Source organism: Rhinolophus hipposideros, assembly GCF_964194185.1.
Source record: "Rhinolophus hipposideros genome assembly, chromosome: 3".
NCBI classification, from domain to species: domain Eukaryota; kingdom Metazoa; phylum Chordata; class Mammalia; order Chiroptera; family Rhinolophidae; genus Rhinolophus; species Rhinolophus hipposideros.
Window position 1 is genome coordinate 46,963,354 of NC_138049.1, and position 144,179 is coordinate 47,107,532.

Below are 144,179 nucleotides of genomic sequence, written 5' to 3' on the forward strand. Positions count from 1 at the left end.
ATCAGTAATCAAAAAACTCTCAACAAACAAAAGTCCTGGACCAGATGACTTCACAGGTGAATTTTACTAAACATTAAAAGAAGAATTAATATTTCTCAAAATATTCCAAAAAATTGAAGAGGAGGGAAGGCTCCCAAACTCATTTTATAAGGCAACCCTGATTCCAAAACCAGACAGACACTAGAAAAAAAATTATAGACCCATATTCCTGATGAACATAGATGCAAAAATCCTCAACAAAATACTAGCAAACCAAATTCAGCAATACATTAAAAAAGTCATACCCCACAATAAAGTGGGATTTATTCCAGGGATGCATCATTGGTTCAATATCCACAAATCAATAAATGTGATACACCACATAAACAAAATGAAGGATAAAAATCCTATGATCATATCCACAGATTCAAAAAAAGCATTTGACAAAATCCAGCTTTCTTTTATGATAAAAACTCTCAGCAAAGTGGGAATAGAGGGAACATACCTCAGCATAATAAAGGCCATATATGACAAACCCACAGAGCTAACCTCATACTCAATGGTGAAAAGCTGAAAGCTTTTTCTTTTTAAGATCAGGATGCCCACTTTCATCACTTTTATTCAAGCTAGTATTGGAGGACCTAGTCACAGCAATCAGACAAGAAAAAGAAATAAAAGGCATCCAAATTGGAAAGAGGTAAAACTCATTATTTGCAGATGACATGACACTACGTACATAGAACCCTACACAGAAAGAGTCCACCAAAAACCTATTAGAACAGATAATTCAGTAAAGTGGCAGAATACAAAATTAATATTCAGAAATTGGTTACATTTTTATACACAAATAACAAACTATCAGAAAAAAGAATTAAGAAAACAATCCCACTTACAATTGCATTAAAAATAAGATACTTAGTAATAAATTTAACTGAGGAGGTAAAAGACCTGTACTCAGAAAATTATAAGACACTAAAGAGAGAAATTAAAGAAGATACAAAAAATGGAAGCATATACCATGCTCATGGATAGGAAGAATATAGTTAAAATGTCCATACTACCCAAAGCAATCTATAGATTCAGTGAAATCCCTATCAAAATACCAATGGCATTTTCCCCAGAACTAGAACAAATAATCCTAAAATGTATATGGAACCACAAAATATTCCAAATGGCCAAAGCAATCTTGAGAAAGAAGAACAAAGTATCATGCTACCTGATATCAAACTATATTACAAAGCTAAAGTAATCAAAACAGCATGGTACTGGCATAAAAATAGAAACACAGATCAATGGAACTGAATAGAGCCCAGAAATAAACCCACACCTATATGGTCAACAAACCTATGACAAAGGAGGCAAGAATATACAATGGAGTAAAGACAGTCTCTTCAATAAATGGTGTTGGGAAAACTGGACAGATACATGCTAAAAAAATGAAACCAGACCACCTTCTTATCCCGTATACAAGCATAAATTCAAAATGTATAAATGTAAGGCCTGAAAACATAAACCTCCTGGAAGAAAATATAGGCAGTAAACTCTTTGATAATGCCCTTAGCAATTTTTTTGAGATATGTCTCCCCAGGCAAAGGAAACAAAATAAAAAATAAACAAATGTGACTATATCAAACTAAAGAGTTTTGGCACAGTGAAGGAAACCATCAAAGAATGGGAGAAGATATTTGCCAACAATACATCCAATTAGGGGTTGATAGCCCAAATATATAAGGAACTCATACAATTAACACCAACAAACAAACAATCCTATTAAAAAATGGGCAGAGGACCCGAATAGACATTTCTCCAAAGAGAACATACAGATGGCAAATAGACATATGGAAAGATGCTCAATATCACTAATCATTAGGGAAATACAAATTAAAACTACAATGAAATGCACCTCACATCTGTTAGAAATAAAGAGAGAGCCCAGAAATAAACCCTGATTATATAAACAAATGATATTTGACCAGGGTTCCAGGGCCATTCAATGAGGAAAAGACAGTCTCTTCAACAAATGGTGCTGGGAAAACTGGATATTCACATGCAAAAGAATGAAGTTAGACCCTTCTTATCTTACACCAAGTACAAACATATACTAAAATGGATTAAAGACCTCACTGTAAGAACTGAAACTATAAAATTCCTAAAAGAAAACATATGGGAAAATCTTCAGGACATTGGATTTGGCAATAATTTCTTACATATAACTCCAAAAGCAAAGGCGAAAGAAAAAACAGACAAAGGTACCACATCAAACTTAAAAACTTCTGTGCATAACAGGGCACAATGAATAGAGTGAAAAGGCAATGTATGGGAGAAAATATTTTCAAATCATATATCTGATAAAGGGTTAATATCCAGAATACATAAAGAATTTCAACTCAAAGAAAAAAAAATAACCTGATTAAAAACTGGGCAAGGGATTTGAATAGACATTTCTCCAAAGATGATGTACAAACAGCCAATAACATGCAAAAAGATACTCAATATCACTAATTATTAGACAAACACAAATCTAAACCACAATGAGCTATCACTTCACACCCATTCGGATGGCCACTATCAAAACACAAAACAGAAAACCACAAGTGTTAGCAACGAGGTGAAGACATTGAAACCCTGTGCACAGTTAACAGTAATGTGAAATGGTACAGCCTCTATGGAAAAGAGTATAGAAGTTCCTCAAAAATTGAAAATAAAACCACTGTATGATCCATTAATTCCACTTCTAGGTATACATACTAAAGAATTGAAAGCAGGATCTCAAAGAAATATTTACACACCCATGTTCATAGCAGCATTATTTACAATAGACATGAGGTAGAAGCAACTCAAATGTCTATCGATGGATGAATGAATAAAATGTGGGATGTGTGTGTGTGTGTGTCTACATCTATATGTATATATACAAGAAAATACTCAACCTGAAAAAGAAAATCTTGTCACATGCTACAACATGGATGAAATTTGAGGACATTATGCTAAGTGAAGTAAGCCAGTCATAAGAAGACAAATACTGTGTGATTCCACTTACATCTAAACTCGTCAAATTCATAGAAACAGAAGGTAGATTGGTGGTTGCTAGGATTGGGGGCAGGAGGAAATGTTTGGAAATTGTTGAATAGAGGTTCAGTTGCAAGATAAAAAAATTCAAGATTTGTTGCAGAACAATGTGAATATACTTAGCACTACTGAACTGTACATTTAAAAAATAGTTAAGATTATAAATTTTATGTTGTCTTTTTTATGACAATTTTTTTAAGGCAGGTAGATAATTCCAAATAGTCCAGCTTGCACAAAAGTGTGAGCAGGAAGAATTTAGTATGTAGGAGGGCAGGTATAATGGTATTCCACCATGAGTTATTATAGGTATTAGTTACAAACACCGAGGAGCTGCTTTAACGGGCAAATTTTTTTATCTTTTTCACTGAAAGTAGAATATACAGCCTGATATGCATAAAATACTTAGATCCTTAAGTGTTTTTGAGAGATTAGCTCCTTACACTTAACATGGTGTTATCTATTGGAGTGAATCTACTAGCACATACTTACAAATGACAGGCAATAATGTGAATGTCCCCAGCAACTTTGATGAGCCTTAAGCAGGGATGAGCCTCAGATGAGAAGAACCCTTGGAAAATCTATTTGTTCCCGGAAATTTAGGAATTTCGTAATAGGCTTTGAGAGCCTGTCCAATCTGGGATGCCTGCCTTCATCCCCTTAGTCTCAGTATTTTGTAGGTGAGAGATGAACCATTAATAACAGCTGTTTTCCAGTCAGAGTAGTAAACCTACTTTTATTTCCAAGTCCTCATTTGACTGGTCTAGGATAACAACAATAATCTCAATTTATTTAATTTTTATCGCTTATTCAAAGGCCAAACATCCTACAAAGAAAGGCAAACTAATAAACTACCATCGTGTTATAATTTATTGAGCACTACACATCGGACACTGTACTGGGCAATTTGCCCCTTTAATGTTTTGTTTTGTTTTTTTCTGAATTACACTAAAACAAAATAGGTATTATTACTATTTTACGGCTGAAGCTAAAGAAATGAAATTACTTGTTCAGGGCCCAAGCAGGGGAGAGCTAGGATTCAAATCAAGACCTGGCATACGCCTAAGCCTGCACTCTCTCTACTACATTATATCACCTCCTCCGTCAGAAAGAGTTAGAATTGGAGGAACGGTCTGGGCTAGTGATTTTATTTCAAATGAAAAACGGTAAAACACTCCCCTTTTCATCTATTTTACTTATTTAATAAAGAGTAGATGGCCCAAGGTGGTCAACCCTAATTTTTTTCGGCTTACTCCTTATAATATGAGAACCACAGAAATACTGGTGCCTAACTAGAAAATTATTATCAGAGAAAAGAATTACTACCAATGCTTATGTAGTGATGCCTCCTAATAGTGCTGACCACCATTCTTTCGAAACACTGACTCTAATGCTAGCCTTCATTGCATAGTTCGTTTAACTACTGAACTGACAAGCACTTCAATTCCAGAATTGTTAAATCAGGGTGTTAAGACTAGAACTAAATTACTGAATAGAGAACAGAAGAAAAAGTCATTTACTTAGGAAAAACATGCATATATTTTTATCTTAGATTTCTTATTGCAGAAAGTACATGAATGTTCATTTTCCCATAATATCTAATAAAAAGAAACGCTTGTGTTTCTTTTAAAATACTTTGACTACTCACTAACACCAGTACCTGAAAAACTTTGAATATTTGTTAACGATGAAAAAAAATGTTCGTGTTTGTTACCACTTCTTAAGAACGAAGGAGGCCTGACTTCCTGTCTCTGCTGTTAATCTGCATCATGTTAGAAAGCGGGAATAGGCAGGGGTTCCAGGAAGGTGTGATGACTCTGAATTCGGTTTAGAAGCTGCTGTGCCACAGGTTTGAATTCTGTTTCCCAGTGGAGTTTGTGATAGTTTTTTAGGTCTTGGTCAAAACTGCCATCCAGTGCTAGTTCTTCATCTGTATCAGAAAAATTAAAATTGCAGCAATTATTTGGAAATGTAATCCTATTGAATACAGTTTAATTTTTCATGGCATGAGTTAAACCCATCGTGGGTCATCTCTAATTCCAGTCTGACACAGAGAGGATTTAGGGGTTCAAAGGTTTTTCTGGTTTTTGTTTTTAAAGGCTTTTTTATTGAAGTTCTTTACTCTCTGCTGTTCTTTACAAATATTTTAAAACAAGTATATTTTAGTCTCTTGATTTAAAAAAATGGACAATAATCTTTTCAAAAAAAATTCTAAATTGCATTGAGCTCTTATTTCAACTAATCTCTTAGTGTTTATATATAAGTCCACATCCAAAAGTCAGATCACAATTGCTCAGAATAAACAAAGTATTAATAGGTTACTTCATTATCTGCACATTAGGAAAGTTAACTACTTCAGTGCTTGACAGATACCAAAGGAGTCAGGAAATCTTTTGTGAAAGTAGCACAATTGAACTGGATACTTTGAACTTGACTGAAAATCAACTCTGCTGGCTTTGCTGGCTTCAAAGCAGCCTGGACATACTTCTTTGAAAGACAATCCCCCCACCCCCTATGCTGTGTCCCATCACAGTGAAAAGTAAGAGGCTTTGAGGACCCCAAGATGGATTAGAATCCCAAGTGAGTCTATGGGAATGCAAAGAAGTACTTGTAAAAAAAAAAAAAAAAAAGCAAAATTACAATTTTAATTTGCTTCTTAATCCAAGGGCACCCTGAGTTCTGTAGACATCATAAGTATATCCACCCACACAGGAAGATAAATGGACACTCATGTTTCTGCGCTGACCTGCACCGAGGTTTTCCTTGTTTATACTTGGCCTCATGCTCCAGTGTGAAGGACTGTGGGAAAACACACTGGCCTGCCAGTCAGAAGATTGGCTCTGCCACTTCCCAGGTCTGTAACTGAGGCAGACTTCGGGTTAGCGGTAACCACTAAGCCCTAAAATGACCACAAAAACTGCTACGTACATAATTTGCAAACTTTATTCGTAGAGCTCATTAAAATCCTATTATAAAATGCCTCATTACTGTTTACATCCAATTGGCTACACTGAGTATGTGTGTACACCTGCATACTTTGGCACTGCCGGTGTGAGTGGCACCACCCAGAATAAGATAAAGGAGGCTGGAATCCCAGTGTGTACCTGCCCCTCCTCTCCTCACAGCCAAGTGGACAGGTAGGTATGCAGCTCTGAGATAAGCTCCAGGCAGACAAACACTTCAGCAGGGCGCTCCATGGAGACCTGTGCAAACAAACCTGCATCTCCCCACCATGTGCTCACCAGGCCCTCGGAAGGAGGCGAGTGGGGAGGTGCCTGATGCTTCCAAGTCCTTCCCATTGGGCTACTTCTGGCCAAGAGGAATCTGTGAGACTCTGAGTGGTTTCAGAGTTCTAGATCTTCTTCCTGCTCACTCTTTTCCAGATTTTCTGAGCACTACACTTCTGTTTAAACGTGAATTCTTTTCCGTCCTTCGTTCCCAGGATGCTCAGGGCTGAGGACGGCCCATGCACTGCACAGCCCCTTCTTTGCCCAGAGTTTTGGTTCGTTGGTGCTTTTAGCAAATCTCTATTTTGGTGCTTTTGGTTCTTGTTTTTGTTTTTTAAGAGAAGTAAGCCTTTATTTCCTTGTTTCACAAATAAAGCTGGCTGTGCTGTTTGCTGGGATTTATTTTTCAATCTAATGTCAAGATTATGTTAACTTTTCTTGACGCTTAGCCTATGATTAGTTAATGTCGGACCCTATTCATTTTAAATTAGGGTAGAAAAGATAATAAAAGTGGCCCCATAGCTATAGGTAAGAGCAAAGCAGTCTGGAGATTCATAGTAAATGCAGCAAATATATAAAAACTGCCATATTACACTAGGCATTAAATTTTGGAAGTTGTATTGCAGAGTGGCAAAGGCGAATGGAAGGAAAATTTAGATCTATGATTTTTCAACTTTTTCGACTGTGACCTAAGAAATATCTATTACATTATAACTGTATACATATACTTACATATTTATATACAAGTAAACAAATGTTTCATAATAGAACACTTATCCGTACTACACGTAATGTATTCTGACATTTTCTTTCTTTGCTACTTCATTTTCTGAAGATGCTGCTCACAGTGTGAAAAGCACTGATTTAGAAAACTAGTAATTCTTAAGTTTTCTTTGTGCACAGCACACTTCCAAATACTAGGATTTTAGGCAAGTTATTTGAAAGGATTAGAGAACTCAAAACACCACATTTGTCACTGATCATTATAATGCAGTCTCCATTATAGGGTAAGTGCCCTACGGCATCCATAAAAGTATCCCCTACTCACTGCACTATTTCCTAGCTTGCTGTTCAGCACCGAGTAGCAATTTGATGAATCTGTTGTTGTCCCATTTTCTTCTAAGGCACAGCCTTCCCAGGCAGAAGCATGTGCTGGCTCTTTGGCAGAGGCTGGACAACGTGAATGCCGGGCCCCACTCTACCCTTGTCACACACCCTAGATGCTAAGCTTCATGTACCTTATGATGAACATAAAAAACAAGCAAACAACAACAAAAAGCCTAGTGTATTCTACAGTCACAATAGGAAACTCCACATACTGACCACCAGTTGGTTGCCAGCTTCCCTGACAGAAGCTCATGGTAGACAAGCGGGCTAGGGCCCACCCCCTAAAAACTTCAAGATAAACACACTGCTAATGAGTTTATAAGACGTTATTGCAATGTGCGAGGAAGTTTTAGACAACATTCTTTTTAAGTCACTTTCTAAAAAGACTGTCAACATCCCGGCATCCTCACCATGTTGAGAACCATTACTTTCTCCTTTTGTTTCTTTTCCAGGTACCCATCAAGAAAAACTTGGGTAACTTATAGTAGTACTTTATCAATCGCCTTGCCATTATTTCTAAAAATAGTGCTCACACTTCAACATGGGACTCTGTTACTTAACAGTTCAAAATGGCCTGTTTTTTTTAGCTATCTTTATAAAAGGAGTGAAATGCAAGTACACTTTCAACCGCACAACCATTTCACGTGCTGCCGCCAGCAGCCCAGGAAAGTCAGCATCAATCACACGTTCACCGCAAACGGGACACACAGAGAAGCACCAACAACAGAGGAGACACAGGGTCGTATGAGTGCAGCAAGCAGCCTCGAGGTAGTTGAAACCATGACCAAGCAGGAGCCCAGAGGCGCAGAGGGAAAGGACTTTTTCCCATAACCACAGAGACAGAGCAGATGATGCCCACTCCTGAGGGCTCACTCGGAAACTCTGCTTCCAGGTCTTGCCTGGCAGACCCTGGGCAGTACGCTTGTTTCCTGGCTCCCTCCTTGTCTGCGTGCCCTTCCCTTAAACCCCTTCATTAACCAGGTTCTTCATCCTGTTAACCCAATTAACAGGTTCTTAATCCTGGCTGCATAGCAGACTCCCCGGTGGGACTTTTTAAAACCCCACATTGGCCTCCCCCCAGAGCTTCTGAATCAGAATTCCTGGGGATGGGGCCAGGATAAGTGTTTTTTGTTTTGTTTTGTTTTTAATTCCACAGCTGATTCCAATGTTCTGCCACAGCTGAGAACTGAATTAAGGCAAGTTGAGCGTGTACTTCTGCTTCTGGCAACCTGGCAAAAGCTTAAGGTCCACAGAGCAGACTGTGAACCTCAGTGATTTAAAAATCATGCCATTTTTCTTACTCTTAACAGGCACAAGATTATATCTACTTGGACAAAGCAAATTTCCCATCAACCTAGCAAAGCTTATTCCTTCAAATAACTTCTGGTTCTGAGTTCCTGCTGAATAACATATGATTACAACACTTAGGATTTACAAAGTGCTTTCACAACCATTGTCTGAGGACTGGCACTGTACCAGGCTCTTTGGACACGTCTGCTCATTTGTCACCCTAACAACTCTGCAAAGTAGACATCAGTCATCCCCATCTTAGAGATGAGAACACACAAATGGAGAGAGGTTAACGCTTGTAAGCACTAACGCGAGGACCTGAACCCAGAACAGCTGCCTGGTCTTTCTATTGTGCTCTCAGGATGTTTGCTTAACCTTGATGATTCATACAGCTGGGCAGGGATTAGCAAGACCCCATTTTAGAGATGAAAAGACAGGTTCTGAGAGACTGTCTTATCGAATGACACTTCCTGAACCCCCTGCTTCCGAGTCACACGGCACCTTTTCACCCATCCTTGCTGACCCAACACAGTGGCTGGGCAATGGGAAGTACTTCTCCATTTTGGGAAAAGGATTATTGAAAACACTCATTTACTGACCCCAATCACTGTTAGACCTAACCCAGGATGAAAAAAAATGATCCTATAATAGAAACTTTTAAAATGAAAGAGCCTATCTTCTCTCCTTTGGTTTGTCAGTGATTTCCTACCTTCCAAGAATAGGGATTCCACTGTAAAGTTCACTTAGTTTCACGGACCCTCCCTCTCATGATAATTAACACAGCTGCTAATAAAAATGTATAGCTTCACTTAAAAGCATGACTTACTTCAGAGTAGCTTTTAGCCATATTTTCTCAATTACAACAACGTCTATATATTTTTAAACAACGGCAATAATTCACGCTGACATCTTGTATTTATGCAAACAACAGAAAATGCAAAAAAAGGAAAAAGAGCCATAGAAATCATAAGTGTCCAATGCGTTAAAAGTCCTTGTGTCCCTCTTGCAAATAACATCCAGCCTCTTCCAGATATTTCTAAATTATAATAATTTTTAACATGCTGTTGTTGCTTATAGAAATATAGCCACACAAATGCGTACCAATCTTTATCCATACAGTTCAAAGAAAAACCATTTTTATGTCCCTCTGATAAAAATCATAGATTTATAGTCAGGAGTCTTACCTAAAAATGATGGCAGCAGGACCAGGAGTGTGTTGGTATCTTCGTCTCCAAAACATGATGAAGCATTAGTGATATTTTCACTGAAGTTCCATAAAGTTTTGCAAACTAAGCAGGCCAGCTGCCAATCAGTAGGACCAAAATCTTTTAAACAGTCCACTAACCTGGGTTAACAAAAGTCAAATTGAGAAGTGATTACGTCAGAATCTCTAATTTTCACATTTTTAGCACAATGATGATTATCCTTCTGTAATATTTCATATGTGTTATGTATAACTCAGCTACTTAAAATAATTTCATATCTACGAATTTAAATAACTACAAAGTAACAATCATCTACTTCTCAATTATTTTAACTGTCCAGTGGAACCTAATTATTTTAAACCCTAGCTTGGCGCTTGCAGATGTTGAAATACCTCTGCCATGGAGGAATGACTAGAGGGACCTCAACTCCCTGGAAAACTATGTCCCCTGCATCCTGAGAAAGTTGGAACTCCGTGCCTTAAAACTTACTTTGTAATGCCACCTCCTTCTTTCAGGATGGCACGCTTGTCTTTATCCACAGTGAGATTTAGGAGAACACCACAGGCAGAAAAGCAAATATCCTGATGTTTAGCATCCAGCAGTGCAATCATGAACTTATGTACTGGGGAGGGTAGAGAACAAATATGGACCAGTGAAGCTCAGGATTCTCAGCTGTATCTTATCTTACAATAAAGGGAAAGGGCAAAGGGGAAATGGGGAGTGGCTTTGCAAAACTGGAAACCCTCCTAGGGGATTTAACCCATTTTTCCTAAAGCGTCTTTCCCCACTGCCCAGCAGTGGGGGCGCCACACCTACCAGCTCCAGCACCCGCTCCCTACACCCCAGGTCCTCTGTGCCCAGATATTGCTCTATCTGACCCAGGCAGCAGCTCTTTCTCCAAGGCAGTGATAGAGTCCCTGCCGGTGGAAAGGAGGGAAAGAACCATGGAATACCAGCCACACAGGTGAAATTCATCTTTTACATCTCAAGGGCCTTTTTGAATCCACAGCCCCGGGGGAGCGGAGTAGGCTCCTGCTGAGACCTTCCCTGAAGGCTTCCAGGGCCACAGAAGACGTCTTGGAGCGCTGGAAACTGGCCTATGGCAAGGCAGGACTTCCAGCGTAGGGGACGTCTTAGGTGGACACAGGGTCTCTGCCGCTGGGAACTGGTTTCTCTTACTTCGAGGAAATGGGACTCTTTGTCCTGTGTTCTTGTCCCCCAGCAGGGGCTGGGCCAAGGGCTGGGGGAGAATGGATGTGGGTGTTCTGCTTGCTCCCATTTTCCTGCACACCTGATTCTGTTCTGATCTTGGCCCCACTGATGGGTCGAACAGTGAGCTTGGCAGAGTCTGCGTCACATCTACATGGGTTTTTAAGACTCTAAAGAATGTACAGCAAAATGTGAACAGTTATCTCTGGGGTAGTGAGACAATGGGAGACAGTTTGCTGCTTCTGTGCTTTTTAAAAATATATTATCTAAATTTTCTATCATGAACATGAATAAGTAGGTCTTTGTGGATGAGAAGGGGTGTTGTAATAAATCATAAATTGCTAACTGTGCAGGTCACAGTGGGGAGTCGTGCCCCAGGCCTGTAACTTCTTTAACTGAAAGGTGTTAAGTCAGTCCTGTCCATTGTTCTTGTGCGTCTAGGTTAATACACCTTTGAGATGCCAGAAATTAATACCCCTCCAAGGCGTAATCACCTTTCAGAAAGCACAGAATCCTGTAATCCAATCCCCGCCTTCCTTTCTCCCACCTCCATGTAAACTTCCTTATGTTCCCTCCTTAATCTCAAATGCATAAAAGAAACTGCAAAACTGTCATTAGAGATCTTGCTCCCCCGCATATGTGGTCAGTTTGGCTGAAATAAACTATTGTAAAAATTCTCTACAGGTTTGGGCATTTCTTACATTGACATATTTTTAGTCACTATTGTTGCATGAAATGTTTGAGACAGAGGATGGTTAATATAAATGCTTATGCATCTGCCACCCGTCACAGATCAAATTTTATATCTTTCGGCATTCCTTTCCCTCCAAAGGTAACTTCTGTCTTAAGTGTGGGGTTTATCAGTTCCAAATACCATTTATACCTTGTACCATTATTACACGTACATCACATACACGATGACCAGGACTGTGTGCGGTTTTAACACTTTAATGGCATTATTCTGTATACTCCTACCACTAGAGTTTTTGCTCCTGTGTTATGTATGTGAGGTGGATCCATGCTGACCCAGGAACATATAGTTCATTTCTTGTAGTTGCTGGAGAACATTTTGTTGCATGAACATACCATAATGTATTTACCCTCCTGCCTGCTGATGGACATTTAGGTTGTTTCCATTTTTTGCTATGACAAGCAGTACTATAATGGACACTCGCGTACATGAAGAGGAATGTATTTTAAGCCCATTCTCATGGACAGAAATGAGAGTCCAGATAACTCGTTTCCCTACACACACACACACACACCATCTTGGAACTCAGTAGCCCACTCACGAGGGAGAGGGAACGCAGAGCACTGCCTAGATCCATCTTGGCACGCTGAGCCGACAGCATTACGTACGGATGGAACAGAATGTAAAGCACTGCTTGTCCCAAAGTGGAAACAGGGATCACACTGTCATGACCCGAGCTCCGAAACTGCTTCGCTGTTTATTGGCAAGAAGTACGTGTTTATAAACGCAAGTGTCATTAACTCACTATTCTTCTGCACAATGAAATCGCAGATGTCACGGTCCTGGGAGAGATTTCCAAACACACGCACAGCCTCCAGGATTCCATCCATGTTGTTACTCATGAGAAGCTTTAAGAGCACTGGGTTTGGTGACCGGAGAAATAAAATCAGTAAATTTAAGTTTTGATTTAAATGCTACTAGAAGCCAGTATCATGACTCAATAATCATGATAAATACTGGTACAGATAATTCAGAAATTAAAAATGACACTAAGATATAGACTGTAGGGAACTTTAGCAAGAAGCAAGAAATGACCTTTGCCCCATACCTAATTTCCCCACATTCTAGTTTCTCAGAATCAAATCAGGCTCTTAGATATTTATACCAGGAAATCAGAAAATATCAATGTGTCCAGTCCTGTGTTTAGTTAATAAAATCGAAACCTTCAATGAACATGCCTCCACCCAAACCCAATTCCGGCCTCACATTCAGCGACATGTAGCCTTTTGTGTTGAACGATGGACTTCCTCCCTTGGTAGTAGGACAAGTTGTTGATTGTTGCTGTAGTATTGATCACCAGCTCCTCACAATCATCAACTGACTTGTATTCTGAAACAAAGTAAGGATACGGGTGTCACAGACCCATTCATAGGAGGGGCACAAACAATGCCATCCGAACTGCAACAGCCCCAGCAGGGACGAGCCATTTTCACGGTCTAGGTCAGGGCAAGGGCACTGCCTGCCCTTGCTGTCTGCTGCTTTATTTCCATGATTCTTCCTGCGGGGAAATGCACCAAATACAGGGGACCACTCCTGTCCCGGGTTTAGAACACTGTAAGCTCCATCTCTCCAACCAGGGGGTCTGGAAATGTCGAGCTGATCTAGGCCTTATCTCTGTAGCAAAGCAAAGGTGCCAGCACACCAGTGAGCCCTGACGTCTCTAATGCCCTCTGCTTTGCCCTAACCCTGAGCTCTCTCATGTGGGCTCCACCCTTCGAGTCTGTTCCCCACACCCCCACCTCCCGACAAAACGACCTGTAAGGTCATAAGCCATCCATAATTGCTATCAAGTTGCCTTCCAAACACACAGAATCTCGCCACTTCTCACCTACTGGGCTACCCCCTAGCCCATCTCTCACCTCCCAGGCTTCTCTTCCTTCACCCGTGTCTCTGAGTCTGTCCTCAGCATTCGTCAGATCATGTCACTGGTCTCACTGGGCCCTCAGCCCTGTGGGCTGCCCTAGTCCTGACCTCCCCGGCCCCCAATAACACCCGCACAAGCCTCTGTGCTCTTTTCGAACACATCAGCCTGATCCTTCCTGAGAATGTCTGCGCTCTTATTCCCTCTGTCTGGAATCCTTTTCCAGTTATCCACTTGGCTCTCTCCTCACGTGGTTCAGGGTGTTGCTCAGATGTCACCTTATTGGACACACTTTCCTTAACCACTCTATATAAAACGGCACCCATCATTCTCTCTTTCCCTTACCCCACTTTAATTTTATCCACAGAACGTGCGACCGCTTGACTTGTTATGCGTTTAATGTATGTCTGCTAGCCCTCCAACGTAAGCACCATGAGGACCGGTGACAGGTCTGTTTTATTCACTGAGGATTAGTGATTGGTCTGTTTTACTCATTGCTACATTCCCAGCACCTTGAGCAGTGTCTGGCACATAGGGGGTGCTCAATGAAGAGCTGTTGAATGCAAGGATAAGTGAATGAATGAAGAACGAATGAATGAATGAATGGACCCTTGGTTTAGCACACAAGACCCTCTTCCGGCCTTCCACTCAGCCTCCAGACTCATCGCCTGACTGCTCCGGCCACAGTGCAGAGAAGGGCAGATGCAAGGACGCCTGCGACGAGCGTCCTGTGGTATTCCAGATGACAAATAATGTGGCTTAGGCTTGGGTGGTGGTGCAGATGGAGCAGTGGACAGATTAGAAAACTATTTCGGGAGGAGAATGGACAGTATGTGGTGAAGACTAGATTGGGGGTGAGGGACAGGAAGCACCCAGCATGATCCCGGGTTTTCTGGATTACAATACTGGATGAACAGTGATCACATTCTCTGAATTAAGGGCATGGAAAGGGGGCCCAGGTGGGAGAAAGGGCATGAGTTCAACTTTAGGGATCCTGAGGTGCTTCTGAAGTACCCGCATTTGGTGACAGGTACGGCAGTTGGCTGCATGGATCTGGCAGTCAGAGGAAAAGTCACAAGTCTGGTTCCCCTGAAAAAGTTCCAGCACCTTGAACAGGCCTCTGCCTCTCACCTCTGACCCTGCACATGTGGCCCTGCTGCCTGGAATGCCCTCCCTCCCCTCTCCACCTGGCCATCGCCTGCGCCAGAAGCTCTGCCCCAGCCTGGGAGGGAGGCCCCTGACTTGCTTGGTTAAGAAGTGCCTTTGACTTCTTGTCTGAAACCAAAGTTTCTCTGGGAATAAGAAGGAGGCTGTGAGGTGAGCAGGAGGAGATGCTAGCTCTTACATTCTGAGTTAATGAGCTCTCCTTTTGGCCTTCTTTCCATGAAGAGAACAGCCTTTTGATAGCTTGCACCATTCAAAGGAAAAGTCAGTCATTTGTTGTGCTACAGAAAACATATACTCATTTATTCTTGCTTTCTCCAAGTATTCACTGAGTGTCTGCCATATACTGGCCCCCATGCTGGCATCTGTGGGAGAGGGACCGCCGGCTGAAGGACCAGCGTTAAGTTTTAAGATCTGCTGGAACTCCTCGGTAGCTTTGCGACTTGCTTCGGACTTGACCCCTTTCCTTTTTTCCCCTATTTCTCCCTTCTGGAATTGGAATGTCTGTCCTATGCCTGTCCCATCATTGTGCTTTGGAAGCATGTAACTTCTCTGGTTTTACAGGTTTACAGCAGGAGTGGAATTATTTCCCTCAGGATAAATCATATCTTGAATCTCACAATATCTGATCTAGATGATATTGAAATGAGATTTTGGACCTTAAGAGTTGACTGTGGAAAGAGTTAAGACTTTGGAGGTTGTTTAAATGGAATGAATGTATTTGTATGTGAGAAGGACATGACTTGTGGGGGCTACAGGCAGAATACTATTGACTGAATTGTGTCCCCTCCTCCAGATTCACATATTAAAGCCCTAACCTCCAGTGTGATTGGATTTGGAGACAGGGATTTTAGGAGGTAATTAAAGTTAAATGAGGTCAAAAAGGTAGAGTCCTTATCTGATAGAATTGGTGGAGTTATAAGGAGAGGAAGAGAGGTCATTGTCTCTCTCCCCAGGTGCACACATTGAAGAAAGGCCATATGAACACAGAGTGAGAACACAGCATCTACAAACCAGGAAGAGAGCTCTCACCAGGAACCAAATAGGCAGCACCCTGAACTTGGGCTTCCAGCCTCCAGAACTGTGAGAAATAAGTGTCTATTGTGAAAGCCACCCAGTCTGTGGTATTTTGTTATGGCGGCCCAAGCTGACTAATACAGCAGAAAAGATGGGACCTAAATGACTGGGGGCCATAATTAGCGATAATGGAACAACTTGAAAAATAAAAAGATAAGTAAACTTTAATCGCATGGACTAACCATGGAAAAACTCGGGATTTAACACTCTCTGTGATTAGCCTGGCCAATTTGGGGGAATTTGATTGGTATCCTTTTTAAAAATTGTGACACAATTCACATACCATAAAATTCATCCACTAAAGGTGTTCGGTTCGGTGGGTTTTAGTAACAATCTGTATTACTATTTTTCTTTTTAATCTGGACAACTTTTGAGGCACTTCTGCATAGAAGAGGAATTTTCTTTCACAGGGCTGAGAAGTCGCATTAATGAAAGGGAGCCGACTGTACTAATAAAACCCTCACTACACCCAAGCCACAGAACCTCTGTCTGGCTGCAGGGAGCAGCTTCCCTGGTGTACGCTGCGGCCTGGTGGGCCTCCGGTCTTACCCAGCGTGGTGAGGAGCAGGCCCACTACATGCGGGTTGGCGGCCATGGCCTGCCCGACGCCTGGGTGGATGGCCAAGTTGGCGAGCACGCGGGTCAGCTTGATGAGCACATCCTCCACCTGGGCCGGCGGTGGCTGTGCCTTGGGCTGCTCCCCTCCTTCCCCCTCTCGCCTCTCGGAATGCAGATCCAGTCTGTAGAATGTGCGGAATAATGCCAGCAGAGTCGGGATGCTCTCTTTCTCTTTGAAAAACTGTTCACGAGCCTGGTTGTTTTTTGCTGTCAGGTTGCCAAGAATAAAAACAATACGAACGACTAAATCCTGCAATAAATTAAAGACAAAGAGTTACAAGTGTACAGGGGCTGGGGCAAGTTGTTGGCAAGAGTACCATTTTTAATTTATTCATGGTTTAATTAATAGTAAAATGGAACACGTCTGGCTTCAACTAACTTGTACGGGATCTGGTTCCCGAGATTGGTGCAAATTGACAGAAGCGATTGAAAGCATTTGGCAGCCCTGAAAGAACACAAACTGATTGATGCTATTAGTAAGGTCTATTAACTTCAGATCCTTCCTCTGAAAGTCTGGTTGGCCTTTTTGTCTTTTTTCCTTCCCCCAGAGAACTACGTGTGGAGAGGGATATCATTACTACTAATAATGTATTATGTGAATCTAAGTTGTGACACTAACAGATTTTGGGAGCATCCAAATCTTTTACTGAAAGTTCACCTCCTGCTGAAACGTTGCATTTCTAAACATCAGGCAATAATGGCTAATCAGGTTGTATCAGCGGTGTTTCCCAAACTGACATTTGGGGCTGAATAATTCTTTGCTGTGGTGGGCTGCCCGCGTTTACCAGCATTCCTGGCCTGTAAGGTGCCAGTAGCACCTCCCCACATGGCACAAACATGCTTAAAGGTCCCCCGGGGGCTAGCTCACCACCAGTTGAAAACTACCATGTTATATCTGTATACCACGTTAAAGCAGCGCTGTACTTCTCTTTCTTGGCCAGGCTAGTGGTTACATGGGTGACACCTTTATAATTATTTGTTCAACGGTACATCTGTGTTTCATGCACTTTTCCCATATATAAGATATATTTCATAATAAATAAATGTTTCTAAAAGCCCCGAGCTGAGAACATTTTACAACTAAACCAGATACAGAAACAATTATGCATTCGACGACAACAGACATGTGAGTATGGTCAGCCTGCCACGAGGTGGTGAAGGAGATCCTGGGAGGGGGAGACTTTAAAGGAAAACTTACCAAGGGGCTACGTAGGACCCGCCTGGGTGCTAATACTTATCGTGTCAGGGGCTGTGCTATTTGACAGACAAGGACCAGGCCTGGGAAAGTGCTCCGTCCCGCAGCTAGTGAGGGTGGAGCCAGGATTTGAACCTAGGCTTACCCATACCTGGAGTTCTTTCTAGATCCATGCCCAGCTTCCCACAAGGCTGTCATTTTAATAATCTCCTCCTTTGCCTTGCCTTCCTTTAGAACAGTTATGGAATTACCTGCTTTTAAAATGCAAATATGTCACCAGGAGGGATTCCAATAAACCTTTGTTTACCAGATTAGTATTATCAGCAGCCTTAAGGAATGGGGACAAAAGGCAGAGGCCTGGGCTTGTTTTTCTCTCGGGGAGCCAGGTCCAGGTGGGACCTGAGGAGTTAGGGCAGCACAGAGACTGTGGGTGGCACAGAGACAGCGGGAGATCTAGGACAAAGGACAAGACTCTCGGATTTGTCCAGGGCTACGCTGCCAATACCAACTTGTGCCTGCTTGTTCTTGAAAAAGAAGTTTTCCCTGGCCCCGGCTGAGAAGAAGCGAGGCTGCTGTGTCCGCAGCTGGGCACCATTTGCCAACATTAGCAATGAATGGAGTCTACCATGATGGCAAGGACTAGAGCTGGGCCAGGAGAGGGTTCTCTGGGGAAAACCTCAGCTTAGCACGCACCCATCGCAGCAGTTGTCCAGTCAGGAGAACTCGCTCTGGGGGTTGCTGGGGGACTGGAACGCTGGTCCTCAGGTCACTTCCTGACTGTGGGAGCAGAGGCGAATACATACTGAAGAAAGAGTGACAATGAGGAATATATAAAACGGAGTTAATTTAACCAAGCTGCTAAAATAATTAGCATTATGGAGGTTGACACAGGAGGAAAGACTCCGTTCTTATTCTAACTAGCCTGGAAACTTAAACTTTTTTGAACTTTCTCGTCCTATGTCAATGCCTGGATAGCCATCGAGACCTGCAGATAAACTCCCTGATTGCCCCCTGAAGAACTCATTACCTAAGCCAGCAGACATCCATCATCCAGACTGAGAGCCATCGGATAACCATCCTGGACTAATCCTAGGGCTAAGAACGCACTTTGTACTGTAAGAAGTCTTCTCTTTCTTCTTTGGAACACTTCTGGGTTTTTGCCTGTTTTCCCCATTTGCAAATTCCAAGACCCTTGAATAAATCATTATCATTTATTTCTAGCCAAAGCTTCCAGACTTTTTTTGAGCTTGTTCGACAACGCACGTAAGCAAGTTTGAGACAAAATGCTCTGAAGAGCTTCTAACCTGTTTGAGAAGACAAGGCTCTCTAAGCAAGAAGGGGATATGTATGACTCCTAGCTCAAAAGCCAGGACGTCCAGCTTTTACTTAGCTTCTTTACTTAGCTTCTCTGTGCCTCCATTAACACATTGGGAAACTAATGTATTTTGAGATTAACTGAGACAAAACATAGAAAGCACAAATTGTGGTGAGTAATGATTCAGGCATTGTTTGGAACCCTTTTCATGTACTATCAATACATTGTTGGTATTCAAATAGATGGGACAGAACCAGTGGTCTTAGAAGAGCTTAGGTAAAAGGGTGCTCAGTGCATTCAGCATGCTCAGCAACGTTATCACAAATAAGTTTGAGTTCAATCTTGAAAAACGCATGAAATGCAGATATGAGGGGTCGGGAAAGGGCTGGCAGGGGGCAAGGATCTGGTCTTGAGAAAGAGAAGCTGGGATCCTTCCCTTCCTGGTGCTTGGAGTCACCTTGACTGTCTGTTCACCAGACAGTTCCCTAAAGAAGGTGAAGCCTGTGGGTCTTAAATCTAAAACAAGCAGGCACCATTTCATTATAATACTCGCCCTTCATTTCACATACAACCAGCAGTTACTTCAAGTGACTTGGGACAGCTAAGGCCCTGGGCCCTGGAAGGAAAACACACCTCAGCCCTGGCCACACCCAATATAAAAGCAGACGGTTTTTCAACCAGGACAGAGGGTATTTCTGAAAAGTAGGCTCCTCAGAGGAAAATTCCATTTTGTAGTTGTTAAGCTGAGGAATAGGAGCTTTTTGCACAAACTTTGACATATGATTTCTGATGAAAGACAATCTCAGTAAGTTCTAACTCTGGAAAATTGTAGTAATAGTAGTAGTAGTAGCAGCAGCAGCTACCATGTGGTGCATATGCTGTAGCAGACACTATTCCAAGGACTGAGATACACAAATTCACAAATTCACTAAAAGTGATAACTTCCAGTTATTTAATCTGAACAAAACTGCTCCCAGTCTCTACAATCCGGAGAACAGCCTCCCTCAGGCACTTGACACAATTTCATCAAATGTTTTGGGCTTCGCACTCTTCCCTGGATTGTGCTCTTCTCCCATTTCCACAAAGGCACGTGAAAGGGAACAAGAAAGACACTATATATGTGATTTTAAATGACTTCTTAAAGAAGTTAATAAACAGTTGTATTTGTTCACTAAATGAGTACCAGGACTAATCAGTTTACCTCTAGCATCTGAACGATGCTACTACTTTTCATCTCCATTTTCCCTTTTCCTAGGCCCTGCTACCTCACCTGCACCTGCCTGTGTTTGTTTTTTTGGTAGTCTAACTCCGTGGGTGTCTCTGGCCCGGTACCACCTCCACCTCTCATTGTTGATTTGCCAGGAGTATTTAGACTCTGGCTGTAGGTAAAAGCAGATCTCTTTAGAGATTATCATTCTTCAAAACTCCAATGACCTCTATCCACTGTCACATATGTGGTCTAATCTGGGAAGACTAAGTGCTGCTTTTCTTTTTGGAAAAATTCTCTAGGCCCCTTCCACCTCTAAAATTCTTTGATTCTAACATCTCTGTGGGTCCTAACATGGCATAGATGAATACATCTGAGGTCCGAAGAAGAAAATCTAGGCTGAAGGCAGGAAGAGTTAACACTGCTGTAACACCCCTTTCCCCGCCTTCAGAGAGAAAAAGGAGGGGGTGGTTCCTGGCAACAGTAGTGCCAACTGAAGGATGGCATGCGAGATCCACAAATGGGGTGGCAGATTGCGCCGTTTGCAACAACAAACTTCCAGCAACTGCTATGCTCACTGTTTCTGTCCTCTTTCTCAGGGTTGGCTAAGGCATCTGTTGCTTTTTTTTTTCCTTTTCCTTTTCCTTTTCCTTTTCCTCTCCTCTCCTCTCCCCTCCTCTCCTCTCCTCTCTCTCCTCTTCCCCATTTTTCTCAAATATATTCTCCACGAATCGAGGGAGACAGAAAAGGCCAAAATAGAAGCAGTGTCATAGGAGGTTGGCAGAAGTGGTGTTTCCTTGTTCCCAAGCCAGCGCTTGTCTTGACTCATCTGGAGCAGGGCCCCTCGGCTCCCTGCGCACTGCCGAGGATGCTGGGACGGTCCTCTGGACAGGTTACTTGTGGTTCCAGGGCCACAGCTCATCTCAAGTCCACACAATATCACTTAATAAAAATCCTATAAAGATTTGAAAAACTGGACAATGGCCAAAATAATTGATTTGTGGAGACAACGAATTCCACAGCAGAAAACTCTTTCATCAATATGCAATTCTCCTTTGAGGTATAGATTCTCTCTTTTATTCTTAGGCCATGTCTGAGAACCACCTATAAATCAACTCCACTTTTATAGCATTTTTGTTAAATTTAACACAAAGTTGCATATTCCTACCACAGCTATGTAATTTTGAAACAGCAAAATGAAGATGAATCAGGAGAGATTTTATATATATATATATATGTGTGTGTGTATATATATATATATATGTATATATATATATATATATCCATATAGAATGCAGTCTAGTATAACCAGTTCATACTGACTTGCTAATTTTGCTTTAATGGAATCAGCCTAGCAACAGCTGCAGCCAACCAGAGCTCAGACAGGTACATCTACTATAAGAAGCCTGACCTCAACCATGTGTTCCAGTTATAACCCGTGGGATGTTCTCTTTAGTTGCACATAGTTGTGCCCTAATGAGTAAGCACTTTACTCAATCTGAATGGGCTCCACACGATTATAAATAAAATTACTTTAACTGGCACCAAACAAGGCGCAGGGCACTGCTGAGCCACATAGTCTATGTCAAGTGTCAACAGCAGCGGTAGTGGTTGTTGAATGTTACTTTCCACATGAGAGAGATTGGCCTGAAGTCAATGAAGGAAATTTCCCCCTACTCAGAGACGTGGAAACTGAGGCGTCAAGACGCTCACTGAGCCCAGGGTCCAACACTGGTGAAGAAAAGAGGTAGGACTTGGATGGATTCCCAAACCACCCTCAGCCCATCTTCTCATTTCCAATGACTCTCATCTTCCCAAACTGCCAGATTCAGCCCTAGCACTGTCTTTGATTCCTCCTATCTCACTCCCTTCACCAACCAGTCACCAAGTTCCCTCCACGCTGTCATTTACAAATACCCCCAAGTCCCTCCTTCACATGCCCACTCTGGTTAACCCGATGTGAGACTCGTCAGAGACCCTTGACGGGCTCCTCCCTGTGTGTTCGACATTAACACCACTTCTTGAAGCACAGTTCTTATATCATCTCCTTGCTCAAAAACATGCACGGTCTACTAAATTTCAAAGGCAGTATCTAATGCACCATCTGGCCCCGTGCGACCACTTCTGTATTATCTCATGCTAATCCCCACCCACAGCCAGCCACAGTGAACACATTACTCCCCGACTCCCACACCCTTCCTACTGTACCTTAAAATAACCGAAGTTCATAACGTTGACCATGGGGAAGGTTAACCACCTCCAACTGTCACAGAAAGAATGAACTATGTTCAGCAGACTGCTCTTAGCAGAGGTCTACTTCTAAGTAAAGGAAAACATTTTAGAAAGATTTTTCAAGAATGAGTTGAAATTGAAGGGGCTGTAAATATGCTTAAAACTGGAACCTTCTCTTAACCAGAAAATGAATCGGCATGCCCTGTTTAAAACTTGGTTAGAAACTTCTCATGCAATCTGGATCTGAGAGCTGAATCAGGATTTGAAATTTGCCACATTTACCCAACTTGCCACCCTCAATCAAAAACCCCAACGTGAATTGAGCTTACGGGTGGCTAGAAGACCAGATACATTTTACAATTCTGAAAGACAGGCTGCACTATTGCAAAAAGGCTAATCAACCCCAGCGTGCTGGAAGTGGCTCAAAAGTTTGCATGAGTGCTGAACTACACACAAGGGGGAGAATCCGTGACGTGCGAGACTCAAATCCCAAAATCTAGTAGAAAATCATTTAAAAACCAGAAGAGATGATACTTGATGCCTCTATCCATCCGTTTCATTCCATCAGCAATCATTTACTGGGCATCCACTATAAGCTTCAGAATGTAGGTTTCACTCAAAGCACCAAGGCGGTGCTAGAATTTCACTGTGCTCCATTCTTGAAGTCAGCAGACATAAATCAGGCATTTGAGTTCCGTGCTGAGTGGGGGAAGAGCCAGTTCCACAAGGGCAAAGCAGCAGGAGCTGGAAAGAATGAACAAGCTGAGGGCTCATTGTGCTGCCCGCCCGCCCGGTCAGGGGTGCAGAGCAAGGCCAGGGCTGGAAAAAGGAGCAAGCTCGGCCAAATGCTTTCGGCACCCACTGGGAATGTGCCTGCAGAGGGGCTGGGAAGAGAGCCACAGGGCACAATCCTGCCAGGCAGGAGGCAGAAGGGGAGCCGGGAGCCAAGTCACCATATAAAGACGCGGGGTTAAGGGGTGGAGGGGCCTCCCTAACCAATCCTCACTGGCCCCAAAGAAGATAGAGGGGAGAGAGAGAGGTCATGTTATCTCTGGACTGTTGAACGGCTGTGGTTGTGCTGGAGACGAACAGCTAGAAAAATGGCAGATGTTTGTGTGCTTTCGGTCCACACTGTCCAGACATTCCAGGCCTCATTTTCAATACCACAATGCTTAAGCACTCCAAATGAGACAGTGTTCACAGGTCCGGAGACAGCTGCTTACCCTTACAGGGATCTGAATGGATGAGAGAGGCATGACTTTCAAAGCAGCCAACACAAACAAGGACAGGTCCGTTGATTCCCAGACTTGTTTGCAAAGGCCCTGATGATGGTCCTGCATCTGCAAGTTCTGTTTTAACCCGCACCCCCCACCCCCCCAAAATGGCCATTTCTAAGTGGAGAGGGATACACAGAACAGTTGTTTGATGGACACAAGTGATGGGAACATAGATAAAGGTTATTCTTTTTGGACCGTGACCTTTGCAAAATATTGCCAGTCTTAAACGTCATAGTTGAGGCATTTTACCAGATCTCCTGCCCAGCAGATATTTACAGAAGAAATGGGGGAAATTCTTTCATGTTCTTCCAGAAAACAAACCCAAGTGTATTTTGCTGAGATGCTAAATACAGCTACGCTGACGTCAGAGACACCTCCTAAGGCAGGCTCCGCTGTGCAAGGCTGCTGGGGACCCTGGTCCTGCCTTCGTTACCAGGCCCATCTGTCTGCACATTTGGTTTGAACCAAATGTAGCTTACGATCCGCGCATATTTCTTAAATGAGATTTGTCATTTAATTGAATTTCAGTCAGCATTTCTAATAGACATTTTACCTAATGCTAAAGTTTAGCTTTCAAACTGCATGAGGCCCACTGAAATGTTATGTGTTGGTCTCACTTATTGTGTGTATGGGAACTGGAGTTATTGATTGTACCATGGATCTTGGACAAATGAACCTCACAGACATGAGCCAAAGACGTTTCCCTTGTTCTCCCTGAGGACGTCTGTTGTTAGAGCTGGGAGGAGTGGATTCCTTTTCTCTAAGACCGTTGATGAGCCAGAAACCCCTGGCTTATCCCAGGACCATCATATACAGACAGGCCCACGTCACTGCAGGGCTGTGTACACAGAGGGGTGGTGCAAACCTGACCTTGTGTTTTATTTTAAATGAACTCATCTTCCTCAAATTTACCTGTTGCAAATTTACACAGTTTAGATACAGGCAGGCCGTTCTGAGGGGCCCGCAGGAGAATGCCTTGTACTCACCTCTCCTGAGTGGCCCACTCTGACCAGTGCCGGAAGCCTCATCAGGCAGCTATCAGTGTTATCAGTGGGTTTGGTCCCAGGATGTGTTTGGACACAAGTCTGGCAGAGAAAATTCATGGACGAGTCTAGGGCACCCTCCCATTTTCTCTTAAGAAAGCACACCTCAGCTGCTGGTGCAAAAGGTGTATGGTTGTCACTACTTACTGGGGAAGCTTACACCGACACCGACACCTGCCTCGCTCGCCAATTTGTTTCCTGCTTTGTGAGATTCACTTTCAGCCACACAGCCTGTAGAGAAAGACTGACCCTGTGTGGCTGATTTAATTAATCATTTTAAAATCTCTTGAGGTTTTGTAGAAAAACCCCTGCTGTCAACACTAGAGAAAAATGTTTTCAGGAACCACCTTAACAATTTATACCACAGGTTCCCCAACCTGCTGTTCATTTGAATCACTTGAGGAGCTTCTTAAAAATAAGTTCTTGGGCTCCATCCCAGACCTGAATCAGAATCTCCCAGGGTGGGGCCTGAGAACCTATATTTTTAAAGCTCTCCAGGTGATTCTGATGATAGGCCAAGTTTAGGAGCCACTGATTTAAATCAAGGAAGAATTAGAAATCTCACACCGTAATCCCTACTGTTTTTATAGTATCGCTTTTTAAGAATAATCTGAATCTATGTTCCTTGTAAATATCACAATATAGATGTGTGGAAAATAAAAGTGAAAACCTCATCCCTAACCTTTTATTATCAACTGACTTGATAGAATCAGATTTTAAAAGACTCGTTCTTATATGCTGAAGTCAGAATTTACCTCAACAAGAAGAGATGAATATGCATAATGTCAAAAAATGGGAAAAATTTTTACTTTTGTCATTTTTTTCATATAATTTCTTTTATTTTCTTCTTTAACTGAAAACAACAGAAGATGGGGGAGGAAATGTTCTACTTCTCCCTTTGGTGCTTACCTGGTTACACGCAAGATTTCCCCCTTGGTGGGCTATAGAAGCAGGGGGCCACAGTTTCCTGCACAGTGCCTCAGCCGGCTGATAAGATCCCGTAAAGAGGTATGTGTAGGTGATATTTCATTTATTACTAGAGAGGATTTTCTTTTACTTTTTTAAAAAAGATTTTTGTTTCTATGTTCTTTGAAAATACAGTTAGTCACAAACATGATTTAATTGAAAAACGAGTCTCAGAAAAATGAAATCTCTGCAGATTTCAAATGCAGTCCTCGGACTTTTAAGACAGGCAAGCTGTCTAATCTCTCAGAACAAAGATAAGGTAATATCCCATAGACTCCTTTGGACTGTTTAATCACTTGGTGGTAGCTGTGAATATTAAGAGACTAACAAAGCCTCCAAAGTCTATGTCTACAACCCAAATTACTCTTGCAGAAATGTTTCCTGGAGCTGAAACAAATATAGTCATCAGAAGTGATCATCCTATTTAAAAAGTTTCTGGAGAGCTGATGCATGTTTCAAAGGTCAGTTCAAAGCCTCAAATGTCCAAGTAAATCCCAGGTGTACCAAAGTGCTTAGCCACAGCAGATTAATACATTCACATCAGAACATGGTGTGGAATTTCTGGAAATTACTTTTATTTCTAGGAAAGGAGAAGAAACAAATCATATTCAACTGGCCACCTGGGCCAAGGGAAACACAAGCCTAAGATGCCATGCTGGACTGACATCATAATTTAAAATCCATCACTTCTGTTTTGCTGTTGTGTATGGCAGCCCACCAATGTGAAGAGTGTGTGGGGGGGAAATTCTTATTATTTCCTCCTCCAAAGGAGGAAGAAAGTAAATATTTATGGAAAAAGTGCTGGAATACTAGAAATAATATTTTATAATTCTTTACAGATTCCAAAGCATTTCGCATACTCAAAATTCATTCTTGCAGTGCTCAGCATGAGTCTACTGTGTGAAGCATCAGCTCAGGTTTACCAAGACAGGGCCTGTATCATTTAGGAACTCTCATTGTGGGGGAGGCAGCTACACAAATGACAGCCATTCGGAGAATCACAAAAGAAATATTTACAAAGACCTATGGGAGCTTTCGGTTAATGATTTTAGGAAGTAGTTGGGACACATAACTACTTCCTGGTAGCCTGGAGAGTTTCCCTGCTCTTCTGATATAATTTGGTTTTGAGGAAAACATAAATTATATATTTATTTCTCTTACAGAAAAAAAGTCAAAGATGGTTCAAAGAATGTTACCAAAAATGGTAACATTCCATTCTTTAGTACAAGTAAAAGACAGTATAGAGTCCAACTATAATTTTAATAAAGTTAACAACATGATCCTCATACAAATATAAAATTAACACGTTTAAAAAATCATTTATCTCCTTAATGAGGGAGCCAATACAATGGTAAAGTTGGTTCCAAGAAAATCAAAGAACTGGGTGTTTACAGGTTTTAAAAAGAATGTTGGAATAAGATTACTAGGTTAGATACACACCTGGCTAATAGCCTACAAGGTAATAAAACCATAACTTTTGAGGTTATCTTATCTACCAGAGAGAAATCTACAAATTAATGTATAACTTTATAGTCTGGGTTCCAATCGAATAGTCAATAGCAAGTTTGAACACAGATACGTTCTCCTGGAGAATTAAGCCCTGCCCCTGCATATTAAACAGTGCCTTAGCATGACTTTGTTAGGACATGAAGCCACCCACCCCACACCCTATTTCTAACTTTTAGATAATTGTTCTTAATAATACGTAGTGAAGTATTTAAGATCAGAGACATAGTGTTTGGGTTCTTAGCTCTGGGTGTAATAGCTACCTAAAAGTCTTTAAATGATATACTAATGAGGAAGGAATTGACTGGTCTTGGAAAGCTTCACGGAGAAGGGGATATGAGAGCTACATCTTGAAATATAAATTGTCTTCTGAAGATGACAAGTGGCAAGAGAAATTTCATCAGAGTTCCTTAGGCCCTTCTCACTAAGGGCCTACTCATATTCCATTTTATTTTAGACTTTTTTTAGGTGTTACTTTTAACAAGTTTGGTTATGAGGTTCCCCTGCTAATTGCAAGCAAATACATAATTGCAAAAAGCAGGCAACCATTACCGAAAGCAGAGGTAACAACCATTAGAAAGGGAAGAGAGAAATCTACAAAAAGAAGACATAGACATTTAAAAAACCTCATCAATAGACTCACACTCCCAGTGTGGACAAACAGCCTTTAGAGCAATAATTAATGTTCATAATACTGACCTCTGGCATGAAGAAGAGGTTAAATGGTTTTTAATATCTTCTAAGAAGAAAATATGTAATATATTTGAATATGACTTTCACCACAATAATTAAAATAAGTTTGGTGATTAAGGGGATAAATTATGCATTTCCTTAATGGTTCTGAACAAACAATATGTTACTGTACATAGTTTGCAACGTGCTCTTTATCCTATTTCGGACCAAAATAAATTTAATAGGAACATAAAGTTATAATGTAAATTAATAGAGAAAAACATGGCCTTTTAAACAACAATTTTGCTTTGCAGATAACTATTGGTTTACAGTGAAAAATAGTTTCATGAGAAGTATAATAAAATTTGATGCCAATAAACTTTGAAAACATTTAGTCCCTGGAACCAGAAAAAGCACACCCTTAACAATACTAACACCTCAAGTGTCTCTTGTTGGCAAGCCACTAGAAGTTTTGTCTGTTTGTTAAACATGGCCATCATCTAAGCTACAATCAGAGTAACAACACAGTATCTACTAGCAATAGCCATAAAACAATAGGGTTATTTCTCAGTACTCAACTGATGGATTTTCTTCCTTTTTAAAAAATTACAGGTTATGACAACTTGAAATCAAACTATTAAAAAAGAAGTGTTTTCTTTTGTCCATATTTGAAAATTCTAGTGCAAGGCAAAGAGGTCTTCTCCGGTGACAGTCATCTAAGTCATCCATGACCAAAATACCAAAGCAGAAAAGAATAATGATGGCAAAATAAAATTATAATGAAAATCTATAAAATTAAAATACAAAATAAAAAAAATTAAAAAAATACAAAATAAAATCCACAACTAAATCTTTTTTAAAGAATAACATCTAAACTTATTCTTTTAATGCTATCATAAAAACTATCTTTTATACCATTTTATTTTTTTCCTTAAAAAAGAAAATCAGGAATAGAGTGCCTCATTTATTTATGGGGTTAACTCACTTGTCCAAAGATTATAGTTGTGATAGTATATTGTACCAAAATTTAAATTAATAAATGCTTAATGGACACCTAAATTAACAACAGATTGTAAATCCTTTAAGGTAGATTAAGCAAATTCATTCTTTATCCTGGCAAATTCTTATACCTTAAAATCACTTGAAGTATGCAATGAGAAAAATACAAAATTCATAGGGAAAAGCATTTGCAATCCAAATACTGAGAATCAGAAATTTAAGTATAAGTTTATAAATGTTTTTAACAATTAAATAAAAATAAACCTTTAAGCAAGGTTTTATCATCTTTAAGATACAGCAATGGTATAATAAGAGCATGGAATTTTCTCTGTCACCTCTATAACCAAAAAGAGATCAGTAACTTTTTAATAAACATGAGGTGTAATCAAACAATATGGTGAATGTTTAAATTTAAAAAATGTATTACAGTAAAAGACACATTGCCATTAATCCCCCTCAAAATCCTCCCCCTCATTTTGAACACACTTATCCTATTGTTCTTGCCACTTTCTGAAGCAGTTTTGGAAGTCCTCTTTCATGAGTGCCTTTTGTTGCACTGTTATGGCTGCCTGGATGTCCTGAATCATTGACATTGGGGAAGAGTCAGAAGTGGCATGGTGCCAGATCTGGTGAATAAGGTGGAGGAGGACACACTGTAATGTTTTTATTTGACAGAAATTGCCATATACCAGAAGCGATGTGTGACACGGAGCATTGTCATGATGGAGGATGATTTACGGCACACTTGAAAACACACGTTCTGTCAACGGTAGCTCACACCCAACTGACTACACCAAACAAGTTGAAACTTGTCACACAGTGTTACTAAGGTTCCACATGCCACTTCCTGTATTGAATATCCCTGCATTTTCATTGGATGGCACTCCGCAGCAGCATTCACCATATATTTGGATCACAACAGAAAGACTCCATGTCAAATATCCCTCCTGGTATGGCAATTTCTGTCAAATAAAAACATTACGGTGTGTCTTCATCCACCTTATTCACCAGATCTGGCACCACGTGACTTCTGGCTCTTCCCCAAAGAGAAGAGCCAGAACCCCACTTCTGGCTCTTTCATGGTCAAAATGACCACGAAAGGTAAATGTTTTGAATCGATTTAGGACATCGAGGCAGCCACAACAGCACAAGTAAAGACACTCACGAAAAAGGACTTCCAGAACTGCTTCAGAAAGTGGCAAGAACAATGGGATAAGTGTGTTCGAAGCGAGAGGGAGTATTTTGAGGGGGATTAATGGCAATGTGTCTTTTACTGTAATAATTTTTTTTATTTAAACATTCACTCTATATTTTGATTACACCTCATAGTTAATGATAGTGTAAAATCTGACAAATTTAGTCATTCTCAGCAGAAGTACTTGGGTAAAAAATAAATTTAATACTACTTGTGGCAAATAGGGATTATGTTTTGAGGTGGTTTGATATAGGTAATATAATAATAACAAACAAATATTCTTAGTATACACATAAATTGTTTAATTGTAAACTGATGAAACTTACTATATGATTTTGAAAATTTACCATATTAGAAATGTATAATATTGTCTTTGTGTATAAAACGTCTCTCCTAAAGAGTTGATGTCACTTTAATCATTTGTAAAGGTGAATGAAAGTAGAGTGCATTTAATGATTATTCAAACATTTATATTAATAATAAAAATTTATATTTGTAGTAAATAATATAGTTTTATCAAAGGGAAATCATTTGTGAGTTCTTCCTTTTTTAAAACAACTATACACATTTTTGCTCAATCCATTACAACCAAATTATTTCCTTTAAACACTTACCTAGAAATTTCATCTTCTAAATACAAGGTCGAAGAATTTCAGTGCTAGAAGAATCCTTAGAGTCTACCCAGTGTTGGAGTATCCCAAATGTTGGTTGTCATCAGAAGTCACTGTGGTTTTTGTTGAAATGCAGACGGACAAGCCCTTCCCCACCCATCTGACTCAGTAGGTTTGGGGTGGGGTCTGGAAATAACCAGTATGTCCCTCCACCCCAAGATGACTCTCATGTAGGGGTCTACAGGTCATTAGGAAGAACAGCACTGTGGTACTCCCCCCACCCCCTCCCTAAAGCAGGAATCATGCTCTCACATCAACATCCTACTGAGGCCTTTTCTGCCTCAGACCATTCCCTCCCCAACTCCTGCAGGTAATTCTCGGCCTCTTGGGGCAGCCCGTTACACATCTAATGGAAGATTCTAATAGAAACCTTTACATTTAAAACATAAATCATTCCACACGGGCTTACATGAATATACTGATGCAAAGACACATGGAAATTTTAATTCATGAACAACTGACCTGCTTCTTCTGGTATTTGTTTATCAGATCCAAAAATAAGGCATAACATCTGGAATAGCTGGCCAAGGCAACACAGCAGTCATGGTAAGAAGTAAGTTTGCTGCAGAAATGCCAAATGAGAAAATAAAAATAAACTTTTTAAAAAAAATGAAATTCAAGTACACATAGTGTTACTTTAAATGCAGACCTTTAAAACATTGCCCAATGCATAAAAAGGAATCTAAAAATACTCCACACACCCATCCAGAGAAGGCTCTTGGAGGCTTGCTGTCTGCTCTAGGCTCTGGATTCATGGAGCAGGGAAATAAAAAAATTTCTTTGAAAAATAGAAATCTGAAGCCTCTAATACATATATATGGTGTAAATTTACAGAACGCCTGTGGTTCAGAAAATGGAAGCCAAGACATTTACACAAAATCTGGTTGAATACCAACCAATAAATCCTCTGGGACCCCATCAGTAGCAAATGTTAAATATACGAGGCTGGTAGTGATATATGAATATCAGGAAAAATAGATCTTAAGGCAAAAAGCCTTGAAAAAAGCTTCAAAATTTCTTTAAAAAGGAAGCATGCACACAAACAAATAAAACCCACAAGGCAATATTAACAACCTTACATCAAATTGGTAGATGTTCATAAATCTCTCATTAATTGATAGATTAATAGGTAAAACATCATTAATATTTTAAAAAGTTGACCATGTAATAGGCCATTAACAAATCTCAGTAAATTTTCAAAGAATATCTCACAGATCACATTCTCTGGTCAATGTATAATTAAATTAGAAATCAACTTTTAAACTAATTAAAAAACATACTTTTGGAAATCTAAAAACATAACTTGTGGGTCAAAGAAACATAAAAAAATACTTAAATATACTACAAATACTAAAAACCACTACAAATCAAAATTTGTGGGGTGTAGCTAAAGCAGTAATTAGAGGACAAGTATAGCCTTAGAAGACTGAAAAGAAAGTAATTGAGTTTCTAAGTAAAACAGTTAGAAAAAAAACATAATATACCCAAGTATAGTAGATGAAAAGGATTAATAAGGGTAAGAACGGAGGGAACAAAATGGAAAACAAACATACAATAGAGTGGATCGATGAATCTGTTGGTTTTTGCAAAAACTGGTAAAAAAAAAATTGGCAAACCTTTGGCAAGACTGATCCAAAAAAAAAAAAAAAGAGAAACATAAATAATCAAAATTAGGAATGAAAATCAGTATCAACAACGAAGAGGCAATGTAACGGTCGTTAAATGTATGAACTTGAGAGCCAGACTGGCTGGTTTGAGTTGCAGCTCTATGATTTACTAGTTTTGTGACCTGGGAAAACTATTGAACCTCTCTGCCTCAATTTCCTCATATGTAAAATGAAGATAATAATAGTGCTTACTTTTTAAAGCTGTTATAAGGAGTAAATAAATTAGTATTTGGAAAATACTTCGACTATTGCCTGGCACACAGTAGGCACTACATTAGTATTTATTACATAAGAAAATAAGTAAAAGGGGACATAATTGGAGATACAACAGAGATTAAAAGGATAATAAGAGAATATTTGGAACCATTTTATTTTGTTTGAAAAATTCGTATAAAAATATAACTTTCGAAACTGAAACAAATAGAAATAGGAAATGTGATTAGATATTTAACCATTAAAGAAAGTGAATCAGTAGTCAACAATATTCACACACACACACACACACACACACACACACACTCTAGATAAATAGCTTTTCAAGCAAATTCTACAAATTTTTCAAGAAAAACATGTTTCATTTTCACAAGTTCTTCTAGAAAAAAGTCAGAATACTTTCCAAACTCATTTTATGAGGCGGGTATAAAGTTGACACTAAAACCAGACAAGGCCAATTTGACAAAGGAAAAGTACAGATCAATCTATTTCATAACCATAGATAAAAAAAAAAAATCTTAAAACAAAATATTAGTTAACCAAACCTAGCAAAATGTAGTGGTTTAACATGAGAAAATCTATTCATGTAATCCACTACATTAATAAATTAAAAAAGAAAATCTATATAATCAAAATAGATTCAGGACAAGCATTTGAGAACATTTAACATCCATCAACACAGAAAATTCTTCTTTAACCTTCTAAAGGTATCTAAAAAACCCTACAACAATATTATTTTCAACTGATAAACCACAAAAATATTTCCTTTACAGTTGGGATAAAGGAAGCAGGCCCAACACCCTCACAACTTTGTATTGGACATCCTAAGCAATGCAGTAAGAAAGAGGTGGTGACAAAGATGAACAGCTATAATAATTAGCAAAAAATTATTCTTATTTTCAGATAACTCACATAGAAATTCCAAGAGAATCTGCAGATAAACACTTAGATCTAATATTAATCAAAGTCCCTGAATACAATATTAATAAGCAAACATCAATACTATTCATACACACCAGTAACAAACTATGAGAAAATGATTTTTTTTAAAAAACTACATTCATAATTACAGTAAAAGCCATGAAGAAATAAACAAAAGACATGTAAAATTTTTTGGAGAAAATTATAAAATGTTATTGAAAGACATAAAAAAAGATAGCATACATGTTTATGGATGAAAGACTCAATATCATAAACATGTCACTTACTTTACATACTAAGTACAGGCCCATGAAAAACCCCAAAGATCCTATCATAGACCTTAGCTGATTCTCCAATTTGTAAGGAAGAGAAAAGAAGAATTTGGATCTTTTTTTTTCTTTTAAATTTTTCAGTTACAACTGACATTCAATATTATTTTATGTTAGTTTCACATGTACAGCATAGCGGTTAGACATTTATGTAATTTACAAAGTGATCCCCCTGGTAAGTCTAGTACCCACCTGGTACCATATACACTTATTACAATATTATTGCTTATTTCCCTATGCTGTACTTTACATCCCTGTGACTATAACTACCAATTTGCAATTCTTAAACCCTTTGCATTTTTCACCCAGCCCCCACAACCTTCCTTCCATCTGGCAAACATCAGTTTGTTCTCTGTATCTATGAGTCTGTTTCTGTTTTGTTTGTTCATTTATTTTGTTTTTTAGATTCCACATATAAGTGAAACCATGTAGTATTTGTCTTTCTCTCACTTATTTCACTTAGCATAAGACCCTCTGCATACATCCACGTTGTCACAAATGGCAAGATTTCATTCTTTCTTATGGCTGAGTAATATTCCATTGTGTATATGTACCACATATTCTTTATCTAATCATCTATCAATGGAAACTTAAATTGCTCCCATATCTGGGCTATTGTAAATAGTACTGTAGTGAAAAAAGGGTGCATATATCTTTTTAAATTAGTATTTTGGATTTCTTTGGATAAATACCCAGAAGTCGAATTGCTGGGTGGTAAGGTAATTCTATTTTTACTTTTTTGAGGAACCTCCACTGTGACTGCACCAATGTGCAATCCCACCAACAATACACGAGGGTTCCTTTTTCTCCACATCCTCGCCAACACTTGTTTGTTGATTTATTGATGACCATCATTCTGACAGGTGTGAGGTGATACCTTATTGTGGTTTTAATTTGCATTTCTCTGATGATTAGTGACATTGAGCATCTTTTCATATGTCTATTGGCCATCTGTATGTCTTCTTTGGTGAAATGTCTTTCAGGTTCTCTGCCCATTTGTTAATTGGTTTGTTTTTTTTGGTGTTGAGTGTATGAGTTCTTCATAAATTTTGGATATTAACCCCTTATCAGATGTATCATTAGCAGATATCAGATACCTTCTCCCATTCAGTTGGATGTCTTTTCATTTTGTTGATGGTTTCCTTTGCTGTGCAAAATCTTTTTAGTTTGATACAGTTCCATTTGCTTATTATTTTTTCTTTTGTTTCCCTTGCCCACAGAGAATATCAGAAAAAAAATTACTAAAAATAATGTCAAAGAGTTTACTACCTATGTTTTCTTCTAGAAGTTTTATGATTTCAGGCCTTACATTTACGCCTTTAATCAATTTTGAGTTTATTCTTGTATACTTGCATGGTGTGAAAAGGTTGTCTAGTTTCATTTCTTTGCATGTATCTGTCCAGTTTTCCCAACACCACTTACTGAACAGACTCTCTTTACCCCATTGTATAGTCTTGCTTCCTTTGTCATAGATAAATTGACCTTACAGGCGTGGGCTTATTTCTGGGCTCTCTATTCTGTTCCATTGATCTGTGTTTCTGTTTTTATGCCAGTACCATGCTGTTCTGATTACTACAGCTTTGTAGTATAGTTTGCTAGCTGGTAGCGTGACACCTCCAACTTCATTCTTCTTTCTCAAGATTGCTTTGGCTATTCGGAGTCTTTTGTGGTTCCATATAAATTTTAGGATTATTTGTTTTAGTTCTGTGAAAAATGTTGGTATTTCGATAGGGATTGCATTGCATCTGCAGAGTACCCTTGGTAGTTTGGACATTTTAACGATGTTAATTCTTCCTACCCACGAGCACAGCATATGCTTCCATTTACTTGTATCTTCTTCAGTTTCTTTCTTCTACGTCTTATAATTTTCTGAGTACAGGTCTTTTACCTCCTTGTTTAAATTTATTCCTAAGTATTTTCTGATGCAATTGTTAATGGGATGGTTGTCTTAATTTCTCTTTCTGATAGTTCATTATTTTTGTATAAAAATGCAGCTTATTTCTGAATATTAGTTTTGTATCCTACTACTTTACTGAATTAATTTATCAGTTCTAACAGTTTTTTGGTGTCATCTTAGGGTTCTCTCTATATAGTATCATGCCATCTGCAAATGACAGGTTTACTTCTTCCTTTCCCATTTTGATGCCTTCTATTTCTTTTTCTTGTCTGATTGCTGTGGCCAGGACTTCCAGTTCTACGTTGAATAAAAGTGGTGACAGTGGGCAACCTTGTCCTGTCCCTGATTTTCAGAAAAATGCTTTTAGCTTTTCACCATTGAATATGATTTAGCTGTGGAAGAATTTGGATCTTAAAGGAGAAAAGAAGTAATGGATTCATCTTATTTTATAGCAAGACAAATTAAATCTATAATAGTAAAAACAGTGTGGTACTGGTCTGAAGATAGACCAAAGGAATGCCCAGAAACAGACCTACAAGTGTATGGAACCTTCTGTTTGATTGAGTAGGCATTTAAAATCAGTGAAAAATAGATGATGTGGTCACTAAAAGGTGCTGGGACAAATGACTATCCCCATGGTGGGGGAGGAATTAAATTGGATCCCTACATACCAACATACACAAAAACAAACTCTGTGTGATTTTATAGTACTTCAAAATAGAAGTCATTAAGTACCCAGAACAAAGCCACTTAGGAAAGTGTGGTTTGGAGTCACATTCTCAAACTGGTGTCAATTACCAATTCGGTCTTCAGGAAATTTTCTATTTCTTTAAATAATTACTTATTATAGTTCAAGAAAGGCCCAGGTCTCTTGAGAAGGATCACTACATAAAAACACTGGCAAAGAGCAATGAGGGAGGAAATACAAATGCATAATTAAAGGCTGTTGTGAAATTTAATGGCATCTTGTTTTGAGGCAACCTGAATTCAGATGACCGTCACTTCTGCAGTAAAGTAAGCTCATAAAAATGACTAATCAACGTATGAGCCAGAGTCCAAATAACTGAAATAAAATAACCTTCTATTACAAATCATCAGATCAGACTTTTTAAGCAATGGTCCCCTCTTTGAGTTAAAATCCTTAAGTATTGTTTCCAAGTGAATCAGAAAGTCTTCCATGTTTTGTTGGATAGTTCTTTACCTCTAATAAGCAAACAGAAATTTTTGTTTGTTTTGTAAGAATACTAGGATAACTCACAACTCATCAAAGAACTAAATTGACTTACACTCGATGAGTTTAGAATCACATTATAAATACACAGGAAATGGAGTCATTAGTTTAAATCATTCATTTTAAACTTGGGCTACTAGATTTACCTTTGCTGCTAGGAGAAGAAGGAAAAATAGGCTTCCGTGCCCGCCACACACACCAATATTAAAGATCACCTGAACCTGAAATGTAAGTGTTGGCATTTCTGTTAGGCTGCCTTGTTTTCCTCATCTACCTACCTGAACATTCTGGCAATGTTGGTGCAGACATCAGTGTCATCCAAGTACTGTCCCATCACTGTGCAGAGCTGGGGAAGGGCACTGATGCTCAGCAACTTTCTTCTTGCTAGTGGTGAATCAACCAAGTTTCTCAATGTAGCAGTCACCTGGGGGGAAAAACACGTTTGTATCGTTTCTTTAACTGGAAAATTAGCCAAAGTAATCAGCACAGCACAACTGATCCCATAAACTTCATTACATTGGTGGCTAAACCACGCCCATTATGTATCTCCCACCAGAGAACATGGGCCGTGGCACAAGTAGCATGAAAGGAAAACCAAGAATTGAATACAAAGAAAATCTACTTTGGTAATGAATGGAATATTCATGTTTGTAGCAAGTAGTACACCAAACCCCCAGGGTTCTAGAAATCATCATCTGGGTGTGTCATAAGATCTTCAATTGACCCAGAGACATGCCACATCAGTTCCACAGATTTGAAACTTCTCATTCCATATTCTTATATGTAGCACCAAATAATGCTGTGGCCAAAGAATATTTAAGACCGTTAGTTTCATTCTCTTCTAAGAGGCAAGTATTGGTTTCTTGCAAATTAGTCTTATTTTGTAAAAACTGTTGGGGAAAGCTATTTATATCAGGCTTTGTCTAAAAGTGGAGAAGAGACTGAATTAATAAATCCATAAAATGAATGTTGCTGTTATCTAATAATTTTAATAAGCAGTGTGATCGTTCCTCATGGAATAGTACAGGCAGGTTACTGGTTAAGACAGTCAGCTCAGGAGCTGGACAGTCTGCTCAGGTCGCAGCTCCACCCCTCACTAGGTTGGGTTAGTTAGTTAACCTCCCAGAGCACATTTTTCTCATCGGTAAAGTGGGGATGGTGACAAGTGCCCTGGAGTTGTAAGGATCCAATGAAATAAGATGGTGAGTCGCATTGCCAGTGCTAATCACCTAACAACAGCTCAGAAATCCTGGGTTCTATCTTCACCTTGGTTGTGGTACATCACATCCAAAATGTAAAAGAGAGATCACTGGACTTATAGTCAAATGATGGAGATTCAAGTCCTAAAGCTCTTCCTAGTTATATGATTGCTGCACTCACTCTTTCTTCAACTTCCCTATTTCCTCATCTGTGAAAAGGGGGGTTACAATTCCTGCTTACCTCTCAAGGTGTGTGTGTATCAAGCAGAAAACATGTAACAATGCTTCTGTACATCGTGAAGCATTATGTCTACATAAAGCATCATTACAGTCATACTCAATAAACTTTACATAATTATTAAGATGACATGTATCTTTGATTAGTTTTCCTTGGTAACAACAGCAACAAAACAATTTTGTTAGAATATAACTGACAACCTTGAAAGCAAAGAAAATATAAATAATACTTCAAATAAATGTGCACAAGTCTTTTGTAGTCAATTCAATTATATAGTAATTCAGTAAATGCTTCCCTGAAAGCTTCAGTATCCAAAACACTGGAGGGGAAACAAACTACGAGAGCGTTTCCCTTACTTACGGGTCTCCAATGTTGTCTCCTAAGCTAAGGAATGAGTCTTCTGTGAAGGCTAATAAACTATGGTAGGCAATACAGGCCTTTACCACCATACAATGGAAAATTCTCATCATCTGACCTTGGCTCCACCTGTTTCCCTCCTTCAGAGACGGCCCATGCACTCCAGCAAGTGCTGCTGCTTTATGTCAATCCATGAAATGACTCACAAGCTTTCCTACTCCAACACCAAGGAGCTCAGGAGAATGCTGACCTGAACCCAGGCAGGTGGAGACAGTGGGAGGCTGTGGAACACCCATTCTAACCACTTCACACAGGAACAATTCCTTTCCCTGGTCCCCGAGTTGTCACCGATTGCCAGCTTAAGCTACAGTCCTCTTGCTCCCCACATCTAACCTCTGGCAGGGCACACCGTCAGCAAGGGACAGTTGTTTTCTTAGAAGCTTTTATTTTCTTGTTTCCATTTTTCTCTCCCTTTCAATTCTTTTCCTCACCACATCAGAAAAGGTTAAGAGAGCTCATTTTGCCCCCAAAGTGCAATTTTTACAAATGGCCCTACTCAAGAGCAGAAGCACACATTTATCATGTGACACGTCATCGGATTTTAAATCCCTGTGCGCATTTACTGCGACATCACATTGGGTGGAGCGCACGTCATTGAGTCCGATCTGATACCTCGAATATTTCCACATTTGTCAGTTGTGATGCTGACAGAATAATGTATTTGAAACGTACCGCACACTTAATAAGTACACAGTAATACCTCAGGGCATGACACTACCGTTAACCCAGTTGCTCAGAGACATTCCAGAATCCTGCCTTTCTGCCTTTTTGTCACCTTAAGCTCTGCTGGCTTTTTGTGCTCGTAGGATAAGATTCCATTTCTTGACTGTGATCTACAGGGTCCTGTAGGGTCTGACTCTTATCAACCCCTCAAACTTCCTCACATACTATATGCTATTCACTAGGTTATATAATGTCTTATTGTCGGCCTACTCCTCTACAATAGCAGCTTCCGCGAGAACATATGTTCTGTCTGTCTTTTCACCATTGTGCTCCCACACCCAAATCCAGTGCCTGGCACACAGTGGGTCCTCAATCAATATTCGTGGATGCAATGAATGGACAGATGAATACCTACAAAGGAAAGACTGGGTGTAAATAAACAGATTAGGATATCAGAAAACCATGAATTAATATTTCTGAGGTAGGTGGATTTTAAGATGATTTTAAAGAAGAGGAATAAAAAATAATGGATGAAAGAAAAACAGACTTCCTGGAGGGACACTGGTCCTCTGTGGATTCCATATCTATCTCATTCATGACAGCAGCTTCTTTCTTGGCTCCTAATTCCCCCGACCCCCTTTCCTTTTCACAGCTGACTGGTCACCTCACCTACTTCTTCTTTCCATCAGGCGATTGCTGGATCAGTTTAAGCCTGCCTCATCTCTTTCCCAAGCTCTACAGTCCACTGATGGGGCTTCTTCCCAAGTTTCTCCATCTGGCTCATCTCCCCACCGTGGCTCCCTGCTGCCAGAAGGAGCAACTCAACCAATCTTCCCTGTCCAAAGACCTTCTCTGATTTACAGTGGGCAAAATACACCGTAAAGGATTAGAGGGCAAAATCCACATCTTAAAGGCTCTTCACTCTCTAAAGTACACTTCACCCCTCCAGCCTCACCTCCTCCTCCTCCTTCTCCCCAGCACACCTACCACCTTTCAGACTCTGCACCACATACAGCGTCCTCATCCTTAGACAACTTCAAGCCTTTGAATAGACCATTGCATCTGCCCAGAATGTCTTCCGCCATCACACTCCTGCACCCCTTTTCCAACCTGGCCACCTCCTACTCATTTTTTGGACCAAGCTCAGCCTCACTTCTCCTTGGTGAAGACATTTCAGCAGCTCATCATTACATCTCCCAGGTTAACAAACCATCTTGTTCATGCCTGTACTGCACCCATCACAGAATCATAACTACTTGTTTCATGCACCTTCTCTCCCATGGTGAGCTCCTCTAGGGTACAAACCATTTCTTGTTCCTCTTTCTACTCAGAGGACAATAAATATGACCATAAAACGCTGGCTGGATGAAACACAGAAGGAGAAGGAGGAATGAGGAGGGGAGGAGGGAAAAAGCAGAAAAGAGAGGAAAGGAGATGAAGGGACAAAAGAGATGGAAAGGCAGGCTTTTCCCCTTTAAGAAGCCTCTGGCAAGAAAGTGCCTGGATTAGCAGAAGCCTGATGGCAAACTAGAGTTTAAACCCCCAACGAAGAAGGATCAGGAGGAGGTCACCAGCAGATGCAGCAATGAAGGACCCCCATTTGGAGATGCTGGCTGTGAGCCACCAATTTCATTGTGTGGGTGGGATAGAGCCGAATGCTGAGCATAGACAAGCACCTTTTTCTGGGGGAAACATGTTAAAAAAAATTAGTGTGAGGACAGTCTGGCTAAATGCTGTGGTAACAGGAAAGGCGAATTCCAAGTCAGCCCACTTAACTCTCAACCTTGTTCCAACTTTGAACGGAGATATATTTGTGGAAATCATTAATGAGTCCTGTGCTCTGTAGCAATCTTTGTTCTCCAGCCCCCAGGAAAGCCCACCCACTGGGCCTGCCCCCAAAGCAGGAGTTGACCAAAGTCCAAGTTTTATGCTTGGAGAAATGTATCCGTATCTTTCTTAACTCTCTACTCTAATTTACAGTGTTCCTAACTCTACTTAGCTATACACTTTTCTATATGATTGTATATACTCTTTTAAGCCATCTCAAATACTTTATGACAAAAAAAAAGGAAGTGAAAGTTAGATGCATACAAAGTTGCCTGGTTAGTTTCTCAAGAACTTACTGGAACAATTCCCAACCTCTTAACTGTCATCTCACCAAGAAATAGCAAACTGAAAAACATGAATTTCAATTCTTATTCTTCCCATTTCCTAATGTACAACCCCTTGGGGCAGATATACTGAGTCAGAAGGCAACTAGAGGGAAGAAGAGAAAGGAGAAGAATGTGGAATTGATAATCCACAAAGGGGATTAATCAAATTTTAAGTGTCCTTCTTTAGTAGCAGCTATGGATGATGCCTGGGACAAAAGGGGACCTAAACTTTTGGTATACATCAAGGAAGAAATGTTCCATGTTCCAATGTTCTGGTTACTAATCTACTGCTGAAAACTGACTGAGCTACCCCCTACAACTTTATGGTGCTCATGTTTTCTGAGGCAGCTATTTCTCTCTGTATTTCCCCAGATTCCTTGATCATGAGAGATACTGTCCCCCCTCTCCCCACCCCCCTCAGAATGTCTAGGTAAAATGCCTGGTGAGTTTGGCAAAGCTGTTCTGTCTCACACTGAATTAGTTGGGCCTCAAAGTTCTTACCAAGCAGTCAACACTGAGAGATCCATTTTAAAGGGGAAAATTGTATTAAGAAGGGATTAGATCATTTATAAAGGTTCAAACAGCATTTTAGTGCAGCAAAATTAGAAGTCAAAAGATTTAGCATCTATTTTGTCAAATCAATTACAGGTATTTAATTATCAATTTCAAATTACGTTTTCAACTATTAATTGAAAACCCTTAGTAAACACTAGACATCTTTGCCTTAAAATACGAGGCCCTCCTGATTTAGATCACTGCACTTATGAACGACAACGTGGGGCCAGCAGCTGTGGCGCCATTCCCAGCACTGGGGTAGGCGCAAGGGGGGAGGGCTGACTGGTCCCCAGTGGATGAGCCTCTCTCTTCCCTTCTACTACCTCTCCATCAGCATCCTCCGTCCCCAGGGAACTCACCAGATTCTGCCTTGGAGAGAATTCAGCCATCAGAGCGGCCCCAGGTCAGAGGCGCTTGTAGCTCACTGCCTACCACAGAACTCCTGTGGAGGACCATCAGGAGTAAACAGGTTTCTGGGCCAGCCCGGGAGCTTCACCACCAATCATGACATTGTTCCTTGGAGAAACATTTTCCAATTTCAAAAACCATTTTTCAAAGAAGCCTTTGGAACATAAGGCCGTTGGAAACTGAATGGTTAATAGTTTGGAAACTTATTATGTTTCTTCTACCAAAATTAGCATCAAGATTCAGTTTTATTTATTTTTATACATTGAAAACTACCATGAAAAGGATTTGAGCAGCTACTTTATGGCTTGTAAGACTATCTCATGAGCTTGATCTCATTTGCTCCCTAAATCAACTCCATGAGGCAGATAGGAAAAGTATTATGAACCCCACTTTTCAGATGAGGAAACTGAAGCCCAGAAAATTCACTGGCAACAGGTAGGTGGATGTCGTGGGCTCTGACTCCTTGTCTGTTGTTTCCACCACTCCATTTGGTTATCCCTAAAAGCATTTTATTTCTCAATCATCTGGAATATCTATAACCAAAATCCCTCGAGCTCTATCTCAACTTAACTGCCAACTGCAAAATGGTTCACTTCCCGCTGATGATGTAAAAGAAAAAGCCGCCAGAGACCGCAAACAATGTCAAATGATTTAAAACCAAAGCCACACCATTTTCCAAACTCAGCAAAACCATCTCCCTCTATTAATAAAAGCACATTCATTTTTTTTGGATTTGTGCCCAATTGAGACCACATATATGCCAAAACCAGAGCCTATGTGGTAACCCGAGAAGTTTCATATTGCTTCATATACAATTAGTACAGTTCTGGCTGAGACAAAAGCAAGCAGTGATAATATGCCACTATATACACGAAACCACTAGTACCAAAAATTCCTAAGCATTTTATTGGTGTTAAGAAACATGCATATGAAAGCAATATTAATTCATAATCCTCGGTAACACTTGGTGCCTGGCTTTGGAGCCTGTTTGGCACATTCCTTCCATGGGTGTCCTGCTTCTGTCCTCCTCAAACCTTCAACGCCCTACTTTGAGACTCTATTTAACGTTTGCCTATGTTTATTACTGTTTTTCCATTTACTGCCTCTTTATCAGTTACCTTGGCAAAATAAGTAGGTAACTGATTCGTCTAGTTGTGGCCATTATACGTATCAGTATAGTTGAAATTTTGAAAGTCATATAACTATATAGATTGCCAATGTGGTCAAATAAGAGAAACCAGTGTGAAAAGGTAATGCAACTACCGAGTATTAACACCCGTTTTCACAATTACTTGTTATAGTGACATTTCTTTTTTTTTTTTTTTTTTTTTTTTAATTAATTTTATTGGGGTGACAATTGTTAGTAAATTTACATAGATTTCAGGTGTACAATTCTGTATTACATCGTCTATAAATCCCATTGTGTGTTCACCACCCAGAGTCAGTTCTCCTTCCATCACCATATATTTGATCCGTGACATTTCTTTATTACCACTACTAATACATCTACAACGGAGAGATGAAGCTGAGCAGATACGACAGCAACTGAAAAGCAAATGGCTCTCCCCAGACACAGTAGGTGTAGGAATACGGACTTCCCACGCTTGATGTTCCTTCCTTGTGAGGAGACATCCTTTAGCCACTCTACACCCCTCACTTCCTGTTCATGAGCGCACGGTGTTCCCCTCTGCTCCTCCAGGGGCAGGCGCAGCCTGGGACTGGGTGGGCAAGTCTAACTCAGGGGTTCAGAATTAGAAAGCATGCCTGCCTCAACTATTACGTTGGTGCAAAAGTAATTGCGGTTTTGCCATGGTTTTTTTTAACCTGTTAAACCGCAATTACTTTTGCACCAACCTAATATAAACTACAGCCTTCAACCATGGTGATAACCTTCCCCCCATCCCCATCTGCCTTAGTTTTTCTCATTTCCAAGTTCAAAACCCCAGGCATTACACATTTGGAGGGGGGCCTCTGAGTCTCCCCACATCTTCAGATATGCTGTCTCCAGAGAAGGTGAGGTGAACATGAGTTGCCTGTGTGTCGCCCCAAGAAAGGGAAGAGTAGGCCCTTCCCTTTGGGTGGTTAGTAATACTACCGGGGATTCCTTTCTAGGAAGGAAACTTCATAAGTAGAAAATCCCTGTCGCCTTCCCAAAAACTACATTGTTAAAAAATCAGCAAGCTGAATAACCAATACCAAACATTAAGAGAAAAAAGTTTCATCAAATCTCAAAAACAATATGCTAATAAGCAAAATCAGCCAGACAGCACTGTAGTTAACTGTATTGTACCCTACCAATTTCCTGGTTTTAATAATGATTTAATAATCATTACATAATATGTCGCCACTGGGAGAAGCTGGGTGATGGGTACACTGGACCTCGCTGTACTATTTTTGCAACATCTTGTGAATCTATACTTAGTTCAAAATAAAAGTTTTAAAAAAGGCAGACACAAAAAAGTACACCCTGTACATTCCATTTATATTAAATTCTAGAACAGGCAGAGCTTATCTGTGGTGAAAGAGATCAGAAAAATGGTTCCCTTTGGTGGTTGGAGAGTGGGAATGAACTGGGAAGAGGGAGGAAATTTCTGAGGTGACAGAAATATTCTGCATCTCAATAGAGGTGTGGGTTACATGGCTGTATGCTTTTGTCAAAACTCATCAAACACGTAATATATGAGCATTTCACTGGATTGTAATAAATTATAAACCTCAATTAAAGCAATTAGAAACAAATGATGGAATCTGCTTCCTATTCAAGCAAAATATTCAAAAGAGATGCCTTAAAAATATTTTTTCCCTGTTTAATCATCAAATCTCCAATAAAATAACCTGTAAGAATTTAAGAAATATAAGCATGAGAATGTTTGCTCCCATTTTATAAGTACGCAGTTTATTTCTTCCGATAACCAGAGCAAGTTTCCATCAGGTGGAAGTGACTGCTATGGCTCTGATTTCATGATCTGAACAGGCAGGGTTCCCACAGGCAGGGGTAAGCCAGACAAAGAGCGTTAACATGCTTTTCAGCTTAAATATTCATACTTATAATAACTAGTTATCTAAAAAAGTATAAATTATTAATCTTTACATTTTAAAACTATGAAATATAACTAAAGCAAGATTTAAAGAACCCCAACCATTTTGATTCAATCCTTAATTACTAATGTTACTGCTTTAGTAATTTAGTAATCCTAAATTACTGCTTAATTGAGTCCCCAGATTTCAAAGGCCTCTCTTAAGTCTCCCAAATCCTTGAAGTAGAGAATAACTGGCTCTGTGATCTTGGGGTTCATTACGTACCTAGAATCCTGAATGGTCAATGTCATATCCCCCTTCCAATTTTAATTTCTCTTCGGCACTCTTCTCCACCTAGTAGCTTGTCAAAGTCAGAAAACCAAAACAGATCCAAGATTTGAAGTCCATCTCTAACTCTCATCTCAATTTCCTGTGATTAATTTTCTTTTTTTCATCAGAAGTAACTGCTCTTTTAAACTTAAAGTTTTGGTAATTCTGATCTTATTTTACTTAATAAATTTCTTCTGAGTGCCAACAATTAAAAAATACAGAGATAAAGAAATCATGTCAGAGTTAAAGGGAGTGTGAACCCCTTGCGGCATGACCCCATCCCACCTGCATACTCAACTATTTCATGCAAAGCAGAATTCCTCTCCCTGTGTGCTCCCCACAGCATTTACCAAAGCTGACCAATCCTTGCTTTTCAAATCTCTACTCTCTTGTACAGTATCCTTTCTTCATTTTCTGCTCACTTCTTTCTTCCCTTCCCATTCCACAAATTTGGCCATTTTACGGAATGTGTCCCTAGTCCTCCTCTGTTTTCTTCCTACACTCTCCCCTTGAGTTACCTCATTGTCTTTTTTGACTTCAACTATCACCTCCATGTTGAGGGCCCTAAATCTGTGTGGGGGGGGTTGTTTGTTTGCTTGCTTTGGCTTTACTTTCTCTGCTGAGCATTAGTTCACATCTCAGTTGCCTACGAGACAGTCCTACTTGGCTATTCCACTGGCACATTAAAGCTTCACATTAAGACTTTGCATAATTTCCTTCTCTCCTCTCACAAATCAATTCCTTGTATAGCTCTCTAATTTCTAATAATAATATCACTTTTTAAAACATCCAGGCTCAAAATGTCTGAGTCATCTCTCTTTGTTTAATTCACTTTTTTTTTGTCCCCAAACTCACACCAGTGTGAAGGAATGGAACGGAGATTGACAAGGGGTGGGAGGACCTACCTTACTAAGAAATTTCCACTTAGAAAAAGGAAGAATAAGACATTGGAGATGTACTGAGCAAGAAGGAGGAAAGATTAGGATGTGAAGACCCTCTGGTGAGAAGCCTGGAGGCGTAGAGGCCAGAAAAGTGAAACAGGTACAAGAGGAGGGAGAGCAAACCATATTATCTGGGGTGCTGCAGAAGACTTTTAACTTCAAAAATGTTGTATCTGAAGCAGGGAAAGAATATATTTTTCTAAGGATTGAACTCAAAACCAAATGGGTCAGGCTGCAAAGAAAAAAAGGTTGGAAATACAAAGGAATAAAAAATAGGAATGTTCAAGTGAATCTGGGTTTTAATAGTTACATTGTATACCTATAAATTACCCAACTGTAAAACTGAAAACCTTGAGATTTTCTTCAATTACAGTAAAGCAGCTTTCTACATGATGTTGTCAAGACACAACAGGACAAACGAGGTACCAGAGGAATTTGGCCTCGGTTGTGATTATGATATATATACAGAAGACTCTTCTCTACTCCCCCAGGAAGGGGGCAGGGTAGAGATCATACAAACTTTCTAATGGAGGGGCCTTCAGCAAATTTCCTCAGTTCCTGTGTTATGCCTTCTCATTGCTGGCCTTTACAAGTCAGAGATGAACTCTACCACCTCGTGATAATCCATTCTAGATGATAATCCATTCTAGATCCACAGAAACAAATCCCTGTCTCCATGTCACCTCCTTGGGTCATGCAATTTACTACTGGCATTTAGGGAGTCTTGCCTTTTACCTGGCCTATATTTCTCTTTTTCCAAGTTTCAGGGAGCTCGCCCCAAATTCTAGTATTCTGGAATTTAGTGAACATGCACAGTTTAACCTTCTTTACCCTTACGATTTTACACACATACTCATGTTTCCAGTTTGGCCAGACTGGGAGTATTAATAATTCCACTGGATGCACTGTGGTGGCCTCTCAGTTCCTTTGAGCATCAACAATAATCCTCTCAACCTGCTCCAAAAGCTATTAGGGATCTGACAGGCAGAAATGAATGCAGTGTTGAACATGCGGAAGGAGAATGGTTTTGTAGAAAAGACATCTGAATACTGTTATCAGGACGAGAGTCACCAAAAAGTAGGCCCTCAAGGACAGCTATCTCATTCTTCATTCTCTTACTCAGCCTGGTAGAGAGCTGCCACTCTACACGTATGTAATCAGTGTTTCTTGATGTCAGCCATGCAGTGATAAACACGTATGTATGTGTATACATACATATAAGAAATGCAGTGTACACGTATGTATGTGTATACATACATATAAGAAACAACACAAAAGAAAACCTTCAAAATCACAACACTTCAGTATTTTTTCCTCTAAGCAACATTTGCTCCATGTGCTGTGGAGGAGCTTTTCTTCCACACATATTACTTGATCTCATTTAGTCCCATTATACTCAGTCTAATATCTAATAACTGCAGCAATGCCTCTTAGTTGGGGCTACTATGTGCGAGACCTTAACTCCCCAATCTGTCCACACCACTGACATCTTCCTCCCATCACTTTGCGGTTTTTTGGTCTTTATCACTTTCATATCTTGTTCACATTCATCTTTCTGCCCCTCTGATCTTGTCTCCTCCTTCCCACACATCGACCTCCGACGGCTCTCTGTTGCTCCAAGCCCACACTCTGCAGCCTGGTATTTGAGACCCGTGACTGTAGCCTCTGAATCTCACCTCCCCCCCAGAACCCCAGACAGATCCACATGTTCAGATCGCCAAGCACACCTTGTCCCTTTCTGCCAGTTTCCCAAGTCTTACATAACCCTCAGGGTCCAGCTTCACATGTTTTTCATTCATTCAATGGCCTCCAACGGACCACTTTAGGGAACCAGTATGACTCTAGCACTGTGCCAGGTCTAGAATGTACAACGTTTTATAACAGGAGGTCCCCCAAAAGTGTGCTAAAGCTACTGAGGTTCTCTGGGTTAAAAGTCATAAGGACAGGAAGTCCCGGCTGTCCAATGTTGAACGGGGCATCTGACCTAGTAACTCAGTTTGTACCAGAGGATGTAGAGGTGAGGGAAAAGGGGAAGCAAAGAGAAACACAGGGAATACAGCGCTGTACTGACTGACATACCAGAGGTCCTAGTTCTTGTTTTGATATATTTTTGGTCACAATAATGCTCAATGCTTTATACCAACTGATTTTATTTGTACATTATTTATATATTATATATTTATATATTTTATTATAAAAAACACATATGTAAAATAAATTTATATATTCAAATTTTTATGAAATTCAAGCTTATAAATTATATATACATCTTTACATAAATATATTATATATTAAAAATATACAATTTTATACAATTATAAATTATAAATAAAATATATAATTTATATATAATAGGTTGAAAAGAACTTTTTAAACCCAGACTATATACAGATATAGATCGTTCTCTCTATATAGATGTAGATATATAGTCTATATATACACACATATAGAGAGAAAGTCTGGTTTAAATATATGTAAATACAAACATCTATATTTATTCAATTATATCAATATAATTTATATTTTATAATTTTATTTTATAATTTATTTAATTCTATAAATAGGCAATTTTATACATGTGTTATCTGGTTAAAAGAGTTCTTACCAACCCACATGTACATAACATGTATTTACATATTTATATCGGTTGGTAAGAACTCTTTTAAAACAGATAAGAATTCCAGAAGCCATTGCATAAAAACTGAAAGCAGAGTGAATATCTCAACAGGAGAATGGCTGGTTATTTGAGGTATAGCTTTATCACAGAATATTATGTTGCCATTAAAAAGAATAAAATAAGTCTACAGAGTTGACTCAAGGGGTTTTTGCTATTGTGAAATGAGAACAAAGAAGTACATAGAATATCTTATTTTTGAAAACTGAAGAGTGTATTAAAAGGCGCTGAGCACGTGAGTGTGAACAACGTTGGCTAACTGGGTGGACCACACTGAGAAACAAGGAGGGAAGAACGTGATGGAAAAAAACAGCGATTAAAAACCACAGGTTCCATGATAAAAAGCAAGATTTATATAAAATTATACATATATGTAAGCATATACAGAGGGTGCCAAAAAATGTATACACATTTTAAGAAAGGAAAAAATTGTATTAAAATTGTAATAATAAATACCAATAACATGACTCTAGCATTCATTTGATTAAAGCCATCTTTTGAGCAAACGTCATACTACACATTGCTCCCATAATTCAACTCAACTCAAAAAGTAATACATAGATAACATCTCTTAAAATATGTATACCTTTTTTGGCACCCCCGGTATGTGCATAAAATGCATGGAAGAATGGTTACTAAAATGTTGGAGGTATGTTATCTCAGGGTGAAAATAAAAGTTGTCTTATTTTTACACTCTTCCTTACACTTTTTTTTGCATTTTAAGAAGAAAATATAGTTATGTATATAACCAAAATAACTATTCATTGAAGGAAATTTTGGAGTTGCTCAATAACACTGGCAGCATGAAAATGGTTTGTCTTCCTAGCCAAAAGATGGCACATCCAGTAGAATTTCGAATCATTCATGACTAAAAGAGGTTTTCACAATCTTTTTCAAAATGGAGACAGATCACAAAGTCCAAAATTAATAATCATCATAAACACTTTAAGCATCTTTAAACCAGGGTCTAAATCTAATTTTGAACACATTTTCCCAAAGGCTTCAAGTACTCCGAGTGCTTAATCTATCCTCATTAACTGACAAGCACATTTCAAATCTCATGAATTATTACACCAAAGAAGCTATTATCTGATATGTAAATGCTATTAACGAGTAAAAGCTCATCTGAAAAAGAATGAGAGCTGAAGCAGCTCCAATGAAAACAGTTTAACTATGAAATTTAATCTGCCACAAAAGAAGTAATAAAACTCTTAACACATAACAAAATTTTTCTTCCTGCCCTTGTCATATTAAATGTATCCAGTTTTGTTACCTTCGTTCCTGTAGTCTCAGGCTTCCATGTCATCTACACACCCCCTCAACAACTGTCAACTCAATATCATTCACTTTCTGTTTTTTATTGTAGATACAAGATTCATGATATTAACTACGCATCATCACGAACAATCTCCAGGTGAGGCCTCTCTTCAAAACTCTAAAAGTTAAAACTCTGCCTGTTAAAATTCTGATTATAACATGCAGTTGTTTTGCAGAGAGGTGCTGCTTTTTCATTTTTCCAGGCCTACTTTCTGTGCAGAGTAGTGGAAATGGATGTCCGCAAGCTGCATGGACAGGGGCTCCATGCAAAAGCCATGGAGTAGCTTTTCTAGGGGACATGGGCACACAAAGGGTGGGAGGTGGGGCAGTGATACCTACCTTTGATCCCCAAGGCCTGGCACCCTGACCTGGCGACCTGGCTGCACATAACAGCCACCTGTGACCTGTGACACCCACCTGGCAGGTAACTGGTACTAGGTAACATGAAAACTAATTTTACATATCTAACCTCTTCAAGTAAAATACTTACTTGGACTAACAAGTGGCCTGAATTAGGGAAACATGTACCACATTTCTTGGTGTTCTCATTTATTTGCTTTATCAAATTCATCAATATTTCCACAGCATCTTTGCTGATCATTTCATTAAAAAATCCTGGATTCCCAGAAAGAAATTTGATAGCTCCCACACAGTATAAAAAAGCTTCAGTGTTAGTTTGCAGGTTTTCACTTCTCAGGACCTCCAATAATGATTCTGTCAAAAAGGTGGATTATTACAAATGTACAACAGTTGGAAAGATATATTAAAGTGCTTGTATGTGAACATCAAATTTAATTTGTAAAATGTTACTCAGAACCTATAGTTGAATGCTTGTTAAGGGTTACTCATATGGTATGAAGAGGAAAGCTTACTTGTAGCAAATAAGACAAATCTCCATAATAGTAATGACAGCAAAAGGATGGGATTATAGCGTATGAATAAGAAAGTGTTCTTTAAATGCCATTCTCTGCTTCTTACTAACATTTATCAATCTTTATTTTTGGTTACAAACATTTTGAGTTATAGGACAACTAATAAGTAAAGCAATATAAGAGTTACATTTCAACAAATCTTTAAGAATATACTGGCTGCTGTATGAATGGGAAATTAATTAAGATAGGAACTTTAAAAAATCTCAATCACCATATAAAGGGATACTTCAATTATAACATCCACCCCTTCCCAACAAAACTTAAGAACATCCATTCATATAGCATATGAGCTACTAGGTTTTAGGAGCAATCCAAGCAATGCTGATAAGGTTAATCATGTCTATCTCACATTTAATTGTATTAATATCAGTGTGATCATTTGTCAGAATCTTTCTTTGTCTTTAGACTACAATTCTCAATGAGCTGATTCAGTGTTTGACATTTCCTTTAGTACTGGGTTTGTCCCTGACTGCGGCGTAAATAAAAGAGACGATGAAGATCATTGTCCTATGTTGTAAAAAGAAGTCTCAATGTATTTCCCACGCTGCCTTGCATTAGATCAACAATACTAATTCATAAAAAAATTCTATTTAGGTAACTAATTAAGCATCTTATTATTTAAGAGTATATCAAGAATTAGGCGTTATTAACTAGGTAGTTAGAATGTAATAAAATCGTTCTACCTACATATTTGAAACACATTTGAGACACTTTGATGTCAAATTTCTACAACAGTTACAACAGAAATCTTCCAAGTTTTAGTCATTCCTACTATATCAAAAGACAAAAAATTTCAATGTCAAATACTATTAAATGTGTTTTTTTCTAATAGTAACGCCAAGACCAGGAAATGAATTTTTAAATAAGGAACACTTTATAAATTCACATAATGTTACTACAGGGAGGAGGAGGAAGAGGGAAAAAGGGGGGAGGGAGAGGAGGAGAAGGGTGAAGAAGAGGAGGAGGAGAAGTAGGAGGAGGAGAAGGAAGAGTAGGAGGAGGAAGAGGAGATGAGGGAGGTGGAGATGGGGAAGAGATGGAGGAGGAGATGGAGGAGGACAAGGAGGAGGAGGAGGAGATGGAGGAGGAAAAGAGCAGACTATCCTCCTAGGATCCAAAGGATATATTGAATGGAATGTGGAAAACACAGAGAAGGACAGAGCAAAAATAGGAATCACATAATTTCTGCATATTACTAGAAAATAAAATATTCTAGCTATCACTAACTTCTCCAAACTTCTCATTTGCACTCAAGCACACCGTCTGCTCAATGGCAGCTCTGCATGATACTCACCCAGAATGCTGTCATTTTGAATCAGAGAATCATTCTTCTCACTCCTGCTAATTTTAAATATAAGTTTGCAGACATTGAGAAGATTCTTTCTACTTACTTTAAGCTGCAGAGAAAGAAAACACATTCTATTGCAGAGAGAAATAAAGACTTTTAAGAAAAACACAAACATGTAATTTTAAAAGTGCAGCAAAAGTATTTTTTTATAACTTAAAGAAAAGTTCTAAAGAAATCACTTTCAAAAGTTTTGGCCACATATTTGCCAACTATGGTATCTAATTAAGTCATTTATAGTAAATACAATATAAATGATATTTAGAGTAAGCATATTTTAACAATAAGTATCTATTTTTTATTTCATAAAGTCTCAGGCTTACAGGTAAGATTACCAGTTACTTTTTAAAGAGCATATAGGGGGAGAAAGGAGGGGTGATGCTGATTAATTAAATGGAGTAATTGCTTTAAAACAAAAGTAAAGGAAGATGGATACCAAATTTACAGATGAAACTACCTTAGAAAACAATACACAGTGGAGCTGAAAGAAAATAAAAAAGATATATTCTCTGATTAGATGATGTCTATATTTATCTTTAAGGCTATTTCTGGAATTGGGATAATTATAAGTAATGTTCAAAGTTTAAAATTATCTTCTGAATCACACAAAAATATTCAAGTTTAAGTGAAACATAGAGACGATAAGAAAGTATATGTTTTTAAAAAACAGAGTGTAGGAGGACTAACAGAATCAAATGGTCTAAATTACATGTATGTTTATCTAAAGTAGTAAAAAGTAAAAAGAAAAATCCTAAATGTCCAATATTAGGGAATAACGTAATAAATTGTGGAACATCAATACTATTCATATTAAACACTCACATGAACACTATGTTTGAAAAGAAAGATATTTCTAAGCTATTATAAGATGGAAATATTACATGTCCTCATTGCAAGAGTGTAAAATATGTAGGAATGAGGTCATCTGAATAAATAAATATATTTGTGTGAAAAGGATGGCACATGGGTCATTATTATTTTATCATTAAAAATATCTTTAAAATTATCTTCAATATTGTTGAGTCTTCAGTTCATTTGAAAAAAGATAAAGGAATTTGTCAGACATATTGTTTAAAGAATTGTTCTGTGTTTGACTCACAAATATTATTGAGCTCCTATTGTGTGCTGTTTGCTGTAGGAGATACCGTGATGAATTCAGTCCCCCTGCTCTGGCCCCTTTTCCTGTTATCTCAGAACAACCGTGACTGATAGGTGTTGTCATTCTCATTTCTGCAACTGAGGAGTCTGCTCCTCAGAGAGGTCATGTTAACTCACGGCAGCATCACCCGGTGTGTACTAGAAATGCAGAATCCCAGGCCCCACCCAGGCCGACTGAATCAGAATCTGCATTTCAACAAGCTCCTCAGGGAATCCGTGTACACATTCTGTCTGAGAAGCCCTGTAGAGGAAGCCTCAGAAACTATCACAAATGCCAGAACGGAGATTCCTTCTATCCTCTGGAGGAAAAATGCAAATGGGAACTGACAAACATTTTTAATGATTAAGTGCTTAAAAAATATTGTACAGATATCTAGAAAATAAACAAAATAGAAAAAAATTCTATATCAATGGAAAATATAGTGTCCTTAATATTTGGGAATATATTTTAATCAGTTGACAATCTTCCACTATATTGTGAGAACTTGAGGTCAAAATCATGCTTTATTACTTTCTATGCAGTGGTAGAAAGCATGTATTATATACTCAATGAAGTTTGTTGAATTAATGAATGAATACAACGAACCTCACCCCTCCCCAATCCAAATCTTATAATTTTAATGAAAAGTAGCAAAGAAAAAAAGAAAAGACTGGTGTCAGAGTTTTCATTAAAAAAAAACACCCACAATTTCCGGTTCTGTTAATAAGGTTACTTTACATTCAAAGTGAATTCCTATGCCTTCTCTTTTGGTAACTGTAAAATTATGACTTTGAGATATGAAAAGATAATAAAATATTAAATTATATGCAAATAAAACAGACTACCTTATATAAAACAGCCCTGACCCCCAGCACTGTCCTTCCCTTTGCTTTGGTTTATTTTCTTCCCACAGTACTCATCAGCCCCCTTTGACAGTTTATGTGTTTACCGTCTGTCTCTCCTGCTACAGTGCCAGACTGGAGGGCAGAGGCAATGCATTCTCAATGTCAAGAGTCCCTGGCACAAAGCTGGTTGCTGTAGTGGAGTATTTTTCTTACATTAAAAATAGTAGTCTTGGTCAGGCCCAGTGGCTCAGGTGGTTGGAGCGCCGTGCTCCTAACGCCGAGGTCGCCAGTTCAATTCCCACATGGGCCAGTGAGCTTCCCTCTATAGCTAAGATTGTGAACAATGGCTCTCCCTGGAGCTGGGCTGCCGTGAGCAGCCAGAGGTTGGCGTGTGCTGCTGAGTGCTGCCGCGGGCTGCTGAGTGCTACTGTGCGCCATGAGCAGCCAGTGGCCAGCGTGAGCGGCTGTCAGCCGACAAGAGTTGCCATGAGCTGCTGTGAAGGACTGACTGGAGACCGACTTCCTCAGCTGGGGGGGCGGGGGGGCTCAAGGCTCATAACACCAGCGTGGGCCGGGGAGCTGTGTCCTACACAACTAGACTGAGAAACAACGGCTTGAACTGGAGTGGGGTGGGGAGAGGCAGAAGAAGGGGGAAAACTAATAGTCTTTTCTATTTAAAGCAAACTTGGAAAATTAAAGAGAAGTTTTAAAATCACTCATAATACTACCACGATATATAATCACTGTTGACATACTGGTATTTCTTTCCTGTTTTTTTTCCCCCTGTGTAAGGTGCTAGATTTTTTTTCCCCTCCTGAATATAGTTACATTCATACTGTATATATGTTTGCACTCCAAAACAATCTTAACATAGACTGAGACATTTTTGTAAGATTTTTTTAATATAAAGATTAAAACTAAAATGGCTGTCCGGCAAATCCCCACTTAACCCAAGGATACAAGAAATCAGAAAAACATTATGCTCATTGAATTTTTTTAAACTATAAATAATCTTAAATGTCTGAATTATAACATTAAACTGGTAGATAAAATATTAGCCGAAAGAGAAATTATTAGAAACTTCTTAGTCCTATCTATCTTTAGTGTTTTGCTAATGTTTTTTTTCTTCAACAGCTTTTTATGTAGTCTTTTTAAAATTTACACAGAACCCCATCACCAAGTCCTAAGCGAAACGTCTTGCCTGGGACATTGTAGGAGATTCAGGCAGCCAATGGGCAGTTGGACTTGTGGCCTTGCAGGTCCTTCCAGATTCCTGGTTGTATAGTTAATCAGAAGGGACAGCCTACCCATCTCTGCTCTCTGGAGTGTAGCCCAGCGCGTCCTGCCCCTGATTCAGTAAGGCAGTCAATGTCACAGAGAAGCTTTATCTAAACATAAGTATTATTCAGAATGTGTTCACTGCCTGGCTGATCACTTAGACTTTTGCCCTAAAACAGTTAAATTGTGCCATGTATATAATTTATTTGAATGGCACCTTTAGTAACCAAGATAATACTTTCGCTGGAAAGCATTAGAATTCATAGCATTTTCTTTCTTGTTCTCTCTTTCACTTATTCTTTTGGCTTGGCATAGGGCAAAATGTCTGGGATCTACACGGAAAACCAAAGGCAGTCCCTGGGCAGCTGGCAGCTACACTGGTAGACCCTCCAGACTCACACCGGGGCTCCCCTGAGCAAGAAGGCTCCCCAAATCCAGGGCCAGAGAGAACCCTGGGCAAGCATGCAGACAGCCTTTTAATCTCTACTTTAAGTCCTCCCTGTGGTTTATGCTCTTTTCGCTTCACTAAAGCAGATAGATCAATTATGTATCATCAATGAGAGGGGATTCAAATACTACTGACATCACTATTCAAAGCAGTCATACACCACATCACACTTTGTAAAAAGAGGGAGAATAGTTTAGGATGACAGCTAAATAAGAATGTACCTGTTCAAAGAAACTGCATAGGGTATGTAGTCAGAACATCCTACTTTATAAAATACATCAAAATAGGAAACAGTGGACACACTGACTAAACTGTTAAGAAGTATGCCTACACTTACCTTCACTGTGTACTTTCAGATTTCAAATTGTATGAATTATGGGGTGTTAACACAATAGCTTTTACTTTTATGAAACTGGGTAAGCAAAGCTTCCTTCATTAGTTTTAGCGGCTCTCTTAGACCGTTCTATAATAATTGTGTCTTATCTTTTGGTTCCAACTGTTTATGGCTGTGACAACAAAGTGCTCCCCTCAAACAATGAGATCATTTTGTTCAAGACAGAGTTTCCTCCCTTTTATTTGGTGTCTGGCCTTTTCTTCCAACACCTCACAGGAACCTCCTATTGACCACCTGCCCACAAGCGCATGCAGCTGTGTCTCTGTTTCACACTCGTTCATCAAGCACCTGGCCATTGTGTCCGTGACCCAAGTTATCTTAAGTTATTTATTAAATCACGTGGCAAAATCAAGCACCCAACAGAAACCATAGGGGAGAAACTACAGCCTGCATTCACAGATACTGATCTTTAGTCAAATTGCTTGAGCAACTGTTTTGAATGTATTTGCCTATTGTCACTTTTTTTTAAACCTAGCCACAGACCATATTTGAACATTTTCTATGTCCCCAGCCTTACTTCCTTAGATAGCACCTTCTAGTCATATTCCAGGATGTCAGTTTACTACCTTAATTTTTTTTCAAGATTCTAAATGAACACACTTTCTAATCTTCCTGGTAATATTTACAAATGAAGGATTAAACAAAAATTCCATGTGCTACAGTCTACTAGACCAGAGGAAAGAAAAACTTACTGCTAGAATAATTTTTGCAAGTTTAAGGCTGAGCGGGTCTGAACCAACATCAACTAGTTTATACAGGGTCTTCAGGAGAATATTTCTTCTCTTAAATTTATTTCCAAGCATGTTTCCTTCCTCTAAAGCGTGATGAAGTTGAGTGCAAGCAGCACAAACCATTTCAATATTTTCTTCTGTCAGGGCAAAGAGAGTAAAAGCGACACGTACTAATTAAGGTCAAGTTCTCAAGTGTATCAAACACAGACAGTGTAAGTAAAATCCCCATAATTATTTTCCCGGATATCTTCAAATTCCTGAATTGATCTCTTTCCCTTCTCTTATCATTTCCATCTACCCGTTTTTGTTTTTGTTTTTTTCATTTTACTGATCCATCTTCTAACACATCGACTTATTTACCAATCAGTCAGTTAGCTTATCCAGAACGCACAGTCTTTAAAGAGCATATTAAAGAATGGGATTGTACCTATTTCCATTGGTCTTTATTCTAAATGTCATCCACCTCAGCTAGTGCCTGTTCAGTCTCATGGAAAGAAACACCTCCATCTTTAACCCTTTGCAGCAGAGTTCTGCTGGCCTAGAATGTTTTCCTCACTTTTATTCCTACTGATTTGGGTCCTTCAAGGCTCTGATGAAGTTCTGGCTTGTCCAGAAAAGGTGCACTATTCCACATATAATAAATGTTATCTTGTACTATTATTTTCACAGGGGTGTGTGTGTGTGTATTTAGTTATAGTTGTTATAGTTGTTGTAGTTTTAGTTATAGTTGGAATTATAGTTATAGTTTAGTTATAGTTCTGGTGCCCTCAAATAGATGGCATGATGAGTGGGAACCACATCTTATCTATGTTTGCATCAACAGTGCATGGTGCAGTGAGAATACTGTACCGACAATCTGTACCACAGTATAATACATATCCATTTTCTAATGTATCTGCTGATGAAAACAATGATCAATATTTTTCTGTAAGAATATTGCTTATTATCCAAGAACAAAAGGGCTCAAATGGAACAAAATCTCAAAATGTCACCATATCTGCCATTATTGGGAGGTAGTTATTAGAAAGGAGGAGAATGAAAAAGACGACTTTAGTTAGTAAACAGGGAGACCTAGAACCATTTACTTCCTAATTGGAATTCTGAGGAAAGCCATCTTTGAAAGTGGCAGCCATACTAATAGGCATATAAGGAAGAACAGCAGCAGACAACGTGGAACATGAGGAGAAATACAAGAATCCAAGGTCTAAGGTATTCGGTTGAAAAATATTATCTCTGATAGATTCCATCACGAAATTTAAAAGTAGGAAGCCAATCTTAAATAAATACCATAATGTGCTCTTAAAAGCCCACATAGAGGAAGTGTGCGCCTGCAGAAGGAAATGACTCAGGCCATTTTTAGCTCTTTTCAACAATAACATCTAAGAAAAAATTTTAAACCTCAATAGCTAAGTAACCTTCAATGCCTTTCAGTTATGCACTTAAATAAATGAATTGATGGGAAATGACTTAGACTAACTTTAAATAAAGGGAAAGACTTGAGCTCCACTGTAAAAAAAAACAGTTTTGTTTTGTTGTTTTATTCTTCTGTGACTGGCAGTTTCTTCACAAACCTTGAGTCCAGGCCATGGGCTACTCTCTGGCAGTGAGTAGACTTCAAGGCATTTTTCTAATACTTCCCTCCACAAACTCTTCAGCCAGGTAGGTTCTACTCAAAAGTAGCTGTTTTAGCTTAAAAGAAATTTAAAAGGAAGTCTCAAGGGCCAAGGTTTAAACTATTGATCAAATTAACTCTTTATACCAGTTGGTTTGCTACATTCCCTCAAGAAACACCCTAAATCTAAGAACTATCAAGCTTCTCAAGGGGATAAAGCTAGTGAGTGAAAGTTTGGTGAGTAATATAAAACAACATAGTTTCAAAGTAACTTCTCCCCACCAGATATTTATTAGTCACAAGAGGGGGAATAGTAATTTTATAGTGGAAAAACATGGCAGACACCACCTTCCCCACGTGATCAAAGTTCACGTTACCAGTAATGGACCAAATCAGCCTCCTGATACAATATACTGAGGACACAGCACCACTCATCCCATATACCTGGCCCAAATGCCTAACCTGAATCTAATTGTGAGAAAATACCAGAAAATACCACTCAATTTGTGGGGCAATCTATAAACAACTGGCCTGTACTCCTCTACTATGTCAAGATCATGAAAGAGACCTACCAAATAACTGGAACTTGTGATCCAGGATTTTCTTTTATTATAAATGAAATTATTAGTATAACTGGCAACATCTGAATAAGATTTGTATAGTCTTGTATGGTAATTTCCAGATATGAAAAAGAATGCCCTTGTTTCTAAAAATGCATGTTCGAGTACTTAGGGATATGGAACATCATGTCAGCAACTTGTTCTCAAAGCGTTTAAAAAAGGAAACAAAATAATGTGTGTATGATTGTGAGGACTGGAGGGAGAGAAAAATAGAGCAAGAGGGAGAGAAGAAGGAAGGGAGAAAGAGAATGATAAAGCAAAGGTGGTAAAATGTTAGTATTTGGGGAATCTGGAGGAAGACATATAGGATTTCTTTGTATTACTCTTGCAACATTTCTATAAGTCGGAAATTATGTCAAACGAGGGGGGAAAAAGAAGAAAAAGAATCCGAAAGGGTCAATTAACCCGGCCCTGCCACCATTTGTTGCGAAGTTGTCTATGGAAGACATGCTTTCAATAATCCTTCTGAGAAGGGAGACTCATCCACATTTCAAATCCCAAACTCCTGTTAACTCCTGTCAGTGTCCGTGGTGGCAGAGCCCTTACAAAATCATTCAGACTGAAGACTTCCTCCAAGATAGACCTCTATGCTGCCGGTCATCCTCCCCACTGAGTTCTTCCTAGGATGTTTTCTTGTTTAACTCTTACCCAGACTGATTGCTCTTCTCACCAGTCTTTATACACAAATAAAGGGCCCAAAGTTCTATGTCTATGGAAGTTGTCTTCCATAGACAACTTCGCAACAAATGGTGGCAGGGCCGGGTTACTTGACCCTTTTGGATTCTTTTTCTTTCTTCCTTTTCCCCCCTAGTTTGACATAATTTCCGACTTATAGAAATGTTGCAAGAGTAATACAAAGAAATCCTATATGTCTTTCTCCAGATTCCCCAAATATTACCATTTTACCACCTTTGCTTTATTATTCTCTTTCTCCTTTCTTCCTTCTCTCCCTCTTGCTCTATTTTTCCGTAGCTCAACTCTGCAGAGACCTGTGGATCGTGGGGCTTCATTGCTAGGACACCAGGGTGCAAGGGCTGGGCATATCCCAGGCCACTTTCTGCTGAGTGGCATTTCTGACAGGTGTGTTCAATGTAAGGAGAGTAGGGCATACGCATTGGGATCTGGAAAACCAGGGGCACATCTGCCTAGGTGCCAGTCTCTGAGACTTCATCAAATTTCAGAGGTCTGAAATCTGTTTTAATCATTCACTTTCTTGCATGAACTGCTTCCCTAAAGAGCTCAAACTAGCATTTCCCGGTTTGAGGTGATAATTTATATTCCAAAGGGGAATTTTAGAATGTCTTGCTGCACTTAAAATATAATTTTATTCACTAAAAATTAGCTTTACATGTAATATTTAATATATACATTTCTGGGTAAATAAGTAGACGACTTCATTTGTTTTTGAACATGCTCACAGAAATGATTGTCAGAGTGTACTAATAATTTCAGGGTAATGGGGGACATATAAATAATAAATAACCACAGATATATTTTATTTAAAACAAAAACTTATTGCTTTTTTTTCTTTACCTTTTTCTAATTCATGCAAAATTGGTACAATCCTTGTATTCCAAAAGATATCATTAACTTCAGTTTCCGTATTCTTATCTTGCAAGCCATCTTTTGAAACTGCAAAAAAAAAACCAGAGCAGGAGAAAGAGCCATGAAAAAGGAGTTATAACTGAAGCACCATCAACAGATCTGCTATTCATCACTAAAACTTGAAAGCTCTAGAATTAAATTACACTTTGCACCCCGCCCCCGAAGCCCAACCTGTACTTTAGAACTACATACATGTCTTCTAATCAAGTCCCCCCAAATTAAACTCCGATAATGTAAAGAAATCAGAACTTTAAACTCTCATTGGGACACTTCATAAAGTCTTAAGCTTTGTAGATGTTGAAATTATTGTCAGTAAGGCAAACAGTTTTGAGTTATTTTTACCTACACTCGTCCCTCTGTAGTGCAGAATAAACAGAAAACTTTAGACAGGTCACAATGAGGATTTGAAAATGTTTAACGAAAATTTTTCTCAAAGGAAGGCCCACAGAAACTTTCTTTCCTATAGAGAATAAAATGTCCACATCACGGTGTGGCCAGGGCCATTAAAGCCAGGTGATTTTGTTGGGGGTAGTGGGTGCCCGGGCTTTGGGCACTGACAGGTCTCAATTCAAATTCCACCTTCATTATTAATGCTTTGGGTGACAGGGGCCTGCTTCTCAGCCTCTCTGAGCCTCATCAGCAAAACAGTGATTAAGATATTTGCCTTCAGGGTTATGAGAAATAAAAGACATGATATAGGCAAAGCACTGAGCCCAGTGCTCAGCATCTAGTAACACTCGATAAATAGGAATTTCATTCCCCTGATTAAAAACCGAACAGATAAGTCATCACTGTCTGAAGTGTAGCAGGCTGTATGATACACTGGTTTGAGGGTAGATACTGCCCGGGAATGCAGGCTGTAGGAGGATAATGGCTACCGCTGGTTGTGCACTTCAGATGCAGCAGGCCCTTATTTAATGTTGGTAACAACACTGTGAGGGGGTTCCCTAAATTGTCCTCATTTTCCAGATGAAGAAAGTAGGGCTTGGGGGTATTAAATTACCTGCCCAAGGTCAAAGAGCTCTGCAGCCCTTGCACTTGACCTCTATGCTATTCTGCCTTGCAGCAAACCAAAAAGTAACTTTGGAGGGAAATATAAATCATATTAGAAACTGTAAATCATGATTACATTTTACAGGGGCAATATCTCAAGATCTGAGACACTGACAGCTAGATGGGGCGCCGCTGTGGGGGGCCCTCAGGAGCAGCCCTGGAGAGATATTCCTAACCTTCCTTCTCCGAAGTCCACCCCTTATGGCCCTCTGTATTGGTTCAGGGAAGCCATGCCCTCTCAGGGTGAACCCGGTACCAATGAAGTGACCACACAGTGGCTGCCTGGACCCTAAAAATGCACATGATGAGTTAGAAATCATAGGAGCAATCAAAGTGTTCCATAGAGAGAGAGAGAAAGAGAGAGAAAGCAGTGAAAGAGTGTGGGGCCTGTATATTTTTAGGCTGTTTTAACTAAAACAAGGATGAGCTGACCGGCAGGCCTGTTAAGAGCACAGGTTGTAGAGTCACTGTCTGGGTGAGTCCTGGCTATGCCACTTACCAGCTGACTGACTTTGAGAAACTTGCTTCGCTTTTCCTCTGTAAAATGGGGTGACAGTGGTCATCTCCAAGTATTGGGGCTATGGGTTAATTCCTTTTATGTGCTTTTTTGTATTTTCTAAAACCTCTAATGTACTTGTGTTGCACTTGAACAGAGAAAAATAACACGACGCATGTTAAATTTTCCCAGCACGCAGTGATGATGTCACCCACGAGAGGCAGGAAAGCTAATTTACCTATGTACCCAACGCACGGCCTTCCCTTAATGCACTCCATGCTGCAAACAGCCACTCCCAGTGGCAGCGAGTCTAGGCTTGCCTTCTATTAAACCTTCTTAATACCAGGAGGGGCCTATGCATGATGGGCGGGGAGAGCACTTGAGCAGCAAAAGTGGACAGAAAGCGGCTGTCGACAGCGCTGTAATTAACAGTGCCGGTGCTGTCAACAGTTTTCACAGCAGAATTCTGCCTAATCTGTCTAAGCCATAAACAAGAATTCGCCATAAAACACACAGATGAACTGTGTAGGACAAAAATCAGTCCATATCAGTACAGGTTCACAATCCCTTTTCCAAAGTATGTGGGACCAGATATGGTTTGGGATTCAGAAAACTTTGCATTTTAGTAAGGCAATATGGTGCATACACTGGTCTTCTGGGACAGCCCCCTGTAGGAAAATACAGGAACATTCACACTAATGAAACAAAGACTATACTGGCCTCCCATCAGTTCAGGTTAGGCACTGTCACTAAATGAGTTTGAAAAATATTTCAGCGTTCAGAGCTTTGGGGATTTCAGAACTACAGGTAAAGGACTGTAGACCACCAGTGCGTTCTTTTGGATCATTACTTTCGTGAGTCTGCCCTCACTCTGATAAATTACGGATATGGTTTCTAAAAGTAAACATGAATATTCCAGCAGTATAAAAAACATACTTACTCATATTCCTAGGTATGCGACATTTTCAAAGTCCGAAGTATGTGCATAAAATCAATATATATCAAGTGAAAAGCCAGAAGAAAATGCCAGACAAATAATTTAATCAACACATATTTATGATGCTCTTAAATTTACTAGAAATAGAGATTTCAAATCCAGTAAGTTGAAATCAGCATTTTTTACCTTTTTTTGAAAATATGCTTTTCAATAGAATAGCTCTATGAGAAACCAGGATTCTCAACGTGTTTCTCAGGACAAACAAAATTGGTAACATGTTCACCCCAGGAAGAGTTGAATTATGGGGCTGAGCCAGAAATCACAGGAGAGTTTATTTAACCTTCAGAAGGAAAGGCCCTCGCAGGCCCTTCTGAATGGCTCTAAGATTTGTTCCTTCTCAGAACAGAATTAGTCAGGTATAAAGGTTTGCTTTCCACTCTCTCCTAGGGATCCCTGCATGAACAGCTGTCTCCAGCTATAGCCTTTCCATACCTTCAGGCCCTCACACATTTCCTCCAGCTCTGCTCTCCACAAAAGTCCCATTTTACATACTAACCCAGTTTCTATTCTAGAAACTGAAGCATGGAATCATGTGATTACTTTTGAAGAGCCATAAAAAATAAAGTTTGTCTCAGACTTGGCCAACAACCTAATATTTTAGAAAGCACTTTCATCTAGGTTCACAGTTTGCTAAATATAAAATTTATGATTCAACAGGAAATTGGGTAAGTCAAGCAGAAATTTCAGCATGTTTTTGAAGATTTTGCTGTCTCAGTGGTTCTAGGTCTTAACCACAGCTTTGAGTTCTGAACGCAAGAACTTGACACAATGTTTATTGGCTGATGTTTTTAAGCATGTACATGTAAAATCCTTAGCAACAATGCTGACACGGAAACCAGGCCAAGATTTCCCTGAGTGCTATAGAAATTCCCATTGACTACAAAAGTCACTTTCCTGATAAAAAGTTAGTTTTAAAGATAATATATTTTAAACCTAGTATTAATTGGTTTTATAAAATCATATGTGTATAATAAAAGTACAAAGAACCCAACAAATACCTGTGTACCAAAAACTAATATGGTCAAATATTAACCATATTTTCATCCTCCTCATTTTAAAAAACTAAAACATTACAGATATAGTTGATACCCTCCCCCCAACCATTCCCCAACTCCCTGTCCCTCCTAGTGTTACCACCATTCTAAATCAAGTGGTTGTTTTTATCGTGTTTGACTTTAACTGTATACCACAGAGATGTGTATCCATAAACATGTCATTGTTTTCGCAACTTAATTTTTTTCATGTAATGCTATGTTTGAACTCATTTCATTCAATATTATAAATATAGTCTACACTGCTATATTCCATTGCAGGATACATTTTGTATCACTTCTAGTCTGTGATTTATATTGTTATATACTTTTCTCAATTAAACAGTTTAAAGCCCCAAAACGCTGTCTTCGTATAATTGACATAGTTTTATTTAAGTGAGTAATGATTTTGAACTAAAGTTTTGAATTCAAGAATTATGGTGATGTCAAGTTTTGCAACTTTCCAAATGCTTTTACAAAATAATTTCTGTACAATCATTAAGATTATAATCTGTACATGTTTGAGCGGGGCAAACGGTAAGAGAGTTATGAAAAATTTTTAAAAAATTATAAAAATAAGTGCTGATGTGTGACCAAGTTGGACAAAATTCCTGGAGTTTCCAAACAATGAACCAACATCGGACATCTTTGGTGCAAACGTTTTTCCAACAAATGTAGAGGCTGAAAATGAAGGAGTGTTGGGGACCTTTAAGAATGCAAGAGCCTCACCTGCTTTGGTTTCCAGTCTGCTCTGGTCGGAGCTGTTGTGACATGATGAGGCCCTCGAACTCCTCTTCCCCTGGTCCCTTGGAGGAAGAGGAACACACACAACACTCAGCACAGAAACCAAAGCATTTCTTTTTCTGTGTCAAGAGTCGGCCATATACGGTTTCTGAAGAAACCACAGAGAAGTATTTATGAAATGGGGTTTGGTGCTCTGTATCATTTTAATCAACCTCTATTTTTCCAAGTAAGATTCATCTTTTGAAAATAAGTCATACTTGTTTAACAATATGAACTACAGTTACTAGAAACAACTACGAAAATAAATCCAAGGTTTACTTTGCAAATCAAGAAATTGATTAAGGATATTTATATATATATATACCACAAGAGGTCACTGTTAGAATAAGAAAGAAGGCCGGTATGCTTGGAACACAAAAGCCCAGCATTTATGCAAACCTCTCGCTCTCTCTCTATCCAGGCAAACAAAACAAAACAAAACAAAAAACTATTCCCAAATTGGTCAGATGTGCCCAAGATCACACAGCAAGGTCAGATCTGGAACCAAAGTCTTATAACTTCCAATTCACTGCTCTTTTCACTACATCACAGTGTGTCTTGTTTCCATTTTAAAATTAATGAAATTAACATTCTCTGAAAATGTTTTATGTTTACACATATTTTAAATGTTAAAAAGTTGAAAGTAAATTCAAGCAGTCCTCAGAGGACAAATATTTTGTGTTCCAAATAGTAGAGTGGTGGCTAGCCAATAACAAGGTTATATACATGTTTTTTTAAAGGTTATATTTAATGTAGAGATGGTCTATGAAGGATATAAATTCTCTTTAGCTAGAGCTGATACCTAAAAGTACTTACTTTTAAATATCTGTACAGCATTTCAGGGCAAAAAAAAACATACTGAGAGAATAACAGTACAAGTTTTACAACAAAATTTCATGCATCAAATATAATATTTGCTACCCAACTCATAAAGAATGCATATATATGCGGCGAGGGTCACCCATGAATAGCCACATGTGTCTCCATTGCTCCTGCTTCCTGTGGTATTAGATGACCAGTCCATATTCAGTGCTGGTCTTGCTTGGCCTTTGCTACTGCCCCAAGGATTAGCTTCCCCAAATATCATTTTCCCCATAAATATGTCCTTTCTCTTTAACACTTCCTTTAATCGTATAAGAGAAAAGTTCAAGCTAGTATTCTAAGAAATGTCTAATTCATTAATACTCTGAAACAACTGCTTCATTTGTACCTATCGTAAAAAACATAGATCTGGTAGCAAGGTATCCCTAGCCAATCAAACAAAGAAATGGGATGGGATCCTGTTTGTCAGCAGCACTCTCAGAGTTGAGATATAAATGAGGCATGTTTCAAAGCAGACAGAAATAAAGGATATCAACCCTATGAAAAGATAAAATACCAAAAGTTTGGCAGGGTGTGAGACCAGAAGTTTCCATACTTATCACTCCTAGAAATAAGAATATTTGAGGGCAATAGAGGCAAAGCCTTCTTCTTATTGTCCTAAACAACTATTGAAACGAAGCAAGACAGTGTTCAACTAATGGCCTTCCAAAGTCACTGGTCCCCACTCCCTGAGCACAGAGCCAGGGATGAGGTTACCTCCCTAAATACCACACTTGTGTATCCCATTTCCGAGGGGAGAAGAAGGGTCCTTCCTATCATATACAAAAGCTGAAAAGAGCTAGGTCACACTGGTTCTCAAGAAAAGCACAGGACTAGAGTTGACCCATCCTCTGTATAACCATAATGGCGCAGTGATTGAGTGTGGAGGTTCTGGACCCAAACTGCCTGGGTCCAAATCCTGGGTCCAACACTTATTAGCTGTATGACTTTGGGCAAGTTAGTTAACTTCCTGGCCTCTGTTTCCTTATCTGAAAATGAGAGCATTGCCTCTATTTAGTAAAGTGATTAGTACATTTGAAGAACTTAATACATTGTCCTTATTATTATTATTCTCTTTAGTTCTGAGTCAACAAGAACCTGTCTGAGCAGTCCAGTGCTAGACGTTACTGTGATAAAGAACACACAAGGAGCCGTCCTAAAGAAGTTTAAAATCTATTGTGAAGAACGAAGGGACTTTTTTTTAATGGAAAATTCCAATAGAGTCTCTGAGCAAGTATTAGAATGTGAAATTCAGTAGGTTACAAGAAGTAGAGAGATGCTGAGAAAGAAGTGATTACTGAGAGGAAGAAGTAGACCACAAAATCGGCCTGAAAAGAATAAAAGTTGAGCCAGCAAATGACAAGGCTACTCTCAGGAAGGGAGTAACATGAGTGAAGGTAAGCAGGGGCATGAGGAAACTTGTATTCAGAAACAAATCTGTCCTTCCCCTTGACAATCCTTCAAATATTTAAAGATGTTGCATTCAGCATAAAGCCATCTCCTGTGGTTTAAATCCCATGGTTCTACTACTGATTTAGCTGTGTGACCTTGGGTAAGTTGTTTACCTGAGCTTAAGTCCTCATCTGTGTATGGAGGTGGTAAATAATAGTACCCCTCAATGCAAGGTTGTGTGAGGATTAAGTGGTATAATGTGGAATCACTTAGCACTGTTCCGGGCACATAGCAAGGAGTCAGTAAGCTTTCCTATTATTGAGGCTACCACCATTGATGTCATTAACGAATAGTCCCTTCAACCATTCCTCATATGATATGGTTTCCAATCTCCTTGCCAGCCTGTTCAGTCACTCTGAGTGAGTGCCAGTTTGTCTGGAACCCTTTTAAAGCCTGGAATCCAGCATGGAGCTAAAGGTATGGCTTGAGAAGCAAAGAGGAGCTATTCTAACTAACGTAGCCTAAAACTACATGAATGGTTTTGGTGGTTACATCTCTCTATTGGTCAATTCTTGTATTTCCTTACATATGCAACTCATTCTTATTCATATTCTTATTAAACTCATTCTTATTAAATTTCACAGTGTTATATGTGCAAAGGGTTCCTGCCTAGCAGATGCTTTCAGATCTTGATTCACTCATCCAGTATAATTGTTCTTCTTCCCAGCTTCCTGTTCCATGTTTTTAAAGACCATAATTACATTTTTTACAATGATTTTTTGATGTACCAAGAATAAAACAATTCCAGAAATTATTTCTTAAAGCTCTTCTATGAAATTCTTCTTAGAGGCAGAATAACACCATTTTATTAGTAGGATAGCTTCATCTACAAATACCAAAAACCTAATTCCAACTGACTTAAACAATAAATGGAATTTATTGGCTCATGCAAGCCAAAAGTTGAGCACTAGGGTGGATGTTACACGTGGTGTGATCAGTGCTTTGGCTCCATCTTTGTGCAGTTCTCTCAGGTCTGCCCTTCCTTTGTTTCCATCTGTAATCCGGCTGGAGTACTGAGGAAAGCAAAGTGGGTAATGTATTCTCAGGCCTCATCTGTCGCCCACGTTTCAGTGCAAAAGCAAGGTCTTCTCTTCCCAATCACTGACAAAGGTCCTACATTTCACTCTGAACAATCAGAACCAAACTCTGTAGCCAAGGTAATCAATGCCATACACAGACTGAGTTCCTAATGCCCATCCATTAACCGGTCACACTGGCAACATCTACTGCTGGACCAAATACATGCCAGGGAAATAAAAAAATGTATTTCTTTAAAAATATTCTAAAATTCAGGTTTTGCTATAATTCAGATAGTTCATCCAACTATTACGATTGAGGTTCTTTAGTGAGGGGTCAGCAGGCTTTTTCTTCAAGAGCCAGACAATATATATTTTACACTTTGGGAGCCAAGTGGCAAAATGGAGGCTATTATGTAGACACTTTAGTAATCAATTAAAATGTAATGATTTAAAAACGTATAAATAATTCTTAGCTCAAAGGCCATAAAAAAACAAATAGGTGGCCAGCCAAATTTGGCTCCCAGGCTGTAGTTTGTTGATGCTTGCTTTAGAGCAATAACTAAATAGATATTAAGAAGTAAATTAAATGGAAGGATTTGGAATTAAGAAAAAGATAAATTTATATCCATTTGGGAAAAAATTTACATGTAAACAATGGAAAAGGATATTTTAAAGGATGTTTATGATAAAAAGAAAATTTAGCAAATTTTGATCTAAGCTTTTCCTTGCCCTAAGAACAAGACACTTCATTTTTAGACTTAGACTCAAATCACACAGATTCAAGTCAGGCAGCAAATATTTTAGGCTTTGTGACCATACATTCTCTGTCAAAACTACTCAACTCCACCACTGCAGTGTGAAAGTAGCCATAGTCAATGAGTCAACAAAGGAATATGGCTGTGTTTCAATAAAACTTTATTCACAGAAACAGTTAATAGGTTAGATTTGGTCCATTGGCCTTAGTTTGCTGCTTTATAGTCGCTTAGATTCTTTGATTGCAATTTGGAAATGCCACCAAGGGGTGGTCATCCCTTCATCATGTCTTCATAGCCTGAAGCACCAGATACATAGTTTCCAGACATATTCCGGACTCTGTCTTAATAACTAACTATAATTAAAAGTTGAATTCTATTTAAACACAATAAAATTAAAGGACATGATTTTAAAGGAATGTTCATAAGATCAAGATCCTAAGAAAGTCCTCCAAGGTAGCTATATAGCATTAAGTTGTGGTCCAAGATTTAAAAATACAGATGGTGGCAAAAAGATGTATACAAATTTTAAGAAAGGAAAAAACTATTAAAATTATAATACTCAATATATGACAATAACAAAAGATGAATACAAGTCATGTTTGACTTCTGCAATTACAAGAGGTGCTCAAAGTGGTTACCATCAGCATCCAGACACTTCTGATTATGGTGAACTACTGCTTGAGCAAAGTAACCAAAGTGTCCACTTGTATACATTTTTTTGGCACCCCTGGTATATATGTTTAAAGATTATACATACACTCTTAGTATCTAGTTTAGTAATCACTAACTGGTTATTATTCAAGTTTTCTATGTATAAATTTGATTAGACACTACTTTGTAGCTAACCATGCTAACTTAACTAAGGCTTCAATTTCCTTAGCTTAGAAACTTCTCATTGTGGCTCTATGAGTACTTTAGCACAGGGGTAGTTGCTGTGGCTGCCCTCTTCCATGATGTGTTCTTGTGGAAACTGATTCCACACAGGTTTCCACTCCCTGATTTCCATCCCTAATGCCCTAGCACTGGTACATAACCAGGTCACATAGCACCATTTCCCACTGGAACTGCTGCAGCTGCCTCCCAATGGTCCCCTCTGTCCCAGGCTGCCAAAGTCACTCCTCAGCTGAAAACCTCTCAGTGGCTCCCTGCAGGCCTCAGGACCCATGCTCCTGCTACTCCAGGCCACCTGCCTTTCTTGGAACCTGCCACCACACCAAGTCAAATCCCCCCTCCACTTTATGCTGCTCCTTAAGCAAAGTACACAGTGCTCTGCCTCTATTGAAAATCAGACTCCGGAGGCCTCACAAACCCCCAAATGCCAGGAAGCCTTCATGATCTTCAAGTAAGAATGAGGTGCTCTCACCACTATGTGCCCAGGACCTTTCTTTCAGTTCTCCTTTCATTCCTCCAGCATTAGAGTTATCATTGAACAGTGCTTTGAAAATGTCCGTGTACATTCAAATCACCTGGATATCTTATAAAAATGCAAATTCATAGTCAGCAGGTCGGGGATGGTGCCTGAGATTCTGCATTTCTAACAAGCTCCCAGGTGGTGCTGATACTGCTCTTTCAGGGACCACATCTGAACAGCCAAGCCAAACACTACTGTAAGCTCTTCAGGACGGGGTTCATTTCTCCACCTCCCAGCCCCCTAGCACAGCGCTTTGCTTACCCAGAAATCCTTACCACATGGAAACTGTCAAATAAGGTGGGACCCTACCCAGTCATTCTGGCCAATGCTTGTCTTTTCCAAATGCAAACAGTTTCTCAGCCACATTACCTTTAATTTCTTAAAAAAAATAATGACTTCATTGTTTTTGAAAAAAATGATATATTTACTATTTTTTTTAAGGCCAGGCAATATAAGAAAGTACAAAGAAGACTGTAAAAAATCATCCAGGATCCCACTACCCAGAAATAAATATTGTTAATATGTGGTAAACATCATTCCAGGCACAGTTTGCATATATTCAGATAAAAAGATAAAAGAATAAAAGAACAGACTTGGTGGAAGGGCAGGTAAAGAATACATACCAATGGGATCGCAATACATGTCAATGTAATTTAAAAGTATTAAGTACAAATGTTACTTGAATTTAACAGAGAAACAGAAATTGAGTTGAAACTGAAGGAATTGTAGAACTTCAGGTGAATGGGTCTTCCCAAGAGATACTAGTTTCTAAAAGATTTCTCTGAAGTTAAGAAAAAAAATAAAGAAAAAAATAATGAAAAACATTAGGATGCTGAAATCATCCTTTTTTAAAACAATATATTTCCATTTCAGACTGTAGCTACTGACAAACCTATTCCCTATTAGGAAGTGATTAGTACTCACACGTCCTCCCAAGGACCAGTTCTGGTTATTTTACTATTACATTGTCAAGGTTTCTGTTCCACAACCATCATTTTCAGAGTTTAGTTTTAATTCAGTATGAAAACAAAGTACTCATTACAAATGCTTTTACCATAGCTTCTTCATTTCTGAGTTTTGACTCATCATTTGTTGTCTAAGAGTTTTCTAGAAAGTGCATGAGTACTAGAGTCCACAAGTTTATTCACATTTAAAAATGTCGGTTGCTTTTTATTGCCAACTTGGCTGGCAATACAGTGCTTGGGTTATCCTTCTTATACTTACGACTTCACAGACAATACTACACAGTTTTCTGGCACTGAGAGACGCTCCAATAAAGCCAGAGCCAGCCTGTTTTTTTCTCCTTTATGCGACTTGTTTGGTCAGCCTGGATGGCTAGAGGAGACCTTCTTCCATTTATCCACACAATCAACAATTACCAACAAGTGTGTACTATGTACTAGTTAGTGTTCTGGTGCTGAGCACTGTTGGAAAAGTTTTAGTGTGGACTGTTCCCTGTCAAAGTTTGTTGCAACACAATGTGTCCATTTGAGCCTCAGATTCAAATCTTTATTTCAGAAAGTTGTCTTCTATTATGTCTTAACATTTTTCTTGTTTTTCTTTTTTTCTGGTCCCTTCCATGCTCAGTGGGTTGTTGTGAATATCAAATGAATTAATATACGTAAATCACTTGGGAAGAATACCTGGCATTTACCTCAAAGTAGGATAACACAAGGAGGAGAAGGAAGAGAAGGATTCTCTTCTTCAGGAAGATAAATATCATGCCTTCCACAGGTATCGTAATATCACTAATCATTTTCCCATCTTCTTATTCATTTCTTTTCATATGATTTTCTCTAGCCTGTCCACTGTCTCATTGCGTTTTCAGCTGTTTTCATTCTCATTGTTTGTTTCTAACGTGGCTTTCCCCTCCATGCTTATACATTTTTCTTTCACTCCTTTTTTGAAAACTGTAAGCACACTTTTCATCTCTTTATGTGGACTTACAATCTCTTATTTGAATTCTTCTATGCCAAAGAAGAGCTCTTTTTTTTCTTTCAAAGAGATCAATAACATTACCTACAATTTCTTGGATGCTATAGAAAACTGTTTTAACTCTTTTCTTGTTTTTGGAGGGTAATTCCTCGTGATCCATTTTCTTCATTGTCTTCTGTTAAATTCTTTACATATCTATGCTCAAGTCCCATGTTAATGCTTGCCCTAAGATTATTTATCTCTAAACAGAGCCATATATTTGCTGAATGGAAGGATCCACAGAGGGTACACAGTAGCTTCAACTTTAGTTTTCTTGAACATCCATTCACCAAGTCTGCTATTTTCCTTGACCTGGATGTGTGTTCCCCTGGTTTGGGTGGCAGACTGCTGTGACACACAAAAAAGCCCTGTTACCTGATAAGCACCTTGAGTTCTAATCTATCAAACTCTCCCCCCTCCATCCCCCCCCCCCAGCCCCAACACACTAGCCGGTTCACAGAAAATGAGGAGAGCATGTCACCCTCAGCTCTACTCTCCTACAAGTCACTTCATCACCTGGATCTTGCATGGGGTTTTCACAGTGGCTTCCACTTCTCCAGCGGTCTGCCCACACCCTTAGATCTCATTTGTTTAATTAAAGTCCATTGGATACACCTTTCTGAACTGAGAGACTCATTTTTAGTGAAATCTGATTCTTGCTAAAGATCTGAAAAGGTAAGTGTCTGCTCTCAAATTTCCTCTTGTTTTCATCTATATTTCATAGAGTTTGGCAGGTTAACTAAACTCTTATGGATGCAATACTCCAAGTAGCACAAGCCTAATCTAAAGTACCATAAGCTGTCCCTGTCAAAATAAATAAAAGAAGAAAAAAGGGAAAGACAGGAAAAGGAAAGAAGGGAAGAAGGAAGGGAGGCAGGGAGGGAGGGGAAGAGGAAGAAAGCGGGTGGGGAAGAGGGGAGAAGGAAGGAAAAAGAGAGAAAAAAGAACATATTGGCTTTTAAATCAGAGCAGGCTACAGTATGGATGGGGTGGCCTCAAGCACAGCTGGATCTAGGGATTTATATATCATCCTTGAACTTGGTAACTATCTCCATTCTGTTTATATATTACTTCTCTCTCAGAGTCACCCTCCACAGGCAATGAAATGGCCACTGTTGGCTCCAAGACAACATCATCTTGACAGCTTGTAAACTTGGAGAAAGCACTGTCCCCGAAGGCTAAGTGCCAGGGAAGAATTCCATTGGACTGGTTTGGCTCATGTGTCCACCTCTGAACCAACTGGCTGGTGGGTTAGAAAACTCTGATTAGCCAGGTTTGGGCCATTTAACCACTTCTGCCACTTCTGGGAAGAGGAGTAAGAAAGGAAAGACAAAAAAAGGTAAGGGAAGAAGGAAGAAAGAGGAAGGAGGGAAAAAAAGGAGGGAAGGGGTGAAGATAGGAACAGTCCTCTAAACATGGCCCGAACGGCATTAATTACACAATGCAAAACAGCTCACTCTCCAAAGGGAAGTAGGCTAGGTGGAAAAAATAGAAAAATCAAGCCCATATTACAGTGCAAAGTTTGCTTCATGCTTTGAAGTTTGAGCTTAGTACCATTTTTCTGTTTCACTGATGAAATTTATTTCTCTGTTTTTCATTCTTCATAGCTTTTATGGGGTTTCTTCAGAATGCCTTTGCTTTGACATTTTTAACCAGAAGCCCTCTTTTCTTATTTTTCATTCCAACTATACTAACAGCACTTGATAGTTTACAAATAAGCCTTTCGACCCTTATTAATCATTCCATAACCTGTAGTGAGGGCTGGGAGGAAATGGGAGTGAAGTTATTTCCATCTCACAGATTAGAAAACTGAGCCCCTGAAAACGTTAAGAAACTTGCTAAAGAGTATACAGCAAATCAAGTGGCTGACAAAATAACCAAATCTAAACCCAGGGATTCTGGGTCCCAGCAAAGAGTTCTTGACTCTCTACAAATGACTGCTCTAGTACTTTCCTCCTAAAAACCACATTTCCAAACCATAATAGCTTGAACAATAGTTATACAGTAAGCCTTAAAAGGTTTTTAAGCATGTATATAAAGGATTCATCAGATTGAACCGATGGATGGATGGATGGATGGATGGATGGATGGATGGATGGAGATTTACATATATATATATACATACGAGATGTGATCAAAAAAAATCCGGTGAATGTTTAAATAAAAAAAAAATATATTACAGTAAAAGACACATTGCCATTAATCCCCCTCAAAATACTCCCCCTTTCTTCTAACACACTTATCCCATCATTCTTGCTACTCTCTGAAACAGTTCTGGAAATCCTCTTTCGTGAGGGTCTTTACTTCATCCTCCATCATGACAACACTCTGTCACATATCACTTCTGGCACAGCAAATCCTCAAATAAAATCATTTCGATGTGTCCTCATCCACCTTATTCACTGGATCTGGCACCGTGTGACTTCTGGCTCTTCCCCAAAGTCAAAATAACCATGAAAGGAAAACGTTTTGAATCAATTCAGGACACTGAGGCAGACACTACAGCACAACTAAAGACACTCATGAAAGAGGACTTCCAGAACTGCTTCAGAAAGTGGCAAGAATGATGGGATAAGTGTGTTCAAAGCGAGGGAGAGTTTTCTGAGGGGGATTAATGGCAATGTGTCTTTTAGTAATAAATTTTTTTAAATTTAAACATTCACTGTAGTGTTTGATCACACCTCATATTTTAATGACAGCTGTTTTCAACCCATAGGGCAACACAAAGTAAGAGAAAATGGCGTGTTGCTATGGTGCAAACCTGCCAAACCTTAAATGAATCCTTAATTGGACACACAGAGACTTGTAATTGGCACACTGTTTTAAGACAATCATTCAGTAAGTGGCTGAGAGTGTGTTCTCTTTTGGAAAGTTAAATAGTCTGCCAGGATCTTGTTCGCAATGATACCTTGCTTAACAAATCCTTTTTCCATCACAACCAGCATAAAGTTACACTCCAGTCCCGCCCATGAGTTATCCATATTCTAAATTAAGGGTGGACAAATCAATGTGGATTCACTGAAATAAACTGCTCCTTTCTCTCCCTCGCCCGAGAAACACTCAGCATGAAAACAGGCATGTAAGCGCCCTGCATGGGAGCGTGTCCTCACGTCATCTGTCCCCTTTACACGAGCTGCTCACGCTCCCTGTCACCCCATTGTCATCTCACGTCTCTTTCTTTTCTAGTTATGCATTCCCTCCCCTCCCTTCTTCTGCCAGCCCAGCTCACTGACAAGACTCTTCATTTTCTAGTTTATGGTCTAAAGATGAAAAAATGTTAATTGAGGGTTAAGGCGTTAGCATCAAAACTGGGAATACTCCACTGCATAGCAAAGATCATTTCTTGGAATTATTCACTTAAATGTTTACAAGAAACAATTATTAAGTGTCCCAGATTGATTCACAAATGTAATTAATGAAAGAACTGCTCATAGTTTCCATTTGCTGGTTTGTTTTAATCCTACTGTATAAAATTTTTTTTGGCACTTCAACAACATCCCATCCAATGATTAAAGGAGGTAAAGATTCATAAAGCAAAAATGTTATTGCAAGTTAAGCTTGCCAGGGTGTACTGCAAACCCAACTCAGACACGACCATTATGTGATGCAAAAGCCATGCTAACAAAACAAAAAGAACACAGTTAGTGCCAACGCCTCATAATTTTGGACAGTCAGGAAGAAGTGCTTCCAGTCCCTAATTGATTTCTCCTCTGCTGTTTGTGGGATAAAATATGTAACTGAAAATGCCTTTGCTGTCCCAGACTGAGGAAGACATAATGAACTCTGGCTTGCCAGATTGTTCTGCAACATCTAAAGGTTTGCAAAAAATCAAATAAAACAGCTCTTGTCTGTTTTTTCCTAGTCAACTTTAATTACTGTAAGGATGGGTGCAGCAGGATAAATGTTTCCTTTTCACTTCAGTGCTGAAAGAGACACAAGTTCTCTGGCTGCCTTTGATGTTTCAGCTCTGAGGTCCGCAGCCTATTCTTATTCACCAACTGGAAAAGATTTGTTGCAATGGCCAGTTTGATGTTTTGTGCTCAATTCCCAAAGTCCCAATTTGAAGTTCATTCTCTTCCACTTAAGGAGACATTTCATTTTTCCTTTAATTTAAAAAATGTTCTGAATGCAAAGCGACATTACAAGGACTACTAGGTTGCCTAATATAAATCCCACGTGTGTGACACCCCTCAGTCTGTGTCAGCAGACAAGGTCAGTTCAGCTAAACTAACCAGCTGCCAAGCAGCCAGTTCGGGGAAAAAGTTTGAAGCACGCTACATGTGTACAAGCCAAAGTCAGGCCTGAAATCTAAACTGAGGGCAACAAGCACTTGGTCTTAAAATGGCCCATGGAATTTAATCTCGTTAAGCAAATTCGAACTGGGCAGTTGTCCATAATGACCCAATGGAAAGTCAGAGAAAAACATCTTTAGTTGAGTGACCCTGTCCAGTCCAAGACTTTCTGCCTATCTTAGTATCATTACTGCCTGGGACGAGAAAACAGAGCTTGCTCCCCTCGCTCTCTCCCCACCCAGGTCCCTAGTTATTCAAAGACTTCTTCAGGTAAACATGAGGGTAAGAATTCACATGGTCCACACAGTGAACATTTCTTCACAAAGCCTGAATGTGTTAGGAAAATTGCTCCTTAGTTTTCTAGGGGAAGCCCTAGAAAGCCCTAGCTAGGAGCATGAAATGAATTAGGGGTTCCTAGATGGACAAGGGGTGAAAATGTCAGTAGGATTAGGGTAAAAAAAAAAAAAGTCCTACGTAGGAACACAGTATGAAATAAAGTAATTCCTCATCATTCATTTTATGAGGGATTAGCCAAGCGATATCATAGATAACAGAAATCCACAGGATTCTCCTATTTTAACTATTAGTTTGCAAAATAAATATTTTAACCCAAGTTTCTACTGGAGAATAAAATAAATTAAGTGTCCACTGTTTTCTGGAATTCACAATAGAGAACCAACCCAAAGGGAGGTAACGAGATTCCAAGCCAGGCAAGAATCCCAAATAACACAAACAGAATGATCAGTCATCACTCAAAGGTGGCCTGGAACAGTCTGACTAAAGCAAAGACTTTATTCTAACAGTTCTATCGGAGCAGCATTTTGGCAGGTATGAATAAATGTTTTCTTGAGGATTACACAGGCAATGATGCTACATGAAGTCCATCCACTATAAGAAGAAATATTTACTGCTCTCATATTGTTAACTTAAAATTTGTTTTCCACCAAAGAGAAAATGTAACTCAATCACCTACATAAGACAGAAAACAAACTGGTAAATGACATAATTATTCTGAGAAAATCAAATAAAAAGAATACTGACCCACTACTTCTGAGGTAAGATGGCAAGGATGTTGCTTCTTTGAACATTTCTTGCTCCTTGATTTCACTGAAGCCTCCATCATAAGTTAGCTGAGGTAGACGACTTTTTAAACGGACAATGGCATTTGATTCTGTTAAATGAGTCCCGCTGATTTTCACCATGGAGGTCCCCATCATAACTCTTTCTATGGATTCCACTGTCTTCTTTCCTGTAACAACCAAGGAAATGTTTTGTAAAAGCATTTGTTATTTTAGGAATCACTATCTTTCAGTATTTTTTTTTCAGTCTAAGAATGTATAAAATTTAAAAATTATATGTTATTTATAATCAAGTCTGGAATTGGATAAAACCTCTCTGAACATATATAAGACCTCGCCACTATTTTAGGCTTGGCATCATCAATTCAGCAGGTGAACATGAACAGGACCTTATTTCTATTAGCTTACAATCTACCTAAGGCAAACACTTGCATTTAGGATTATGACCTACCTAAGCCCACATATATACTCTGGTTCCCATAATAATAACTCCTCTTTCTAAATTTGACGTTAGTAATTTTTGATTCAAAAAATATTTATTGAGTGACTCCCTGATGTCACGCATTACCCTAAGCATTTGGGATTCATCAGTGACAAAAACAAAATCCCTGCCCTCAGAGGTCATCCTATGTACATCCTAATAGGTGTAAACAGGCAACAAGTAATACACCATAACAAATGAAGTATACAGAATAATAAGTGCTACGGAAAAAAGCAAAAGTAGAAAGGTGGAGAAGGGTAAATGGGGGCAGGTAGCAATTTTGAACAGGGTGGGCATGGTAGACAGACCCTTAAGGAGGTGAGGCATCTAGCCATCAGATGACAAAGGACAGTATTTCCAGCGGAGGGAACGGCAGGTGGGGTGGCCCAAGGCAGGGGTGTGCCTGACATGTTCAAGGAACAGCAGGGGCAGAGTATGTGAGGGGGAGAAGAGGAGGAAAGGGGAGCAGAGGGGCCGGGGCCTGATCGTGGAGGCTGGCAGACCACTCCGAGGCAGTGGAAAGCAGAGGGCACTGAAACCCCTACAGGGCTTTCTAAAGGGGAGTAAGACAGAGTTGCAAAGGATGCCCAATCTCTGAAATGGAATATCTACTATGTTTATGACTGCAAATTCTAGACTGTAACACAATACTGTTTCTTTGTTGGCATTAGGAATAGCTTATCCTTAATGCTGCTACTATACTCTAGTCGGTGATAAACTATTTTTATCTGAAAAGGAAGGGGGGGATGCGCTTCATACAGAAAATACTGTTTTGCAAGCTTTTCCAAAATGACTCCAGGTTTCCTTTTCCGCACTTGAACCAACAAACCAATAAAACCCAATGATACTACCCAGTCTACTCCTCTGACCAAGCTCCCTACTTTCAAAACACCAAATTGTAAAGCTAAAAGGAACCTTAGAGATTGGCTAGTCTAAACTTCGTTTTTCAGATGAGAAATCTGTGAACCCAAAAAGTTAAGTGACTAGTTTAAGGTCACAGATGAAGTTCGTGGAGATCCAGGACTATATGGTAGGTGAAGCGTAGGCTTTGCTTTCCATCAGACTTGGGGTCAAGTACAGGCTGTGTGATGTAGGCAGGTCACTCAACTTTTTTCTCACCTTCCTCAATGGTCCCCAATGGTTTTAGGGATAAGGTGAGAACTAAATAACGTGGCCTAGTAATGTGACCCATATGGGGCTAGCACACCCAAACCTGGAAGTTACTGTCATTATAATTAATGGAACCCAAGAATCCTGACTTCTAGCCCAGGGCTTTCTCCATGGTGCCACTCTACCTTAGACTACTTTACTACTGAATTACAAAGCATGTGTTTTCTTTTATACTACAAAGCATCTGTAGCCTGGGCATGTTTTTAGCATTTGTGTCTTTCATTCACTTCATTCCATAAAGATTTATCCAGTACCCACTGCTATGTGCCAGCTGCTGTTTCAGGTGCTGGTGACCCAGTGGTGAACAAGAAGTCCCAGCCATCATGCAGCTACTGTTCTAGAGGGAAAAACACACCCATTCTCGTAGGGGGAGGAGCTGCAGCCCCTCTATCTTCACAGTCTACTGGAGCGAGCTCGTCAGTAACTACTACAGTGAAGAACTGCCCTGGGGCTCACTCTTACTCCCGATGGATGTCCACCATCCAACTAAGCATGAGTAATGATGCTCTGTGTCACCCTGGCAAATACCTGCAGCACCCCGTACTAACCTTGCAATGGATCATGGGTAAACTTCAAAAGGATTCCACAACCAGCAGCATAACCATGCAGGAACAGTTCCATTTCACAGATCTTTCTCTACCAACTATATACTTGACCCTGTTTTAAGGCACTCGGGCTACAAACAGAAAAAACCTCTTTATCTACTGAAGTTGCTCAGTCTAGTAAGAGAGACAGAGAAGTAGACGTGTGTGTGAGGAGAAAAATGCAGTATAGTGTGAACCAAGCCAGGTAAGGAGGATACAGAGAGTGGGAGAGTCCTGAGAGGTTGGGAGTTGGTCAGGGAAAGATTCATAGAGGAGGTGGAGCCTGTGAAGCATTTTGAAGGGTTAACAGGAGGCAAAAAGGCGTTCTGAGAAGGAAAACAGCATTGAGTCGGAGCCCGCTTCACATGCGCACAAGCTGGAAGCTGGAGAGCCCAGCAGGGCCCATGCTCAGAAGGGCCTTGTGTTTGGTTTAATGCTTTGCTATTGTCATCTTGAAATTCTGAATAATGTTTTAACAAAGAGCTCCACATTCTTATTTTGCACTGGGCCTAGCAAATACATAACAGGTCCTGCAGGAGACCTGAAACAGCAGGATGAGTGTGGGGCGCTGCAAGGAGTTCCATATTACTGGTGCACAGCCTGTTGGGTCGGGGGAGGCAAAGGGAAGTCACGAGAAGGGCCTGAATGTTAGGCTGGGGCCAGATCACAACAGAGCTGTACATGCTAAGGAGGACGAACTGCATCCCCTAGGCCAGGAGTCAGCAAATGACAGCGCCACCAAATCTGGCCTGCCTCCTGTTTCAGTATAGCCTGCAAGCTAAGAATGGTTTTTATATTTTTTAATGGTTGGGGGGGAAAGATCTAAAGAAAAACAGTATTTTGTAATGTGATAATTATATGAAATTCAAATTCAGTCTATGGTTGCTTTCCCACTACAATGAGTAGGTTGAACAGACTGTATGACCCAGAAGGTCTAAAATATTTATAATCTGGCCCTTTCCAGAAAAAATCTGCCAACTTTTGTGCTAGGTCAGTGTTACCCAAACTGTGCTCCCCAAAAGACAGATCCCACAGCCAAGCAGACTTGTGAAATGCTGGGCTGAATTAAAATTAAACAGGTTTCTTTACCAGATGGCTCTTTCAACCCTTTAAATATGCTCATGTGTATTACGATTCTCCAAGAAGAAGAGAAAGGAGGCAGACTTATTTGAGCACTAAACCCTTTTTCTAAGGAAAAGCTATTCATATTTTGCTAAAATGTTCCCTGGAATTCATTTGGCAAACACTCCTTTAGGCACAGGGGGTTTTTAGCAAGAAAATGACGCAATCTGATTTTTATTTACTTGCTGACCTCTTACCCTTTGTGGCATACACAGAAAATGATCGTTTTTTATGGTCCACTGAGATAAAGGGATAAGGCTGCTGCTCACTGCCGTGTGTGGCTGGGAGCTTGGCTTCCCCAGGCTCTGTTGGCTGCTCCAAGGGTTGAGGGTCCTGTGCTGACTCAACCACAGCCTTCAGTGAGCTGAGGGTGGAGCAAAACAGGACGGCTAGAAGACCAGAGACAAGGCAAGCGGTGACAGAGGCAGCGTGGCAGTGGTGGGAAATGACAATGCAGATCGCAGAGACAGTTAGAAAGCCTACTAGGAAGCCCACGGAGGGCTTGGTGATGGCAAAGAGGACTGGTTGGGTGAGAAGGTGGAGGCTGCACTGAGGTCTCCGTCTGGCTTGAATAAGTGGGGACATGTTTGCAACACTGCCCCCTCCAGCCAAAAACCCTACTTGAACACAGAGCAATTCAGCTGCTGGCCCTGTGAGGATGACTACACACATCTCTTCCCCTTTCATTTTCTTAAATCAGAAATTCCGAAGCCCTGCCTGTGGCAGTGTCAACTACAAATGACCTCACACCAAAGGGAGGGACGCACCCTCTGTCTCCATGCACGGTTGCCTTCACAGTTACCCAACAAAGGACACCTTTTCTAAACAATAGGGACTCTGAGACAAGCCCAGGGAGCTCCTGTACAAATGACAGCGATTGCAAGGCTAGAACGCTAAAATATATTTTTTTAATTGGGCAATGGGTGCTTTTAAAATGACAACGACTTGTTACTGCCATTGTTTCCTGAGTGCTGACACAGACCCCCGGGATGATGAAAATGGTGAAGTGGGGCAACTGCAAACAGGGTAGAGGAAAGAACCGCAGAAAAGACATGCTTTGGTGAAGATGGCCTCAGTGCTGGGAAATGGTGCCGCAGACGGCACCTCCCAGAGCACAGGTGAGGTGCTGTGGCTCAGGGCCAGGCAGCCCAGGGGGGAGGAGCTGAGTCAAGAGCGGAGCACAGAGACGAGGCTGGTGGGTGAAAGAAACAACCATGTCTTCAGTCACTTTCACAAAGACACGAACAGCTCAGCAAGCAGCAGGGTTTTCAATGTGAGCTACCGAGTAAAATTCATTCAACAGGGATGCAGCATTCAGGTTCAGAAGCCAGACACCATGAACAACAGGTTAGTAACCCTCATACCAGCTCTGCCATCCTATTTCTAAGAAGTGACCCTGTTCCTATATGAGTCGGACTTCACCCCCGACCTTGGGCTCCAGATCCCATCTCCTTCTCATCTTGTCAAAGACTGATTCTGCAATTACCAGTCCTTTCTGATTTAACTGGTCTGACTGGAGCCCTACTATGGAATGTTCTAGAAGTTCCTCAGGTGATTCTCATGTGCAGCTACAGGTGAGAAACATAAGTCAGATGCTGTCTCTCCCTTGCTTAAACCCTGCCTGGGGCCCTGGCTTTTCACTGTAAGCAGAATAAAGTCCAGGCCATTTTCCCCTGCCCAGCCCAGCAGCCTCAGCTGCCTGCACTTTTCCCTACACTGACCACCTTCAAGCCATACTGGCCTTCAGGTCCTCCACCACCCGAGGCTGCTTCCATCTCGGGCCTTGCTGTCCCTACAGCAAGGTACTTGTCCACAGATTTCTATATGGCTGCCTTCTTCTCATTATTCACATCTCAACTCAGATACCATCTCTTCCAGGACATCTTCCAGAGCCATGAGCTAATGAAAATTGCTCCTGTCACAGTCACTCTCCATCGCATTATCTTGCTTATGTTCTTCACAGCACTTGTCAGAACCCAAATTATCTTATTTCTTTGTTTTCCTGTTTAGTTCCTATCCCCCTCACTAGATTGTAAGCTCTTTGAGGACAGGACTCTGGTGGCCTAGAATGGTGCCTGGCACTTAGTAGGGCTACGATAAGTATCTGATTGACTAACTGTTAGAAAAGAATTGGGACATCAAGATAAAGCAAGTTGCCTAATTATATAGAGTCATCCCTCCATATCCACGGGCTCTGCAACTGTGGATTCAACCAACCGCAGATCCAAAACATTTGAAAAAAATGTTGCATTATTGCTAACATGTGCTTTGTAGTTAGGCCTATGATGATTCCCTCTATACTGAACATGTACACATTTTTCTTGTCATCATTCCCTAAACAATACAGTATAACAACTATTTGCGTAGCATTTATATTGCATTAGGTATTAGAAGTAATCTAGAGATGATTTAAAGTATATGGGAGGATGTGTGTAGGTTTTGTGCAAACACTATACCATTTTATACAAGGGACTTGAGCATCTATGAATTTTGGTATCGCAGGGGGTCCTGGAACCAGTCCCTCACCAATACTGAGGGAAGACTATACTCCATTACAACATGGCAATGTGACGCACACACCCTGTACTGCCGGTCTTTTCCTTTCTCCCCGATCCTACCTCTTCAGTTATGTCTGGGATCACTAGGGATCACCAGAAACAGACAGGAAAATAGTGAAGTGGGCTGGGAGACATGGAGAACTGCAGCTCATATCCCGGGCTAACGGGGGTGGGTTCTACTAGGCTCCAATCATTCCCGTGGGGGCCACACAGAAAGGGGACCCAGAGCTGCCAGATCTTGTGATTCTTCAGGAGAAGTCATAACTCTGAAGTTATGACTTCCATGAGACCTTCTACATTTAAATGTTGCAGACTAATGAGAAGAAAACACTCGTACATCAAAATAGGATACTCAGGTGGTGGCTTATAACCTTGACCTGCATCCTCAGATTATCTCCCCTCTGCAACTAGAGACCCCTCCTGCTTCATCAACCTGGACTAAAGGAGGGTCAGTTCTGTCAGCCCTTGGTAAAGTGATTTTAGAACTTTTTAAAACTACACAGAGCAATAATAAATTTATAACATGATTTAATATACATACACTATATAATAAATTTATAATATGACCCTGAACACACATGTACATGTCTGAAGTAAAGTCTCTTGAAGCAACACTCACCTTTATTATCTGCAATGTACTCTGATGTATCCATTATATTCTATTCTAGTTAATTCTTTAAAATGCTGGTGCAATCCACTAAATTGATTGTCATCAAATGGGATATTTCCTGCAGTTTGAAAAACTCTTAGCATGCCCTGGACAGGGAATGATTCCAATTCTTGGGGGCATTCCTTACAATTCCACGTTTTTAGCCTTTCCATTCCCAGGTTTAGATATCTAAACACAGCAATTCTGTCACAGCAGGAACAGCCCCATTCAACTTTTGCTTATATTTTCCAATGGGATCAGATAGGTACTTTCAAAGATCCAAGCTTAGTGTACATTACATGAATTTTAAATATGCCTAATGAAATTAACAACTTTTCTAATTTAAATTTTAAAATCTTGTTTTTGGTTTATATACCACATATCAGTGAAATCATAGAAACAAAAACTCATAGACACAGACAATAGTTTAGTGGTTACCAGAGGGTAAGGGGAGTGGGGGGAGGGAGATGAGGTTAAGGGGGATCAAATATATGGTGATGGAAGGAGAACTGACTCTGGCTGGTGAACACACAATGGGATTTATAGATGATGTAATACAGAATTGTACACCTGAAATTATGTAATTTCATTAACAATTGTCACCCCAATAAATAAATTTTTTAAAAAATTTTTTAAATAATTTATTTTCAACATAGGTGAACTCATTCATTAGAAAACACTTATACTAATATTCTTTTTTTTTTTTTACCAAGTAACGGTATTTTAAAAAACTGTGATATTTAGATATTTTTTATAAACACCCAGAAAAGTATACCGAGGGTGCCAAAAAATGTATACAAGTGGACACTTCGGTCCACGTTGCTCAAGCAGTAGTTCGCCGTAATCAGAAATGTCTGGACGCTGATGGTAACCACTTTGAGCACCTCTTGTAATTGCAGACATCAAATGTGACTTGTATTCATCTTTTGTTATTAGTTATATTGAGTATTACAACTTGAATACAGTGTTTTCCTTTCTTAAAACGTGTACATATTTTTTTGGCTCCCTCTGTATATATAAACAATGTTTCTTATCAAGCTTTTGCACAATATTAACTAAGTCTCAGTTAACGTAAAAATCATGTACGGTTTGAAAAAATTATATAGAAATAACTTTTGTGTATAAATTCAAGAAACATGCCCACCCCCAGGTTTTAAAGATTGTTTCGCACGCAGCCTTACGCTCAGTGGGAGGAAGCAGCCTGTCAGGCAGATGAGCCCCCTGGGAGGCCACCCTGAAGAAACGTGCCCGGGCACTGCTTACTCTTCTAATTTTCACAGGGTCCACTGGGGGCTTAGGAAACGGAAGGCAGGGATCTTTCTTTGTGGTGGGAGGTGCCGGAGCTTTCGGTTTCTGGAACGAGAGTTTTTTAAATGATGGGCATAAGTTTCTGTGTCTCAAATAAGTCTCACCACCCTGGAGCTGACAATGACACTTCCAGAAAGCACTGGGCTTTTTCTGCCTGGTTTCATCCTGGCCCCTGGAGTCTACGGTCTCAATGGCCCGTCTTACTTAATGCGTTACATAGATAACACTTTTTCATTGTTTATATCAATTATATTGCATTAAACACTCTGCTGTCCTGCTTAGTGTATTTTGGGGGGAAAAAACAACAGTTTATCTGTGCTAGCAGATATCTATATCTATATAAGAGACTATAAAATTCATTAGAGTATATTCAACATGCTTTGCAAATTTTTGTGTTCAATTCAGCTCAGAAAACATTTATTAGGTACCTGTATGTGCCAAGAACTATGTGGAATACAAATACCACCTTTACATATTTTGGCCTCCACAGAAGTATTTTTAATGATATAAAAATTTTTAAACAAAAAAGTCACCAAACATAAGAGCAAGAAGTTATTTTAGACTTATGATATAAACATGTTTCACTTTCTATATTTCCAGAATTCTATGCTGAGTCCCTTAGAAAATCAACACTACGGGCAAAATTCCAATTCCTTAAAGAGTTTTAAAAATACCCACACCAAGCACTGCGTCACCCAGAGCACCCTCTGTTCTAACCTCCAGATGGCAGTGGTCTCCGACCCTGGGCCAGAACCTCACAGAGGCCTAAACACCCACTTTCCCTGTTGCCGGGTGGGCAGTGACTTCCTCCCTCCAACATTCGCATGATGATCTGTCTATGAAAGAGCAATCTTATGGCAGCAAGAGTTGTTATCTTTCTAAACAAAAGTAATCAAGTTTGACTTCCTAAAGTCACTTACTTAATATGTGAAATGGGTGACTCTCAATCCAATATGTTAATCAATAATTTTTTTAAAAATCCAGTATGAAATTCAAGTCAGATAATTTGGAAAAATGGGTAAGGTCATCTGTCACATACGACACACAATTTCAAACACCCATTTTCTCATATACATTAATAAATGTATTAATTTATTACATGTATAAATTGTAACATATACAATTTATACAATTGTATATTATTGTCGATATTAGAGTTCTCCTTTCAAGACACTGGCTTATTACAATAATGATAATATTTTTCAAAATATTTCTTATATCCTCTTGTTCATTTGCATCTGGAATCAGTTCATAAACCACGTAACCATCAGTTATGGCTTTAGAGACACAGGCTTCTAAAACACAGTTAAAAAAAATAAATAAAATAATTAGCATACTATAGAGTAGGAGTAAATGACTTTGAGCTCAAACAGATCTGGAGTGGAATCCACTTGCCAGTTATAAGAACTTAGGCAGGACATTTACGTCTCTGAACTTGCCCAGGTACCAAATGGAGTTCGTAGTCCTCTTCTTGCATCAACATTGACGTATTTACAATTCCAGTTATGGAGACTCAAGAAACGCTAGCTCCCTTCCCTGTGTAAGTTACTCACTCGTTAGGGGATTTGGTTCCAAGTCACTTTTAGTCTTGGAAGTCTCAAAGCCAAGGCCTCTGACACAATCTTGCTGGAAAGAAAAGTCTTGAATTCAGAGGGGTCTCTTCTGAAGGAGACAACGCTCACTTGTCTGTATAAATTGTGCTAATATTTGTTTAATAAATAGTCACTTCACTTTTCAGTCTCCCTAATTTGTTGCAAAACATTCATAAGAACGTGACTTAGGCCATGAAGCTAATAATAACAACACAGCTAAGAATATAATACGGGAACAGAAATGCTTTAGATATAATTATGAAAAATAAGATACATAAGAATAATCTCAATAGTGAACATAGATAGCAGGTTTTCTTATCTTAAAACGTCTGTACTCTGCAGACACTTTAAATCTGAAAACAAGAAGTCTGCCAAATAATAATAATACAGATAAAGTAGATGTTTTCTTGTACAGATGCCTTAACTGTGTTACATGTCTGAGGTACTAAATAAATGATCTTATAAAAAGGGAAAATACAGTTTTGCAAAGCTAATTTTTCCCAAAAGAGAATAACTGAATAATCTCTGGATGGCAAGACAATGCCCCTTAACTGCTCCTTGATGGAAGACATTATTTTCCTAGCACAAAATTAGTCATTGTTTATATAATGAGAAATTAGTTCCATTTTACTGCTGACCTTTACTAAATTATTTATCCCATTTAAACATATTAGCTCACTGGACTACTTAAAATATAAACTGATACATGTTTATATTTTAGGGAAAACTACTAAACAAGCCATCAGTTTCTGTCATGCCAGGTTCTATAAAATGCTCTTCCACTTTGTGAAGCAAAAGGGCTTTTATGAAGCAAGCCCATAAAAGTTTTTTCTTATACAATTCACGTCATTTTAGAATTCAGAGAATGGTGCAAGTAAGTTCAGAGCTTCGCTTGAGAACCTTATCTCCCTCACGTTTTGTGTCATGACACGAACCAGTGACTTGAGTATAATCAAGGGCACTGGAAAGTTAAATTTAACATTTGTTCTGGTTGATAAAACTGCTGGAGTCCACTGAGGACTGAAAGACTATTTTCATAGAACAACCAAATCAAACAAGACAAAATTCCTAGAACATTGAAGGACTCTGGCTGGCCCCGACTCCTCCTCCAATGTGGGCCCTGATCACCTTCTGACATGGCTCCCGGGGATCACCAGGTGGGAAGGCAGGGTCCCCCCATTCTACACAAAGGCTGGAAAAGGGAGTCTACGACATCCCAATCCAAAAAGTTATGATCTAATTGATAAAGCAATAGATATCTCTCCCTTTTTCCCTCTCTCTCTCCCTCTCTAAAAGACCTCTCGGAAGTTAGAAAGCAAATATTAAAAATCCCCCCAAGCACATAACCTTCGGATGTGGCGACTGTACGTGCACTCCTATTACCATGATTTTCTCCACAGGTGCTCTGGGCTCCTCTGTCACTCTCAGCAGGAGACTCGCTGCTGTAATGTTCCCGTTCCTTTCAGAAACAGTGAAAGAAGAAACACTTCCCTAACAATCTCATTCTGTTTTTCCTTACCCTGGATCTCGCCTATCCTCAAGGTACATATAGGCTTCTAAGTCCCTTTCTTTTAAAAATATATTAAATTTTGTTTTACTTGTCAAATACTTGGCAATTGGTTTCTGTAAAATATAAAAATAATAGCTCAAGCTGATCTCTGCAGTGAGAAGTCAGAATAGTAGCCACCATGGGGAGGCAGTATGTGCAATGCTGGTGATGGTCTGTTTTCCTTTTTGAATCCTGGGTATTCAGCATGTGGAGTTTGTGTAAATTGATCAAGCTGCATTCTTAGGATCTACGTCTTTTCTGTGTGTCAATAAAAACGTTAATAAAATACCTGAAGCTTAAATAATGAGGCTTTGTAAGGTTAGGAAACGTAGGGAGAATTCTGCTTTGACAATAATGATGAAAGGCAAAATTTCCTATTTATTCACATGGTCACATGTCTTTTCCTACTTTATACAACCCACAGCATGACAGCAGCGGTTCCTGTGTATATAAGTCTGAACACCAGCTAACCAGAGCAGCCGAATGAAAATAGGAATAACTACCACCACACAATAGCCGCACATCTCAGAGCTGTCATGGGAAGGTGGGGAACTGCTAAGGAGGAAAAAGATGTACCCAGGCATTCCTATAGAGCAGGAAGATATAAATGTTAATGGACTTCCCGTGTTCTAAAACACAGGGGCTAACGGGAATCCTAGTGCACTAGTGCACTCTCCAAACTGTAACTATTGTTTAAAATGAAACATACTTAAGACCCTCACATAATCCACTATAACAAAAATATTTCAAACTACAGGAGTTATTTAACTTAACATGGGGATTTCTTAGCCCACTTTTACTTTGCACACAGCACCCAAACATTCTGCGGTAAAGAAATTTAATTGCAATGACCATAAATAATATGCCAACTTTACCTTTGCATAACAGCTATTCTTACAGTCCAAGAACTGCACACGTTTGACAAGGACCAAGTTACCTCTGGAAATAGATTTCTTTAGGAAAGAGTAGGCAGAAACTGAGTGGGTCCCAAAAGACTACAGCAATTATTAAAAACACTTCATAGAGGCCAAATGACAGAATCGTACAAGAGAGTCATTCTATAACCAGGCAGACCCACTGGGCTGCCAAACCGGGGGTCCTTTTTCTGTAGTGAGCTCAAAACCCAAGGCTGTAGGTGCAAGAAGCTATGTGTCAACAATGGCTGGCTGGCAAAATATTCATCGCACATTGGTTCATGCGTAGTATTCTAGAATCTTATTTTTGTCATCTGCAATACAAGAACAAGGATAATCTTCCTCACAAAGGCAGACTGAAGAATGTGAGATATACTTTGAGATAATTGGGGTCATTTGGATATGGACTATTCATTAAATGATACTACTGAGCAATGTTAATTTTCTGAGCTGTAATGATAGCACCGTGGTTATATAGGAAACTGTCCTTGTTCATAGGAGATGCACACTTCCATTTTTATAGATTTAAGTTGTATAAAAGTAAGTCTGCAACTTACTTTCACATAGTTCATCAAATACACATACACACACACACACACACACACACACACACAAACAGGCACACACATATACGGTAGTAAAAATTGAGAAGCAGCTTCAGTGACATCCCAATTCCATAAAAGTCTAAGGAATTGGTATCACCAAGTACTTGTGGTTCCAAGGGCACTAGGGGTGTGGTGCCTAAAATAAGGAGGACTGGCTGAAAGTCTGTGTGACCCCTTTCCTCTCAGCTCCACAGTCAGGCTACAGAACCCAGGAGTAGATGGGAGGTTTTTTGTCTCAAGTATCAGGCTAATCAGGCACAGCTGAGGGTCACGGTACTTATTGTAAACACAGATATTAATGGAATACTTACCTATTGAATGCTAGGTATTCCTACCTTCTTCTACCTGGAAGTTAGCAACCAGCCTTTATCTTCCAGGCAAGAGCTTGAAAGATACTTCTACAGAGAATTGACTAGCTCACAAGGAAAGCCCGAAAGATACTGCCATTGGGATTTTCACAAACAACACAGTCCAGCAGACCTCCTAAATGTAGGTGTGGGTAGGTATCCATTCCACATGCTTCCACTGTCAAATAAGGGCAGCCAGACAAGCAGCATGAGCTATCAGAGGAGAATCTCTGATATGAAAAACAGAGACCCAAACAAACAGAAAAATGCAACAAGACACAGAGGAAAGACCATGTAAAGACACAGAGAAAAGATGGCCATCCACAAGCCAAGCAGAAAGGCCTCAGAAGGAATTAATCCAGCTGCCACCTTGATCTCAGACTTCTAACCTTTAGAAGTGTGAGAAAATAAATTTCTGTTAACACACATGTGCTGCAGATTTTAAAGGAAGAAAAAAACAACTGAAAAATCAAAACTATCATTAATATACATAGATAAGATGCTATAATCATAAAACAAGAACAGAATACTACATATTTAAAAAGATAATTTAGAAGGGGTAAAAGCTTTTGGAAATTAAAATTATGATAGCAGAAATGAAAAGAACTCAATAAAAGGATATTTCTTCTAAAAAATATTTCTTCTAAAAAAGAAAGATGAGAAACAGAAAAGAGAAAGTAAGAAAATTAGAGTGCCAATCTTGTTCGGATCCCACATCCGAATAATAAATTCCAAAAAAAGCAAACAGAACAGAAAAGAGCGGAAGACACAGCAAAATAATTCAAGGATATTTCCCAGAGTTGAAGGGCAGGAGATTCCACATTGAAAGTGTCCAGCATGATGGATGAAAACGGACAAACACAAAGGCCCGTTGTCATGGAATTTCAGAACACTGGGAACAAAGAAAAATCCTTCAAACTTCTAGAGAGGTAAAAACAGCAATCGAGGTCTCAAATAATTAACTTCCCATACACCCTTTTCAAGAAGTTATTAGAGGGAGTATTCCCCCAAAACAAGAGTAAATCAAGAAAGAGAAAAACCTGGGATACAGAAAACAGGGAAGCCAGCAGGAGAGGGAGGAGAGATAGATACCCAGGGCAAGTAGTCCAGGAGAGACTGCGGAAAGTTCTAAGAGATGAATCAACAGAATACCTCATGGGAATGAATATACAAAGGAGATGTGGACCACTGGGGAAGAGTTTGGGTTGAAATAGTACGAATATAAAACTGACAAAGCCAGGCGATTATTACTGCCAGGAAAAACAAAAAGTGGTGCAGGGAAAGAGAAGCAATCATCATTAGTTCAAGGTTCAGCTGTAAACAGTGTTTCTACAATCACAGTCAGAGAAAAGGGATCTAACCGAAATATCTATATGAAATATCTATATAGGAAGAGGCAGTGAAGACAGAAAAGGCGAATGTGTTGTGAGGAGGCATGGGAGGACAGACAAGAGTTAAATCTTCATCTTCCACAGCAGGAAGTCATTAGATAATTCCTCAAGCTCATAAATCATAGAGCAGCAAGACACTGTGTTATTTAGGAATTTGGATGTAAATACCAAAATAATGTGCCAAAAGAGTTTAAAGTAAGAGTCTCTGGAGAAGTGAGAATGAAGAAGAAGGGGACAGGAGACTGTTGGAGTTGTTTTTGTAGCGAGTCTTTGAGTCTCTATGTACATGTATTTATCTGTACATATAAATAGTAAAACAAATAAAGTAATATATATGCATAACTCTTTTAAAACATGTTAAAACATTTTTTTTTGCCAGGTTCTTCTATATTTCTAAAATTCTTTACTATTAAACTATACGTAAATAATAAAAACAGTTTCATCAGACACTAACCATTATATTTGAAAAAGTATAAAAGAATTTGCTTTCATATTAAATTATTAGTCTATGTAATGAGTCGATTTGGGTCTATGGAACCATTTCCTTAGCTTATATTAGTGCTGATTCCAAATATTTTTTTATTAATTCCATTTCACAGCGCTCGTGCTATGATAAAGTACTCACAAGCTCTAGTGGGCTGAGACGTGCTCTAGAGATGGGCCTGGGATCAGGTGGTTCAAAACTGGACGCATGGAGGCTAGCACAGGAGATTGAACACAAGTGTTACTTTGTGAAGCATCATTTCTTTTACTTCTAGTATATGTGAGTCAACTCTATTCCAAGACAAAAGCATTCGATGCATAAGCCTTGGGAAATGTAATTTTTTAAAAATTAAGACATTGGAAACTTATGACATTTTATTAATAAGTCATTTCATTTTAGGATTAAAAGTACTGAATAATGAAAAGAAATGTATATAGTGATTTTTTTTTTTAAAGCTTTGGTCATATCACTTTATTAAGTTGGCATCATAACCACTATTAACCACTGCAAACCAACTTCTTGGACCCAAGGTCTGGAATTATCTTTAGGAATCTTGAACAGATAGAAGAGGTATAATTAGAAGTCAAACTTTAAAAAGCAACTATCCTTAAATAGGATTAAGGGAAAATGTCATCTGGTGGCTTACATATCTGAGCGTACAGGCAAGAGAAATGTAGTATACCTGAAGGAGGAAGGGGGTCTATTTTCTGGAGTCCTTGAAGATGCAGGTCCGAATAGTTTTCTTTGCTCTTCCCGTGGTGTGAATGGTCTTTGGGTCCTAATTGTTCTCAATGCATTTCGTGCTTCACTTATGATTTCTGCACTGGTCTTCGGCTTGGCCACTGAAGGTCGATAAAACAGATCCACCTTTTCTAACTTTTTATCATTTGGAGACAGCATTTTTCCTTTTAAAGTAAAATGTTCTTCAGGTAGACACCACACCCTGCAAATACATGGCACAAAATATCAATTATTTTCATCCAGTAGTTTAGAAAGGAGTACTTAAACCCACCCATATATGCTGAAATCATTCCTCTATATTAAACTTGAAAAAATGATGAACAAGTTGAACAAGTTTTAATTAAAAATCTACCAGGCAGTTACAGTTAGACGATTAGGATGGGAGAAGAGCTTTCAAAGATATAGGCTGATGTGCACAGTTATGAATGTATGTGATTGAGGCAAATGATGCACAGGGTAGAGACTGAGAATGAAAGCTAAACCTGAAGAGAAAGGACAAGTCATAAAAGATGGACTAGGAGAAAACCATCTCATATCCTCCAATCTATTAAAAAAAAAAAACTGCAGGAGGGTGGGGTTCCATTAAATTTTTAACTGAAGTTTCCTTTCCTTTCCTACTGCCCTCCACACAAAATGCTAGTATAAGGTTAAATTTAGACAGGGGGCCTATTTCCAAACTTTATTTGCTTTTATAAATGTAGTCTGTAAACTCAGAGAAAGGTTCAGCCCCACATTGGCTCATAATGTACTTGAATTAATTGATTCAAATCATCTTCAATTTGTGATAGTATCCTAGATAAATAAATACCAAATATCAATATCAAATGATCCTTGCTCAGGCCACCTCCCTCAGTCAAAGAGCTAAAATCATACACAAGGGCCCTAAGAATGCAGATCCTTCTTAAATGTGGGTGTGTTCCATGGAGGCCTGGTTAACTTGGCAAGACACCTCTGACAGCTCTAAACTTTACAACAGTTAAGGTTTTTAAAACTTGATTCTAATTAGTATATAGTATTAGGTGTTCATTAAGAAAAAAAAACAAACCTCAAAACTCTAATCCCCTGAAAATGTTATATCTCTAGAGAGACAGAGGTCTGGAAATTATTCATATATTTCAGCTGCCCAATTTTAGAATAACTTCTGTAAAAAAGAAAAAAACCAAAACTGTGACATGCCCAAGGAAACTAAAAAGACTCCATTTCCATGCATAGAATCAACAGGTGATTTCTTAGACAAATACAAGAGAATTTACTGTTATGACGCTACATATTAAGCTGTTATATAATGACAGACAACAAGAATATTTATTTAATTCTACCCAGACCCCACCCTAAGAGTTTTTAAAGAAAAGAGTATGATGAAAACTACAAACAATATGCCATTCCTTTCATATGGAAAGGCCAGGTGTTGAGGTAAAACAGTAAAAATTTACTAGATAAGCAATACTATTCTAGGAATTTTTGATAGAAGAGTTAAAATTTAAGAAAGGTTTCCGGAATTACTATATACATTAAAACAACTAACAAAAACTATGGCAGATGTGCTACATTTTACTTCTAATATGATGTGACTGGTTTTTTATTTTTAAAATATTCAATACTAATTATTAACATATATATAAAGTATTTTCTACACATATTATTTTCAGATGAATAATATAAACATCTAAGTTAATTGGCCGTGACAGGTTTGTTTGTTTTTAAAAGGCCCACTGCAGTAAGAAATTATACCACTTAGTGAGAGAAGCTTCAGTCCAATGAATAAGTTTTTTTTCCAGAACTCAAATTAGGTTTGCAACTCTCTCAGCCCCACAGGACACTAATAAGTCTAGCAAAGTCTAAAGGTGATATGGCAAACCTAATAAAGAGAGAGAGGGCTTGGGATAAGTAATAATGGATCATCATTCCTGACTAAGGCTCTTCCTGGCTGTATTTTATTTTGCATTGAAAACTATACTCTTTCATAGAGTAATGAAGCAGGGACTCAGGTCAAACTCTAGGAATTCTGTAAATTATTTGAGCATGTGAGAATTTAGATTGATCAAATACTGGTGTTAACAATGTAAAGAATGGGCTTAAAAATCTTTCTGTAAATTTTTACCAAAAATTCCACACAATGTTCTCTCTCCACTTTCCTCTCTCTTCCCCACAAATCTCACTTTAACAGTTATATTGTGAGAAACTGTTTTAATAGTGCAAGATATGCAGTTAATCTGTTATTATATTAATATATTATGAACTAAATGAAAATGGAAATGTTCAATAATACAAGTGAACTGAGTTGGAAGTGGTTTTCCTTTTTTGGGGGGTGGGAGGATTTTCTCTTCATATCTGTTAAATTACAAATTCTCATTACAGATGGTTTTTGCCAACTTATAAAACAATCACTCAGAGTTGGAAAGCTTGTCTAGTAGTTACAGTAAAGTATACCTGAACCATGACACAATAATATCACAGATATTTTAACTTTACAAAAATTCTCCTGAAACTGGAACAAATCCATTCAGCTAGAATTGATTAACTATTTCCTATGTGCAAAGTTGGATCTCTGGGAACACAGACAGAAATAAATTCTGTCTTCACTTTCAGGCAAGAAGGACCACTAATGCTAGTTAAACATTTACTTTAATACCAAGCACTATGTTAAGTACTCTGGAGTACAGCATCTCAATTAATCCCCACAATGAGTCTGTGAAAGAGACAGTCTTAAAGGAATAGCAAAATGCTATGACATATGTCCAGAGATGATATTCAAACTATTAGCTGCTAGATGAAGGGGTGGGAAGTGGGGTACTCAGAAGCCTCCGGGCTATAGCTATTTACACACCAATATAGAGACACGCCAGTATTTTCACAACTGGAGGGGCCTTCTTGGTGTGTGCCAGCTGAGTATCAGCTCTGCTTATACCCAGATGATTTTAATGCAAGGTAGAAACTGATGGAGGCAGTTAAACAAAATAAACTACCATGTGACTACAAAAAGGGAAGGGATTTATGATTGGGAAATGTCAAGCAAGAAGACTTCCTGGAGGAGGTGATGCTTGAGCTGGGATTTGGAAAATTGAGCTGAATTTGAGCAAGTGGCAATGGCTGATATTGGGGCTGGAGTAGAGAAGGACTTTCCAGCAAAGTCAATGAGTGAGCCACGGCAAAGCATCAAGAACACACGGGATGTGTGTTGGACAAGAAGAACCTCTGGAAATGAAGACTGGAGTTGGGCCAGAGAGAGAACTGAATGGCAGGCCAAGAAATTAAATAAAAGCTGATGAGAAAATTAAAAGATTTGGGGGCATGATGTGATCTGGCAGGGATGGGCAGGATGGAAAGGAGGGAAAAGACTAAAAAGGACAAAAATCAGGCAGTTCTTCTATAATCGTCCAACTAACTCTTAGAGGTTTTCATGAAAGCTTTTCCGGACATGCCTGTCCCACCCTTCCAGCCTGTTAGGTGGCTCTCCCCTGTACCCCACAATGCCCCCAGTTGGTCTGTCAGTACACCCTCCCACTGTGCTAGAAATGCCTGGTTACCTGGTGTTGCCCCACTAGACTCTGAGCCCCAGTTCTTCACGTGAAGCACGGCTGAAGATCAACACTTGCATAATCACTAGATTCCATTTTCAAATACAAACCTGAGCTAGGAAATATCCAAATGAAGTCTACATAGCGTCTTTAATTGGAGATATTCATGACAGTGGATTAGGAAAGCATATACCGTGTTTCCCCAAAAATAAAACCTAGCTGGACCATCAGCTCTAATGTGTCCTTTGGAGCAAAAATTAATATAAGACCATGTCTTATATTATGTTAGATAAGACCCAGTCTTATAGTAAAATAAGATCTTATATTAATTATTGCTCCAGAGACGTCATCAAAATGGCAGCGTGAGGTGAGCTTCTGGAAATCTCCCCTGGAATTTACAACAAATTAAACAACTGTAACTCCACAAAGGACTCCCTGCGCAGCAGACAGGCAAGACGAAGAGTCTCACTACTGAATTCACCTAAAGGTGGGCGAACCATGTGAGCGGGGGGAGGAGGGAAGGGAGAAGTGCGGAGACGGAGCCACGGGGGCGCAGGACGCAGACCTAGCTCAGTTCTCCAAGCTCGCTGCATCCAGGAACTACCGCAGCTGCGGGAGAGGGAAGAACTCGGACTGCTAGGGCTCCGCTTATGGCCCACAGGGCCGAGGGGGCAGCATATAACACAGCTGAACCCAACGCTCATGGCAGAGACCTGGGAGAAAAGACTGAGGGAAGAAGGCTGAAAACGGTGATTTAAGCCCTCACTGCCGAGCAGAGAATGGAAGCTTTAGGCAATGAGACTAGCCGCCCCCTTTCTCCCCTCCCAGAGCTCACCCCACCCCCACCTGCCCAGTGCTAGAAGTGGAAGAGTAGCAGTGACAGATCAAAAGAACAGAATACTTGCAGGTCTGAGAACTGTGGTCCGCAGACACAGATTTGCAGCCCAACTAGTTCCGGCAAAAGGGAGGGAGCTGTGGAAGCAGGACTGACTGTGGTGGGGGTCGCTGCCATTGCTCTGGGCCACCTCTCACAACTCACCCCACCCCTGGCCCCACCTATCTGAGCGGATCCCGGCAGGAGTAAACAGAACTGAAACACACGGGCTCTAAATCTGGTGCAGGAAGAGCTTAGGAACTTCAAAAGCTCTCCGCATCCACACAAGGATGCAGTGCCCTATGAACCAGGTGAATTGTTAACACAGGAAAAGCCCGCCTTCCAGGGAATCCCCCCATTGTGTGAGAAGCTGGAATAATTCAGAGAAAACATAACACTACAGTGTGAAAGAGGAAAAAAGGCTGCAGTTGGAGAGAAAATAAAACATTCTACAAACAAGTACTGGAAAACAAAACAAAGACCTCTTCTTATCAACCTGTTGCAGAACCCACTCCTGTAGATGTCTAGGAAGAGAAATAATAAATCATTAATTGCCATGAATAACCAAGGCAACAAGATAGCTCAGAAAGAAAGTGAAAAGTCTCCAGAAAAGGAACTTAAAGACATAGAAATATGTGACTTAAATGACAGAGAATTCAAGATTGCAGTTTTGAAAAAACTCAATGAGATGCAAGAAGACACAGAAAAGCAGTTTAATGACCTCAGAAACACAATCAAGAACATTTTACCAAAGAAATTGAAATTTTAAAAAGAACCAAATGGAATTTCTGGAGATTAAGAACTCAGTAGAAGAAATGAAGAATGAAATAGCCAGCTTAGGTAGTAGAGTTGACCAGACAGAGGAAAGAATCAGTCACATTGAAGATAGAAACCTGGAAATGATACGAACAGAAGAAGAAAGAGACTTGATACTTAAATGAAAGAACTCTACAAGAACTTTCTGACTCCATCAGAAAGAGCAATATAAGAATAATGGGCATACCAGAAGGAGAAGAAAGAGAGAAGGGAACACAGAATATATTCAAACAAATAGTCAACGAGAACTTCCCAAATTTGTGGACAGAACTGGATCCTCGAATCCAAGAAGCAAATAGAACACCTAATTACCTCAACCCCAATGGCCTTCTCCAAGACTCATTGTATTGAAGCTGTCAAAAACCAACGACAAAGAAAGAATCCTCAAGGCAGTCAGGGAAAAGAAGACAGTAACCTACAAAGGAAAGCCCATTAGAATATCATCAGATTTTTCAGATGAAACAATCAGATTTTTCAGAAACTCTACAAGCCAGGAGGGAGTGGAACCAAATATTCAAACTATTGAAAGAGAGAAATTATGAGCCAAGAATAATATACCCAGCAAAGATATCCTTTAGATATGAAAGAGGAATAAAGACCTTTCCAGACATACAGAAGCTGAGGGAATTTTGTAATACACAACCTGCTCAACAAGAAATACCAAAGGAGGCTATTCAACCACCATCAACAGGGACAATTTGTGGCAACCAAAACATAAAAAGGGGGAGAGTAAAGGCCTGAAACGGAATATGGGAATGGAGAAAGTAGGCATGCTGAAGAAAATGGAATACTCTAAATATCAAACTTTCTTTTACATAAACTTAAGGGTAACCTTAAATTTACCCTTTTTTTGAGTTTACACTCAAAAAAATCCAGAACTGAAATGCATACTGTAATAAAAGAAGAAATAAAGGGAAACATCATAGAATACCACCACACAGAAATAATAGACAACAACAAAAAGGCAAAGAAACAATGGAGACACAGTCTTACCAGAAAACTAAAGATAGAATGATAGGAAATCCTCACATATCCATAGCCACCCTAAATGTAAATGGACTGAACTCACCAATCAAAAGGCACAAAGTAGCAGACTGGATCAAAAAACTAAACCCAACCATATGATGTGTCCAAGAGACGCATCTCAGCTACAAGGACAAGCATAGACTCAAAGTGAAAGGGTGGAAATTGACACTCCAAGCAAATGGTATCCAGAGAAAATCAGGTGTAGCTATACTAATATCAGATGAAACAGACTTCAAGGAGAAAAAGGTAATGAGACAAAGATGGACATTTCATAATGGTAACGGGGACTATACAACAAGAAGACATAACAGTCATCAATATTTATGCCCCCAATCAGGGAGCACTGAATACACCAAGCAACTACTAACAGAACTAAAGGAAGAAATTGACCAAAATACAATTATACTAGGGGACTTAAATACATCATTGACAGCTATGGATAGATCATCCAAACAGAAAATAAATAATGAAATAGCAGCCCTAAATGACACATTCGATGAAATGGACATAATGGACATATATAGAGCACTTCATCCTAAAACATCAGACTATACATTCTTTTCTAGTGTACATGGAACATTATCAAGGATAGATCATATATTGGGACATAAAACTAACCTCAGCAAATTTAAGAAGATTGAAATCATACCAAGCATATTCTCTGATCACAAGGCTTTGAAATTGGATATCAACAGCAAAAATAAAGCAGAAAAAACCACAAATACATGGAGATTAAACAACATACTTTTAAAGAACGACTGGGTCAAAAAGAAATTAGAGGAGAGAGCAACAGATACATATAAACAAATGAGAATGAAAACACATCCTACCAAAATTTTGGGGATGCAGCAAAAGCAGTTTTAAGAGGGAAATTTATATCATTACAGGCCTATCACAAGAAACAAGAAAAATCCCAAATAAATAACCTCATGTTACACCTTAAAGAACTAGAAAAAGGAGAACAAATGAAACCCAAGGTCATCAGAAGAAAGGAAATAATAAAAATCAGAGCAGAACTAAATGAAATAGAGAACAAAAAGACAATAGAAAAAATTAATGTGAGCTGGTTCTTTGAAAAGATTAACAAAATTGACAAACCCTTGGCTAGACTCACTAAGATAAAAAGACAGAAGATATTAATAAACAAAATCAGAAATGAAAAAGGGGAAGTTATCACGGATGTCACAGAAACACAAAGGATCATCCAAGAATACTATGAAGGCCTATATGCCACCAAATTCAATAACTTAGAAAAAATGGACAAGTTCTTAGAAACATATAGCCTTCCTAGGCTGAACCATGAAGAACTGGAAAATCTAAACAGACCGATCACCAGTAGCAAAATTGAATCAGTCATCCAAAACCTTCCCAAAATCCAAAGTCCAGGACTACATGGTATCAGTAGTGAATTCTACCAAACCTTCAAAGAGGATCGAATACCAATCCTGCTCAAACTCTTCTAAAAAATTGAAGAAGAGACAGTAGTCCCTAACTCATTTTATGAGGCCAACATTACCCTGATACCAAAACCTGGTAAGGACAACACAAAAAAAGAGAACTCCAGACCAATATCTCTGATGAATATAGATGCAAAAATCCTAAACAAAATTCTAGCAAATCGAATGCAACAATGCATCAAAAAGATTATTCATCACGACCAAGTGGGGTTCATCCTCGGGGCACAAGGATGGTTCAACATTCGCAAATCCATCAAAGTGATACAGCACATAAACAAAACAAAGGACAAAAATCATATGATTATATCAATTGATGCAGAAAAAGCATTTGACAAGATACAACATCCATTTATGATTAAAACACTTAATAAAATAGGTATAGAAGGAAAATACCTTAACATAATAAAGGCCATCTATGACAAACCCTCAGCTAATCTCATAATTAATGGTGAAAAACTGAAGCCCTTTGCTCTACATTCAGGAACACGACAGGGCTGTCCCCTATCACCTCTGCTTTTCAACATAGTGTTGGAAGTCCTTGCCAGAGCAATCAGGCAAGAGAAAGAAATAAAAGGCATCCAAATCGGGAATGAAGAATTTAAATTGCAAATGACATGATGCTATATATAGAAAACCCTAAAGACTCCACCAAAAAGCTATTAGAAACAATCAACGAATACAGTAAAAAGTTGCTGGCTACAAAATCAACATACAAAAGTCCATTGCATTCCTATATACTAACAATGAAATCTCAGAAAAAGAAATTAAAAAAACAATTCCTTTTCCAATTACAGCAAAAAGAATAAAATATCTAGGAATAAAGTTAACCAAGGATGTGAAGGACCTATATGCTGAAAACTACAAGACACTTTTAAAAGAAATTGAAGAAGATACAAAGACATGGAAAGACATTCCATGCTCATGGATTGGAAGAATTAACATAGTTAAAATGGCCATATTACCCAAAGCCATATACAGATTTAATGTGATCCCCATCAAAATCCAATGGCATTTTTTAAAGACATAGAACAAAAAATCATCAGATTTATTTGGAACCACAAAAGACCCCGAATAGCCAAAGCAATCTTAAGAAACAAGAACAATGCTGGAGATATCGCACTCCCTGACTTTAGCTTGTACTACAGGGCAACAGTAATCAAAACAGTATGGTATTGGCCGAAAAACAGATACGTAGACCAATGGAATAGAATTGAGAACTCAGAAATAAAACCACATAAGTATGAACAGATAATTTTTGACAAAGAAGCAAAAAACATACAATGGAGAAAAAACAGCCTCTTCAATAAATGGTGCTGGGAGAACTGGAAAGCCACGTGCCAAAGAATGAAACTGGACTGCTGTCACCATGTACCAAAATTAATTCAAAATGGATCAAAGACTTCAGCATAAGACCTAAAACAATAAACTGCATGGAAGAAGACATAGGTACTAAACTTATGGACCTTGGGTTCAAAGAGCATTTTATGAATTTGACTCCAAAGGCAAGGGAATTTAAAGCTAAAATAAATGAATGGGACTATATCAAACTTAAAAGCTTCTGCACAGCAAAAGAAACCACCAACAAAACAGAGGCAATCAACTGAATGGGAGAAGATTTTTGCAAACAACGCCTCCAATAAGGGGCTAATATCCAAAATATACAAGGAACTCATACAACTCAACAACCAAAAAACAAACAACCCAATTTAAAAATGGGCAGAGGACCTGAAGAGACATCTCTCCAAAGAAGACATACAAATGGCAAATAGACACATGAAAAAATGCTCAACATCACTAATCATCAGAGAAATGTAAATGAAAACCACAATGAGATATCACCTCACCCCAGTCAGAATGGCTATCATCAACAAGACAAATAGTAACAAGTGTTGGAGAGGCTGTGGAGTAAAAGGAACCCTCATACACTGTTGGTGGGAATGCAGACTGGTGCAGCCATTATGGAAGGCAGTGTGGAGGTTCCTCAAAAAATTATGAATAAAATTAGCATAATACCCAGCAATCCCTCTCCTGGGTATCTACCCAAAAAAATCTGAAAATATTTATCCATAAAGATACATCTGCTCCAATGTTCATTGCAACTTTAGTTACAGTGGCCAAGATATGGAAACAACGAAAATGTCGTCGTTCGACCGATGAATGGATACAGAAGTTGGGGTATATATACACAATGGAATACTATTCGTCGATAAGAAAAGATGAAATAGGACCATTTATGACAACATGGATGGATCTTGAGATTATAATGCTAAGCGAAATAAGTCAAACAGAAAAAGCAGAGAACCACATATGATTTCACTGATATGTGGTATATAAACCAAAAGCAACAAAAGAACAAAACTAACAAATGAGAAACAAAAACTCATAGACACAGACAATAGTTTAGTGGTTACCAGAGGGTAAGGGGGGTGGGGGAAGGAGATGAGGGTAAGGGGGATCAAATATATGGTGATGGAAGGAGAACTGACTCTGGGTGGTGAACACACAATGGGATTTATAGATGATGTAATACAGAATTGTACACCTGAAATCTATGTAACTTTACTAGCAATTGTCACCCCAATAAACTTTAATTTAAAAAATTTATTGCTCCAAAAGAAGCATTAGAGCTGATGGTCCAGCTAGGTCTTATTTTCGGAGAAACACAGTAGGACTTCATTTCAAATGACATCTGATTCTTGAGGCCATGTGGTCAGATGAGATCAAATGCAGCCCCCTTTTCCTCTCTTGCCTTCACTTTGAGTCACGATGCGTGGAGTAAAACTTAATAAATGTTGTGATCAGTGGATGAGGTACTGAAAGCCCAAGATATAGGAATGAAAGTGAAATACAGGTAAAAAGAGAGATGAGAACCAGAGAGGTGCTCCAAGAGCAGAAGAACCAATAAGATTTGGCATCTAAGAGGACAGGAAGGGGGCAGAGGTGACACTGGGTATGCAAACCTAGGGGTAGGAGAGCAAGGGGAAATTTTAAAAGGAAACAAGAGAATTAGACTTTGGAGGGAAAGAAGAAAGCAGCTGAGTTCCATCTTTCATCACTGTCCTGAGTTTGTTGTCCACAGGACCTCTGGCAGATAAACACCATTGCATTAGGAAATTAGCAACTGGAGACCATTTTACACAAAACATTTCTTATTGGTTGGGGGAAAAGTTCTGAGTCATCATTTATAAGTTTATACCTAATTATGAAGACCTGTCTTCACCTTTGCTGCTACTAGTCACCTGAACCAGAGGCTTCTTGTTAAATGCAACACTGCATTATCAATGCAGGTGAAAAGCTGGCCATCTCCATACTCTTTTCCCTGCAGATTAAATACTCAAAACCCTTACCATGATTTTGAACTACTTTTGTGTTAATATGAGTATCTAAAGAGGCAGTGGTTAAGTGCTTAGATGCTAGAGTAAGGATTCAAATACTCTGACAATTCACAGCTGTGTACCTAGGGCAAGACTTCTAACATCTCTAAGCCTCAGTTTCCTCATCTATAAAATAGGAGTAATAATAGTAATTGCCTCAAAGAATTGTTTTGAGAATGAAATGACATAATTCATGTAAAGTGCTTTGGCATGGTGCCTGGCCCTTAAAAAACGTTAACTACTGTCCAAATGCTATGCAATAAGAGGGTACAAGAAAAATTTCTCCCATGAATGTAAAACTGCATTTAAAAAAAAGAAATGACAAAAGAAAGGGAATGGCATTTGTTCAGTGTTTTCATATATTCTATATGTTTTAAAATTTAAATGAGGAGTGTTTTCCTTTATAAAAACATAATTTTAGTAAGTATTTTATTGAATATCAGCTATGCTAAATCAACAAGTAATCAAAATTTAATAGACTCACAAAACAGGATACAAAACAAATAGAAGGGTAACTGCTTTTCTACTAAGTTACAGTAATTCTAAATCAGGGTGAGATGCAAGACCTGCTGTGATACTCATGGAAATGGATGATAAAAAGCATTATATATACATACGATATATTTTAACTATACGGTTACACGTATACACTTATTTATTTATTAAGGCTCTATCTGTTGCCTAGAAGAGCCCAGATACAATTTGTATTACTTTGGCCGGGTCACTGTCTGCCTAGACAAAGCCCCTTAAGTCTACCATTCTCTCATCCAACACATATTGATGAGTTTCTATGAAACACCACGCACTTGGCTGAATGCTCAGTGTATAGATATGAAGAAGGGCGGCCCAACCCCGAGAGCACGCGCAGCACTCTCACCGCCTCTCCCCCCCATCCGGGGACGGCAAGGAGAGCCGGGGGGGTCCTCTGTGAACCGGCGGGGGTCGCCTCCCCTGCCGCGCGGACAGTGGCTCGCCCACTGCCAACAACGCCCCCTCCGCCACCTGTCCAGGCCAGAGCGAAGCACAGCAGCATCTTCACCCTGCTGGCCCGCCAGCTCAGCCAGGCCCGCCATCGTCTCCATGGTAACCGTACACAAACTACCTACCTCGGCCGCTCCGGCCGCCTACTTGCAGAGCCAGGTCGCTCGCTGCTGGGCGAACCGGAGGAGCGGGCCAGGGAATGAGCTGGAAGTGGGCGCAGGGAAGGGGGCTTCTGGCCAGACCCAAAGCACCTGTGATTAGCGCTGGAGACAGTAACAGCAGCGGAGGCTCAGCTCATTTTCCAGTTTTCCGGAGGCAGTGGAGGCCGCCCAGCGGAAGGCGGGGCGGGGCCGGGCGGGGCCGGGCGGGGCGGGGCGTTTCTCCGGCGGCTCGGCCACTGGGCCTGCGCCTGTCCCACACGCATGCGTAGAAATGCAGAGGTGGGAGTGGGAGGAGCCTGGGCGAGGGCTGGAGGCCAGGAACGAGCATCTGGTGATGAGAGAAGTGGAGCGGCCTTCGCGTGGTCGGCCTGCGGTGGAAGGCATCTACTTTTAAAATAGCAATTTACCGAACCACATTTATTGAACCCCTCTGAGAGCTCAGCGCCTCTATTAAATACCATTAAGGACGGCTGCTTAGTGCTTAGAGATTAAAGGATTTACGGGTTCAAGTTGCGGCGCTATATAATATCTCGAACACTATAGCTGCTTAATCTCTCAGTCTGTAAAATGGAGGGAAATAGTAGTACCTAGTAGGTCTTGCGGTGATTGCGAAGATGGAATGAGCAAATAGTCGTAAAATGTTATGCACATGGAATCAACGAAATGTTAAAACTGTTATTATTGAGCCCTTACATTTGTGCAGCACTTTAGGGTTTGCAAAGGGTATTGCACTGTATGTTATCTCTTTGAGCATCCCTGCCACTCTGAGGTAGCCAGCTTGAAATTCCCATTCACAGGAGACAAAGGAGGGCCGTGAGGGCTAGTGAGTGACAGGCTAGATTCAAGTCTAAACCTCCCCTGGGCAATAATTTTTCGTTTTTTACTGCGTTATCATAGTTGATTGGCAAAAAGGAACCCCACTTACATGTTTCTGGTTTAAATTATGTTGTCTCCTATTGGACCATTGAGCAACACTTTACAGTGTTAAATACAAGTGAGACCATAATCACTCTCCGCTCAGGTTTGCACCACAGTTTATAAACATGGGGATTTTTCAGCTGAAGTGTTGTTGTCAACATTGGAAAAATGCCACATCCCTCGGTGCTAAGTATATGGTAAAGAATAATTAGAACAATTAGATTGAAAATGCTTTTGAAAATGCTTCTGTGTTAAGGTATCATGTTAGGTGGGAAATACAACTAACGTGAACTAAAGAAATGTCCATATTCAAAGTACTCAACAGGATTTTACACATAACAGTAAATATTTATTAGTTGATTGGATAATTTGCGGGCCTGAAACAAAGTATTTGTGTTATTCAGGGTTGAAATCTTTTTCCAGTGATTCAACATGAATTATCATCAAGTCCCTTTTACTGGCTACTGGACTCCATTGTGAAAAGGGACCTTTGCCCATTTAATATAAAACCATAACTAGTATTTTGAATTCACAACTTGTGAGTGTGATCAAAATGCAACTTCATTTTCCCCCAGATGGAAAGTTGGTTAGAGTCCTTGTATTTTCTGCTCATTTTTAGAAAACTGATAGTCCTATAGTAACTAAGTCTCAACCACAGCTTCATTCCAAAATTAGAATGGTGGGTACAAGACAAATGTATCAAACTTCATGTGACAATAAGGCTTAGGCTGTCTCTCCCCAGTTCCAGCTTAAGGTCTGTAGTTGACTTTCCCAGCAGGGAAGCAGTGGCGTAGGCTCACCACTCCCCCATTACTAGTGGCTACTTAAGACCACCTATCATGGGGGAAGTGGGCAGGAGGAAATGGGGAGAGGAGAAGCCAGGAGCTCTTCCTGAAGTTGATTGGCTTTGAGTGTGCTGTGCCTGGCCTATGGTTAAAGCAACTGATGTGGGTCTTTCCTGGGATGCAGCACTATTCTACTCCTTCCCTGCCCTAGAAATTCAGGGTTCAATCTAGCCCCTTTAAGTGGGTCCCAAGATGACCTTATATTTTGTCCAAGGGAAACCTCACACATATCTTGCCCCAGAATTCTGAGAGTGTAGGCTGATCCCCAGGCAGCCCCCTCCATGCAGTCATGTGGAGCTTTAGCTTTCCCAGGAGTGTGTGGACCACTCACTACAGTCTCTGGAAGCTCCCTTGGGAAGCCCCTCTCACTGGGTTTGAGATGGAGATAGCTTCTCTCCAAAGATATGTCCTATTATATCCTTCCACTTCACTCTCTGACTCCTTATGATTAGCCTCAGGCCCTCAGGTTCAAGGAGTCTATGTTTCTTTGTAACTTGCCATGCAGAGACTTTGCCTCACCCTCACTTTGGATCTGATGATTATACAATTACTATCACAGTTGAAACTTCAGTTTAAATACCTGTTGTACAGCCAGTTACTAACTATGTTCTCGCACCCTAGGATCTTGGTCTAAAATAGACCTCGTAAGTACACTACTGGAACCTGAATCTAGCCAGCTCAGTCAGCCAGGAAATGTCTGACAGCCAAGTTGGAACAATTGAAAAGAATGACAAGGGCAGAAATATAGGAAGCAATTATTTAAAGCACTAAAGCTGCCCAGTTTACTTCACTGAAGGACACGATGTGGGAAAATATTGAGGCTATCATAGTGGTGGCCTATTATATTGACCTGGTTGTTCCTCCATGGTTACCTAATGGCTACTTAACAGAATTTGATATAGTTAAGCTTGTAAGTGGAATTATTTCAGAAACAAAATTGTTGACATTTCTTATACGTTCGGGAAATTAAATAGGAAAACAAAATATTAATTGTAAGTAGCTGACATTTATAAAGCACTTAACAGTTTCCAAATTGCCTTCATTTGGAGCATTTCATTTTTATTGTTTTGTTTGGAGTTTACAATAAGCTTGAGAGGTGGTTAATTCAGGGGTTGTTATCCCAATTTGAGACTGAAAAAAACTGAGGTGTAGAGAGGACAATGATCTGTCCACAATCACACAGGTAGTACAGTGATCTGAGACCCGGTGTTTTTGATGCCCAAGTCCAGTGTGCCGTCTGCCATTGTACATGTATAAATACAGTTTTTCAGAAAGAGACCTCTCATTCACAGCATTGAAAGGTACTTCCTAGACCACTGCTAAAATAGTCTCTGAATTTCCTCCCCTGGCTTATCTCGGGGTCCATCCTGTGTGGGGTTACGAGGATCAGGAAGAACTTAAGAATCTTTACATTCACTTGAAAATGCCTGCTGGATTTCTGGATTTTGAGTTAAGGTGAGAATTCTACAGATGGTAGAATGGGTAATGACATGATCTTACACACTGTAAGATGCAAAAATGCAACAAAATGGTGAACTCATAGATACTTTTATGCACATGCTCTCCCAGCGGATTTTATAGTTCATATTACAGTTGACATCACACACACACCTCATATTTAATATCCATAGTTTATCTTGATTTATATATTAGATATATTGTTGAAAAGATACAGTTTAAATAAATACTTCTTTAGTGCTCACAACTTCCCCAATGATTTTTATAACCATAACAGAGGCGTGACTCACAGAGGAAAAAAACTGCTTCTGGCATAGAAAAAAATCACCAATTTAGAATTCTAATACTCACTTGAAGACGCTTTCTGCTTTTGTAAATATGGGATCTCGGTCCTTTAATTATATTTATCACATAATCCCTGCAAGGAGTTCATCAAATTGATAGCCTATGCAATCTGCATAAAAAAGGCACAAGTACAACGTGTTGGAAATTTACAATGCAATGAAAATTAACTAACTTCCTGGAACTGGATAGACATAAGACTATGGAAGAGTCCTAAAACTGATTAGCTGAAAAAAATTACGTGAAAATTCTTTATTTAATTGAGCTCAGCGGTTACCTGTGTACCTTAAGTATTACTTTGCCTGTAAACGCTTTATCCCTACAACAAACACCTCCATCACCCTGGGCCTCGATTCTCCAGGAGCAGTAAAGTGTTGCTAGGGAAGCTGATGAATGAGGGCCCACTTAATTACCAGTTGATTACAAAGAGTCTCTAACTCCCTGGTGTTTCATTGGTGAGGAGACGGTTCTAGTTTTCAGGGACTGAGTCAATGGGAGTCTTAACTATGAATTGCTTCATCAAAAACTCCTTAGGTACCTCCTGTATGTGGAAAGACACTATTAAAACCCTATTCCTTGTCAACTTCACATGTGAGACATTACTAAGTGAGTATGCTTGCGTCTTTTGGAAGATGTTGGCTGCAAACAATAGGATAGCCCATCAAAAGTAGCTTACATACCAAGGACATTTATTGTTTTGTTTAACAATAAATCTCAAAGTGGGCTGTTACAGGGTTCGTCCTGCAGTTCAGGGATGGCCTTAAAGAGTGTCAGTCACGCCTCCCCACGTGGTCACAAGATGGCTGTGGCAGCAGAGCTGTGCATCCTTACATGACAGTATTTCAAAGCAGGGGAGACAGAGAAGGGGCATATACATCTCTTTATAGGGAAAAGGAAACAATTTCCCAGAAGCCCCTCAGCTGTGTTCTCCTTACATCTCATTGGCCAGAACTGTGACGCAATGCCCAGTCCCTGCCAGAGTGAATGGGATTACTATTACTATGATTGATTTAGATCAATCAAGTTTCACCCCCTGCAGTTTGGGGGAGGAGCCCATCTTCTCAGAGCACATCTAAAATCAAACCGGACTCTGTTCAGCTGAGAGGCAATGGCTGTTGGGCAAATGCTGATGATGCTTGCCACAGGGATCTGAGTGAACTAATGAACGCTGCCTCCTGATATTCAAGAGACTTTGAAGGTTGCTTGTTCTGACTAGAACAGGAGAACCGAAAGAGTAATGCTGAGGCAGGGTGCTTAGTTTGGTGCTAACTGACCTAAGGCCATGGTCTCTGGTTTCACTTCTGATCAGTCATGCTTGCCATTAGAATCATCCAGAGAGCTTCAAAAACCGTCTCTGTTCAGCACTCACCCAGATGTTCTGATTCAGTTGTGGAGGAGGGGCACGCAGGGGAATGGGTTCAGTGTGTTTTAGAGCTGGGAAAATGCTGTAATGTGCAGCATGCAGCCTAGGGAACCCCAACCCTAGTGAAGGCCAGAGCTCCCCACTCTGAGGGACTCAGCCAGGACCTAACAGGGAACAGAGATGTAAAAAGAAGCCCTGGCTTTCAGAGCAGAAGGAATAGAGAGGACTCTAATTATGTACGACCTAGGCATGAGTCTCAGACTCATGATGCTGTCCTCGATGTCCCTCCTTCCTGTGCCCCTACCACCTTGGGCACTTTTGGTATCTGCTGTCCAACTCATTCTCGTCCTGCTCCAAGTCCACCCTGTATCAGCAACCAAAGTGACTGTCATAGATCCCAGTCTTAGATGTGTCCATCCTGCTTACCATCTCTCATGTCTGCCCGCTGACCATCTAATTCAATCCCAGGTCCTCTCTGATCTGTACTACAGTAGCCTGGACTTCTATCTTATTGTAATAACTAGGTTTTACTTGGGGGTTATGACAGCCCCTGTGCTAAGTGCTTTGGTGACTCTAAATGAGTAAATCTTTCAACCCTAAAGTATTACTATCATCTTCATTTTGCACGCAAGGAAATAGAGGTTTAGTTTCTTCAGTTGCCCAGGTAAAAATGGTGAATCTAGGATTCAAACCCAGCTGGTTTGACTCGGGAGGTCATGTTCTTACACACACCATGTGCCCAGCCAAACTGACATTGCCATTCCCTGGACAATCCCTGCATCTGCCCACCTCTGTGCCTTGGCTTTCAGATGGTTGGTCCCTCACCCTGAGAAAGCCTGGACACTCCGCAAGGATTTATGTGGTCCTGGGAAGACTGCAAGGAGGAACTTACCATGGAGGATTCCCTAGGGCAGAAAAGAAGATGAAATGTGTCGACCCCTTCCCTCCTGCCTCCGGTTTTCCATTGGTCAAGTTCATGGTGGATCTAGTCAGGACACTTTTGTAGCTTTCTGTGCAATGCCCTGTGGTCCAGGAAGAAGAGTAGAGATAGTATGAATGAGGATGACCAGGACAGGGGATGGCCCAGAGGATAAAGTCCGAAGGGGCAGGCTACAGGCCTAGGATGATGGGGAAGTAATGGCAGGGGAGGGTGTGCTGGTCTGTGAGGTTTGGGAGAGGCTGGGGGACACAGGCCGCACAAAAGCCTACAGCAGATGAGGTGGTTTGCAGGAGGGAAGTGAGAGTGTATTACGGTAGAAAGAGTTCTGGACTGGAAGTCAGGAGACCTTAACTCACATGCTGCTTCTGCCACTCTAACTGTGTGCCTGGGAGTATGTCAATTAATAGCTGTAATTGTGAGATGTGGAGGTTGGACTAAATGACCCTCAATATATAGCCAAGCTCTAGAATTCTATGGGAGAATGATGTCGAAAGAGAGGAGGCTGAGGGTTAGAGATTTTGGAGGTGGCTCGGTTGTAAGAGCCAGATAGTGAGGTTCCAGGTGTGGCCTGGCTGGCCACGGCCCTGGAGAAAGGATGGTCGGAGATGGAAGGCCTGAGGAAGCACTGATAGAGAGAGTACAGTGGGAGAGAAGAACCTGACCCATCCGTAGTTTGTTCCTCAAGACTCCTGTGCTGTGCTAATAACACCTGTGTACAGGTGCAACCCCATAGAACTGGGCAGCCCTCGGGGGCTGTGACACCCAGGTTTTGAGGCTACAGGAGAGACAGGCCTTCTGATTCTGTTGGTGATAATGACAACTGTGAGTTACCTGGAAAAGGAACCCCTAACTAACCTGGAGACCTGTGGGGTTGGAGAGGGCATCCAGGCCACTTAGTTTGCCGCTTCTGGGGGCTCTCAAATCCAGTTTGTTTGTCTTTTTAAAACAATATACTTATGTACTGTTGAGTGATCAGGAAATGTAGAGTCCAGCTTCAGATTTAAATATTCAGACAAAAGGAATCCTAGCAGGTCCCAAATCTAACTGAAAGTATCTGGGCTTCTAATACCAATATCTTTAAGAGCTAATGATGTTCAGCACACATGTTCATTGGGGTTAGAATAGTCATACAATTCTTTATGCTATTCAGATAAAGTGTATTACATAAATAGGGTATGCAGTATTTTCTACCAAGGGTGCAAAATAGGGAAAAAATTTAAAATCTCATGATAATCACTTGTACACGTTTCTTCTTTAGAGCTCAGGACATTTCACATTTCATAGAACTACATACACACATACGTACATGTGAAGCAGAGGGAATCTGAATATGCTGATGGGTTGTATCAGTGTCACTCTCCTGGCTGTGATATTGTGCTATGTAGTTCTGCAAGATGTCACCACTGGGGAAACTGGGCCAAGTGTATGCGGGTCTTCTCAAGTCCTCTCTATATTATTTCTTATAACTGCATGGGTATCGACAATAATCTCAAAATAAAAAGTTTAAAATAATCCACTTTACTCTCTCACTTCCTATTTAATTTCTACAAGGGCCATAAATGAAAAGCTGTGATACAAACAGAGAGGAAATATCAGTTGAGAAATAAACAGGATGATTATCCTATGGCACAGTCTGGATCAAACAATCTCTGTTGGAAACTTGAAAACCAGTGGCCTGGCCTTAGCTAACCCAGAAAAGTAAATTTCAGCACTGAAAGCCTCACTGAAATTATTCTTTCTTGGCTTTTTCTAAGTTCACACCCTAAGATCATTAAACAGTATGTCAATCACTGTTCTTTTCTAAAAAAAAAAAAAATTTTGTTTTTCAAAATAAATTTTTAGCTTTATTGTGGTATAATTGACTTATATATGTATTTTAATTTCAATGTCGCAGTTCTTATTACGGTATGGAAATAAACAGAATGTTCTCCATGTTTCAACCTTAAGAGAAGGAATTCTTGCCTCATACAGCAGAGTTCAAAGCAGCTCATTTTCTATCATGAGTAGAGAGCCCCCCACCCCGCTCCTGCAGGCCCCTGCTGCTCTCTGCCCATTGGCTGCAGCTGCTGCAGGTCCCCTGCTGATTCTACCTCCCCTGCCTTCTAATTAAGCCGCAGAGGCCAAGCCCCCAGCCAGCCATGATGTGCCACCTCCTATTTCAGCCTAGCACCCACATTATAATCCTCTGCCAGGCTTTGCACTGAGTGGCTTAAGTTCTTAAGAAGCCATGTGACTACATCTTGTACCAACTGGTCTGCTAGGACAGCTCCAGACACTGCACACTGCAGTTCTCCAGCCAGGACCCCCCCAGGAGGTCACAACCGGCTGAGGAAAGCTCGTTGAACCCCCCAGAACTCAGTACAGGAGTCCTACGCTGAGATACAGAGAGCCCTTGCTTTCAAGAACCTTCCCAAGAAGAAAGAGTCATACCTCTGTAGGAAGTTTGAAAAGATGTCCCAAACCATCTCTCTTTTTGGTTATTGGGTCCCCCCCCCCACACTGCATATTATACTGTTTGTTCATTTGGGTCACAGACAGGAGAACCTGGAGAAGAGAATGGAAATGCTAAGCTAGATGGACTGGTAAATACCTGAGAGCAGAGACCTTGTCCCTCTTGCTCCCTTGTGGGTATCCTCCATACGAGGATGGTAGCGGGAACGTACAGACAGATGTTCAATGAATACTTGTTAAATAAATGAACAAAAAGACATGGGCTTGAGAACGTGCTAGTCAGGGTCAGGGTACCAAAACGTATCACCCTGACGAGGCAGAATGACTTCCCATCACTGTCACCCCAGCCCCTCTACCCTCTTCCCACCGTCTCCTGCCAGTCATTTCTGGGAGTGCTTGTGGCTGTGCCATCTGACCTGTGCTTGGATCAAGTCAGCTCACCTCTCCTACTCCCAGCATCTCAACGGCCCCTTGCTGCCTGAGCTGTAGGAGCTCTTCCTTCAAGAGAGTGCGGTTCTGCCATCTTCCCTACTGGGGCCTCCCTGGGATATGGCAGGCTCTCCTGATTCTATGTATTATGTGTCTCTGAGCCCTGAGGCAGCACTGCTTCTATCCAGGGTCTCACAGAGCCATTCGCAAAGCACCCTGGGCTTCTCACCTGTACCTCCGCAAGGGCGCTCAACGCTAGTTCACAGGCCTGGCTAAAAGTCAGCCCCTCGTCCATCCCTCTCATTTTCTTGTCTCTCCATTTCTTCCTCTGGGTACCAACAAACACCTTTCTTTTCTGTCAGCACAAGCCAAAAGCTCTTCTGTAAATCACCTCCTGCAAATAGGCACCCACAGGGGTCACCAGCCTCCCAGACCCATAGCCAGCAGAGGTCTGGGATGAACCGCGCAGGAAAGAGCCCTGGGCTCATGGCCGGAGCCGAGGTCCAGCCTCCTGTTTCTCCCCCAATCACTTGGAAACATGGGAGAAATCACAGGAGCAACTTGGGCCTCAGTTTCTGGGTCTGTGAAATAAAGTGGGTTCTAGCAGCCTATGGTACCGCGTGATAGTTGAGAGAGAAGCAAAGAAAGACAAGAGGCCCAGGAAGACAACCCATGGTGGGAAATCAAAGGTTAGCCAGGAAAGGCATGTCAGGGAGCATTCCTCCCATGGCACTGGGCGGAAACAGCCCACCCAGAAGCTAACGAGAGTAGCTTGTATAGCAGGGGCAGAGGTAAAAGATACCTCTTAGGAAGGGTCACCTTTTCAGTTCCAGGTGCTTCTATGTGTTAAAGAGCAGATGCGGCTCTTTTGCACATTCATACAGGATGGCTGGCCACACTCAGACTTCCATTTTCTTTTGTTGCTTGTGATTTTAGTATTATATCTGAGAATCCCTTGCCAAATCCAAGGTCGTGAAGATTTCCTTTTGTTTTCTTCTAAGAGTTTTACAGTTTTAGCTCTTACATTTAGAAGTCTTTGATCCATTTTGAGTTAATTCTTGTATATGGTATAATGCTAATGGTCAAACGTCATTCTCTTGCATGTGGCTCTCCAGTTGTCCCAGCTGATGAAGAGGGGAGAGAGACTTTTTTTTTTTTTTTTTTTTTTTGGTGCAACACATTGTATCACTTAAATGTCCTTGGATCCATTGTCAGGGGAACCTGAGTAGAGGTTTTCAGGAAAAGGGGCTATAAGATCCTGAGGGCGTGAACTTATCAGTGAGTGACTGCATGGTGTTTGCTGTAATACTCTGTGAAAACAAAGCCCGCTCCTCGTCACCCAGACCAGCTTCAGCAGACACCTGATGCTGGCATAAGGTAGGAGCAGTGACCAAGAGGTAGGTGGCTTTGGGGCAGCAACAAGGTCAAAGTATATGGAGGCAGCAGCAATAGTAGCGTGAGGCCACCAGGGGGCAGAGCAGAGGAGGGTACCAAGAGGGAGCACTTTGAATGGCCACCATAGTGCTCGTTTGATCCAGAGAGGCCTCTGCTAGGGAAAGAAAGGACTGAGACGACATGGGTTACAGCATTTCCAGTGGTACACCCTGGGAGCCAAAAACTATTCTTGTTACTTTTTGCTTGTCCTCCCCCAGGATGACAGGGCCTGGAAAACAAAAGTTACAATTAATTTCCCTTTTCAAAATGCAGTTCAAAACAGAACATTGTGCTTTCCAGGACCCTGGCTTTCTGTGAAAAATTCTATACTGGCATTCAAAATTAAGCCACATTTGCCAAAATGTAAATTTCTCTTAATGGCTAATATTTTGAAAAGTGACTGCTTATGTTTGTAACAAAGAAAATAGGAAAAAGGAGGTGTAATTTATCTGAAAAAATAGTTTTGTGTTTGGGGAAGGGATGCCATGAAGAACCAATGTAGTTCTGTGATAGTAATCTATTTCAAATTGTTCAAATGTCAAAAATACAGTTTACATTTACTGCCACAAATTCAGTGAACCTTTTTTTCATTATGCACCAAGCAGAAAATTTGAAATTAAAAGTTCAGCAATGTTCAGACAAATGAAGAAATACCCTCCCCCAGGCCATCCTTTGACATAACTAGGACAATCCAATATAATAACCCTCTAAAAGGATTAATTCTGCCTAAAACCAGCTCCTGAAAAAAACCACATGGCAGTTTGTGAAACATTCTTGATAATGTACGCATCTTTATTACATTTAAAATCCATGAGCCTGGTGCCGATTCTGTCTTGGAACATTCTATGACGACACAGAACAAGGGAGTCTTCACAATCAGAATCATAGGAAAACTTTAATAATAATTAACATATACAACATAAAAGAGCGGTGAGGTTTCATGTTGCTTCTATTAAATTAACAAAATACTTAAAACATGTTCGTTGCTGGCAATGGTACAATGAAACTGATTCACACATACATTACTGATGGCAATAGAAAACCTCATTGCCAGGCAAAGCCATTCAGATATATTTATACGATTCAGTGATTTGCATTATCCAAAAGAAAGACAATGTTTTATGCCTGTTTAATACAAAACTAATGTAAACGTATTTGTAAGCTGGACGCCTCCTAAACATCTAGTGGGCATGGTTGGTGGTTAGGTAAAATACGTTGTGTCCGCTTAATGAATATAAAGATACAGTTGACACATTGACATATGCAAATAATACAGTGTTAAGAGGCACAAGTAACTCTGTCTAGAAAGGGAGAGGGACAGAATTGTTCCTTATGTTACCCAAAGTTTCATTAATGTTGCCCTGATGTTTTTTTTGTTTAATAAAAATATTAAATACATTGCAGGAAAGGTGCATTATCTCCTAGTTGTAAGACGATACAAAATCAAACATATACAGCATTTCAATTTTTTTTTTTTAACTTTTTCGTTTATGCTTGGCTTGACTAGACTGGTCTGTGATTTCTTCCACACTGTATTAAGTTGCCCCTACCCATTAGGCCAGAGGAGAAAATTTTCAGGGTATGCAGCCATTGGTGGAAAAGCTGAAGGAGAGAGACAGTAAACGCAGATTTCCAGAGAAAGGAAACAGTCCTGGAGCCATCTCAAGGAAAATAGTAGAGAAAGGAAGCCAAGTTTGGCAGCAGGGCACAACTTTGGGGCATCGTTCATAGTTTATTCTCTGTAAGTGGGGTGTACCCCACAGCATACAGCACCTTGGAGGTTTGCAGTGCCATGTACCTACTGCAGTACACACAGTTTTGCCTCCCAACAACCATTCTTCACTTTGTCCTTACGGAGTTCCTGGTAATGAACAACAGAACCCACTCAAGCTAGTTAGTTTAAGCCAGACAAGAATTTATTTAGGGACATAGAGAGCTCACAGAATCCCCAGGAGGGCTGAAAAATCAGTCTTAAAGGCTACATACCCTGGAACAATACCCAAATTATACCACCAAATTGTTTCAGTGGAGACTCGTGACCACCACTCAGCTGTCTCTGAAAACCGGACGGTCTTTCTGCAATGATCTTCCACCTTCAGTGGAAAATAGATTTTCTGCCTGGTGCATAATTCCTCAATTCTGAATTCAAGTCTTATGCGGGTGTGTTCAACTGGTAGAGTTCAGGTAACACACCTGCTGACTGGGAAGGGAGTTCTGCTCCCATCTTGGGTAGGCAGGGCTCATAATGTGGGAAATGTCTCGAATACAAGGAGGCACAAATATGAAAAATGTCCACAAAATTTCACCCAACTTTGTGCAGTTGTTCATTTTACTCTTTGTGACCATGAGCTTTGAGGAAGGCTGGCCCCGTTCCCAGCTATCTTGATTAAGTCAGTTGTGGAAATTTTATTTTCCTTGATGGTAACTGGTGAAAACGACGTGTGACCCAATTCTGACCAATGGGGCAGGAAGAGACATCTGTCGAGGGACTTCTGAGAAAGGTTTCTTAGCTATTAAACAGATACCAGGACAACGATCCTTTTGTTCTACCTCTGGATAGTGGTGTGTGGGGATTTGTAGCCTGGAGCTGCTGCAACCATCTCGTAACTAACACACTTGAAATGGCAGAGCAGAAAGATGGAATTAATCTGAATCCTCCATAACATGACTTAGCCACTCACTCAACCAACCCATCTGATCTCAGGATGGTTGTTCTGTGAAATAATACTTTTCTGTATTGTCTGAGCCAGGTGAGTTGAGGTTTTCCTTGCAGCCCAAAGCAGCCTGATCTATCCACTCTGTGTCCAGTGCTGCAAGCACAGTTGAGATAACAGGAACATAAGTCACAGTTGAGCTGGAGGAGACTGAGAAGGTTTCAGTGACAATGAAATAGATGGGTAAAGTGTAGTCATATTACAAAAGTCCCATCTGAACAGCTTTCCTCCTCAAAAGTGGACCCAGCATCCATTCTCCGTAACAGTACCCCATTTCCCTTTGTGGAATTTCATTTCCTCCATTATGTTCACTAACTAGAGACACCCTGCCCTATTACTGAGAAGGCTGAAGGAGCTCCTGGAGGTTCTTTCTGGCAGAAACTTTCGGTGAACCTCTAAATAGCCAGGGGCAGACTCAAGACCTAAGCTCAGTCAATCAGACTCTCACTCAAGGCTTTATATCTCCAACCAAGTGACTCAAGGACAGAAAATAGTGATGGGTGTTAATTCATTCCAGTAAACCCTCCCTCCACCTGGCTGGGGCTGTGGAGTCATTCCTGCTGCATGGTTGCCCAAAGCTGCCCTGGAGGAATATCTGTTCTGTTTCTAAAACTACCATGTTTCCGGGAAACAGAGATTTCAAAACCTCCCCCAGTACCCCAGCCAGAGACATTCCAGGGTGAAAGCTTACATACTTGAAGAAAATCCAAATTAGAACCTTATGAAAAGTCAGTTCTACGAAAAGGTGGAAACATCTTTCTCTAAGGATTGCTTTAGTGAATTTATACTGAAAAGTTCTTTATACATGAAATCTATCCTATTTCTTCTTCTTCTGCCCCCCCACCCCAAAATCAGGGTTTTTAAAGTATGAAATAAAAAGGCTGATATAAAACAAGCTGCTAAAATCAAACAAAGTTATCAATAAGTTTACAGATTAATCAACTGTTCATGAAACATTTATGTTTATAAATTTTGAGGAATAGTGGCATCCCAGCTCTTTGCTTTTTGGGAACTTGAGGACAATTATTTGAAATATTTTTAAAAGCATTTTATTTCCAGGAACTGTAACAGTGAGTACCACGTGACATCCAAGGGCAAGAGACATATTGAGTATATGAAGGAAAAAGAAAACCATTTCATCTCTTTATTTAGAACATTTTTACTTACATAAAAATTTTTAAATTGTGCTGAAATACACATAACATAAAATTTAATATCCTAACCATTTTTTAAGTGTATAGTTCCGTGGACTCTTCTTTAAAAAATTAGACAAATTAGACAATTTAATGTTTTGGGTTTATCATACAATTTTCTAACATGAAGACTCATGAAAATTTTTTTTGTTTTTTTTTTTTTTAAGGAGGGCACAGCCCATGGTGGCCCACGTGGGGATCGCACCGGCAACCTTGGTGTTATTAGCACCACACTCTAACCAACTGAGCTAACCGGCCACCCCAAGAATTTTTTAATAAGATCAGAATTCTTCAGAATGTTCTCTGAGGAAATGTTAGTTACAAACAAAGCTCATTACTGAGATGGCATTACAGTGATGACCTCTCTATTTGAACATTGAGGCAAATGAAAATGATGCAAGAAATAAAGAGAAACACATTTGTGATGCAAGCCACTTAATTTTCCATTTTTTAACCTCTAGCTAATTAAAAATACTAGACAATGATCGGTAGTTCTTGTGGTAGTCAAAAGGCATTATCTGTCAAAGTTACATTTTTAAATTTTTATTGTGGAAAATTTCCAATATATACAAAGTGAACAGAACAGTATAATGAACCCCATGTACCCAACCCCCAATTTAAACAATTATTAATATTCTACCATTCTTTTTTTTTTATAAATTAGATTTATTGGGGTGACTATATTCTACCATTCTTTCATCTCTTATCTCTATCCCCCCAGTTGTTATAATTTTTACTGTTAGTTCTTTTACGTATTTTCTACACATTAAAATATACAAATATTAACTATATAATTTTGACAAATGGATACTCCCAAGTAACTTACACCCCTATCAGAATATAAAAAATTTACATCTCCTCAGAAAGTTCCCTCATGTCTCCTTTTAGTCATCCCCGATTCAGAGACATGCACTGTTTTGATTTTTTGTCTTTTGATTATTTTTGCCTGTTCTGGAAATTCATATACATGGAAGCATACTCTGTTGAATCTGCCTTCTTTCGCTCAGCATAATGTTTATGCGGTTCATCCACATTGTTAATCTCTTCTTTATTATTGCTGAGTAGTATCCCATTGTGAGAATACTGGGTATTTCAGTGGAAGAACCATCGTAAAATGGGTCTTAAGATCTGGCTAATGGGCATTGAGTTGTTTCCAGCTTTTGGCTGTTGTGGAAAAAAGCTGGGACGAACATTCATGTATGAGAGTTTTGTGTGTATGTGTGTGTGTGTGTGTTTATGTGTGTGTGTTTTCATTTTTCTTGGATAATTACCTAGGAATAGAACTGCTAAGTCAATATACAGCTCTATGTTAATTGTATGATACTGTCCAGCCATTTTCCAAAGTGCGTAGATCATTTGATAGTCCAATATATACATCCAATATTATTCATCAACATATGAGAATTCCAGTCACCCCACATCCTTGCTAACATATAGTTTTATCAACCTTTTAAATTTTAGCCATGTTGATGGATATGTGTTGGTAACTCATTGTGGTTTCAATTCGCAGTTGTTTGAGGACTAATTAGGTTGAGCTCTTTCTCATATATTATTTGTTAGTGGTGTGTCTTCATTTGTGAAATGTCTGTTCCAGTATTTTGCCTTTTTAAATAAATTGGGTTATCAATATTTTAATTATGGAGTTGTAGGAGTTTTTTATATACATTCTGACACAAGATCTTTGTCAGATCCATGTTTTGTGAATATTTTCTAGTTCAATTTATTAATGATGTCTTTTGACAGCAGAACATTTGATTAAAATTAATTTGATAATTATTTTCTTTTATGGTTATTACTTTCTATCTGAGTGATTTTTGCCAAATTCTAGGATGTAAAGATAGTATCCTGTGTTTCCTTGTACATGCTTTGTGTTTCTAGCTTTTAGGTGTATGTCTATAGTCCATCTCAAAATAATTTTTGTGTATTATGTGAGGTCAAAGTTCATTTTTAAAATGTGTCTATCCAGTTGGTCCAGCACCATTTTGAAAATACTTTCCCATGAAATGACTTTGGCACCTGGTGAAAAAGCAATAGACTGTATACGTGGGGCTCTATTTCTGGATTCTATTTTGTTTCATTGATTGTTGTGACTATCTCGATGTCAATGCCACACTGTTTTTATTACTGTAGCTTTGTAGTGTATGTCCTTTATACGAGCTGTGTTTGATTCTTAATGCTGCTGTAGCAAATCACCACAAACGTAGTGGCTTAAAACAACACAGATTTATTCTGTTAAAGTTCTAGAGGTCCGAAGTCCGAGGTGAGTGTTAAGGGGCTAAAATCAAGGTGTTGTCAGGGCTGGTTCTTCCGATGGCTCCAGAGGAGAATCTGTTTCTTGCCTCTTTTAGCTTCGAAAGACTGCCGGCATTCATTGTCTTGTGGTTATGTCATTGTAATCTCTGCTTCTAATAGCATATCACCTTCTCTGATTCTAATCCTATTGCATTTCTTATAAGGACCCTCATATTCATCCTGCCAGAGAATTTTAGGAATTTTTGGGTTTATATTCATGAAATATGTTGATCTTTAATTTTCTGTTAATGTCTTTCGGTGTCAGGCTTATATTGGCCTCATAAAAGAAGTTGTGAAGTATTTCTTTTTTCTCTGTTTTATAAAGGATTTTTGTATAAAATTGGTACTAATTTCCAGAACCTACCATGTTTCCCCAAAAATAAGACCGGGTCTTATATTAATTTTTGCTCCAAAAGATGCACTGGGGTGTATTTTCAGGGGATGTCTTATTTTTTGATGTACTACAATCTACGTTTATTCAAATACAGTCATGTCATCTTCTGGAACATCATCATAATGTAATAAATGCGTCCGTCTGGCTGATGATTTTAACTGGGGCTTATATTGGGGGTAGGTCTTATTTTGGGGGAAACATAAGAGACTTTGATACCTTATTTGGCCAAAGAGACTTTGCAGATGAATTAAGAATCTTGAGATGGGAGAATATTCTGGATTACTCTAGTAGGATTTCTGCTGCCTTTAAACTGCACACAGACAGAGAAGTTATTTAAAGCAGAAAGCTGCTGCAAACAGTGAATCTCACCAGGATAGATTCTTGTCTAGTTTCCCTCAGCTTTTGGTTATTGTTCAGTGCTTCCTAATAGCCATTTTTGTTAAACTTTTTTTCTCCAGATATAATTATTATTTGGGAAGGCTTGTCTAACCAAAGTACTGTTACTGTTAGCTATTATCTTAAAATATGCTCAAAATATTGGAAAGTATTTATTGAGAAGCTCAATATCTGGAGCCTAGCTGTACACAGGACAAAGGAAAGCGTAATTTGTACAAAAAAGTGCACAGAACATATGTATCTTCACAAGATGCCGTCCCTTGACAATTCTGCTCCCATTGGCAAGTGATGGAGGACAGAGCAGTCTGCCGCCAGTGGCATGGGCGATATAACTCTTGAGAGGTGAAGAGTAAGGACCTCACATCTAACCCCGTGGGACAACTAGCCTCCCATCAGGATTATGGCCTTAATTATGAGACAACACAAATAGGAGGGATTTATGTGGAGACTAGACAGTGGAATGATCCGTGAGCACACACTGTATACTGTCCAGAAACAGAGCAACTGCAGGCAGGGTGGGGAGAAAAGTGCTTTTAAGGACATACAATTTCAAGCATGAAACCAGTTGTTAACCAAGTTTACATTTGACAAAAGAGGGAGGGTGAGTGATAGGAAAAGAGGGAAGAGAAAGTATTCCTAATACTTTCATGTCCAAATTCCCTAAAGTAACTCCTATTGTTATTCCCCTTTATAAATCAAGCTTGAGGCTTTAAGAGGTAACTGGTTTAAGGGACTCCAGTATGTTTCATATCCCATCAGGGAAAGTTGTAAATTTTTAGAAGTTAGAGGTCAGGTTGCTAAACCCTTTGCCTTTGATGGACAATAAAACGATCCCTGAAGACGTGCAAGAAACACAGAGAAGGTGCCATTGTTTCAAAATCTCGAGCTCTGTTCTATACACACTCACAATCTATTAATCAATCAGTCCTCTAGTCAGTTAATTAGAGTTTTAAGTGGGTTAAAAAGCCACTCTTAAAAAACAAAACCCATTCCTGGGAGGCTTATATATCAGTCATGCACATCGTTGTATTAATTATTTTACTTACATAGCCTTCCTCCTAATAGCTATCTGAGAGAGAAATGTGTCATCTTTTTTTGTTTTTCTTTTTCCTTTAGAAAGGGAAAGGAATGGGACTGTGAAGTCAGCGGCACTTGGCAGAGGATACTGGGGGAAGCAGAGTGGGGCTTTAGGTACCAAAAAATATTATGGTTTCTGGAGGGCAGAAAGAGGAAAGATGCCAATTGTCAATAATATATTACGGATTGTTTTGCCTCTCTGAGCTTTTCTAGCGTTTTTGTGGGGGCAAATCTGACCACTATGACCACTGCTGAAAATCCTGCATGGGATGCTGCATGGAGAATGAGTTCTCCGCCTTTGGTCCTGCTTTTTTCACAAAGCTAGCTTCACTGGGCTGACTCATGAAAACAAATCATTTTGCAGTACATACAAATATCAAGTCATTATGTTGTATACCTGAAACTAATATAATGTATGTCAGTTTCATCGCGACGAAAAATATCACCATAACAAAAAAAGAAAAAGGAAAAAAAATGGGCATTGTGCTTACAGACATCTGGACCACACAGGCTGTACTGAGGGCTCTCCTCTAGCCCATGGTTTCAAACACACATGGCCCATCACGGCAGGTACCAGATTCACTAGTCCTAAGTAGAGAGAACCACTGAGAGGTGGGGTGCAGTACCTGGCATGTAGACACGGAGGAACTAGGTTTTGATTTTAAACATACTGTGAAATTTGTGGTCAGCTGTGTTCCCTTCTATGCTTGGTCCCCAGGAAACTCAGATCCAAACCCAGAAGTTCAAGAATTTCTGACATACATTTTGCACACTAACTTTACTCTTGTCTTTATCTTACTATTCTACCTTTATTTTATTTTTGACCTATCTCTGTTTAAAGTTATATATATTGTATGTATTTATATAGAGCCAAATCAAATTCTTTGGGAACTGAAGTGGGAAAATAAATAAGCAAGGCCTCTTTGGATTGTCTTTTAATAGCCTGAGAATGCATCACTATTTGGCAAGAAGAACTGGAACCATTTGGTATCCTTTGTCAAATAAGTTATGGAGTAGCCATGTGTCTTGCTTTTAAGTAGGAATACAATTTTTACATGTGTCCAGTGGTCTCTTGCTCATCTCAAAGCTGACTCTCCTTTGGTTCTTTGATTCCTTCCTATCCAGACCAAATTGATCTACTAACCTTTTTAAAAATGCTTATTTAATGTCTCTCTCCAAGTTTATAAATGGTGTCAACTAGCTTCTTTCTAACTTTATGAAACTTAAAATTAGAGAAAACAAGGAAAATTGATGAAACATTATATTCCAGTGTGCTGAAATAACTAAAGCTTTTTTTCTAAAAAGTGACTAAATTTAAAAGTGGGCTTATCTGATAGGTTGTGGAATTCCTATCGCCATGGCTTAAACAGTTAGCACAGACAACTTCCATGAATAGTTTACATGCAAATCTCTTAATAATGTCCGTTTAAAAAAATTCTGATCCACCAATCCATCAATCAACATATATTTGTCAACTGTTAACTATGTTCAAGATATTCTCAGCACCCAAGGGATTGCAACGATAAGAACTCCAGTTCATGCCCTCTAAGAGCCTACAACGTGAGCATTGGGAGGTGATACGTGTGGAGAGGGAAGATGAGTCAAGACATATGCGTATATTGCAAGGCAATATCAGAGCGATACGATGAAGAGCGATGAGCATTTGTGAACGCAGAAGAGGGAAGGATCTGGTTTAGGGGTGGGCTTCATGGAAGAAGAAGGTTGTTGTTTCCATGTAGAAAACAGTGAGAAAGAACAGTGAGAGGCCCACCATAGAGTTCCTTGAATTCAGGGTAGAGGCATTTATTCTCAATTTTGCAGTGAAGGGAGGGAGGCAATGAAGAATTTGCAACTGGAAAGTGGTGTGTTTAATTTGATAGCAAACAAATTTTTATGTAATTTTATTCAGATACCACATACTTCCAGATTAGGTTTTGTGATGGCTTATTACAAAAACATAAAACTATTTTTTTCAAAAAGAAATGGAAAAATGGAAAGTGTTAAGTCCCAACTTACACTCCTGCAAACTGATAATGAACCAATCTGTTCTTGAAATATCATGGCCTTGTTTTGATTCTACAAGGTACATAAATAACTTGAACCATGGAGAGAAGTAACCAGAAGTCAAATAACATGTTTGGGAGGACAGTTCTCCTTAGTCAAGCAACGTAACATTTTAACCTCCCTCCTTTCATTTGAATTGCCTGGGTCCACCTCTAAGAAGAGTGCTGACATTTTAATAGTATTGTTACACAACAAACTTCCTTTGATTTTAACTGAATTTTCCCTCTGACTTGCAACTTTCCTGACACCACCGAATTCCCTGTCAGGAACAGCCCTCAAATTAAATTGCTTCCTTCACTTCTCCAGCCCCTAAAGTTAAGGAAACAATATGTTTCTAATTATTCTTTTTCGTTCTTATTCTTGAGTCAAACCTTCTGCTCTAGTTATATGATTGATGTGGCATTTTAGTTTTCAAAATGCCTGATTGGCTTTCCTATAAAATAATACCTCCATTAACAAAAAGGATAATTTCAATAACATTTCTTCGGCAGACATTTTATCAGGTAAGGGGAAAAACAACAAAGGCGTAGAGGGGAGGTAAGGTATAGGAAGTAAGGCCAGGAAGTTTAGTACAGAGAAATAATTAAATAGGATCTCAAATGCTGTCATTTGTACAATAATGTACGTGTCTAGGAATCTTGGGGTCACAGACAGTTAAGGCAGGGACTGATGTGCGGAGACAGGAAGGAGATAGGGAAGCAAACGAGAGGTGAAAAACAGTCACGAGTTCCTCTTCTCCTCTCCTCTCTTGGGGCCAGGCCGCATCCCTGGACGGACGAGCAGAGGACTCTTAAGCTCTGGCTTCCTATCTCAGAATTCTGTAAAGATCAACTGATCACCACAGGCCTGGGACAATTCTAGGAGCACTTACTGACCCAGGACCATTGCCCTGAAAATGGAACACCTCCTTCCCTCCCTATTCAGATCTAAAACCCCATTAAGGAGAGAAAAAGACTGTCATTCCAGTTAATGACAGAAGGCTTCAGATACAAAGCCTGGCAGGATAGTATTTGTGTAAATCAACTGGTTACCTTATCCTTCCCTACAGCCAAAGGTGGCTGCAGGGAGCGGGAGACTCACCTCGGGAGGGCTATCGAGAGAGAGAGAGAGAGAGAGAGAGAGAGAGAGAGAGAGAGAGAGAGAGAGGAAGAAGCATTTGGAAAGTAGAGAGTCTGCAACAGAAGAGGGATCTGGAACACATCAGAACTTTGGAGAGTCACCCTATTACCTTAAGTGGCCCCAGGACAGAAGAAGCTATGCCTCTGGTTGGCCCAAGGAAGGCAGTGCTGGGTCACATGACCCCTCTTTGCTTTGTTACATAAATTCAGCCATTTACTATAGTTAGCAGTGTTTCAAATTGGGGAGATTCAACTGGTCTTACAATTCATTCGGTCATCTGAAGGCTGACCTGACTGTGCTGGTGGAAGTGGTATGTAGGTCTAGGCACCACCGTGGCTGTTTTAGGCACAGCCCCACAGCTAGTCTAGTCTGTTCACTTTCGTTTTGCCACAGAGGGAGCAAGTGTACTTGGTGTGCAAGCCTATTTCAATTTTCTTCACTGTTTTGAGTAAGGTGCCATAACCAGTCCAGTTTTTGCTGATGATTTGAACCTCCTTGGTGCATTGGGCCATGTCTCTGTGAGCTGCGTCCAAGCCCAGAGAGGAAGCAACCCCGTATTATACCGTCAACCAATCACTGTATAAATTGACTGTATCCCCAGAAGATAAGCCCACTTCTACATTTAATCACTTTTTAGACAAAAAGCATTAATTTTTGTGGCAAACTGGAGTACAAAGTTTCATCAATTTTCCTTATTTTCTCCAATTTTAACTAGTTAGAGAGAAGTTAGTTGACACCATTTATAAACTTGGAGGGGGATGTTAAATCAGAATTTTTAAAACGGTTTAGTAGAGCAATTTGGTCTGGGTAAGACAGAATCAAAAGATAATTAAGATAACGTAAAATTTGCTAGTTTTTAAAAAGGACTTATTAGTCAGAGAGATACTGGAATTTCAGTCATTGAAACATTTTAAACAGACTCAGGCAAAGCAGAAACTGGGTGAATGTCTAATTCAGGGGGACCTGGGCAGGGTCAAGATGAGAATTCTTAGGGAGCAGCCCCACTATCCCCTGCTTTGCCCGTCAAAAATACTGCTTTCCTCTACACACCAGCCTTCCCGCCTCAAAAAGGAGCTACTTGCTTTACAGGAAACCTCACTGACTCTCACTCATCCCCATGAGGTGTGTATTGTTCTCCTGGTTAGGGCGGTCAAGGCCCTGGCCTGAAGCCACACCACTGCTAAGCCCAAAGCCAGGCCTGTGAGACCGAGGTACCCACACTCCAGATCACAGTGCACACCCTAGGATCTCCCCTGTTCCCTCCCCTGTTCCCTGAGGGCCTGCGGAGGCAGCAAGGACATCTCCAAGAGAAGTCTACCTGCCCCCTCCCACCCACAGCCCACCCTAAGTTGTTTACAGCACTGACAGAGGGAGGGTCTAGCTTGCATCTTGAGTATCCTTTTGCTCTCCTTGACCAGGAAATGTGCCAGCGCCCTAATGTGGCTGGGGACAAAGTAACCCTGCAGCCAGGGTTGTGGGGGGCAGCCTGGCCCGAGCCCAGAGGAGAGGGTAGCAGGGACCCAGAGGTGTCTATGATGACAGAGAGAAGCAAGGGGAGCACAGATCCACAGGGAGGGGCAGTGGGCCCCAAAAATAGGCTGGGAAAGAGTACACCAGGAGTTCATAGGCAGCTGAGACCAGTAGAACACCAAACCAGCCCAACCATAGCTTGGGGGTCACGAAGAATACTCACACACACAGAGCTGCATGAGGCCAGGGGTCCTATCCCACCGCCTAACTGCCATGACATCCTGTAAAGCCTCTTTTACCAGCCCCTCCACTAAACACCTTCTAAGAGAGGAGCAGAGGAGGGAAGGGGGACATCTGGAAGATTAAGTAACTGAACCATGGAGACTGAAGTCACCCTAAAGACAGTATTTAAATCATCACATCTAAGTGTTAAATTGGTTAGACCCGATCTGACTTTGTCATCACCCAGTGGGGAGGAGCCTCATGATGATCATGACAGACACTTTCTCAGCACATGTGAGGTAGTGAGTAAACCAGAAGTCCTGCTGCTCATGGCAATTGCTCCCGAGGCACCACCCAGACTACACTTGACAAACTTGTCTTGTTTACTGTCTATAAACCATGTCACATGCCTCTCCTAGAGGAGGCCCAGCTGACATCTGGGATACTGTGTGGACTGGCAGGCTTTCCTCGGTGCCATCTTCAGGATGATGGGCTCTCTCAGGGTCCTCATGTTCCCCCTTTACTGAATTGTATTTTCAACACATGGCCTATCATAAGGCACTAAGCTCTCGTGACGTGTTTACCCGTCACTTGAGTTCCAAGAGGGCAAGGGTGGAGAGCAACTCCAGGTTGCAAAGAAGCCACAGGAGGCAAAAAGCACCAGCCACCGAGACTCATCTGGTCCAACCTCTCACTGGAACAACACAGGAAACAAAACCAAATCATGAAGTCAAGACTTGAGCCCATGCTGGGGGCTGCCTGTCCCTTTGCAGCCTCCTGGGGTATGAGACAGACTATGAGCTGAGGCCTTCCAGGAGGGCACGTGAAGGAGGCCAATTCTGCTCACCTTTCATTTTCCTTCAGGCCAGTCTCGAGAGTGAGACACTGATAGTTCCAGTTTGTTCTTTTTTTTTAATCAAAATTTAAAATGAAATTTATGATGCTAATTAACCTTCCCCACTGTTTGGCAATATCCTCGTCCCTGTGTTCCGTATTCCGCCAACAACAAATCATACTGGTTGCCTATCGATTGGCTGCAAATCAACTCTTTTACAGCCTATTAAATCACACCACCTCGATTAGGTTGTTTTCGCAAAGTCAGCATTTTGAACAAACATTGTTGTTCCTTCTTGTCTACCAGCTTCAGAGATGGGGAAGAGCTCCCCGTGGGGGGTTGGGGACTTCAAAGCTGACCAAATTTAAGGTTCCAGGATAAATTTAGCCCTCCCAGCTGGTTGTTATTCCAGCGACTAAGTGTGGGCTGTCCCAGCTGTATTTTAAGCTGAGCCCCAAATTTCCCTCTGTTTGGTTTTATGTTCTGCAGGATTTTGGTTTCGTTACCAAAAATATAAAGGGTTTTCTTGTGGGCTTTCAAATAAGTTCAACCAGAGAGAGTGAGGACAAACTGACATGGGAATTTGTGATTTGAAGGGACCTGCCTGGCCAGTGGAAGACATTCTTTGATCACCCAAGTTAATTATCTGAGACCAAGGAAGAAGGAAGTCCATGACTGCTAATTTGCACATTCAGAAAGCTTATTGTTTTTATATGGCATTTACATGTCAATAAACCTGAAATAGTTTTTAAAAGCTTAATTGTTTAGAAGTACCTCCAAAATTTGCAAAACTCTATGGTTAAGTACAAAACAGTATACACAGTATGCTACTACTGTGTTTTCCTGAAAATAAGACCTAGTAGGACAATCAGCTCTAATGCGTCTTTTGGAGCAAAATTAATATAAGATCCAGTCTTATTTTACTATAATATAAGACTGGGTCATAATATAATCTAGTATAATATAATATAATACCTGGTCTTTATAATGTAATATATTTTATTAATTTTTGCTCCAAAAGACACATTGGAGCTGATTGTCCGACTAGGTCTTATTTTCGGGTAAACAGGGTATCTATGTAGGAAAATAGAAAATATATGTTTGTATATGCAAATTATCTTTCTGGAAACATTCATGAGGAGCTGACAATGTTGGTTGTCTCTAGAAAGAAAGAAGGACTGAAAGCCAGAGTATCGTGTTGGAATTTGGTCCTCTGTGCATGGATTACTACAGTTTTTATGCTTTGAAAATGTTTTAGTTGGATAGTGCATCTGTATGCTGACATATAAAATCATGTCTTCATTATTCCAGTATCGTTATAGTGATTTGTAACACAGCGCCTTCCAACTATGAAACTCTGGGGAAGAACAAGCAAAAAGTCACAAATGTGTGAGTACGTTGCCACAATGAGTTCACGATGTGCACACATGCACACACACTGACACACTTCATATTTTCAGCACATAATTGCAGTAGTGTAGGTTTTGAAAACAGACTACGGAATAAAAAAGGCTGGAAGCAAATAGGCCAAAATGTTACTAGTAGTTAACTTTGTCTGGTAGGAATATGGGTCACTGCTATTTTCTTCTCTATATTTGGGTTCATTTAAAAAATTTCAACCCAAAGTTTTCTCTTAAAAATAGATCCCGACCCAGTGTTTTTAAAAAGTGGTGTCTTATACAGGAATATGGTAAAGGACTCCACATAGCAGCAACTGACCATGTGTTAATATTCAGCCTCTTACAAGAAGCATCAGGATTCTTATTTCACTTACAGTCATGTACCCCATACTTACATTTTGGTCAATGACGAACTGCATATACAACGGTGGTCCCATACGATTAGAATGGAGCTAAAAACTTCCTATCACCTAGTGCCTCTGTAGCTATCATAACATCACAGCACAACACATTACTCACGTGTCTGTGGTGATGCTGGAGCACACAAGCCTACCGCCAGTCGTGTAAAAGGATAGCACATACAATTATATGCAGTCCGTAACTCTTGATAATAATAAATGACTATGTTACCGGTGTATGTATTTACTATTCTATACTCTTTATAGTTGCTTTAGAGTATGCTCTTTCTACTTATAAAAACACTTTGCTGTAAACAGTAGACGTGTTCCACTGGCGGCAGCTTCGTACACCTTATGTTTACTGTGTCTGTTGATTGCATTATTTTCTCTTGTGCTTGATGTAATCTCACCTTGTTTTGTACAGTAACACGCTGTACAGGCCTGTAGCCTAGGAGCTATAGGTTATACCATATAGTTTAGGTGTACTGTAGGCTGTACCATCTAGGTTTGTGGATGTGCACCCTATGATGTTCATACAATAATGAAACTGCCTAACTACGCAGTTCTATATGTTCTTTTTCTTAGAATGTATCTCCATGGCAAAGGGCGCGTAACTGTATTTGACATCATCCAGGGATGACTCATTTGTTCATGTCTCCTCCTTAGATAAGCTTATTTCAGCTCAATAAGTGCTTATTGAATGAGTACTATGAGCCTGCAATGGGCTGGGTGCTAAGGATACCAAGATGAATGAGACCCACCATAGCTCTGTTCACGTGGGAAATAATTATACTTTCTTTAAGAGTTTTCTGAAGAAAGAAAACTTTTACGTTGACTCTGAGCTTTAAATAAAATACTTCTCAATCATCAGAGCTATATGCATAAGGCCAAAGCCTTATGCCCTCTTTCTGAGTCTTCCCACACAGAATTATTATTTCCAGTACTGTCCTTGTTAGAAAGAAGGAGGCTAGAGAGGATGACCTTCAAAGGCCATTGGGTTTTTCTCTTTTGTTACTATAGCTCTATTCAGCAGTGACAAGACTGAGTGACAGCATGGTAAAGAAAAAGACAGCAGTTAATCCAGGAAACTGAGCATCAAATTTCTTAACAAACTTATCACAGTATCTTCTTACTTCAGCATTTAGCTTCCTTGACCAGTTGTGAATTCAAGGTCAATGTATTGACTGTTAATAAATCACTTTAAACTGTATCTGGAATGGGACTAACCACCAAAAGGAGCTTGATAAACACTGGCAGAAGTAGAGGGTGAGGAAGAGGCAGGCATAGGTGAGAGAGGATGGGTTGTTGAGAGCTACTGGAAGCATCAGAAAAGTGCTTGGAGGCAGGGAAGACACCTCAGGGCCTCCAAGGGGATCCTGACTCTACAGAAAGAGCTTCTGTTTTGCAGTGTGTCCGCTGAGGCTGTCTGGAAGTCCTGCTGGAACTTGATCTTTTATCATGGGGGAATGTTGGCCTTCACAGAGCAAGGTCAACGCTGGAACACCCAGACTTACTTTGGGATAGTTGGTGAAGTAGGAATGTGGAAGTAGGAAATAGAAAAATGACTCTGAGTCACTTGGTGTTTTTTTTTCTTACCATAACCATAAAAACTCTTGACCCTGACCTTTTAACAAACCTAACCTTAGGCCAATCCCTCCATCCATTAGTTTTCAGACTGAAAATGGTACCATCTATTGTTGGGGCAAATCACTTATCCGTCAACTGGTGCCACAGCAAATCCACACTTTCTAATCCATCTGGGCCTTCAGAGTTGTTCTGGAGCCACCTACTCAACCTATGAACTCCCTCTCCTCTTCACAAACATATTTTCTCCCACACCCTCAATTTGGGCTCTTTCATTCTCAAGGGGCGACCTCACCTCCTTTTTCACTAGGAGAGAGGCCATCTGTTATGTTTCAACTCCCTGAGTTTCCCTTCTTTGTATTCAAAATCAGTCATTTCAACCATTTCTCCTTGTTACAGAGAAACTTAAGATGGCTCCCAATAATCCTGTGTCCTGATATTCAGAACCTGATGGAATCTCCTCTCCTTTGAGTGTGGGAGGGACCTGTGACTTGCTTCTAACCAATAAAATATGGTAAAGGTGATGTCACTCCTGTGATCACATTACATAAGATTGTAACTTCCTTCTTGGAGCAGACTCTCCCTTACTGGCTTTTATGAAATAACCCACCATATGGAGGGGCTCACGTGGCAAGGAACTGGAGAAGGCCTCCAGTGGATTGCCAGCAGTGCAGTGAGGCCCTTAGTCTGATAACCCACAAGAAACTGTGTCTTGCCAACAACAGTGTGAGCATGGAAGTGGATCTTTCCCCATTCAAACCTCGGGTGACACCCTAGCCCTGGCCAACATCTTGACTGCAGCCTCGTGAGAGACCCTGAAACAGAGGTCCCCCGAGGCCATGCTCAGATTCCTGACCCACAGAAACAATGAGAATGAATATGTGTTGTTTTAAGTTTCTAAGTTTTTGGTAATTTGTTACACAGCAGAAGATAATACACTCCTCATTCCCTCCTTTCTCAAAAACATAAATGCTTCCCCAATTCCTTTCCAGCTCCCCAGTTCATCCACATCTGCTCTTGATCCCACTCCTTTCTTTCTTTTTCAAGTTATTTCTCTAGCTTCCGAATTACTTAAGTCTACTTCCACCCATGCTTTCAACTGCCCTTTAAACTATCTCTGCAATGGGACTAACCACCAAATGGGACTATCCACATGCCCATAATGGGAAGTAACACACAACCTTTATGATCATTTTACTTAAATTCATGGCCACCAAACTTGGGGTACATAAGCGTTAACCTGATATTCTCATTATGTTTCACTAGTCCTCTTATCCTCCTGGGTCACTAATTCACATGTTTTCCTTTCTTCTCAAATCTCCAACGCTCTCTTTCCCCATTCTATCTTTAAGCTGATGATCTTGTTTATTTCCCAGAGAAAAGAAGAAGCAATCAGTAGAGAACATACACTTTTAACATCCACACACTCCCCACCCTGCGTCTGCCAACTTAACTGTACCTGTGTCCATCCACTCTGCTCCCCCTTTTGTTTCTCTGAACTATGGACTCGAAGAACCTTATATAAGACCAGTCTCTCCTTCTGTGTGATAGATCTCACTTCCTTCATCCATAGCACCAACATCTCCTTTATTTCTCCTGCATCATCTCTAACGGATTATTTCCATCAGTATACAAACCACTGTAATTTCTCCCATCTTAAAGAACAGAAGAAAGAAAGAAAATACTTTCTCTCGACCTACCACTCCATGTTTTCTACTCTTCTTCGCAGCAAAGTTCCTCTAAACAGTTGTTTAAACCCTCTGATTCTGATTCCTCCCATTTAATTCTCTTTTGAACTTCCTCAGTCAGTCTTCTCCCCCCACCTCTTCCCTCCTCCACATTGCTCTTGTCTGGTCACCAATGAGGCTAAATCCAGTGGACAATTCACAGTCCTTGCCTCACTTGACCCTGCAGTCGCAGGTCCTTCTCCTTGAAACTCTTTCATCATTTATCTTTGGGACACGGTTTACCTCTGTGTCTCCTCTCACTGACTACTCATTTCTTCTCCTTTGCTGGTTGATCTTTTTTCTCCCCTGCTCTAAATGTTGGGGGACTCCAGAGTTCAGTCCCCACACTCCTTTTCAATCTGCAATTATTCCCTGGGTGATCTCATTCATTCTCACAACGTAAATACTACTGATCTGCTGAGAACTCTCAAATGCATGTGTTCAGCCTGGGCCATTCCCCTAAGCTCCAGGCTCACATCTCCATCTACCTACTCTGCATTTCCACTTAGATACCTAAGGGCATCTCAAAGTTACCATGTCTAAAACTGAACTCATAATTTCCTACCCCAAACTGCTCCTTTTGATATCTACCCTCTCCGCAATTTTATCCTTCCAGTTGCTGATCCCCCAAACCAAGGACTTATCTCTGATTCCTCTCTTTTCCTCATATACCACATTAAATTCATGAGTATATTATGTTGGCTGCCCTTCCAAAATATTACCAGAATCCAACCTTTTCTCATCTCCTTTAATGCCACATTTCTGGTCCAAGCCGCCCATCCCCTATTACTACAATAACGTCCTTAATGTTCTCCCAGCTTCTACTCCTGCACTTCACCCATCTATTCTCAATACAGTAACCAGACTGGTCAGTTGAATACACAAATCAGTTATGTTACTCCTCTAATTAAACTTCAGGAGCTTACCATGTCACTTAGGATAAAAGTCAAAGTTCCTTCAATGCTCTGCTGCCAAGGCCTCAGGTGGTCTATCCAGCATCCCCTCTACCTCTCTGAACTCTCCTACCATTGACTCCCTTACTCATTCTGCTCCTGCCACACTGACCTCCATGCTATTCTTCCAAACACAAGCATACTTCCACCTCGAGTTCTCTGCCCTTTCTATTCTTCCTGTCTGGACTGTTATCACCCACTAGTCACAGATATCTTTCACCTCGTAAGGGCTTGTGTTCAAATGTCATGTCCTCAGAAAGGCCTGCCTTCACTTACTCTGTTGAAAATTGCAACACTCCCCATCCAGCATTCCCTTTCTCTCTTCTATACTTTACTTATTTATTTTCTTATTGGGTTTTTGTCTACCTCCTACCTTAAAACTTCCTGTAGGCAGAGACATTTGAACATGTATTGTTCACACCTGTACCATTAGTGCCTGGTACATGGTAGATGCTCAATAAATAACTTTAGAATGAATGTTGTTGTTGAAAAATACTTAGACTTGGTCTTGAGCAGACAATTAGAGGTAGTGGGGACCAGAGTGAACCAGAGACCTCATGCTCCCTCTCTCCACCTACATATCCAACTGGTCACCTTTATTTGAATGAGCCCCACATTGATAGCTCTGAAGTCCAAGTTCATATTCCCAGTGTCCAATTAATGTATCTATGAGAAAGTCAGAATGCCCGTATTCTGAATTTATGCTCAATGTAGTAGTCTTCTTGTATTTCTCATCTCAGAAATAGTCGGTCATTGCCCACCTATTGCCTAATGATCCGGAAAGGAAACTGATCAATTACACATGTGTAAACATGTGTGCCACGCAATAGGCCAGATGCTCGTATTGCAGGCCAATGCACACAGCCCCTGCCTTCAAGGAGCCAAGTTTGGTGCAGTAAGCACTGTGACAGAGAAATGTACAGGGGGTTATTGTTAATTTTTTAAAGTGGCAATATCTATTTTTTTAATTATTAAAATAGTATATGCACATTACAAACAATTTGATTCAAAAAAAACAAATGAAGTAGAAAATGAAAGTTACCCATAAGTCTCACATTTAAGAGAGAACTGTTAACAGGTTGGGTATATATTCCTCCAGACATTTTTCTATGCATATTTAAAGGTAGCTAATGAATTCTTAGTATGGACTAGACACCATGCAATGTCCTTTAAAATTAACTATTTTTTAAGCTCACAGTGAACCACTGAGGTAGGCACTATTAACATCCCCATTTTATAGATAAGGAAACTGAGGATTCAAGAGGTCAAATAAAATCCCATATGTTGTAAGGTGTCTGTCAGCCAACATGGGCCAAATTATGCAATGGTGTCAACATCTCAGTGGCTGACGGTAACAAAGGTTTGTTTCTTGCTTACGCTAATGAACCGCATCAACCATGTATGGCTCTGCTCTGTGTTGTCTTCATTCCAGGACCCAAGCTGAAGACAAAGGAGCAGCTTCTCCCTGGGAGCCAGCTGACCCTCAGACTACAGAGAAAAGGGAACATGGCAGAAGCAAATGATGGCTCTTACAGCAGCTACTCCAAAGGGCAGTACCTCATTTCTACTCTCATTTCATTAGGCAAAGCAGATCACATGACCAGCCTGGTATCAATGAACAGCAAAGCATAACCTTCCCTCAGGAAGAGACAGTAAATATTTTCAAAAATAACACAATCCACTGAAAGTACTGAGCTTAGATTTTAATCCAGTCTGCCTTTAGAGCTTAAAAATGATATATATTTTTAATGTTAAAAGTAGGAACTCTACACACATTGCCAAATAACTTCCTTTTTAATGTAATCTATGTTGGACATCTTGCTCTATTTGTTCACATAGGCTTAGAGTATTCTTTTTTTTTTTTTTTAAGGTTACAGAGTTACATATAGGATATCTACCATTCTATCTGCTGAAGTCCTCCTCATTCCTAAGACCCAGCTCAGAGGCCTCAACTCTGGAACAAACCACTGTCTCCAGCATTTTTGTTGCATTTGGTGTACACTTCACTTCTGTCACGTACATGCCTTGTCTTAGAATTACTTATCTGTATATGTGTCTGTGTCCTTCACTAGATTTTGGGCACCTTGAAGCAGGAATCATATCTACCTAGAGATAAAGATTTTTATCTTTCTCTGCCTGGGCATGCTTGACAGAGATGAGATTGTCTGTTGATTTTGCAACATTGTGGAATTATTTTCTTTGCTATCTCTGTCACTTCATTACTTAAAATGGTTCTTTTGTATCATTTAAATGTAGTGACCCATTCAGAATTCATGCATAATCTATTGGTTAAAGGGGTCCTCAGATAGTTCTGCCTTCCCACACTTGTTACAATTACAGCAGTGATAAAAACATGAGGGAAACAAAATGGCAAATAGATATTAACACCTTCCTTCTTACTCCTTAAATGAAGAATATTGCAGGAGAAACACAAACAAATACAATAATTGCTCTAATTCATATCATCATCAAGTTTTCCCCTCTGCTCTCCACAGCAAAAGTTTCTAAATGAATGGCAATCGTTAAAACAGAGCTGTCAGAACAATGCTGGGGGTGGAAGCATGGAATAATGAGGCAGTGCCCAGAGCACTTGCTAATTATCTAAGAGAGGGTCTCACCATATGTACTCAAACACACACACCACTCTCAGTGTCAAAAAGCTTCTTTTCTTGTGCCCAGAATGTTTATTTTTTTGAAAAGTGGCAAGCAAAAATGAATTCCTAATCTGCATGGCAAACAGGGAGCACCAGACTTTGAAGGAAAGCCCTCCCCTACACAAAGGCCACGGTTGTCTGGAAGAAAAGCCACACTCCTAAGGAGATCATGTTCTATCCTACTGGGGTGGATTTGCCATTATTAATTTTGCCCATCATTAACAGTAATCAGCATGTGCTCTCCATCTAATTCTTACTGAGCACCTGTGTAAGTGGCACTGTGCAGCCTCTCCCTGAGAGACCCTGAGGACACGTGTTGCAGCTCCTCTTGTCCCCAAGCCAGCTTTGTCTATAGGAGGTACTTTGGAAAAGGTGGGAGTGGAGCCCAGAACAACCAAAAGCGACCCAATTTTTAAAAATGGGGTGTGGGTACAGGTACACTGCCAAGTCCTTGTTCGTGAGGAGGTGGTCTCAGGGGCCTCACCCTCCTTCCTCATGGCCTGGCCAGATTTCCGCTCTCACCCTGCAGTCCATGCGGCTTCCCAGCCTCAGCGCTCAAGAGCCACTCGTACTTCAGGGACTCAGGCTGCCCCCGCCCCCCCCAGGGTCCGTTATCACCACTCACCATGCCGCTTCCGTTCATGTATCCTTTGCCAATGCTGTGTCAAGCCCATCTTACATTTTTCAAAATGTCTTTAGCATCATTTCCTGAGCCTGAACATTTGCTCGTGCTGCAAAACAGCATCCAAGCTGAGAACTCTCTTTGCAAGTTTCCTGCAGGGTTATTGGGACCACAGCCTTCCAGAGGCCAGAGCAAACCCTTTTCTCTTATCAGTGAGGGAGAGATGGGCCAGCTTTCCTGTGAAACCCCAGCAGTTTGCAAACCAGAGAGGGTTTGTGTGTTTTCATCAAAGTAGAGACCTCCTCTTCCGGTTTTTTTTTTTTAATCATATAAGAATTAAACTCTCATCATATAATTTAGCATCGGATTATTTTGTGCAGCTCTTCCTACTTTCCCCAGGGCTGGGAGGAGTGAACATGGAGGCACTAGGAGTTTGGTTCTGAGCACAGATGGTGGGTGTGTTAGTCTCTGCTTAGCCTCAGCCCAGCTCTCTGTAACCAATGCAGCCTGACAAGATTTCTCCTTCCTTTTGCCTTTTTCCCTAACCTTTCAACCCCACTTGCTCACATCACCCTGGTTGGATTCAAATAACTAACTGTGCCATGTTCTCCTGGATACAAACCACCCATTGGCCACTCCCCACCTGGCCTCTACCTACTGAAATGCAGGAGGTCGCGCTTCGGGGCCAATGGCTGCCAGAACTCAGCTGCTGCTGAAGTCCAATGGATTTTCTGTCACTAAGGGAGGGAAAACTGCACAGGCACAAGAGGTCTGACCTGTGCATGGCAATACTTGCCTGCTTGGGTAATGAATTGTGTTGTGTTAATTTTGCTATGTCCTGGGCATAAGGGGAAAAGATAGTGCACATCCTTTGTTCCTTCCTGTTGAACTGCAAGCAGATTGTAAAATCAAGCTCAATGGTTAACTAGGAGAATAATTTCAGCTCAAAGAAATAAAAGATGGGTAGGAAATCTCTGGAAACTGCAGCCTGTTCCTTTTCATTTTAAGGATAAGTTGGCTACATCCTTGGGGCAGTGAGCTCTTGTATAAATATCAAGCGGAGTTGAACGCTATTGTACTCAACAGCAAACACTTTTAATTATTTCAGTGGGTCTTTTTTTGAGTAATAAATTATGAGTTTAGCAGTCTGCTAGGCTTCAGTGGTCTTCAATAAGAATTCTTGTAAAGAAAAATGCTATAAGAGAAAACTGAGGAAGGTTAGGGTAAGACTAATGTAACCCACTGGAATCATATCGTGCCAGAATTTTAATTAAGTAAATTTAAAAGCACTGGAGGGCCATCTACACAAATAATAGACTGAAAGTAAGTCGGCAGCAGACATCATTCAAAGGAAAACTGGAAATTTTTAACCCTATATGTGCAACGGGCAAAGAAAGTGAACACAATGGAAGCAGGGGATGGGTCACAGAGAGAACCCCTGACTTCCTATTCAGAAAAACATTATTAAAATCCTTGCAGAAGGTATGAGGTCTGTGATAAAGTACAACGGAAATTATACAGATACATAGTACACACACACATGTCTTTATAAAGAAAGTAAGCCACAATAAAAGATAAGAATAAAAATGAAAGTTCATTCCATTTTATAAGACATAAAACTAATCCCTATGAAGTCACTTACTCAGATGGCTGGATACTTGGGAGGGATTCTACAGGGTCCAGACAGTCACCTTTTAGCTAATTCGGGTCTCTTGCCAACCCCCACACTTTGTCAGGGCAGGCCTGGCTACTGATTATGGTCAAGCATGTCAAAGAATTATATTTGGGAACACACAGGTGATGGGTTAGGAAAACAATCCACCTTGGAGGCCACTAGCAACATTTATAATCCTAGCAACATTTTGAGCGCAGGTTTCCAGATCTTAAAGCAAAATCAGATAACCTCCCGATTCCAAATCATTAATGCATAACCCATGAGTTAGTAACTTTACGCTTCAGGGCTTCCTTAAATGAATTGTGATTTTCCTTGTTGAGATGTGATACTGCTGCGTAGAATGTTAGTAGTTGAATTATTCTTTATACCTTTTATATGTTTAAACTATTTCACAACTTTTAAAGTGTTCATACCATTTGACCCAATCGCTCTACTTACACACTAATTTATTTTATAGTTATACTTAGCTATAAGCATTGTTTGAAATAACAAAAGATTGTAAACCACCTAAACGTTCTTTTAAAACAACTACAATGGATACTAAGCTATATCCATAGGGTGAAAACTATGCTGCCCATCAAAAGGAAGAGGCAGTACTGACTGTGCGGACGTGGAGATATCTCCTCAATACGTCACTGAGGGACAAAAGCAAGGAAGAGCTGAGTTCAAAATTCTACCATGTCTATTTTTTTAAAAAGGTTGTAAGTGCACGCAAGAAGTTATCTCTAGAAGGCTACACCCTATTCCCTCCCCTCCCCCAAATATGACACCAACCGTAGCCCCCAGGGAGGGATAGAATGGTGGGGGAACAGGAATGTGAGAGAACTTGCTTATAATACCATCACCAGTTTTTTTCCAGTTTAAGTGAGCTTTATTGAGATACCATTTGATGAGTTTTGATGAATAGACGTTACACTCTTTTGTATGCTTTGATTTTGTGCATGTATTACAAAAAATAATCTTAAGAAAAAATATCTGTTCAAGCTAGATTCTTCAGAAGTTCTATGGAATAAAGTACTAACATTAGATGCCTTCTTTGGCCTATGAACTAGTAGTAGAAGGTAACCCCTTTGGGAAGATGAGTTATTTTGATCTTTCATAAAGGTAAAATTTCTCAGGTAGTGAATCACCTGGGAAAGATGTGAAGGCCAAGCTGGTAGAGGTGGGGTGTGGGGAAGAAGAGGGGTGACTAGGAGGAGAGAGAGTCAGGGAGCTGCTTACTTCTAGGAGCTAAAAGCACCTTCACCTATGCTGTGGTCTGAATGGTGTCCCACAAAATTCATATGTTGAAGCCTGACTCCCAGCATGATGGTATTGAGAGTTGGAGCCTTTGTGGGTTGATTAGATTTAGATGAAGTCATGCAGGTAGGACCCCATGATGGGATTAGTGGCCTTAAAAGAGAAAGAGACACCACAGCTTTCTCTGTCTGCTATTTGAGGATACAGCAAGAAGGAGACTGCAAGTCAAGAAGAGAGCCCTCACCAGAACCTGACCCATGCTGGCACCCTGATCTCAGACTTCCCAGGCACCAGAACTGTGAGAAATAAATATCTGTGGTTTAAGACACCCAGTCTATGGTATTCTTTTACGGAAGCCCAAATTGACTAATACAATCTCATCTAGAGGATAGGACTAGAAATCTCTCTATTTTATAATCACCACATCAACATTTAGGGTGGTCTTTCTGAAATGCTTGCTTATGTCCCAACATTTCCAGACCCCTCTCATGATAGTTAAGAATTAGTCTGTGTGCTAAAGCCAATTTAATGTTTTGATTGTACCTGTCAGTTTAGGAGATGGAATTCCATTTCACCTCAAGTGGTTTAGAATATGCGATGCCAACTTGATCAGAGTACTTTGGCCCTGCTCTACCAAGAAGGCCCTATGAGGCACGCGCAGCAAAGTAGGGTGGATTATGGAAGAGTCAAGGCAAGGCAATGAGCTGGGAAGGCCACAGAATGGGAACATGGTGCACTAACTCCACCAGAGAGAGGCAGGCTGGATGCCAAATGTGTATGAGGAAGACTGAAGACAATGAAATGGTCTCATCTGCACTACCTAAGGCCTGATCAGCTTCTGACCAAATACTGTCATGTCATTCCCTACTTGTTTCACATTTATGCAGCCAATTTCCTGACCTAGAAGGCAAGCTTCCCAAGTGAAGAGAATCTTTTCTTCTCTTCCTACTCTTTTTATCCCAAAGCACTCAGCAAACATGAAGGAAAGAAGGAAGGAAGGAGGGAGGGAGGGAGGGAGGGAGGGAGGGAGGAAGGGAGGGAGGGAGGGAGGGAGGGAGGGAGAGAGGGAGGGAGGGAGAAAAGAGGAACTGTTGCCTAAATGCCAGTGGAATTGT

At 40.0% G+C, this 144,179-nt stretch overlaps 1 protein-coding gene across 3 annotated transcripts; it reads right to left on the reverse strand.

Annotated features, from left to right (window-relative positions):
- Positions 1 to 3,410: 3,410 nt before the first annotated feature.
- Positions 3,411 to 107,102, reverse strand: ARMC2 (armadillo repeat containing 2). 3 transcript variants are annotated; one of them, XM_081045195.1, is made up of 19 exons: positions 106,821 to 107,026; positions 95,695 to 95,790; positions 94,591 to 94,851; positions 94,050 to 94,122; positions 86,900 to 87,071; positions 79,117 to 79,324; positions 66,258 to 66,334; positions 61,880 to 61,978; positions 58,076 to 58,251; positions 53,230 to 53,332; positions 51,494 to 51,717; positions 37,369 to 37,514; positions 31,295 to 31,394; positions 16,486 to 16,804; positions 13,041 to 13,163; positions 12,580 to 12,693; positions 10,364 to 10,496; positions 9,854 to 10,014; positions 3,411 to 4,975 (listed from the first exon to the last, which is right to left on the reverse strand). In XM_081045195.1, exons 3-19 carry the CDS (start codon positions 94,806 to 94,808, stop codon positions 4,818 to 4,820), a joined length of 2,604 nt encoding a protein of 867 aa, XP_080901321.1. In that variant the 5' UTR covers positions 94,809 to 94,851; positions 95,695 to 95,790; positions 106,821 to 107,026; the 3' UTR covers positions 3,411 to 4,817. The 3 variants fall into 3 exon arrangements, with proteins under 3 accessions (XP_080901321.1, XP_080901322.1, XP_080901320.1); XM_081045196.1 differs by lacking the exon at positions 86,900 to 87,071 and having other exon boundaries at positions 106,821 to 107,102; XM_081045194.1 differs by lacking the exon at positions 95,695 to 95,790 and having other exon boundaries at positions 106,821 to 107,036.
- Positions 107,103 to 144,179: the final 37,077 nt, after the last annotated feature.

Coding starts and splice junctions, on each gene's coding strand:
- ARMC2 (XM_081045194.1), bottom strand. CDS start 94,808: ATGCTGTCTCCAAATGATAAAAAGTTAGAAAAGGTGGATCTGTTTTAT. Junction 61,979..66,257: donor CAGACTGGAAACCAAAGCAG/GTGAGGCTCTTG, acceptor TTTTTTTTGCAG/TTTCAAAAGATGGCTTGCAA. Junction 37,515..51,493: donor CAGGCCACTTGTTAGTCCAA/GTAAGTATTTTA, acceptor TTTTCCCCCCAG/GTGACTGCTACATTGAGAAA.